At 55.9% G+C, this 140,493-nt stretch overlaps 1 protein-coding gene across 3 annotated transcripts; it reads left to right on the top strand.

Moving 5' to 3' along the window:
• Positions 1 to 33,296: 33,296 nt before the first annotated feature.
• BCL11B (BCL11 transcription factor B) lies at positions 33,297 to 121,725 on the top strand (the record flags this gene model as incomplete). Of its 3 annotated transcripts, XM_081090598.1 has the most annotated exons (4): positions 33,297 to 33,354; positions 46,774 to 47,142; positions 72,175 to 72,390; positions 119,684 to 121,725. In XM_081090598.1, 4 exons carry the CDS (start codon positions 33,297 to 33,299, stop codon positions 121,723 to 121,725), a joined length of 2,685 nt encoding a protein of 894 aa, XP_080946724.1. The 3 variants fall into 3 exon arrangements, with proteins under 3 accessions (XP_080946724.1, XP_080946725.1, XP_080946726.1); XM_081090599.1 differs by lacking the exon at positions 72,175 to 72,390; XM_081090600.1 differs by lacking the exons at positions 46,774 to 47,142; positions 72,175 to 72,390.
• Positions 121,726 to 140,493: the final 18,768 nt, after the last annotated feature.

The raw sequence follows: 140,493 nt of genomic DNA, 5'->3' as shown, positions 1-140,493 counted from the left end.
TACCGGGAAAGATGGGCTGTTTGTCAGGAAACAGGACCAACGAGCCCCGAGCTGTGGACGTAGCGCTCGCCAACGTGCTCTGACTCAGGAGCCGAGAACCTAGGAGGAGAAGCACCTGGATCCAAGGAGAGGCGAGAGTCCTGGGTGAAGCCGGGGCAGGGAGCCACAGGGCGGGGACTTGCCCGGCCCCACTCCTCGTCCCCCTGTTCACCCCCCAACCCCGAAGGAAACGAGGGACCCAGAGCAAAGGTGAAACGATGGTGGGAAACAAAATAACGCCCTGAACGCGGTGCACAAAGCCTGCAGACGCTGTGGGAACGTCCTTCCACGGCAGCAAGCGCTCACTGCTGCTCTGAGGTGCGCACGGCCGGGTGCCCTGCCTTTTTATTGGCTAAGTCTGGGGCCCTGGACCCCTGCCCAGTGCGGGAACCGGGACATGAGGAGACGGGGTGACGGGGCTGCCGGCACCCGCAGCGGGGACCTGGCTTCTCATCTGGTCTTTAATGGGGGTGGGCGGGGCGGGCATGAGGGCTGAGTGCAGTGCGGCCGGCCCAGTCTGCAGGTCCAGGTAGCAGGTGCTCTGATGCTGAGCCCCCACGTGGGCTCTCGGCTGACTTGATGGTTAATATTATGCGCCAATCGGACGGGGCGCCCAGCCATTTGGCCCAGCGCGATTCTGGGTGCTGTTGAGAGGGCGGTTTGGGGGGAGATGAACTTTTAAATCTGTAGACGGAGTAAAGCAGACCACCCTCCCTGGTGTGGGGGGGCTGCACCCCATCAGTTGGTGGCCCGATTGGAATAACAAGTTGACCCTCTGCCTGACTGTTCCAGCTGGGACACGGGCTTTTTCTGGACGTTGACCTCCATTCTTCCTGGGCCCGAGCCCGCCCACCTTCGCGTGGGAACCAACCACAGGCTTTCCTTGTCAGCCGCCGACCTGGGACTTGTCAGCCTCCATCACAGTGAGAACCAATTCCTATGCCGAACCCACGGGTACCCTCCTGGTCTGCTGTCCGGGGTGATGATGAGTGTGGCGCTCCCGTCCCCGTCAGCCCTGGCGCTGCTCCCCGGGCCTGTCCCGGGTGCTGGGGCCTCGCTAGGACGGCAGGGCGCTGGGGGACCTGGCACAGGTGGCCACGGAGACGCCTGTCACCTGCCTGCGTGGTGACTGAAGGGCTCCTGGCGCTGCTTCCGGGAGGAAACAGATTTTTGAGGAGAGAGACGTGCTCTCTGTTTCCTCTCAGATGTGCTGGGACGGCACAAATCTGCTTTCTCAACGCGGGAGAAATGTCACATTCCAGGAGGGAAGGCGGGAGGAGGCATTTATTAAGCGCCTCTAGCGAGCCAGCTCCCTGCAGGCGCCGTTCCATCCCGTGTCGTCTGTGAGGACCTGGAACACGGGACGAGGCCACGGTGCTCCCTGGCTCGTGCTGCCTGCCCACGACAGCTCCGTGTGCTTACATGTCATGTATGTGTACCATAAAGCGTGGACCCCCCGCCCAGTGCGGGAACCGGGACGCTGTGGGTAACTTGTACCCAGGCGTCTGCTCTATCCCGCCCCAGGGGCCACTCCCGCATCTTGTGTTTGGTCTTACTTTAAAAACTTCCTAAGAAGGCATCTCTTTTCACAAATTTCCCAGGAACTGCAGGGGTGCCTCCCCTCCAGAGGCCAGTCCCTGTGTGTGCCAGTCCCTGTGTGTGCCAGTCCCTGTGTGTGCCAGGCTCCTGTGTGTGCCAGCTCGGGGCCGGGCCTGGCTGAGCCTGGGTCAGCCCTGAGCCTTCCCGGAATCGGTCATCGGGCTCCTGTGTTGCCTGACGTCTGACTCAGACTCGGGACTCACTGCAGCCTGGCAGGGCCATGCTGCTGGCTCTGCCCACACAGGCTGGACGAACGCCTGAACTCCTGGCAGAGGGGGTGGTGTGGGAAGGGGAGGCCCACAGTGGGGATAGGCCTGCGGGTAGCCGAAATCACCCCAATCACCACCAGTGGCCCAGGACGGCGTTCTAGGAGGTTCCCACTAAGGGTGTGTCTCCAAGGAAGACGGGGGAGGGGGCCTGGGGTTCAGGCTTTATTCTAAGTTGCCGGTTATTGAGCACCTGCCACGTGCTGGGTGCCGGGCTGAGCGCTCGGGGACCTTCCTCTCCACGGCCCCACTGCCTCCCCGCTGTACAGACGGGGAAACAGGCTGAGCAAAGCCAAGTGATTGGCCGCTGAGACGGCAGGAGTCAGGCCTTTCCTCAACCCCGAGGCTGGGCCCCCCAAGCAAACCTCTTATGGGCAGCATGCATTTCTTAGCACGGGGCCTCAAGCTTGATGCTAGGTCAAGGGTCTGAGGGGAGAGTGATCCCTGAGGCTGGGCAAGACAGGAAGGCTTTCTGGAGGCGGCGGCACTGGAGTGGGGAGGGAGGAGACAGGGTGGCCCAGGCTGGGCCTGGCCAGAGTCAGGGTGCAGGCTGGGTAGGCTGGTAGGTGTGACAGGGGAACAGAAGCCGGGTGGTGGGATGGGTGCATGCGCTCATCTGGGTCTGGGCTACTGTCCCCATTCTGCAGTTGAAAACACTGACGCCCAGTTTCTACGGTGACATAAGAGGTCAGGCTCAAACCACGGTGTCCCAATTCGTGGTGTGCTGTCTTCACTGCCACAGGACGGTCTTCGAGGCCCAGGCAGCTGGGCAGGTGCACGGGCATGGGAGTGGAGGTGTGTGGGGGCTGGTGCGGCTGACGCAGGGCTCACACCGGCCACAGGGGCACTGTCCACAGCCAGAGGCCGGCGGGAGAGGCCAGCGGGCACGGATGCAGTGTGAGCAGCAGGAAGAGGTCAGGACAGGGGGCCAGGCGCCAGGCCCAGGAGGCGGAGGGCTGGGACGCCAGCGGACAAACACAGGGCTGGCCATTCCTCGGATGGGGCCGGTCTCCACGGGCAAAGCCTCTCGCAGACCCTCTCTCCAGGGCTTTCCCCTCCCCCGGGGAACCGAGGCAGCAGGGGGTGCCTGGGAGGGAGAACCACCTCGGGGAGGGGAGCCCTTTCAGAGTCCCCGGATCCACACTTCCTTGGCAGGAGGATGCCTCCTGGGGCCTTGGAAGGAACAGAGAGGCTCGGAGTCCTGGGGTCGCTGCCAAACCCAAGGTTCGCTCCCAGGCGGATACCTCCGGAGGGGAGAGAGCGGCATATGGGAAGCCAGCGTCTTCCACGTTGCGGGAGAGGCAGCCGCCCCTCCGCAGCCTGCCGTCCGTCCCGCTCCCTTGCTGCTCCCTGGTGCCTGCCAGGGACCGTGACTGGGGTCTCTGCAGCCAGCCGGGCTGTGTGTGGCCCCCAGCAGTGGCACCAGGTTCACACCAGCCCAGTCCTCAGGGAGTCTGAGGGCGCAGGGGGAGACAGGAATGGGAGGTGATGGGAGGGTGTGGCCAGGGGGAAAGACACTGACTCTGCTGCAGAGATCAAGGAGGGCTTCCAGGAGGAAGTGGCGGTTGAAGCAAGCTGGAGCCCGGCCAGAGGAGGAGAGGCGTTGGAGGTGTGTTTCCACCTACGCGTGTGTTTGAGATGTTGAAGCACACAGAAGGAGGCTCCGAGGTGTGAGGTGAGGTTTGCCCACGGCCACACAGGAAGCAGTAGGTAGGTGAGGCAGGATTTGGACCAGGGGCTGTGTCCGGGCACACAGAGCACCTTGATTCCAGAAGAGGCTTCCCGGTAACCATGCCAGGTGACAGGGAGGAAGCTGGGGAAGAAGCGTGCCCGGCTTGTGCTGGGGTGGGCACCGAGGAGGGCGTCTGGGGCCTGGGCGAGGAAGGGCCCGTCCCCTGTTTCCAGCAGAGAGTGGCGGTGGGGGAGGGGGAGAGAGCCGGGGTTCCAGACACACCACGAAACATTGGCTGGAAACATCAGTCTTCTTCGCTGAGGCTCCTGGTACGCCCCTCAGTGTGAGTGTGTAATGCATGTGTGTGTGCATAAGTGTGTGGGCATGCATGTTTAAGTGTATGAGAATATGTGCTATATGCATGCGTGTGCATGCATGTGTGTGAGAATGTGAGTGCATGTCTGTGTGCACGAGTGAGCATGTATGTGTGTGTGAGAATGAGTGCACGCCTGTGCATGAGTGTGCATGCATGTGTGTGAGAATGAGTGCATGTCTGTGCATGAGTGAGCATGTATGTGTGTGTGTGAGAATGAGTGCACGTCTGTGCATGAGTGAGCATGTATGTGTGTGTGAGAATGAGTGCACGTCTGTGCATGAGTGAGCATGTATGTGTGTGTGAGAATGAGTGCATGTCTGTGCATGAGTGAGCATGTGTGTGTGTGTGTGAGAATGAGCGCATGTCTGTGTGCACAGCTGAGCATGCATGTGTGTGTGCCTGAGTGTGTGGGCGGGTGCACACAGCACCCTCATTAGCCAGTGGTGCATGCGCAGTGCATGGCAGGACCAGCCTCGGTGGCACCGGGGTGTCCGACACAGGCCCCGAGGGTGCCGATGCTCCCAGGCAGCCGGCCGTGTGCCCAGGGCTTGGTGGCAGCTTGTGCCCTGCGACCTGCTGAGCACGCTGGAGGGGCAAGGACAGCACATGGGCAGCCGGGCCCTCTGGTCTGCCTCCTGCGAAGAAGCGGGAGGGCAGGACAGGGCCCTGAGGAGGTGGCGGGGTCCCAGCATCCCGGTGGCAGGGGCCCAGGGATGCAGGAAGCCTCCCCACCCGGGGCGGGCGGGGCTGAGGGGGAGTGGGAAAGCATCCCTTGTTGAACCCTGACTGGCAGAGCATGGAAGGGGCTGGGATGCCTCTGAGCTGTCGGGTGGGGTAAGCGTGCCCTCTGTCCTAGCTACTCTCCTCGGGGCACCACCAGAGTGACCGCCAGGGCCCGGGGGACTGGGCACAGTCCGGGAGGAAGTGGACAGAGGAGCCACACGAGGGCGGAGGAGGTGAGAACCCAGCCCGGCTCAGCTCAGGGCGTTTTCTCACCTCCTTCTTAAAGGCCTGTCTGGCCCTGGCCGCACCGAGTGGGTCCAGGCTCTGACACCACAAGGTCACCACTCTGTGGCCTTCCGGTCCCTCAGCACTGGGGGAGGGGTGCTCCTTGTTTGGGGGTGTGTGACAGCTCTGCAGGGCATACCCCAAAGCTTTCCTGGGCTTCTCTGAGCCCCTGAGAAGCCTCCTGAACCCCCTGGGACTGACCATGTCCTGCTCATCTGCCTCCCAGTCCATCCAACCCAGCCGATGGGGGAGTCCTCCTTGAGCTGCTTTGGGGGGCCCTCCGCCCACCTCGGTGCAAGCTCTCCCACAGGGCGACAGGTCCTGGGAGAAACCAGGCTTAGACCTCCACATGCAGCGTGGACCAAGGGCCAAGAGGCTTCCAGCGAGCGTGGCGCCCCCTGGTGGCAGGAGCACAGTTTGCAGTGCCCTCTGCACTGCCCACAGAGAAAGGATGGGATTTCTTTCTTCCCTGCTAACAAAAAGAAACTGCGTGGCTCCTTGGTGAGTCTAAAATGCTCTGGGGGTTTTTACCTTGGTTCCACTCCTGTCACTCTCAGAGGCTTCATCCCCGTCGTTACACCGGCTGCAGCAAACCTGTGTAATTTGGGTTTCCATAAAATGCGACTCACCCGTATGTTGTTTTAATGTTTTCGTTAAAAATTGCAACCAAAAAATGATTTATTAGAAAATGAATAATTGTCTTTACCGGCCCAGCAAACACTTCCCAGGGGCCCCTCATGCCAAGCTGCACCCACGGAGCTGGGGCATCTGTGCCCTTAGGAGCCCATGGTCCATCCGGGGAGAACGACGTTCACAGACACCCCATTTCTGAAGTATTCTGGATACCGATCCCCTGAATCCTCAGTCTGAGACGGTCATGTAGGTATTATGAGCCCATTTTATAGATGAGGAAACTGAGGTTCAGGGAGATGCAGTCACGCAGCAAGGGGAGGCGCTGGGGTAGAAGGACTTTGCAGTGTTGGACAGATCGCAGGTGGGCATTCATTGTTTACAATTGGAGATGGGCCAGCGGGGGGGGGGGGGGGCGGGCGGGTAACTACTCCCTACCCTGTCTTCTGACTCCAGTGTAACCTGTCCCCCTGTGCGCGGCGCTGGCCTTGCTGGGGAGTGCTGTAGCCACAAGGTAGCACATGCTACTCTGCCGTGTCCCTGCACGAGTAACGCAGACGATATGGCTTGGCTTTTGTCCGCTCTCTGGCCCCATCTGCACAATGTCACCTCTCCCCTGTCCTGTTTTAACCCCTGACCCTTGGCCGAATCCTGTGCCGCTGAGAATTCCAGCCTCACGCCCCGCGCAGCGCTCCCTTCCGCAGGAGGGGACACTTGATGTGCCCTGGGTGGCCCACCCCGTCCAGACACTGGCTCTCAGGGGTGTGTGATTGCAGGGCCGCCCCACACAGCTCCCTGGCGTGTGGAGCGGGCTGCCTTCAACCTCATCCTGCCCACAGCCGGCCCCCGCAGCAGGTCGCCTTGCCTCTGGCTGCCTGCCAGGGTCCCCTCTCCTCCAAGGCGACCCTCTCGGTGAGGCGGCTGCAGAGCTCAGACCCTTTCTCTTGCTCTGTGTCCTGGTGCATGGCCTTGCATGTGCCTGTCACTCCAAACAGTGCTCCCTGTGCCCCTCTCTGCCACTGTCTGTGTCTCATTCTCTCGCCTCCCCAGACAGGCCGGGCTGGGCCGGGGCAGCCAACCCACCACCCACGACCAGGGCGGAGAGGCTCTGGTGGCCCGTGGGAGAGGCCGGAGCTGTGACCTGGGCAGTGGTCAAAGGAACGGGGCCGCCACCAGCCTCTCAGCCGCGCCCCCCCCCCAAGCCCCCGGGGCAGGCTTTGGTCCCCATGCGGCCGGGGTCCTGCAGGAAGCAGACCCCCACACAGGAGGAAAACGTGACTGAGGGATGGTTTACAGACACGTGAGTCGGGTTAAAGGAGCCACCAGGGCATTGCACCTGGGCCGCCAGCAGCGGGAAGGTGGGAGCCCCGCTTCTGTGTGTGGTGGGGGTGCCCCTGACAAAAGCTGCCGTCCTGTGAGGACACAGCGAAGGGAGCCAAGGAGCACCCCGACCTCTGTGTCCACCTGCCCCCCAACCTCTGCGTCCCCCTGCCCGCCCAGCTTCGGTTGCCACACCCAACAGGAAGTCCCAGGGAAACGCTGCCCAGGAAGTGTGGGCTGTCGCCAGGCCACAGAGCAGCCCGGGGCAGGGCAGGTGCTGGCACGTGGTGATCGGTCACCCAACCTCCGGGTGGCTCTGGGCTCCATGTCTCCGATCTTCCCGTGTGTTTCAGGATGACCCTAGACCAGTGACGGCGAACCTATGACACGCGTGTCAGAGGTGACACGCGAACTCATTTCTTTGGTTGATTTTTCTTTGTTAAATGGCATTTAAATATATAAAATAAATATCAAAAATATAAAGCTTTGTTTTACTATGGTTGCAAATATCAAAAAATTTCTATATGTGACACGGCACCAGAGTTAAGTTAGGGTTTTTCAAAATGCTGACACGCCGAGCTCAAAAGGTTCGCCATCACTGCTCTAGACAGAGGGCCCAAGGCAGCCATGCCCAGGCTTCTGCGGGCAGCGAGGACCCTGCTGAGCTCAGCTCAGCCCCAGCTGGCGCCGCCCCGGGGAGCCAGGCCTTGACCTGTTGCAAAGGCAGTGGTAGTGGGTCCAGGGCCCTGGGGATGGGGCCTAGGTCAGTGGAGTTACCTGGGATGTGAGGCCTGAGATCCAAGGCCTGTGTGGGGCATTCTCCCAGGCCCCGGCCCTGGGCAGTGAGCACGGCTCCCGGGCTGCCACAAGGATCACCATGAGTAACCACGCCCACCACGTATGGTGCTACGGGCTGTTTCCGAGGCTGCTCAGTTATTCACAAAAATGCACAAAGCACCGCATGGGGTCGGCGTCTGTTTTCCTGTCCAGTGTGACCCTGACAGCCCAATGACCTTTATGCTGCAGAGGATGATCCCTGACAGCCTGCCCTGCCCCAAAGGTGTGGGCTCCTCACCCGCCCCCGGACCCCCACCTGCGCCGAGGCTGTCCTGGCCTAGAAGAGACCCCTGGGAACATCGGGGCCCCGAGGCCCAGGGAGGGAGGGGACCGCCCAGAGCCTTCCAGCCCGTGGGGCAGAGCAGCAGGAGCCCCTCCGCCCCGGGCTCCCTTTGCCCGATGGCTCGGTTCCCACTGTGGCCAGCACAGCTGTCGCTTCTGAGGCCAGTGGTGGACTCTGGATCATTTACAGACCCGGAGGGGGAGATAAGGCAGCCGTCGATGCCTGTTTATGTGCCCTTTATGGGTCATAAAGAGATGGCACTGCCGGGGGCCACGCTCCCCTGCCAACCGCCCCCCCACTGTCTCTTTCTGCCTATCTTTTATTGTCCACTCTTATCTTTCTCCCTCCCCAAGCCCCGCCCCAGTGCAGATCCCAAGACCACAGCCTTCTCCAAACTGTTGCTGGCTTTCCCTGACCTTCTGCCCCAGGTAGGGAAGGTAAGTTTATTAGCTGGGCTGGTGAGGGCTGGGCTGGGGCCCCAGTCTGGATGCCAAAAGGGGAAACTATGCCAGCAAGCAGAGCCCCGAGCTGCCCGGCCCTGTCGGGGAGAGGGATTCAGGAATCCGATCCAGAATAGTAACACCTGGCTGCCTCCAGCATGTCCCCCCCACCCCCCTTCCCCATCAACAGCCCCTACTCCTCGGGGCGGAGATGGGAACCGATTGGGTGTAGGTCTCCTTTCTGTCCTTCCCCTGCACACACAGTGACCCCTTCTCTGATTGGACAGCGAGGGGGCAGGCACCCCCCCGCCCCCCATCACCAGGGACCGTGAGGGACTCCTTGCCCCTTAAAATGGATTCAGGGCCCGGCTGTGTGTCCAAACCTTCTCTCACTGGTGACAAGAATAGCTCCCCATGGATGTGGGCAGCCCTCCTCATTTTGAGAGGAAATAAGAAATCAAGTGACTCAACCAGAAACCACTGCTCACTTGCGAGGGGACTGAGCCTCCGAGTCCTCATTGGCCGAATGGAGCCAGATCCCTACCTCACAGCCGTCATGGGCGGGATCAGCACGTTTGCTGGGAGGGCTCTCCACGTGCAGCCCTGTGGGAGGTGGACAGCGTGGAGATCATGGGGACTTGGGTTCAGGTCTCGGTGTCCCCAGGTTCCTGTTCCCAAAGTGGGGACACTGAGGCCCATTTCTCGGGTACTGAGGAAGCACAGTGTGGTGCAGTGGCAAATGCTCAGCAAAGGGCAGCAGCCAGGACCAGCGCTGAGAGGAGCCGTCAGGGTCTCCATTTCTCAGCGAGACCCCGAGACTCAGGAGGATGGTCAGATAAATGGGGAAGTGGGTCAGCCCTGGCTGCCCGATGCCCAGGAACCCACTGCCTGCTTGGCCCCTTTCCCTCCTTGGCTCAGCAGGACTGTTTGCCCCTGGAGCGAGCCCACCCACCCAGCCGCTCCTGCCTCCCTCCGTGGTCCAGTCCCAGCCGCCGGTGAGCATGGGTGGTGGGCATCTGACCTCCGTCCCTGAACCTGCAGGGACAAGCTAACAGCCTTTACCCCAGGGCTGTGCATCCCTCCACCAGCCAGGGCTAGACGGTGATGGGTCGCAGGGGTGGTCTCGGGCATCTGTGCCCGGCACGCGGATCAGCTGCCTGGGTGACATGGTGGGGCGCCAGGGGGAACTGGCTCCTGCTGGTCCTGGCCACCTTGAGCCACTCCTCTGGTGCCCAACCCATGTTTGTTTTGTCTTTCTGGGTTTCAGCCCTTTGGCCAGAGGGAGGTTAAAGATTACTGCGCTGACAATAAAAGTGCCCGCGCGCTGGCCTTTGACCGCCCAGAGACGGCAGCGGGCTCACACTCCAAGCAACCGTCCCAACGGCGAAAGTGGCGCGGGCGCGGGCGAGGGCACGCCCTCTTGTATTAATATTAAGGGACAGTCGCTCCTGCCTGGCACTCAAGCCAAGTTCCTCTCTTATCTGCAGCCGGGGCCACAATGGGGCATTGTTCTTGGTCTCAAAGGCCACGGTGCAGCCGGAGTGGACCCAGACGGACTCCGCCTGGCAGAGCAAACACGCGGCGGTGGCCAGTGCCCTCGGGGAGCGAGGCTCGCGTGTTCCTCCCGGGAGAGAGGGTTTTCCTCCAAAGGAGTGTGGGCGCCCCAGACCTCCAGGCGTTGGTCACCCCTGTCTGGGCCCCAGTTTCCTCACCTGGCCCATGGTGGTCAGTGTGCACTCCACCCCCACCCCCTTCCCAGAACCAGGATGTACAATCGTCAAGATGCTCCGAGAGCAGCTGGAGGTCTGGAAGGCCATGTGCTTCTTAGGGGTGCACCCCTGGGGGGTGAGGTCCAGCGAGGAGATGCCCAGCGGCAGTCATTCCCGAGGAGGACGAGTGGAGATGGTATTGCACGGCGTCTCCAGCAGCCGGTCACAGGTGCTGCCTGCTCCTCTGAGGGTGTTTCTTTAGGGGTGGGGCCTACATATCTCTTTTTAAAATTAGTATTTTGAAATAATTATAGATGCATCAGAAATGGCAAGAAGGATAGAGAGGCCCCGCTGACCCATGCCTGGCTTCCTCCAGTGGCGAATCTGGCATCGGTATGTGCGTGGTCTTAACCGGGAAACTGGTAGGCACAACACGATGAACTCGATGAGAAACCGTACCTCGATTTCACCGGCTGTTGCATGCGCGGATCCCTGGGTGACGTTTCTGTGTCTAGTCCTGTGGTGTCTTATCACACGTGTAGATGCACGTCGCCACCGTCACAGTCAAGGGAAGAACTCTTCCTTGGTGACAAAGGAGCCCCTTATGCTGCCCCTTCAAGACCTGCCCGCCCCGCCTTTCCTCACAGCCCCCCAGCCCACTAACCTGGTCTCCATCGTGTGCAAACAGTGATCGTGGCCATGCGCTGGGCACTGAGCAGGCGCCCTCCCTGCTCAGAGAGGGTGGGCAGTTACCTGAGGTCGCTCAGCAGTGAATGGCAGAACGCTGTCAGCGCCCCCAGGCCTTCTCTCTCCAGCCCCACCCACGAACCTCACAGTCTCCAGAAGAAATACCCCAGGTGCAAATTGAGAAACCTGGGCTCAGTTTCCAGTCCCACCTCCCGGAAGCTGGGTGATTTGGGGCACATTCTGAACCTCTCTGAGACTGGGTGTCTTCACCTGGAATTCGAGGGTTGCAGTGCCTGCGGAACAGGAGGGGAAGGTGTGACAAGCTCGTTGGGATGAGGGTGCTACTGGGTGGACATGGAGGGGAAGGCCTCACACTTTGATGGAGTGTTCAGCATCTATTCAGGGTGAGCTCCACCGCTCAGGTGGAGTGTGCACATGTGTGTGCAAGCATGTGCGTGTGTGTGTGTGTCCACCATGCTTCTCCAGGCCACTCTGGCTCCAAATCCCCAATACACTCTCTCTCTCTCTCTCTCTCTCTCTCTCTCTCTCTCTCTCTCTCTCTCTCGATGCTTGGTGGCCAGGTTGTCCTTACCTTCCCATGATCTCACATGCCCCAGAGCACTTGGCCTGAGTGCAGACGGTTACAGGTGTCTGGAAGGTGGAGGTCAGATCTGGCCAAATTCTGTGCTCTCAGTTGCCTGAGGAAATTGATGGGAAATGGTCTGCATTTAGTCCACAACTGATTGAATGACCAAATAAACGAGTGAACAAATCGCCTCAAAGTCACACAGCAGGCAGTTTTCTGAATTTGCTGAAATCCTGTTGATGGCCATCTACAAAATTCCCACTTGACTTGGCTTCAGGGGGAAAAGAGTTCATGTGATTAAACATCCTCCTAGAAGTAAAAAAAATAAAATAATAAAATAAAAAGTAATAATTGGAGTTAAAAATTCAATGGACAGATTTAATATCAGTTTAGAAAAAGTGACAGAGAGAGTGAGTGAATTTGGAGATAGAAATAAGGAAGTTGATAATCAGCCCAAAGGGACAAATATGCGGGAAATATGGACAGAAAGTTAAGAGACCTAAAAAATAGAGTGAGAAGTTCCAATGTAGTCTAATTGCAGCTGCAAAGGGAGGGGAGAGGAGAAAGGAAGAGAGAGAAGGAGAGATGAAGGCAGAAAAAGGGAGGGATGGAGCAAAGCCTATCATGTGAAAAGATAATGGCTGAAAACTTCAAAATCGAGGCAAGAACAATCCTCAGAAGCCCCCAAATTCCAAGCGAGTTCATTTTAAAAAAAAACATGGCACAATGAAACTGTGGGTCACCAAAAAACTAAGAATCAATTTTATAAGCAGGAGAGAAAAGATAGATTATACATAAAGGATGGACAAGCTTACAGCCACCTTCTCAACAGAAACAATAGGCTCCAGACGACAGTGGGATGGTATCTTCAATGTGCTGAGAAAAAAAATCGTCAACCTGGAATTCTATACCCAGTGAAAATATCTTTTAACAATGGGGATTAAATACAGTTGTTTTAGATGGGCAAAACCAGAAAATTTGCTACCCATAGACCCTCACTAAAAAACTCCAAAGAAAAATGATTCCAGGTTGAAGGTCTGAGGCACAGAAAGGAATGAAGAACTAAGAAAGTTAAAATGTGGGCAAAAATTGTTTTTGGAGTATATTAAAGTATATACACCTGGCATGTGCTTGTCAATAGTAGTAGTAGTGATGATGATGATGATGATGATGATGATGGTGGTGGTGATGAAGATGGTGATGACACCAATGGTGAATACAATTTGCAGGGTGGTTATATAGAAAGAGCACAGGATTAATAACAGGAAAACTTAGATTTAATCATAAAACTTCCAGTTATTAGTTGAACGAGTTTGAGAAAATTACTTCTACTCTCTGTGGTTTTATGACATATTAGAGAGGGATAAAAATAGTGCTCATATAATTTTTTTTGAGAAATAAAAATAGAAAATGCATTTAAAACACGGATTACAGAGGTTGGTACAGAGTTGAAACTTTGATCTCAGTTTGAATCTCAACTTCTCTAAGTCTGGAAATGGAGGGGTAAGAGGTTGAGAAAGGTGGATTGAGGACCAATTGCTTATGGGTGTTAAAAAAAAAAGCTACTGCCCTAGCTGGTTTGGCTCAGTGGATAGAGCATCGGCCTGTGGACTGAAGGGTCCTGGGCTTGATTCTGGCTAAGGGCACATGCCCAGGTTGTGGGCTAGATCCCCAGTAGGGGGCATGCAGGAGGCAGCCGACCAATGATTCTCATTCTCTCTCTCTCTCTCTCTCTCTCTCTCTCTCTCTCTCTCTCTCTCTCTCTTCCTCTCTGAAATCAATAAAAATATATTTTTTAAAAAAGCTACCATGCATTCAGCATCCACTAAGCCCTAGGCACGGCCATGGCCTTTGTATAACTTACTTGTCAGCAGCATTTCTAGTATGCGTAACAAGGGAAGCAGGTGATTTTTAACACTTTCCTTCCTCAATGTAACAAAATTATTTAAGTAATAGTCATACAATAACCAGTAATATTATTTTCTCAATGGCTATTTAGTTCTAAAACAATAAGCAATTTAAAAAGAAATACCAATGTTACATACATTTAAATTCAGCAAAATAGTTAATTTATGAATTAAAATTTTCACTTACAAAACAAAAATACCACACCTCTCAGTTGGCAAGCTTGCATGCGTCCCAACCATTATGAACTCACTCACTTTCCAAATGAACACGTGGCACCGTGTTCACGTGTATCGGGTGCAACCCACTTAACTGGAAGTTCTTTGAATTAACTTCTATGTGGGATACAATATTCAATAAAGGGTGAGCAATAAAAATGTGCTAATTTGAAACTTGCCTACATGTTATTAAAACTCAAATGTAATAGCAGCAATTACTTATAAGTTAGGCCAACAAAGTATTTTTTTTTTCCAGGAGTATTTTATTACTGGCATTATTTAGAATGGCCAATGTGTGGTGTTAATAAAAAGCAAATAAATGTCTAGCTTTATTATTGTTTAAAAATTATCTAGAGACAATCTGCATACAGGGTGACTACTCTCATGGGTGCACCCTTAACACGCCTTCATATGCCACTGACTTCGACATTTCCTTCAGAAATGGTCATCGTAGTTGGGGCTCTCACTTTTTTGAACTTCAAATTTATGGTATCTTTGTGCATCATTTAAAATGATCTATTTAAAGACCTATCTTTCTATCCGTCCATCTAAAATGAATGTGTGTGTACATACATACACCTAAGTGTATGGTAAACAGATCATTAGCGTCATGCTATGTGATTATGTAAAAACTTTCCCTTAAGGTGTCTCGAAGATATTTCCAAATTAGTACACATAGGGAAAATTACCTCAGTAAAAATGGTTACATGGCATTTTGTCGGGTCGGTGCACCCTGATTGTCAAAGTAATTTAAAACACCGAAGTGTAACACACATAGAAAAACATATTCAGACCACAGTTGTATAAACGAATGAATTCTGGGAAACCAGCCCGTTTGTGTAACCACCACATATGCCAAGAAACAGATTATCAGCACCCAGAAGCACCCTCGTGTTCCTGTTGCTTTCTCTCAAACGTCACCTCCATTGTGACTTCTATCACCGTGGCTTATTTATTTATTTTTTTAAGCTTTATATATATGGACTCATACAGGAGGGAGGCAATTATATCTGACTTTGTGAGCTGTAGCCATATTATTGCATAGATCATTGGTTCATTTTATTTTCTTATTGATCTATGGTATTCTATTTTATGGCCATACCACAGTTTATTTATTCATTCTACTATTGACAGGGATTTGAGTTGTTTCCAGTTTGGGGCTAAAATGAAGAATGCAGCTATGCACAGCCTTCAACCTGCCGCTTGGCGCCGATGTGTGCGCACATTTCTGTGGAGGAGGGATGCGAGGGTCGGCATGTATTTCGTTTTAGTCCACAGTCGTGCCTCGTTCCTAACCTGAGGGGGAAGCATTGTCTTTTACCGTCAAGAATGATGCTAGCGATAGTTTTTTGTAGCTGCCCCGTCCCAGGGTGAGAAAGTTTGCTTCTATTCCTAGTTTGCTGAGTTTTTAAAGCATGAAGGAGTGTTCAATTTTTTCCAACTGCTTCTCCTAAATTATTTTTGAAATGATCATGTGGTTTTTCTCCTTTCGTCTATGAATACTGTAAATTGCATTGATTGATTTTCAAATCTTAAACCAAGTCTTCATTTCTGGGATAAACTCTACCTGGTTATGATGCATTGTCATTTTTATGTATTGCTAGATTTTATCTGCTAATAGTTATTAAGAGTTATATATATATATATATATGTATTTTTTAATTTTTTAAAACCTCACCCAAAGATAGATATTTCTTAAATGGATTTTTTTCATCTTTTGTAATATATACATTTATTAATTGTTTTTATTTTTATTTTATTGTTGACAGTATTACAGGTGTCCCCCAATTTCTCCCCTCCTGTACCCCCTCCTCCCAGCCCCTGCCCCACCGCAGGCCTTCACCACACTGTTGTCTATGTCCACTGGTCATGCATATATGTATGCAAGCTCTTTGGTGACCCAGCTCTCTGCCCTCATGCAGCTTACATTCTGGTAGGGGAAGACAGACAAGACACAAAAGAAGTAAAATTTCCTACGGAGGGGCAAAAGTAGGTGTACAGCTGGGAGTATGCAAAACACAGTTGATTCTGGCATTATCATTTATTCATCATTGTATTGCTTTCCCTTGAGCAACTGTACACCTACTTTTGCCGCCCTTACATTGATAGTCATTACCTTCCCTGGAAGAGATAAAGCCCAGGGAGGGGACAAGAGGTGCCAGGAAAGGCACTGGTGACCACAGAGACAAGTTACTTCAGTGTCTGACCTACAGAAGCACGGCAAGAACAATGCAAATAACTCAGATACTCATCAGCCATCCTCCCCAAATGCTAATCTATTGCCCCATTTACCCTCCTCCCCCACCTCTGAACCACTTAAACATAAGACGGCCATATGATGCCTTTAGCTCTAGAGCAGTGGTTCTCAACCTTGGCTGCACATTAGAATCACCTGGGAATCTTTTTAAAATCCTGATTTCTGGGCCTCATCCTCCGGAAATTCTGTTTCTTTGTTCCTAAATGTTGTGGCCCCACCCCATCACAAAGAAACAGAATTTCCGGAAGATGAGGTCCAGAAATCAGGATTTTAAAAAGATTCCCAGGTGATTCTAATGTGCAGCCAAGGTTGAGAACCACTGGTCTAGAGATTTCTGAAAACAAGGACTGCTCTTAGGTAACCACAGGTGATCACAGCCAGGCGATGAGGCCTGCTGTCCGCTCCGCACTCAGGTGTGTGTGCTGCTCACCTGGCGGGGCATCCGCAGAGGCAGCGTCTGCGCAGGCGCACAGCCAGCCTCTCAGGAGTCCGCCCCCCCCCCCCCCCCCCCCCCCGCCGGGTCCACCGACTGGCGGGTCCAGGCACTGCCAGGAGCGGCCTGCGGTCTCTGCCTGCAGCTACCTGGTCCAGGTGAGCACAGACGGATGCGGTGGTGGCCGCAGGAGCAGGGGCAGGACTCAGGGGTCCTGGGGCAGGAGGGCAGAGCGAGGGCCACTGGAAGGAGGTGGTGCCCGGCAGGCTTCCTGGCCCAGGCCCCCAACACCACGGTGCAGCTTGTCACCTGCTGCAGGGACCGGCCGAGCGCCCAGGCAGAGGGACACGGCGTGAGGCCACGGCAGGCCCGGCACTCAGCCTGCAGGGACCCAGCAGGTGGCCAAGGTGGTGGGCTGGGGATGAGGCGGCCCTGCAGTGGGTGGGTGCCCTCCTCTATGACCCGAAGGGCTGGGATTCCCCCCCTCCAGGTGCTCACCTGGAAGCACGCCCGGTCGGCCCCACTGCCACAGTGAGTTCCCTGCAGGTCTGATGTTTCTGTTTCCCGGGTGGGCGGTGAGCCCAGCCTCATGCCCCATGAGAACGCACAGAACAGCCGCCACCCTGCCCTGGTGGGCCTGTGGGCCAGCGAGGTCCCTGGGACAAGGGACCCCTCTGACTGGGAGACCGTCCATGTGGGTGTCCACTTTCCTGAGCGGGTCCCTGATTTCTTTAGGACCTGGTGGCTGTCCTGGAGGGGACACCTCGTCCAGGGTGAGGGCTGACCTCTCTGGCCTGGTGCAGGGCACACGTGGCAATGATGCCACGTGGAAGGAGAGAACGGCCCCTTTCCGTCCCTGATGACCAGCGTCCCACCTCACACACCATTTCCCTGGCACCCCCTGTCATCCTGGGGGACTGGCTGTCGGGAGCCTTTGTCAGGCCTAATGGAGACTGAGCCCTAGGATTCCTCAACAGCTTACTTCTCTTGTGGTATTGACAGATTGAAAAGGGATTTGGGGGACGTCTGGGGTGCAGCCACAGGCCTGGGGGTCGGGACACGGAGGCCCCCACACCCCACCCAGGCACTCGCTCTGGCCAGGTGCCTCCTCCCCTGGCCTCGGACTCCCTCCCCAGGTAGGTGGACCCCATCATCTCTCGGCTCCTCCCAGCTTCGAAGTTCTCTGCTCCAAATCTATCCATCAAACAGTATTTTGAGGGCTTCGGAGTGAAGCTGGGTGTTTTACATTATCCCACACACCTGTCTCACACCTTCCAGAGTTCCGAAGTCTCTTTTGATTGGCATGTCAAGTGGACACATTCTTGGACTGGAGGGGCTCCGTCTGGGAACCCCTGCTTCCTAGGAGCTGACTGGTCCCCTCAAATCCTGCAGGTCTGTGTTCTCCTGACGGCGAGATGCCCAGCGAGTTACAGCGTCTCCTAGAGGAGGGCCTGCGCGTGACCCTGCAGGCCCTGCTCCTCCTCAGTGTGACGGGGCAAGCGGAGAGATGGTTACAGAAACTGTGAGTATCAGAGGGTGGAAAAAGCCCATTGGCTCAGAGTAAGAATCCTAAGTAAGTTATGTAACACACTGGGCGTGTTATCTCTGTCAGGGAGCCATCCTCTGCTCCCCAAGTTGACGGGTGAAGAAATTTCTAGTTAAAGCCCATTCGTCCTTTCAGTCAAGACACGGTATCCAGGGGATACACTATCTTTGGACATGGTGGCCACCAGGGGCAGGCACGGCCCTCCACTGTCCCAGGTGCTTGTCCATATTTCCCAGCCTCCCTTGCAGTGAGGTTGGGTCCCATGACTAGCTCCGGCCAATGGTCTGTGAATAGAAATGCCATGGGTCACTTCTGGGCTGAGGCAGTCAAGAGCCAGTGTGACTCTTTGGTGTCCCTGGAGGCCAGGAGGTATGGCGAGAAGGGCAGCAGACAGCGGGGAAATGATGCTTTTCTTGTGCAAACCTCTATGGTTAGGGACCGACCGGCAGTGACTGCAGCACGGCCGGCTTGTCCTGGCTAACATGAGGCTGTAGAAAGAAGTGGGACCCACACCGCTGGAACCCTGACTTGGGATCCTAACTCTGCCGGGACTGGCCGTGCAGTGCTGGGCAGGCTGCCCGACGTGGTGTTCCCACCTGTCAAATGGGACACCGGTGTCTCAGCGGCAGGGTGGGTGTGCGGAGAGTGGATGCAAGGTGTCCAGCCAGTGCCTGGCACACAGGAGGTGCGCAGACTGTGGGTTCTCCTCTGGGAGCCCGGCCCCAGCACCCCACTCCTCTGGGGGTCACAGTCTAATAGGGAGACAGACGCCTATTAGCTAAGTCCCATCAACTGGCCCTACCTGGGAGCGTTTGGTCGAAGTCACACCTGGGCCTGGCGTGACTGCAGCACTTCTGAGAACTGTGTGAATTCCCCGTTCTCCCTCCACGCTGCACACATAGGACCCAAGGCCGCAGAGCCACCCGGAGTCCATTCTGCCCCTGGCCTGAGCGTTCTTTCTTTCTTTTTAAAAAATACATTCTTATTGATTTCAGAGAGAGAGGAAGGCAGAGGAAGAGATAGAAACATCAATGATGAGAGAGAGAGAGTCATGGATCGGCTGCCTCCTGCACACCCCTGACTGGTGATCGCGATCACAACCAGGGCATGTGCCCTGACTGGGAATCAAACTGTGACCTCCTGGTTCATGGCTCAACACTCAACCACTGAGCCACCCCAGCCAGGCCTCCTGAGCTTTCTCACAGGGCACTTGGGGAGACAGGTAAAGAAGTTCCTCTCTGATCTTTAAGCTGCAGCCAGGCTGCTTTCCTTGCCTGGAGGATTTTTCAGGGGTGTGTGGGGTGGGGGTGGGAGGAGGCCTGCTTCTATTATATGCAAAATGGTTTCAGTCCCAACCTGGGAGACCTGTCTTTTACCCAGTTCCATTTTCTGTCACTCTGTCACTTCCTACCAGGACTGCAAGGCAGTCAGTTCTTTGTTGTCTCTGGCTTCTCATTCTTTGTTTATTTAACCCCTAAATGAAAATGAAACCCAACCACAAACCAAGCTAAGGCCTCAGGTGCTGAAGAGTGTGAGGGCTGCTGTGCTGGAATCACCTTCTGCAGATGCTGAGTGCCTGCTTAAGGGGGTGGGGGTGGGGGTCGGAGGGTTGGGGGGTGGGAAGGTGGGGATGAGGGTTGCGGGGGAAGGGGTGCTCTGGGGGCCCTGGAGAGGCTTTTTGGCCTCCAGCGCTTCCTCCACCGAAGTGTGGCTTTCCCCAAGTCCTGCCATTATAGTTGGAGTTGGAAGTTTGCTCAAAGCCTGGAGCTAGGATGAGAGGTTAGTGCGGGGGTTTTTTGAGGGGCTGTCAGGATGGAAGGGGGAACCTGCCATTGTCTTGGCCTCATGACTTTTACAGTCCAGTCATCGCTGCTCGACTTGAGGGTGACAGGAGGGTGGACAGTTCTCGTCAACATCCTCTTTGCAAATACAAAGCCCATGGGTTGTAGGAGAGGCCCGTGGCCTGGGAGCCTCCCGGGGCAGTTGCTCCTCTGGCTGCCCAGCTCTGCCGCCTGTGCCTCGCTCGGGGCCGCACGCAGCCGGAGCCTGTGTTAGTCTCCTGAAGTACCGCAAACCGGGTGGCTCAGAACTAGACACGGACTGTCTCCCAGCTCTGGAGGCCAAAGGCTGGCCTGCGGGTGTCGGCCCAGCCACGCTCCCGCCCAAGGCTCTCGGGAGGGGCCTTCCTCGCCCCGTCCGGCTCCGGGGCCGCGGCGCTGGGCATTCTTGGAGTTCCTTGTCTCCGTGGCCCTATGAACTCTCCCCTGTGTGTCTCTCTCTGCGTGTCATCTCCTTTTCCTATAAGGACTCAAGTTGCATTGGATAAAGATGCACTCAATCCAGTGTGACCTCACCTGAACTCAGCACACCTGCAAAGACCCTGTTTCTGACTAAGGTTGCAACGGGACAGCCAATGGGTCCGCGCTGACTGTCACTACTTGAGCCAATTCAGCAGAGACAGGGTTGAATCCTATATGAGCGTTTATCACAATCCTGCCGGCAGTGTGGGAGCAGCAGGTCAGCCACAAACATCTGCTCTGCACCCCCCATAAGGCAGCTGCTTATATTGGGCAGAAGGACAAAGATTAGTAGGCTAAAGGGTATGCCAAATGGGCAGTTAACAGATATGCAAAAGGGCTGGGTCTTCAAAGGGCTGGCGACTCTGGTTCTGCAGCAAAGTTGTTCATCTTTCCCTGAGAACAGGCAGCTCCCAATGGGGAGGCAGGGCGGCCTCCGGAGGTGAGCTCCCAGGTCCCGCGAGCAGCTCCCAGGCAGGCTAGAATGCGCCTTCTTTAATCAGAACACAACCATCACGGTTAACAGAGCATGATTGATATTTCCTACAATTATAGCTGGTCCCCAACGTTCTATTTCTGCCCCTATCAAGGTCACAGCCACGGCACAGGGATCGGGACTTCAATGTATTTTTTTTTTGGGGGGGGGGCTACCCTCCAACCCACAATAGAGCGCAATCCATATTTCTCCGGTGAATGACCGGCGCTGGGGAGCAGAGGGGCCACTGGGGATGCGAAGGGGGTGGCAGACATGGCGGTGCCGGTGCTGGCTGCTGCTTCGAGGCTTTCACCGCGCCTCTCCCCCGCCCCCTTCCCCTCAGCATCCCCCACCCCCTACCCGCCAGGAGGCCCAGCGTCTCCCTCTGACTGTGCCCTCCTGCGCTTTCTCATTCCTGCTGAGTTCTGATGAGCCCGAGAAGTGAAGGGTGCAGTCCCCTCCCCGAGGAGCACTGGCCAGGCCAGGCACAAGGCCCTGACAGCGTAGATCTCATCGGGGAAGGTGAGCAGAGCAAGATTAAAAAAATACAAACTTCTTCTTCTTCTTTTTTTTGAGTATTGTTTTATCCAAGTCAGGATCCCTGATCTAAAAAACCACGCCTGACCCCCCGACTGTGAAGGAGAATGTGGGCGCCTGGCTGGGGCCAGGGTTTTCTCTGCAGCGATCAGGGCGTGGGCGCCCCTGACAAGAGCGTTTCCCCGCGCGGCGGCTCCGGGATGGAAGCACACGCCGGCCAGGGCTGGTGGCGAAGGTTCCAGGGGACAGTGTCCTTTGCAGGAAGAAAAAGAGCCATCCTTGTCACCTTCCATGTTCCAGAAGGCTCCGTGGTGAATGCATAATTAGGCCTCTGTAATTACCAGCTTGAATCTGCCTAGGACAGTAGGGCTCCCACCCCCTAATTTACCTTATAAATTTATTCTGCTAAAAGTGTTGGAAATGTCAGTCTTCTGTGAAAGCTGCATAAATGAATTATCCCCCAGATGACAGAAGGTGGGAAGGAGGGGGAAGCTCCAAGGGGACATTCTTCTCTGTGAGTGTCTACGGTCCCCCACTCAGCGTGCACCCAGCCCAGGGCCTAGGGTTCGCTTCACCAGGTGAAGAGTCCCAGTTCCCTGTCCCCGGAGGGTGGGGAGAAGAGGCATTCAAAAACCAGCCCCTTCTGCCCGGAACTGTGGCTCAGTGGTTGAGCATCGACCTATGAACCAGGAGGTCACAGTTGGATTCCTGGTCCAGGCCACATGCTCAGGGTATGGGCTCGATGCCCAGTAGGGGGCGTGCAGGAGGCAGCTGATCAGTGATTCTCTCTCATCATTGATGTTTCTATCTCTCTCCTCCCTTCCTCTCTGATCTCAATAAAAAGCATATTAAAAAAAAATAAAAATAAAATCAGCCTCTTTGGATGTTAGAGTCTTGCATCAGGGCTAGCAGTTTCAGGCGATGAGGCCCCACACAGAAGGGAAAGAGGGAGAGAACAAGGCAGCTTCTCCTCCCCCTCCCTCCCAATGCGCGAGAGAAACATCGATCGGTCGCCTCCTGCACGCGCCCCAAGGCCTCGGTGCATGGGACGGCGCTCTAACCACTGAGCAACCAGCCAGGGCCACAGGCAGCATCTTCAAAAGGGTCCCCTCCAACCTTGTCCTGCAGTCCCCCAGGCGGTCCCATGCCAGGGCAGAGCCCTCCGGTGACAGCCTCTCAGGGCCAGACACCCCCAGGAGCTGTTCTTCAGAGCCCAGCGATCACTCCCTTGATTCTTTTACAAACTTCATTAAAAATGTATGGCAAGTCTTTAAGGGCATTTTAGGAGGTTTGGGAAATAAAGTTCTTTAAGAAGCCTCTGGAATCCCATAATGTGAACGCTCAGCAGCCATCATTTCAGCCTCTTCTCCCAGGCTTTTCTTCATAGGCCGTCTATTTATCACTCTCCCCCTGTCCCCCTCCCCCCGCCCCCCCGGCTGAAGTATGGTGACCCTCGGGTCCCCATCTCTGAGATGACGCCTGCTGGCACACCACGGGGCTTCTTCCCAGTGTTTGCTCTGTGGGCCCTGTGCCCGGGTGCAGATGTGTTAGGCCTTTGGTGCAGGCTGAGCTGGCTCCTTGATAACCTGCCGCATGCCGCCCTGGGCAGAGGAGAGGGGGCAGACTCCGCTGTCTGCCGTGAGGGGCCCAGCGCCCAGTGACGGGCTATAACCCTGGCAGATAAGGACCATGATGTCTTCCTCTGGGTATTCCCAGAGGTTAGGCTGGTCCCTGGCACGTAGTAGGTGCTTCATCAATATTAGGTGACTACGTTCACGAATGAACTGTGGGGAGAGTTCCTCTTTTCAGACCTGAAATGAAAGTGCTGAAGTGTATGCCATAGATGATTGAGTGTGAGGCTCCTCCACCCTAGCATAAGGCTTTAATAATAATAATGATAATAACGATAATGATAATAATAATGATAATGATAATAATAATAATAAATACCTGTGATTTATTAAATGATTGCTGTGTGCCGGGCCCGGTGCCGGGGGCTTTCAGGTAGGCAATCTGATGTAATCCTCAGAACGTTTTGGTTGTAATACAGACGCCGAGACCAGCGTCCCAGCTCAAGTGGCACCGGCGTGTGTGTGTGTGTGTGTGTGTGTGTGTGTGTGTGTGTGCGCGCGCGCGTGCATTAAGCTAGTGATGCCTTGCCCTGCATATCTCACAAGGTTGCTGGAAGGACAAACTCAAGTCAGGGAATAAAAGGGCTTTGTGCTCTGTAACGGTCTGTACCAATTTTGGTTATTCCCAAGTTTAACCGGCAGACCCTCTGCCTACCCCACTGCCTCTCACTGTACCCCAAGTCCATGGCTTCTGCTCGGCCGCCTCTGAGACCCACCATCCCCAGATGTTCTCCATCTTTTCTCCTGATCTCTCTCCGCCTCAGTTACTGGGTTTCAGAGCCCTGGTCACGTTTCCCTGGATTTTGCTGTCCCACATGAAAGGAAACTTGTCCTGCTGTTCACCCCGCTTTAGGCGTTGCTTCCCTTTTCGTTCTCTCCTGCCGCTTCTGTGTCCTGGGCCTGCACTGTCTTTGCCTTTGCCAGTGGTGCCTGCAGCTGCCTGCTGCGGCCTTGCAGGATGGGGGACCCGAATCTGGGAGGGATGGGGAGGTGGTTGTCCCCAGGCTGTCTCTGGCCGGCCTCTTAGCTACTGGCCGTGGGCTTCTGGGAATGAAGATCTTTCTTGTTCCTGGATTAAGTAAGATAAGCCTGGCAATGGCATTGGTCCACCTGTCTTTGACCTAGCAGGCCTCGAAGGTCTTAGAGGAAGTCTGTAGCCTGGGACCAGCACCCTGCCCCCGCTCCTGTGCCCCAGGAGCCCCTTGTGCGTTGACTGTAACTGCCAGGGTCCTGTAACTGTCACAGACTCCTGCTCCACCTCTCACATTCCTCGGAGCAGGGACGGAGCAGCAGATCAGGCTGTCTGAATGAGGAACCTGGGTCCTAACCACCACACACACACACACACCGCCGTCTTTGGGCCCCAGCACCCCTCCCTGTGCTTGGCACGTAGTAGGCACCCCGTCGTCACGGAGTGTTGTTGGAGGAACGAGCCATGGTGATGCTTATGAAGTGATTGCTGGGTGCCAGAGATTGGGCTGGGCGCCAGGGCCCATCTCCCGCAGCTCCGCCGGTGGGCCCGCCGGTGAGGTGAGCCCCGTCTGACAGGGAGATCCAGAGCCCGAGAAGTGAACGCCCTCTCCCCTCGCCCCGGACCACCCAGCCGGAGACCAGCTCTGAGGTCCTGGCCGCTCAGAGTGGCAGGATTTTTCAGGGCCGGGGACTAAGGGGCTGCTCTTGGCTGGTGAGGAGGGGCTGACGCTTGGCCTGGCCGTCACTCCTAGCAGGCAGGGTTTAGGGGGCAGCCACCTCATCCAGACCCAGCCTCGGGTTTTCATTTAGAAATGACGGTTGATGGGCTCTGTGGTGGCGGCTGAGGCTGATTGCAGGGCCTGGGAGCCCACGCAGCCACTGTGGTCCTTGTCCCCTGCAGCCACTCGGCGGCAGCTGCCATTGGATTACGCGGGGCCTTCAGGGGCTGTGCGCTCCCCAGGGAAGGGGTCACATCAGAGAATGGCAGGGCACCCGGGCAGCTAGGGTCGCAGCACCGCCTCCCTCCGTCATTAATGAGAGGGGGACCTGGGCGACCCCTGCCCGGCCTAATCGGTCGTGATCAGTCGCAGTGGAGACTGCCCTCAAAGACCTGGGTGGGCAGCAGCAGCGCGGACAGCCCAGCTCGTGGCGGGAGGAGACCGCCTGGCCCACGGGCTTCGGGGAGAAATCACGCCCCTGGCTTGACTATCCCAGCATCGCGGGCCTCCCTGCAGCCAGTGCGGGGAGTCTGGGGCTGGCCTGCCTTTGCCCCTGACGTGGGAGCCGTACCCCTTGGAGATCAGGAGGAGCCTGGGAATCAGACAATTCAATAAACTCACAATCAAACATCCGCAGCCTTTCATACTTTTTCACTTTCTTTAACTCAATTTATTTTTCATTTTGTGGACAGAGATTTAGTCCGGGTATTAGTTTATGATTTTTTGCTGAAGGAATTACTCAACACACACACATATAAAAAGGAAATATTATTTTTATCATTTATTTTGTGCCATGTATACCATAGGAGAAAAAAACGGAGTGAAATCACTTCAGTACCGCTGTGTTTTTCATTACAAAGTTATTACATATAGAAATTACTCCAAATTATCTGAAATGAATGGAAATTATGAGGTTTAAATTCCCCAGGTTACTGCAGGCACAGCTCTGGAAATTTATTTTGTCATCTTGCTGAACATAATTGCTACAACAAAATTTCTTCCATTTTACAACTGCAGCATAACTTATTTATACCGGTATAGCTGTAATTTTACATCAATAAGTTGCATGGGAAGGAATACACAGGTGGTAATTGAAAACAATAATTTGTACTGAGGTCCAGGTGGAATGGTTGGCTGAGGAAAAGACTCCAGTTACCGTCGGCAACAGCTTTGTGTCACTGTGCTCTCTTCCCATCCGGTTCGCCAGCATCCTGCAAGCCATCCAAACACCCTCAATCACCTCCCTGTGGCTGCCAGGGTGGACCCACTTCCCACCACGGCCCAGGCGTCCTGGTCCGGAAACTGAGGTTGTGGGCCAGGGGTGGGGGGCGAGGGAGGCCCTGGCATCTCTGTGCAGCCCCTGCCCGTCCCCTCTCATGCCTCGCAACTTGCCTCTGGGTTGGGCACACTCAGGTACCCAGAGCTAATTAAGGTGTTTGATAGATTTCAATTGGAGTATGAGTTTTTGCCAGAAACATCAACAATTCGATTCCCCAAACACAACGCGGAGTGTTCAACCCACTAATGCTTTATACATTACTGTGTTCCTTCCCAGCCGGAATGTGTGGTCTGGGTACAATACCGAACCGGTCCCCAAACGGGCGTCCTCACTCTTCAGTTCTCTAATTGTTCCTGTTAAGCAGATACAAATAATGAAACTGCAGATGCCTGTACGAAGTCCCCGCAGCCGATGCATCTGCCCATTTGAATCCGGAGATCCAAATTCAGATGTAAGAAAACGGGCCGTGAGTCTGCCCTGTTTAGATTGCAGACCATTGGAGATGGGTCCGGGATGGGTGTCTGTGCTCCTGTCCAGATCCATTTCAGGTCACATGTGGGAGGAAGATAGATAGATAGATAGATAGAGAGAGAGAGAGAGAGAGAGAGAGATGGATGGTGGTGGTTGTGGTGGTGTGGGGTGTGGGGGGGAGGGTAAAGGGCTTTGTCGCAAGTTCAAATAGAAAGTGTTCTTGCCAAATCCATATTTTAGAGGCCATTGTTGTTTCAAAGATCCCAAAGGCTTAAAATCACAGCGAAATCATTTTTTAAAAGGACCAGATTAAACGAACACGCTGTACCAGAATGCACAGCAGTCCCGCGGCCCCGTTTCCTCGGGTGGCATTAATTATCTTTTGTTGCAGCAAATTGTCTGCCTTGTAAATTGAGCCGAGTGTGTGTCTTCAAGCAGATTCAATGTTTTAATATGTGCATAATGGAATTTCTATAACGTCCACGTCCTATAGATCTATTATTCCACCTCCAACAATGTGCCTGCCGCTCAGACCGTGTGCTGTGGAGGCTTGTTTGTCGTCTGGCAGCCGCAGCCCCTGTCGGTTCGACAGAGGGAACACCACTTCACTGTTTTCTAGGGTACAAACCACCTTTGTTGAATTCACTCGAAAGCATGCATGGCTGTTTCTAGAGCTACACACAACAGATAGCTCCCAGACCCTTTCTTTTCCGGCTCTGGGAGGCATATGGGAGGCAAGGTGTTGCCTGGTTTTTATGTTTACCTTTTGGTAAGTGGTCCCTCGCAGCATTCTCATTAGACATGCCTTTCGGAGGATGCTGGCCTGACTCACGCCTCTCTCTCCTCTGCTCTTCCCGGAGCCAGTCCTTCCCCCTCACTCCCCTCCACCACGTCCTCTGCAGTGCATCTCAGCACAGACAGAGCCTAGGCTGGCGGTGGGGCGGGGGGGAGCGCAGAGCTTGCCACTGAGTCAGATTCATCTACAACTCCAGCTCAGCATTTACTGAAACTTCCTCCTTCTCCAACTGCTTAAGGATACAAACTAATTAATCCTCACAGTCTCATAAAACCCTTGTTAGAAGGTGATCATTATTGCCTCCACCCCACCCCTCTCCATTTCCTATTATCAGACACCTCGTTGCCACTGCAGTCTGACAGCCAGAGTCAGAACTGAAAATTCCCTTCTGGTTCTCCGTTCTTTCCCCAAATGAACCATGTAACCCTCTCCCCACTCTCCCCCTTGTGTGCTCAGTAGGGGAGATTGACGGCCATTGGACCCATGAATTCAAACTCGTGTGTGTGTGTGTGTGTGTGTGTGTGTGTGTGTTGCACATTCAGTCTTACAATCGGAGACTCGGTGACAAGAGAGACGCAGCAGAGAGACCCTTTCTGCACATCACCTCCCCCACACGCCCTCGCCCTCTCACAGTCACTCTGAACTCTGTGCACAGGGGCGGGGGTGGGAGGGGTGGAGGGTGCGGTGGGGTGGGATTTGCTGCAGTCGGATCATCCTTGTGAACAGTATTTCTCCCTCGCCGACCAACTGGGTGCTGCCAGTCAGTCCCTACCAAATTTGAATTGATGACTCAACTAAAGAATTAAAATTAGCAAGGCAAGAAAATTCCAAATGAGGTGAGAAAGCTGTAGAAATAGTTCCAGATCCCCTAGTACTGAGCCATTCAGTATCATTTCTGATGACAGGGACAGAGAGCTAGGAACATTCGTGTGGGTGTGAGTCTTCCTCATATATGGAGAGCTGGGTTAAGTGTTGTGTTTTTTTTTTTTTTTATAAGAAAAATAATGCATGAATCAGAAGCAGTGACTTTGACTTAACCCCTTGCAGGCTGCAGCTGTAAAGACAGCAAAACAGCGCTGCCTCTTAGATTTCCTAGAACATTCCTAGGCTCCGCACAGTTAAGCAATAGTGGGAAGCCTTCCTTATCCAGCCCAAGTGTTACAGAAACGAATAAGGTACAGAGGGTGGCATGTTTGAGCAGAGGCGATGTTGCCAAATTCAGGACCTGCGGAGAACCAACCAACCAGTTGTTGGGAGGCACCTTGTGGTCCTGCCTCGCTACAAGGTGGCAGACTGCAAAATCCCCTCCCCAACCTGGCAAGCCAAGCCTTCCTCCAGTGCTTGGGGCACCCGGAAACTTGCTGTACTTTGCAGAAGTGACATCAAATAATTCTAGAAGATACTCCAGGAAGCCCACACGACCTCTTTTGCCTTTTTATGCTTCTGGATTTGGCAGCTCCTAGAGATTCTAGAATGGCGAGGAAGGAGACCGGGGCCATCGTGTTAATATGTGCACACCCCGCATTTGCGTAGTACCTCCACTGCGGTTTCCTCGAAAGTGAAAACAAGTCAATCCACCGATCAGATCGATGCGTGCTATTTATCTTCATCTTCTCAGTCAATCGCGTTTATAGATCCCCAGGACTGGAAAGTGGAGACAGCTGGCTTCTGCACTGGCCCTCTACCTGTGAATACGCAAAGACTCGCCGCCTCTTTGCACAGATTTCCTGCAGAAACACTGGGAGTTCCCATTTCTACTGCCATTACTCACTCGATTCTTTCCAAATTTTCATAAACACATAATATAAAATATAACAGCCCAGAAGGCAAAGATAGCATTGTAGAATCTCCTACAGCCCCCACCCCCGTCTCAGCTAAGAATTAAGGATGAGAACCCTTCAAAGAATTTGAAACAAGAATCTCTGCCTGGGGGAGGGGTCACGGGTCTGTGTCATCTGCCCCCACTGCAGGGCCTGTCACAGGCAGCGCACACAGGGAATCAGAGCCCCTCACAAGATGAATAAAAACGCACCCCGACTTGATGGAACTGATCTCTGACTGCTGAACTATTCCTCTATAAGGAAATTTAAAATGACGGAGAATATGGGGGGGGGGGGGCGGGGGTTATCTGTTGGAATGAGCTCCGAAGCTAGAAAAAGGAGAGCAGGGAAATAGTTGTGACTTCAAAAAGCTTTTTGACATCTGCTGTTTTTTTTTTCTTCTCTCTCAAAGACAGTGCAGAAAATGTGGCATTTCTTTCCATCTGATTCTAATCTGCACAAAGCCCCAGCACTGGGTCCAGCACACAGTAGGCCCACTGCAGGTAGGCGCTGGAGAAATGAGTGTGAAGTTGTGTAATCTTTGGGACTGCATAAACACCTGCACGTTTTCCTTCATATTTTCATATGTTAAGCACCTGCCCCCTCCCCTCCCCCCTCCCCCCATTGGGGATGGAGGGACTTTTATTCTAAACAAAGGCTTGGTAGATCAAGGAGTGTGTGTGTGTGTGTGTGTGTGTGTGTGTCCCCGCAGTGGCCTCAGAAGGGTACAGGATTACAGGATCCCCTGCCTGCCTGGGGTCCTGAGGAAGGGGTAGAGACCGGGCTGTGGCCGGACCTCCGCCACTCTCTTCCTGCCCAGCCCGCCTGTTGTGTGGGTATCCAGAGAGGGGAGAAATCTTAGAGCGGGCCAGCTGCCGGAGCCGGGCGGGGTCTAGGGAGAGGTCAAGGTCGGCGGAGAGGCGGCTATTGATCTGGCTTGGAACGCGAGACAGGGAGCGCAGCAAGACTAAAGGGGGAGCTGTGAGACCAGACATTAACAGCTTTCAGCGCTAATGATGCCCGTGCCAGACGGGCAGAGGGAAAAAAAGGAGACTGGAGCGGCAGCTGGGATTGCTCGCTGCCTGCACCCGGCCGCCTCTCCTCTCCGGAGAGGAGGAGGAGGAGGAGGGCAAAGGGGCCAGCGCCTCCACTCCCCGGCCACGGCGAGGTGGAGCGCGCGGGCGGGCGGTGGCGTGTCCGGCCCTGCGCCGGCCCGCCCGCCCGCGCGTCCCTCTTCCCGCCGTCGGGGCAGCGCAGGGCCAATGAGGAAGCGCTCCTCTGTCAGCCGCTGCCCGTGCCGCCCCCTGCCCGCTACTTCCTGCCGGGGGTGGGGCGGAGGGTGCCCCTTCCCCAGACCTGCCGCCCCCGCGCGCCGGCGGTGGCAGCTGCAGCGGAGGCCCCTGAGCGCCCCGCGCAGTCCCCGTAGGGGCCTCTTTCTGGAAGGGGCTGCCCCCTTCCCCCAGCCCCAGGCCCCTTCCTGGTCACCAGCCCCCGGGGGGCGAGGGTGGACGGTCGGGATTTCGGGCGCCGAGCGCAGGCGGCGGGCACGCCCAGGCGATCTGAGTGGAGACCTGCCCCATGCGCGGCGTGACCTTGGGCAAGACGCTAACCTCCCCTGGACTTCACAATGCCCGTTCTCAGGAAGGGAGCGTACGGCTTCCCCGCACTTAAGAATCTGGGCGAGTTAGAATGGTCGGTTTATGGTTTTCTTAAGTTTATTAAAGGTGCGTGTGGGCATTTTTTTCTTACTTAGGCCACTTCTTTGGAAGGTTTTTCGCTGTAGGGCGGCATGCGAGGAGAGGGAGGTGCTTCTAGACTTTGGACCACGTGGAGGTGGGGTGTGGGTTGGGGGTGGTGGGCAGCTGCGCGTAGTCCTCGGGGTGGGGGTGGGGAATGCAGACTCGCCCCGCCCTATCCCCCTCCACCCGCTCGGCCGGCGACCCCGCAGCCCATCGGAAAAACTACATGCTAGGGCACATTTTATTGTTATTGTTTTGGGGGGCGGGTGGTTTGGGCAGGGAGCGCTTTCTGTCCTCGCTAATGGGCGCTGCGCTCGGTTAAGTGTTTGGTACCGTCGCCCACCCGAGACCTGGGGGCGAACTAAAGCCGGCGTGCCCCCAAAGGCACAGGCCCCGAGGGAGGCGGCGCGCCCGGAGGCGTCACAGCCCAGCCCCTCGCTCCGCTGAACCGCCCGAGCCGCGCCTGGGGGCGGGGTGGGGTGGGTGCAGCTCGGCTAGCCTGCCAAGCCCAGCCCCGAGCCAGGCCCCGACCCGCCCAGGCCGCCTCCTGGCCCGGACGAGAGAAACCCTGAGAAGGGAGAGCGCTGCAGCCGCGTGGCCCGCCCAGCCCAGCCCGGGAGCTCAGGTCATCAAATAGACGAAGTTAGCCGCCGCCTGGGCAGGGAAGGGGGGTGTCCACAGACCATGGCCTGGCCTGGTCCCCGGGCCGCGGTCAAACCCTCCTCCCCCACCCCCCTTGTCCTCACCGGCTGGAGATCAAACGGGTGACCAGACAGCTGTCTTCCCAGTCTGCCCGGGGGTTTCAGGTCCTGCCCTGGGCCTGGGCGAGGAGCAGTGGGGTTGGGGGCAGCTTTTCTGCAGGTGGCAGGAATTGTCAGGGGTGGGGGGCGGGAACTGGGGAACCCGAGTATCTTTGGAGATCCGGCCACACCTACTTCTGGGTCAGCACGCACAAGTTCCTGTCCCACGTGGCGCACCCCTGCCCAGGTACCCCCACACTTCCCACAGACCCTGGCCTTGGAGGAGTTAAAGGGGCGAGGTGGTGGGATTCCGGTGAATACTGTTTCCAGAATGAGACTCAAACCAGGTCTCAGGTTCCTCCCCCCCCCCCCCCCCAGTATGCTCTTAACTGTCTTCTCTTAGTATCTCTTATTTTGTCCACTTCGCTGGACAAAATATCAGGACTTATATGGAGACACTTTTTTTTTGAAGTTTGACCCCAATCCCCCAATAAAATAAAAAGTAAAAACAACCAAGCTCTTTTCCAGGAAGACGAAGCAATTGACCATCACCCCCAGTCGGGAGGCCCACCCCAACTCTCCAAGAACTTTTGGTGGGTGTGGGTGCGAGCGTGGGGACTGGCCTTGATTCAACTTCCACACACACTGCACTCCTCCCCCCTTCTCAGGGGGTCCTGCTCCCTGGAGGGGAGGAGGGACAAGAGGATTTTAAAATTTTATTTAAAAATATCCTGCCCATCCTCCCCCCACTCCCCACTTTGCGCTCCCAGTGCAAGGGGAGGAGGGTCCTGACCAAACAAGCTGTTTGCACGTGTGGCCGGCCTGGACTGTGGGTGTGCACGAGAGAGAGAGAGAGAGAGAGAGAGAGAGAGAGAGAGAGAGAGAGAGAGAGAATGGTGTGCTTTCTTGTTCTCTTACAGGGTACAATGTTAAAAAGCCACCGCTAGTCGCCCCCAGTGCTCCGACTCTCTGGGTCTTTTTGTCTCTCTAGTGCAGATTAAACGTCACGTCCGCACTTGAACTTGAATTTTATCCCATTGTACAGAGGCAGCCCCAGCCATAGAGAGACCGAGAGCTCCCAGAGAACCCGGACTCCGCCATCTTCACGTTGCAATCTATAGCTCCCAGTCCGCGCCCGCACCGACCCAGGCGCACTGGGCGAGCCGCCCCGCAGCCCAGCTCCCCCCGGGCCCGCGGCGCCAGGGGAGCGCGGGGGAGCGCTCGCGGGGACCCAGCAGCCTCTCGGCCGGCGCCAGCCTGCCAGGTGAACTGGGAAGGAGCCGCTCCCGGAGTCCCCCCTGAACCTCGGAAGGGTCAGTCTCCGAGAAAAAACCAGGCAGCCCGCAGAAAATCCAGAAACAACCGAACCCGGGCAGTTTTCCATTGCTTTGGGTTTTTTGAGGGGGCGGGGTGAGGGGGTACGCGACAAGTCCCCAAGTTTTCTTTCCTTTTTTTTTCTTTTTCTTCTTCTTCTTTTTTTTATTTGTTTGCATTTTTTTTCCTTCCCCCCTCTCCTGGTAGAAGTGCGCTTTCCACCTACCAGACCCTGAAAGAAAAGTGTCAGGAGCCGGTGCAAAATCCGGTTTAAGTCCAAGAAGACATCTGGAAGTCCAGGAGGCCAAGCAGTCTGAAGAAGTGCAAAGGATTTTTTTTCTTCTAAAGAATATATTTTTAAGGAAACCAGCCAGTCCCCGGCAAGCAAGAGCAGATTTTTTTTTTTTGCCTCTTTCTCCTATCGAGGTTTTTCTTCTCTTTTCCTTTTTGCAAACAAAACAAAAAACAGCATAGAAGAAAGAGCAAAATAAAGAGGAAGAGGAGGAAGAGAGGGCAAGAGAGGAAGGGGGCAAAAACCAAAACACCAACCCGGGCAGAGGAGGAGGCGCGGCGGCGGCGGCGGTGGCGGCGGCGGCAGCGGCGGCGGCGGCGGCGGCAGCGGCGGCTCAGACCCCCTCCCCGGCTCCCCTCATCAGAGCAGCTCTCCGGGCGATGCCAGAATAGATGCCGGGGCAATGTCCCGCCGCAAACAGGGCAACCCGCAGCACTTGTCCCAGAGGGAGCTCATCACCCGTAAGTGTCTGCGGCGTGCGCGCGTGGGGCCGGAGGATGGGGCTCCGGGCGCCCGGGGCTGGGGACGCCGAGCCGGGTGCAGCCGGGCCGGGCGCCCAGGCGGCCCGCGAGCTCGCAGAGGCAGCGGTGTGGGCCCAGAGCGTGGTGGGGGGCGGGGGTCCATAGGAAAGTTTCTTTGCAGCCTGGGGAGTCGGGGCGCTGCGCAGTCAGACGCGCCCCGGGCTCTGGGGCCTGCGTAGCGGGTGCTGGGCCGGGGAGGGGGCGCGCAGGCTGGAGGAGGTGTGTGTGTGTGCGCGCGGAGCCGGGCTGGACGCTCGCCCCTCCGAGCGGCGTGTGTGGCGGCGGCGGCGCTGGTGGCGGGGTTTGGAAAGGAGGGGGAGGGGGCTAGGGGAGAGGAGGGGGAGGGGGAGCTGGGAAGTGGGGAAAAGTTGGCGAGCGCGTGGGTCCGCGCTGACGGCGCGGGCGGAGAAGAGCGGGGTGCGCTCTGGACTGGGGGAGACGCGGCTCGGTCGGCGGCCGCCGGCTCCGAGGCCCGGGTCGCTGCACCCGGCCCGGCAGGGCTCCGGCCACGCCGGTCTTCGGATTCCGAAGCCGCCGTTCTCACCCCTCCTCTCGCTATTTGCAAAAGAATCCAGCTGCGCGGCTGTTTGCCGGCTCCTGCACCCCCACCCCTATCTCCCCACCTCCGCAGCCTCCTGGGATGATCTCCTCTTCTTTCCCCCACTCCAAAAAAAGGTGGGGGTGGGGGCGATTGGGGGGGGGGTTGATGAAAAATGCCCGCCACGGCGTGGTGGTGGTGGTGGTGATGGTGGTGGGGGCAAGGATTGCCAGCTAGGAGTGGGAAGCGAGGGATGTGCTTGTAAATTACTAGTAAAAAAAAAGAGAGAGAGAGAGAGAGAGAAAGAAAAAAAAGAAGAAAAGGGGACCTATCAGTCTCTTACCCATCCTTCTATCCAGCATCTTCCATCTTCTCTATCTAAATAAACAAGGCAGGTCGCAGGGGAAAGCCCTGGGCTGAAATCCTGTGGATTTCAAGCCAATGGCGGGGCGGACAGTCAGGCAGCGGGGCAGCGCGGCGGCGGCAGCCTCCAGCGCCCAGTCGGGCTCATGGGGAGAAGGAGAGGAGAAGGCGGGCGGGCGCGGGCGGGCCAGGTGCCGGCTTTGCCGCGGAGCTCGCCCCGGGTGCCCGCGCAGTTGCCCGGGGAAGGTCGGCTGCAGCGCTCCCGGCCCGGCCGGCTGGCCGCTGCTTCGCGGCGCGGGAACGTTCCCCTGCGGTCCTTTCTCTCGCGGTGCCGGGGTCGCCGTTGATATATGTATATATATATATATTTAAAATTATGTTGCAATAGAAATAAAACATCCTCTGGGTGCCATCGAGACCGCGGGCAGGTTGTGTTCCTGAAATCCTCCGGGCGCCTGGCTCCTCGGGCTGGGGCCGGGCTGCCCGCGTGGAGCTGGAGACGACCGCGCTCCCAGTCGCCGCCGCGGCGGACTGGCTGCAGGGCAGCGGAGAGCCGAATATTTATGTTATATTTTAAAAAATTTAAATAAATAAATAAATATATATATATATAAAGGGGTTCTCCCCTCCCCTGAATTCCCAGCATAGGAGCCATCTGCTCGGAGCAGTTGCTGCTGCCATCCTCCTTTGTTACAGCAGATACCTTAGTAAGAATTTGTGGATTTATTCTTATTTTTTTTTTTGGGGGGGGGAAGGTAATAGGTATCAATGTGGGGTTCACCTTGGGAGAGGGGTGCCTTTGGAGGGAAGGACGAGGACGTCTCTTTTATTTAGCACCATTCTAACCTGAAAGAGGACTTCCCGGTTGCATTTAAAACAAAATGTTTTGCAACCAGATTTGAGCCTGGCTTGACCCAGATCCTCCTTTTTTGCCAGCTGACATTGTGCCCTTTACCAATAATCAATTGCTTCTCACCCTGACCCCCCACCTTTAGACGGATAGTGGAGTGGTTGTTAGAATGTCTGTACTTGCAGACGCCTAATCTCTCCAGGAGGCAATTTGCCCCACACAGCTTCTGTATAATGGCAAGAGTTGTTTTTGAGGAGGGGAAAGTTGGGGTGGGGGGTCTGGGAAAGGGGGAGTCATGGGGGTGCATTGCTAAGCTAGCAGCTTCAAAAAAGCAGCCGGGCGTGTTTGCAGTTGTGTGTCAGGGGGAAGAAGCAGGTAGGTTTGCTTGGCTTTTGCTGGCTCCCTTTCTGGCATTCCTGGGCTTCGAGGAGAAAGCCCGGACCAGGAGGACTGAAGGCAGCTGGGTGAGGGGGCCCAGGGGTGCCTGGTGCGACATCCTTCCATGTCTCATTTGTTCTGAGTCTCTCTTAGCCTTGCTCAGAGCGGTGCTGGGGAAAGCCAGTGCGGGAGCCCTGGCAGGGAGGGAAAAGGGAGGCAGAGGAGGAGGGAGGTAGGGACAAGGAGGCGAGAGGGCAAAGGGTATCCCGCCTGCCTCTCAGGGCACTGGGAGTCCAAAGCATGTGCAGGGGTTTCAGCGGGGAGAGTGGCCCAACCAGTTTGCAGACAAGGCTATTTATTATCCACAAGCAGCTGGCTCTTCTGTCTGTCCTGTGTCACCGGGAGGTGGGAGTCCAGGCTGGGGAAAGGCCAGAACTGGGTGCAGTTTAGGCTGCACGGGTCTGTGCATGTGTCCCTCCATGATGCTGGGAGCATGGCCGGGAGGTGCGCTGGAGCCCTGGCCAGCAAAATGGGTGCTGTCACAGCCCCCACCTGGAGTTCACATTTTAGATTTTAAATGTGAAAGGAACCTGCAGCGTGGTACAGCTTCGGTTGGGTGGCAGCCGGCCGGCCTGGGGAGCAGCAGCCTGGGGTTCTTCAGGGATGATGCAGCCTAGGAAGAACTGATGGTCTGGGAAACACAGGAGCACAGAAAGAGCCTGGATAACCTTGGGGTGTCGGGGGGAGTCGAAGGGCTCCATGATGAGCTGGTTACATTTGCAGACAGGACCCCTGAGAAGCGGAGGGAGGTATGAGGAGTGTGGGAGACAGCTGGGGATGAAAACCTGGGCTTCTGGTTTGTTTCAAAATGTTTGACCCAGATGGAGATGGCTTTTCAAACCGGAGGACAGACACAGCGATGAATCTAAAAACAAACGCAAAACAACGCAGTGACAATAGTGAAGAGGGTTCCAGGAAGAGCGGCCGGGGTGAGCAGGCCGAGGGAAGGGCCTCGAGCCTGTGGTGCCACCCAGGGTGAGAGGCAGGGCACGAGCACCCGTCCATGAGGAGCTGAGGTTTCCCAAGAAACTGAGATGCCCGCGGTGCATCACATCACCCAGGAAAGGGGAGATCTCGACAGCCCACCAACAGGTTTCTGTGGGAGATGAGCCATTTTCCACAAGAATTCACGATTTTATGAAACAACTAGGGACCCAAGATTTGACTCCGAAGTTCGGCTGTGTGAGTTCCACGGGTGCCTTTGCGTTAGGCTTTGCTGTCGCTGTCTGTCTGGAAGGTGGCGGTGCTTACCGGGATCGGAGCCCCCCAGGGGATGGTTGAACATCTCGAATTGTCCGCCGATCTTTCAAAATCGGGCCTCTGATCAATATCATAAGCTATAGGCCCTTCTTTTTTTTTGGGGGGGGGTAGCCGGTAAGGGGAGTGAAATCTCTCTCTCCCTTCTGCACAGAAGGAAACCCCATATCATTAGAAGTGTGATATAAGTCAGCTGCTCTGAATCCACGGGAGAATAAAATGTGTTCGTCAAAGGTGTGATGCCGGGCTGATTTTATTCATTTGTAATTCACACCTGAGCGAAAACAGCCGTGAGCATATTTTAGCAACCCCTAATATTTTTAAAGGTTTTCTTCCCCCCCCCGCCCCCCGGATATTATGTACAGATGCCTATTTCTTTTTCTTTTTTGAGGGGAAGAAGTTGCTATCTGCCTAGGCTCTGGCCTTGGTGATTTTTTGTCTGGCCTTCAAAATATTTCATAACAGAAAACGAGTCATTTCTCAACTGCTGGAGTGAATGCAGTTCGCTCTGGTGAACCCGGCCTCAGGAACAGGGAGGGAGGCTGAGGGCCGAGGGGTGGATGCGAGGCTCTGCTGACCGCTGTGCGGGACCAAACGGGTCCTCCTGGAAGAAGCAACGGCCAGCTGCGGGTGCCTTTGACAATAATTAGCATAATGTCTCCGTGAGATGGAGCAGGCCAAACGGCCCCTTTACAGAGATAGCCGTTTCCGACTGTGGAGTGCACCGGTTTCGAGCGTCTTATCAGAACCGGGCTCTTGGCACAGCCTTTTCGCTTAGAACACGGCTTGCACTAGCCGTCCCCTTTCTCTTTTCATCTCCCTTCTCCATCGCTTTGCAATCTCTGGTGCTTGTTGTGATAAAAGACTTTCCAAAATAAACTTTCAGTTGCATTGGCTTCTGGTGGATGGATGACAAGCCTGAGGCGCCGAGACGCGCGTGGCGCCACTAGGCAGCTAGGGGGCGCTCGGCGCCCGTGTCATGTCTGGGCGCCTTGGCTGCAATGGCGAGGAATGGGCTTCCTTAGGCGGCTCAGGCCCTTTACGTGGCTGCAAAAATGTCTTAAGTGTGAAGTTGTAATATTGATTTTCCTGCAGAGATTCGGGCCGGGCAGAATGAGAGTATAAGTTTGAGAAATCTATTTCCAAGCGATCAGCATTGATTTACAAGCCCTCCCTTGGCAGGTGGGGACAATTTTATTTTCTTTCTCTCTCTCTCTCTCTCTTTTTTTTTTTTAAACAAACAATTAAAAGGGTTAGTTTGGAATGGTGCGTTTCCCCCAGACTAGTCTGTGGTCTGGACTTTTCTGAGAATCCCCCTCGGCTCCGAGGCATGCCTGACCCGGGGGGAGGGGGGTCTGGGAGGCGTGTGCATCATGCTGTCCCTTCCTAGGCTGCAGGTCACAGAGGCGGGGGACAGCTGAGAACCACTGCTTTGGGGAGTCGTGTACCTAAAACGGCTTGATGAGTGGAAGTCCTTTTAGCTCAGGTTTGATAACACTTGGACTCCCAGTTCCATTCATTAGGTTCTGTTCCCACTGACCTAAGGGACAGGGCATCATTCCCCAAATAAATAAAATGCCAGCTCAAATAACGCGTGAAACTTTGTTCGGAAGGAGGGTATGCTTGCTAGACCCCACGTTGCGAACCCCTTTCACCCCAAACGGGGCTCGCAATGGATGGCTTTTAAAGGGACCATGTCTCCCTTCACGTGCGTTCTGGTGCTGGGGAATGCGTGTGTGTGTGTGTGTGTGTGTGTGTGTGTGCTTTTGATCACAGCATTTCTGCATCTATGATGGCTTCTTCTTCAAGTTGAAGAAATCTGGAGGCAGCACAGTTCACCCCGAGTCTTGTGCCTGAGTTCAGTATCTGGGCAGAAGAGGTTGCCCTGCGACAGGAAAGTGTGCTTTATGCCAACCTGAAAGAGAAATAAATTAGGTCAGACAAAAGCCGAGCGCTGTCATCCGCCGGAGGAGCCTTCCCTCTTCCGCGCAGAGGGCCGGCAATTTATCTGATGATTTCTCTACTTCTTTAATGTTTGAGTCGGGCCGGTGGTAAGCGTGGCGCAGCAGCGGGCTTATCTGACAACGCGGAGATGAGGCGGCCCCATCCCCTGGCCGCATGGGGCTGGGCAGTGCCCTCTGGCCTGCAGAAACCGTTAAAAAAATTCTCTGTAGAAATCCCCAATCCTGTGCCTTGGAACTTGGGGGCATTTCACAAGCTGTAACTCAGTACAGACCACAGATATGACAAAGCTTGAAAAAAAAATATGTGTCTATGCGGGAGGGTGAAGATGAGGTTCTTGACTTTTGGGGACTGGCTCCTGCATCTCCTGTGGCTCCAGGAGGGCTCCCCCGGCTGCCCGGTTGGGCCCTGCCTTTAGCTGAAACTCTCCAAGGACTGGGCTGCTCGGTTGAATGCGGTGCCACATTTGGGAGGACAAGGGAGAAGAAATACGCTTTGGGGACTCTGCCCTGCGCCACACGGTCAAGTTTTTGATGCCACCGAGCAGGCTCCTCTGGAGGGGGTGTGAGCTGGAGGGACGCTGACATGTTTTTTTAATGGGGTGAGGGCACAGGAGAATGCCGGCGATGCACGTCTGTGTCATCCAGCTCCGGGAATGGCTTTGTCACTCGGAGCGTTCTTTACGTGTGTCCTGTGTCTGCCCCCACCCCGTGCTCCCCACTCCCACCAACCTCTCCTTCCCAGGGGGCCAAGCGCCATGGAGATCTGCCCCCGTTCGTTCTCCCCTCCCCTCCCCTCCCCGAGCCGCGCGTGGACTGCCTTCCCTGAGCAGTGGTTTTCCCAAGGCGAGGATGGGAAGTGCCGAGACCAGGCTATCTGGAGGCACATGAAAGCTGGGGGGCACACTTCTCGGACGAGCCGGCGGTGGGGGTGGGGGTGGGGGGACAGCATCGTTTTTTCACTGGCGAAAGTGACACCAGATCGGAGGTTTGATTAATGGCGTTACCTTCACGGGGACTTTTCGTCCGGCATTTTGACATATGCAAGTCTTTTGTGTAGTTGGTGAAATTCAAGATATTCATGCCTTTTTTTATTTCTTTTTCTTTTTCTGAAGCAGCCGATAATCTGCTTGGGTGCTGGATTAGGGAGGCTGCGCTATTTTACTCTCATGAAAGCCCAGACCACACAAAATTAAGTGACTTAAAAGTTTTAAAAAAAAAAATTCTCCTTTTTACATAACTTTTTAATGACCCCCTTCCACTGAACTGCTGAAATACAAATACGTTTGTTCATGTTTTAATGAGTTCTCCACTAAAACAACACGGGGGGGGGGGGGGAAACAAACCCACGGCAGAAAGTTGAATGCCAATGTTATTGTGACTCACGTGGGCTTCAGAAATGGAGGTGCTGCTCAGGAAAAAGATGGGGTGGCTTGTAAGTGTCGACCTTAGGCATGAGGTGTGGAAAGCAGCCTGTGCCTGCGATTTTGGCGTCTCCCTCGGAAGGCCCTCCGGCTGCCGGCGGCCTGCAGCCCCTGTCCTGGGTGGGGGGGCCCCGCTTTCTCCTGCTCAGCACCTTTGGGAGAGCGGAGCATTCAGTGCAGCAAAGCTCGTCATTTGGCTGCAAACAATGCTTTTCTATCGCATCCTGGTGAGCCCTGCTGTGGCTCTGAAGATGTAGGGCAATTGCAGTTTTACAGGATCTTCTGAACGTGTTTAGGAGGATTTCTGTACATTGGGGTACATCTTTCTTTTTTTTTTTAATTAAACTGACTTTCATTTATGAAAACGTAGGCCACTCCATTCTTTGGTGTCATGGGCTTGGCTTTTTTTCAGAAATCTTGTAGTCATGGACAGGATCTGTGAGAATACCTGGATGCTGTTTTCCTTATTCCTGTGGTCCTCTTTCTGCTTTTGGATGTGTGAGACCCGCCTCACGCATCTGGGGGTTCGCGGGAGAGCTGCATGTGGTGGTGGTGGTGGTGGGGGAAGGCCGGACTAAGTCTGTAGAGCAAGTGAGGGTATTCCCGGGAGCTGTTTTGGATACGCTGAAGTGTCCTGGCACCAGGCGGGGGTGTGTAGGGCCATGTGTGCATCTGGGCTCCTCCTCACCTCCTCGCACTAGCCCATCTGGACCTGCCCCCTGGCTGTGTGGCTGAGGTTCTTTCCGCCCCCCAAACCTCTTGGATGAGGACTTCCGACTTCCGGAATGCAGACCAGGCCCAGGCCTTCCCCGCCCCCCTCAGCCAGACCCCTGGCCATTTTCCTGGGAAGGGAAGGCCACATGGCAGATAAGGCTGTGTCCTGGCAGCCTCCTCTCCGTCTTCTGCCCAGATGTCAGAATTTTGAAAATTTCCGTCTGAGATGCGGTTGGTGTGGAGCAGACAGGGCCTCATAGGGGTGGGGGTGGGGGTCCCAGTGGGCACTGGTCTGGTCCCTCCAGTAATTTGAGGGCGGTAGGTAGGGAGGGGACCCCTTTGGGGTCTCAGGGAGGCCCAGGGCCTGGGCCACTAGCTCTGCCACACCTGGAACAGGCGATGCCTCAGACTTCTTTGCAAGAGGGCAGGTGGTCAGCAGAGAGAGTCCATCAGAATGACCTGCCCTGCTTGGGCCCGGCCGCTGTGCCCTCCAGGGTCCAGCAACAGCCCCGAGCCCTGCTGGCTGCAGGAATTTGGTGGGGAAATGCACTGGGACCTGGATGGCGGCCCTCGGATCTGTCCTAACCCTTCGTGGCCCCGGGAGGACCGTCCTCCTAAGGCGTGACTGGCTGGGCCGGTCTCCCCCCTGCCGTCCGGCCCTCTGCCCCGCACTCATCACTCCCTGTGTTGGGGGAACTTCATGGAGCCTCTTGCTGAGCCTTAAAGCGTCATCCAGTCACAGATCGTGTTCTTCACCAAGAACGGATTCCTCCCCCCCCGCCCCCCCCCCCCTGCTCCCCCCCTCTCCCCGCCTCGCCGCGGTTGTTATTTTCTCTTGGATCCAATAAATTAAAAATTGATGGCAGCTCAGAATGTGTTGTGCTCCGCGGAGTGCGCGTGCCGGTTGCGTTTCCGCGTGGTCGCCTGGAGTCCGGGCCCCTCCCTGAAGGTTCCGGGAGGGACAGAAGCCGCCCCTCCGCAGATACTCATTCGGAAATGGGCGCGGGTCTCAGGACGCAGGTGTGGAGGCTCCCGCCGGGTGCCGAGCTGGCTGGGTGGATGCTGCACAGTCCTTGTAAACACGGGTCCCCGTCAGGGTGGCGGCGGTGACGTGGGTGGCACACGATTTTAAGATCCTTGCACCCCTCCCCCCACATCCATCCCTGTATCCCCCGCACCCCCCACCCCCATTCCTGAGAGAGTAATTCTGTGTATGTTCCTCCCGGATTGTGGCTTAGCCATGGAAGACAGGGGGTTGGGTTTGAATCACTGCAGGGTGAGGGGCACGCAGTCCAGTGATGCATGTGCGGGGATGCTCCTGGGACCCCAGGCGCCCGCTCCCCCCCTACCCCCCAGAATTCCCGGGAGGGCAGGTGCAGGGGCAGTTGTTAGAGACCCACCCTGTGGGCAGGGCCCAGGGGATCCTGCGTGGGGGGGATCACCGGCCAGGTAAGGCCCAGCTAAGCCCGAGCAGCCGCTGGGGGCCTGTCGGCAGCCTGGCTGGGCCCGAGTTAACCCTGTCTCTCCCTTTCCGTCTGCTGCCCAAATTCCTTCGCAGCCCAGCTGAGGCGCGGGAGAGTTTGTCTTAGGATCAAGTGCTTCCCCCGTGCACTTAATGTCCATTATTATTTGTGAATCCTGACTTCATTGCTTCTAAATGCATTCACCAGCTGGGAGGAGGCCCTGCCTTGTAAATAAAATGCGGTTTTGTTGTAAAAGAGGGTGAACGTGCTTCGTGTGTGTCTGTAAATATGTACTGTTTGGCCGTGCACTTCAGGATTTAACCTTTCGGGACCCACCCCAGGCCGATGTGTGCCTTTGGGACAGCGCCCTGGGCATCCATCCCTCTCTCCTCTTAACGAATCAGACAGTGTGGCCATCTCTCTACCTTATTCGGCCCACAACAGTGAGTGCAACTGTGTTTTCCAGGGCTGCCCGACTCGGGGAGCTTCCCAGCACAGCCCCCAGCCCCCCGGAGGGCACACCTCCGCTTTCACGGGGCCCAGGTTGGCCCCGGCAAGGCAGGGGCTGGTCTGCAGGGCCCCGGTATTCAAAAAGCTGCCTTGGTTTGACGGTGTCTTTTATCTTTCCTGGTGCTGTCTCGTCTCTGGGTGGCAGTTGGGACCGCTCTGCCTGCCAGGCACAGGCTGGTTCTCCGAGGCGGTACCGAGCTGTGCGGCTGGGCGCCCACCAGACAGAGGAAGCAGGGTTCCGAGGGGCCAGGCGTGGCCCCACTCGGCCCTTCTCTAAGCCTGGCCAGGTGCCTCTCTCTCCTTTTATTTCTCCCATCAGTGATGCAGTTCTGAGAAGGGACGCACACACGCGCTCCGCACACCTAGCTTGGTATCCGCCTGCCAGCGGAAATGAAACCACAGCCTGACGTTGGGGTGTCTCCCAAGGCCTTGGGTGTGAAGTTTTAAGGCTGAGGAGGCCGTCTTGGTCTACCCGCTCTGACCCAGACAGTCAGCAGTTTGGGGGTGCCATTGCCACGGTCCTGGGAAGTGTCTCCTGCGGCAGGCCCCACGCCCCAGGAGGCGGGGAGAGGGAGCCCCATGGTCGGGCGGGGTGAATGCCCTCTTCACTTGGAGTTTTACTTTCAACACTGGAAGTGGGGGGAGGGAGGCTTTCAGGTGGGTGTTTCCTGGCCTCCTGGCCTCCCCCGGAGGCGCTGAGCTGGACCCTGGGTCAGGAGGTGGGCATGGAGCTCAGAGCTGTCAGTGGCTCCCCAGTGGGCCTGGCTGCCCGGGTGGGATGGCTGTGAGGGGACTGGAGGCAGAACCGTGAACTGCCGCGCAGCGAATGGAGTGGGAGACTTTCAAACTCAGTGGCTGGGCCTCGCGGGGCTGGCGCAGGAGGAAGGGGAAGGCAGAGACCGCTCAGTCCAGGAAGGCTTACAGATGTTACAAAAAAAACATCTGGGGCGGGGCAGGGAGGACCAGGAAGACAGAACTGGTGCACAGACGGGAGGGAGAGGGCAGCATGCTTGCGAACAGCGCGTGCGACCCTTGCTAATTTTTAAATGAGCCCGTGTTTCTTTCGAATTACAACAGGATTTGAAATTACGTAGCTTCCCTGCCCCCTCCTCCCCCCCAGCAGAGAGAGCGGTGTGCTTCCTAGAACTGCACAGGGGAGCCAGGGACCAGGCTGAAAAAGTTCACGAAAGCAAAGCACACAGCAAGGAAGGGAAGCCAGAGGTGACACGGACAGCAGGAGGCCGCCTGGCCCCCTGGCGATGCTGGGGACCGAGCACCAGCCTCCTTCATCCTTGCCTTACGTTATCACACGGCCTGAGTGACAGGCCCGGCGCCCGCCCGCCTGGGCAGGCCCGCCTCTCGCCAGGGGACAGGGGCCGCCCACCCTGCCCACCGCGAACTCACCCGTTTCATTTGCATTCTCAATTTCATTTTGTCCTTTTCCTTTTTCCTCTTTCAGATCATTTCCTTTGTGCCTCTCTCTCTTTTAACAAAACAATATTTTGACACCCTCCTCCCATGTATCAGAGTCCTTCTCTAGACATGGCGCAGAGTCCGCCCTGATATTTCTAAAGAGCTGTTTTCACAGCCCTCTCCTTTGGCTCTGAAATTATGTATATGTAATTGGTAATTAAAGGTGTGAGCTTTTCAATACAAACAGTATTGCTCAATGTTAGATCATTAAAGGGAAAAGAGGCTCCGAATAATTACCTTTTTCCGTCCCGACGAACGGTTCACGGGAACCCAGGCCGCCCCCTCCCCGCCGCCCCCCCCTGGAACCGCATGGGGTGGGAGGGTGGCAATTCCATTTTCACCGGAGCAAGGCATCTTTTCATAAAACCAATTGGTAAATTAATTACGTAGCATTGTCTTCCAACTCCTTTCCAAGCTGCCTCCCTTTTCTTCTTAAAGCGGAATGAATGGTTTCTGGGGCGGGCCTTGTGAAAGGTGCCTCTCGAACCTTCCAGGGTCTTGCTGCTGGAGGGAAGCAGGCGCCGGTTTAGGCTCTCCTCACCTGCGGGGTGTTTCTGTGGGGCCCCGTTTCGAATGCGTGCCTACGTTCCGTTCATGGGAGGCTCAGTCTGCTTTCCTAGAGCCCCAGGCAGGATCTCAGACGCCCGCCTCCCTTCTCAGCGGGACCTACTCGAGGGCCCACACGCTCATGTTTCATACGTGTTCCGTGCCGGGTTCCGACGACCGTGGACTCAGTCCTGCACGCGGACGCGCACAGGCCCCGAAAGAAGCCCGCGCACGGAAAACACAGAGCAGGGATTTACGTGTAGGATGAGAGATGCCACAGGATTTTCCCCTGAAATTATCTGTTCTTTGGCTCGGGCCCGCTGATCACTTCACAGCCACGGAATGTGTTTCCTCCCTTCCCTTCCTTCCCTCTGTGCTCCTGCGGTTTTCCCGATCCTTCCTAACCGGCTCACAGCTTAACATGTACCTCCCCCTCCCCCCATGTCCCACCTCTGAGGACCCCAACACGCGTGCCATCTTCCCGACCACTCCGACCGGAGGGAGGGCGCAGCTCCGTGTCCACGTCCCTGATTTATGACACCGAGTCTCCCAGTGCCCCCCGAGGGGGTTGCCGCTTTCTGAGGTATTTATTGGTTTCAAAATACTTGTGTCCTATGCCCCTTACAAAAAAAAATAAAAATACGGAAGTGTATCAGCTGCTAAAGAAATGGGAAAATGTACGAAACCCATTGAAAGTGTGGTTTGTCATCTGCCAAGAAATGCCTCTGGAATCTGAAGGATTTTTTCCCCTTTTCTTTTTCTGGGAGCGAGAGTGACACCAACAGGCACGCGGGACAGGGGCGGCTGGCAGGTGCTGGGAAACCTACTGGGCGACGGTCTGACCCGTGCGGGTGCTGGGGACGGCCCGCGGCCCCTCGGTCGCAGCCCCGCAGCCCCACAGCCCCGCAGGGTCCCTTCCCTTCCCTTCCCTTCCCTTCCCTTCCCTTCCCTTCCCTTCCCTTCCCTTCCCTTCCCTTCCCTTCCCTTCCCTTCCCTTCCCTTCCCTTCCCTTCCCTTCCCTTCCCTTCCCTTCCCTTCCCTTCCCTTCCCTTCCCGGCCTTGCTCTTCCTTTTGATATTTCTCTTGGAACCGACACTCACTTGTTGCTGGGCACGTGGGCTCCTTTCTCTCAGCAGGCCTGGGCCTCTGACGGCCGCCTGCCTTTCTGTCTTCTCTTCTGGTGTGCCGCCAGGTCTCAGGTAGAGGAATGCAAGTCAGACTCGCATGAATGGGGAAGCCATGAATGAAAGGTGGAGGCCAGGGGGGCGGCAGGGAGAGCCCCCGCCGGGCCAGAGGGCTCTGGGTCTTGGCTCTCAGCCTTGGCTGCCCATCGGCATCACCTGGGAGCTTCAACCACAGCCACCACCGGGCGTTTGGCTCCCAGGGTCCTTGGCCTGGGCGTGGAAGGTTTTCCAAGATCCCCAGGTGACTCTCAGATGTTGCAAATTTCGAGGGACACGCGCCCCATCTGGGATGGATGGCTGAATCGCTTGTGAAACCAGCACGTGTGTTCGGACGCTGTGGGTGGGGGTGGGGGTTGGCAGAGAATCCACTAGGAAGCAGTAAGGTCAGCCCTGCTTCAGCCACAAGCTCAGGGAGCCATGCCGTTGCTCCCGGACCCTCGGTCTGTCCATCTGTCGCCCACCTTCGGGATGGTGCACCCCTGCCCCCGGGAGTCCGGGGGAGGATGTGGCGAGCTCTGGCGTCCCGCAGCGGAGGGGGCCTGCCTGCAGGTGGGGACGGGGTGGAATGCAGGCTGGGTGCTTGTGACTGCCTAAGCCCATCTCTGTCTTCTCTGCCCCCCTCTCCTTTCTCTCTGCAGCGGAGGCTGACCATGTGGAGGCTGCCATCCTTGAAGAAGACGAGGGTCTGGACATAGAGGAGCCCAGCGGCCTGGGGCTGTTGGTGGGTGGCCCCGACCCTGACCTGCTCACCTGTGGACAGTGTCAGATGAATTTCCCCCTGGGGGACATCCTGGTTTTTATAGAGCACAAGAAGAAGCAGTGTGGCGGCAGCCTGGGTACCTGCTATGACAAAGGCCTGGACAAGGGCAGCCCGCCGCCCTCCTCACGCTCCGAGCTCAGGAAAGTGTCCGAGCCGGTGGAGATCGGGATCCAAGTCACCCCCGATGAAGATGACCACCTGCTCTCGCCCACGAAAGGCATTTGCCCCAAGCAGGAGAACATGGCAGGTATGACACGTCGCACTCGCCCGGCCGCTGCACAAGCCACCTCCCGTGTCCCATGCCCACCTTCACCCCTGGCTGTGTCAGGTGCCGGTGCCGGGATGGCCTCCGGGCCACCCGCTGGGCTCGCCCTTTCCGAAGGTCCACCGTCCAGGTGACACTCAGGGGGAGACGGGCCCAGGGTTCAGGGCGGCCCGACTGGCTGATGGTGGCTTTGCTTTCGACAAGGGGGCGCGGCACAGGTATGGCCTCGTGTACAGGTGGCCAGGAGTGCAGAACGGGAGCCTGGAAGTCTGGCTGGCCCTCACGGTGTGGTGGTTCATAGCTTCGTCTCTGGCTTTGGAGCCCTCGCCTTGGGTTGGAATCTGTGCTTCACAACTTGGCCTGATCCGTGTCCGCATCTGTGAAATGGAGCCTGTGACACCTCTTTCCTTAGGGTTGTTGTGAGCTGGGGGGACTGCATGGGGGCAGTCCCTGGAGGGCACTTATGAATGGGGTTGCTCCTTTTCTCCCCCTCCTCTCTCTGGCCTCCGTTTCCCATTTGTGCAAAGAGGCTCCTTCTGCCACGGCTTTGTCCCCGTGGGTAGGTCTGGGAAGGGCTTGTGGGCACTTGCTGGAGCACTGTGCCCATCGGGGAGGTTGGGCATGCCCTTTGGTCCGCCGACTGAGCTGGCCACCTGGACCACTGGTTCTTTCCGCCTGAACAACAGGTATGGGGCTTGTGGTCTCCGGCCAGTCTGCTCATCACGTGGTTTTGCATGAGTCCCTCTCTCCAGGCCCTGGCCATGGTCTGCTAGATCCTCTTTCATGGGGCCCAGGCTCTGTGCAAACCAGAGTGCTTGCTCTGGCTCATCCTTCTGAGCCCAGGAGACCTCGGGGACAAAGGAGGGCTCTGGCTGGCTCGTGTCCCCGAGAGCGGCAGCCTGTCCCACAGCCATATGGCATCAGATTGGGTGCAGATGAGGGTTCGAATCCTGATGGTTGGCTTTGGACAAGTCGCTCCTGGACCCCCGCCTCAGTTTCCCCATCGGTCAGCAGGAGTGATGACACTGGCAAGCCTGCATGAGGATTACACGAACAGCGGCTCCGTGAATGCTTTGCCAGTGGAATTTTTCTTTGGGGCGGTCCCCTCTGTGCTGTGGTGTGCAAGTAGGTGTGGGTGGCCGGCTGGGAAAGTGTGCGGATCCGTCTCCGCCATGTTTTGGTCATGGAAGCTAGTGGGGAGGTTGGAGGGACTGAGGCTTTGGTGCCCCTTGGAGGGTGAGCCAGGTAAGCCCACAGGTGAGATGGATGGGTGTGTGTGCAGAGATCCCCCCCCTGCCACCAGGAGGCAGTGGGTACGGTAATACAGCAAGCCCAGCTTCTCTGTAGCAGCCATGTGATTGTGGGCCTCACTTTGCCCATCTGTAAAATGGGATCAGTGAGCTAGCTCTCTCTTGTGGAGAGACTGTGGTGGTCTGCGCTGGGGACACTGGCCTGTGGGCCTTGCCTTCGGGTGGGTGTGTGTCCCAGCAGGAGAGCTCCCACACTCCTATGGCACCAAGGGCGCTGAGGAAAATGTCCCAGGCCATGGTCACGGAGACCCTAGCTTTCGAGTTCCGTGCAGATCTGAGTGGTGCTTCCTGCGTTGAGTCTGAGAACAGTGCTGGGTCCCTTTGTCTGTACCGTTGAGGTCCCCACCCTTTCTTTTCTCAATCGGATGCGCGAAGATTGTTCTCCCCAGCGGTACAAGCGCCTGGCATCGGTGCCCACCGACCCCCCCCCCCCCGGGGGGCTCAGCAGGGGGCCGGCTTCCTGCTTTCCCCAGAAGCCCTCTGAGTCCGCATTTCAGGTGGCGGGTGCTTCCCAGGGAGAGGCTGCCGACCACGGAGGGTGTGTGTGTTTAAGAAAGCGGCTCAATATGATTTCATAGAAGGCCACACTAATCTCCAAGGCACGGTGTCTCCCTCCCCTACACCCTCCCCCCCTTTGGTTGCAGGTGGTAATACAGCGGCAGCCTCCAATGTTTTTGCTTTATGTGACCAAAGGTATTCTCGGCCTTTTCTGCTCAGCGACAGGACGAATGGCTTTCTCCATTCCTGAAGAAACATGTGAAACAATCCCTTCGAAGGCTAAAGAGATGTGTCTGTGCAGAGCATTTAAAGTGGGATTTTGATCAAGGGCACAAAACAGTCTCCATGCCCTGCCAGCCGGAGACGGCCGTCCGTTCGACAGCCCGCCTCGCTCTTCTCTCTCTTGTCCCCCCCATTTTCCCCTTTTCCCTTCCTACTTTGGCACCAACTTCTTTTTTATTATTATTTAATAAAAAGGGAAGATTAGAGAATAAAACTTCAGGGGCTCAAATGTATGAAGTAATTTAATATGGTGGGAGCATTAATTATTTTAGCGTAATTGAATTCTGAGGACTGCAGCGGTTGCATTTCTGTCGACAAGCCCTGTTTATTATTTCTCTGTGTAGATTAACAGTAAAGGAAACACAGATAACTTTCAGTTATTTATTGTAAAATAAATGTGTCAATTCATGTGTAAAGCAAGCTGCTCAAAGATAATTGAGCCTTTATATTTTAAGAGGGGGGCCAGGAGCCACAGGCGCTGCTCCCCCCGGCTCCCGGAACCCCGCCCAGCTGCTGCCCCTGCCACTGGCTCCGCTGGCCGTGCCCAGGCCTCTCCGGTGGCTGTTCATTCTTGGGGCCTCGCCTCTGGCTTGGTGTCCGAGGTGAGGTGCTCGCGGTGGCCAGGGGCACGGTGACTTTCCTGGGGGCAGTCTGCGTGTTGTCCCCCTCGCTGCCAGGTGCTTCTGGAAGCTATGATCCGGAAATGGATGGGCAGGGCTGGCTTGTAACTGTTCGGGGTCCCTTCCACTCCTGTGGGCATCCCCAGTGAGAACTATGTTGGGATTCTGTCCGTCATCGCTCCAGGGCGGGACTTGGGATCACCCTTTCTTGGACAGTCATTCTGGGGATGGGTAGGAAAGGATTCGTTACTATTCCTTTTTATTATTATTATTTTTTTAATGGTAGAGAAATAGGAGAATGGAAGGGGGAAGTTTCTGAAGCTTTGTCTCTTGAGGGCATTCATTCATTCAAACATCCGTCCATCCGTTCATTCATTCAGCAACTGAGCGCCTACTGCCCTTCCCCCTGGTGGTGGAGTCCTAGGGGCCCGGAGCGTGTGGGAGGATGGCCATCAGGGCTGCTGCTCTCTTCCGCGTGGGGAACGTGGCCAGAGTGTGGGCGGGTAGGGTCCCTGCCCTTGATGTGTGGAGCTACCGGCCCAGGCCCTGCTCCCTGAGCGTCCACTCTGGGAGAGGAGGTCCGTGGTGTGTGTGTCCCAACTGGGGACAGAGAGGTGAAGCTGGTCACGGTGAGGACCTTGGCTTAGAGGCCCGAGTCGGAGGAAGGCATCTGATGCTGGTACCCGCCAGCCGATGGAGGAGTTCTTCCCTTTCTTAAGATCCCTTCCTGCGGCCTCTCCCTGCCTCTCAGGTTTCTGATGGAGCCCAGGACGCATCCGTCAAGGGGAGATGAGACCCTGGGAGGGGCCAGCAGGAGGTCCCAGGGTTTGCACAGAGCAGGGGTCCCTGAGCCGCTGTCTGGGGTGGGCGTTTTGAGGAGGAGTGAGGAGAACGGGAGATTAAGGGGCTGTGGGGCTTGTGGCCTGCTGCCTGGAAAAGCACCCAGGCCAGATGCGTGCCACCCGGCTGCCTGCCGGCCTTGCTAAGCTGCAGTGCCCGCATCGGGGACATACCTGACAGTAATGGTGACTTTAAGTGGCATGTGCTACACATGTGAGCGCCCTCCCCCTGCCCCAGCCCCATCGTTTCCTGGGGTGCTGAGAATCCCGCCATCAGAAACAACTTCAGAACCACTGTGGTGCCGTCGTCTGCGTCCCCAGCCTGCCGGCCCCCATCCTGTTCCCACTGCTGTCCCGGGGCGATGCGCTCACGGTGTGCCGCCCCGGGAGGGTCTCGGGGGCCGAAGGGGCCAGGGCTCGCTTGGGCATTGGCTGGACCCAGGAAAGTCAAGTCACTTTTCTGGGCCTCAGTTTCCACGTCTGCACCTACTTCCCAGCACGCGTCCAGCTGGCGGTAGACGACGGAAAGGGGGAGGCTTTGAGAAAGCCACGCTCGGGAGGGCGTGGACCCTGCTTGGTGCACGAGGTGTTTGCTCTCCTCAGTGGACGTCTTGGAAGTGTACCGTGGCTCTCTCAGCCACGTCCTCGCCATCCCTCCTTCGAGTTCCCATCTCACAGCCACGGGAGGGGAGGCTCTTGATCACAGGTCACGGGTTCTTGCGTGCTCTCCCCTCTTCCACAACCAAATGAAGCTATAACGGGAGGAATGAGCCGTCAGCCGTCACTCAGAGCTTTGCCTTTTGCCTTCACTTCCTCCTCCCCCCAGACCCCAAATGTCAGGTTTCTGGAGACAGGCAGGAGACAGGCAGCGGGTGACAGGAGGTGGCAGCTCCCCCTGGGCTGGAGGTGGCAGGCAGTTCCTCGCCCGCCCACAAGTCTTCACCCGGAACCCCGAAGGCCAGGGTGGGCCTGGGTGGAGGGCGGTGCAGGCAGCAGGCAGGGCGCGGACAGGGGGTTCAGTTTGGCATCCCGGTGACCCATTGCAGGACAAAATGCACTGGGGAAAAAGGGCGCCTCATCAGCTGGAGGATTTTCATGCCGCTCTGAGACTTCGTTTCAGACTTTTAAAAATAAATAAAATAAGTGCGGGGGAAAAAAAATTAGCTTGGCCGGTGGCAGACGAAATAACTTGCTTGTGCTGGAAACTCGAGATAAACTCACTTGCAGGTTGTCTTGAAAAACTTGCATTTGATATATTTCGAGTTGTTATTTTCCCTCCAAATTAAGATTGGTTAAATCCATGTGTGTTGTGGCATGGATTATCTTTTTCTATTATTAAATCGTGACAGCTAATTATTAGCTCTGTCTACACCAAGGAAGAGGGGAGTGCTCTGTCAGAGGGATGTGGCCTGGGCCCAGGCTGCGATGCTGACTGCCCCCTCTGCCCTCCCCCGCCCCCCACCCCCCTACCCCCCCGAGCTTGGGCAGGGTTGGTGGGTGGAGGGGAGGAGTGGGCCTGCCTGGTAACCACACTAGGCTGGATGCTTTTCTTGGGTAGAAATAGTTAGCAACACCGAAACAGATACCTGTAACTCCACTTTGAAATTAGACATTCCTAACCCTACTTTAAACTGGGGTTCAGAGAGGTTAAGGGACTTGCCCAAGGTCACACAGCAAAGTGGAATCAGAGTTGGGTCAGCCTGGCGTCCTGGGATCACACAGGGATGGAAGCTTTTAGGGGGAGGTCGGCAGAGCCATTGGAGGCAGGCACTACCTCTAGACCCCATCCAAGGTGGTCCTGGTAGCTGGTCCCAGGCGTGATCCTTGCCCATATGGCCAGGAGCTCTCAGGCTCCCAGAGACCCTGGCCCACACACAGTCTGCGTACTTCCTGGTGAAGGCTGTGGAGAGGCGGGGGCAGGAAGAAGAGCAATAGAACGTGAATTCAGGCAGACCCGGGCTGGGGTTCTGGTTTTGCCAGTGACTGGTCTGATCTTCAGCTCTCCGAGTCTCCGTTGCCTGTAAAATGGAGATCATCCTTCTTATCTTTCGGACTTCTCGTCGGTGTGATTTAGACAACTGATGCAAATACTAGGTCCTCGTGATCGTCAGTTGTTAATGACACTGAGTCACCAGTGGGATGCAAAGCAGGGTTCTGGCCTGCCGACCCGCCCGGAAGGACCTCATCGCCACCCCTCCCGTTCTTCCCTGTGGGGAGACTTGTTGGAGCTTGTGTCCCTGGTCCTGGCAGGGCTGAGTCCAGACCCCAGGGATGTTGAGTCAGGACAGGTGGCCTTTTGCCACACCAGGCTGCCCAGCCCTGTGGCTCGAGACCAAGCATTTCTTCCCCTTGCAGAGTTCCGGTTTCCTCACCTGGAACCGGAGCACGGGGTTGCTGTCCGGCCGGCCTCCCCGGGAGGCGGTACCCCAGCTGTGTGGCCTCTGCAAACAGCGTCAGCAGCCACAGCATGTGACTGAGTGTCCACCGAGCTGTTGTGGGAAACTGTACTGAATGAAAACCAAGACAAAAGTACTGTTCAGCTATGGGGCCATTTTTTTCCTTTTCTTTTTAAGTTTGGGGCCGTAGGATCTGTGGTTTAGGTCGGTGGCTCCCACTCCGGGTCAGGAAAGAGGGAGGGAGGAGGCAGGAGGAGGGGCCTGGGCTCCGGTGGCCGGAACATAACCGGCAGCCTAGTTACTGTTATTATTATTAGGGCTTTTATTTGACAGTAAATAGTTAGCAGTTGACTTAAGTTTTTTATTAGGCATTTGACAGCTTTTTTTTCCCTTTGCTAATTTTCATGCCTGACTAATGCATACTCACCAGCTCTAGACTCTGCTAGGAGCGGGCTCCGTGCAGGAAGCTCTAGAAATAAGGCAGCCCGGTTGTCACCCCTGCGCCCTTGGGTTCATCTTTTCACGGAGGAGACAGAAAGCCTGAGTTGCTCATATTAGGATATTAATGGAGCATATGCTTTTAGAGCTTCCGATGAGCCAGTCACGGTTTGGAGGGCTTGACAAATCTTAGTCAACTTAATCCTCCTCACAACTCAACGGGTAGGTGCAAGTGTCAGCCCCACTTTGCAGAATTGAAAACCGAAGCACAGAGATGTTAAGTCACTTGCCCAAGGTCACACAGCCGGTGAACAGGGGCTCAGGGTGTAAACTCTCCAGTCACGCTCTGCTCTGTGGTGAGGCGGTGCTGCCCTGGCCATATTTCACCTTATGTTCCCACCCTCTGTCTCCGCCCCAGAGAGGTGGTAAATCAGATATGACTGTCATTTTAGAGACGAGGAAACCGAGTCACAGAGGGGGTAAGGCCTTGCACCATCACCCTGTGAGTAAGCCTAGAACCCAGGCTCCTGACTTCTGGCTGATGACCTTCACCGAGTAGCACTGGGTGATCCCTGGGTCACCTCCAGTTCGGTCACTGTCCCTTCCACAGGCTCCCTCTGCTCCCAGCCAGGCAGTGGGTGACTTCCAGTCCTTGGATGATGTGCCGTGATGGGACCTAGGGCTAGTGTGGGGTGAAAGAGCCAGGACCGTGGCCTCCACCTGTCCTCCATGCGTCTGTGGGTTTCGTGTCGATGACGTTTGTGCAAAGTCCATCTTGTTAGGGGCTGACTCCTGTGGGAGTGCTGGGTGCATGGGGTGGGGTGGGGGGAGGGCAGGCAACCTGGACTCCTAGACTGGGGAAGGTGTCCTTGCTCTGGCTGACATGCTGTGCCCTTGAGCAGACCCTCCCCCTCCCTGGGCCCCAGCTTCCTGAGCTGAAGTGTGAGAAGGTATTACCAGTGGTTTCCAACAGCTGTGAGGGCCTGGCGGGAGGGTGGGGCCTTCCATTCCAGCTTCTCACCTAAATCCCCTCCCCACCCAGCGGCCCCGGCCCACCCCCTTTCCTCACTTGTTACAGATGGGGCTCAGTAAGTTTCCTCGGAAGAAATTGGCGGCTGGAAAGGAAAGCTCTTATCCTAGACCAGTGGTTCTCAACCTTCTGGCCCTTTAAACACAGCTCCTCGTGTTGTGACCCAACCGTAAAATTATTTTCGTTGCTACTTCATAACCGTAATGTTGCTACTGTTATGAATCGTCATGTAAATATCTGATATGCAGGATGGTCTTAGGGGATCCCTGTGAAAGGGTCGTTTGACCGCCAAAGGGGTCGCGACCCACAGGTTGAGAACCGCTGTCCTAGAGGATAAACAGGGTCTCTCTCCAGCTCCCAGCTGGGCAGACTCTTTGGGAGGAATTGGTGCACTGACCCTGAGGTTGAGAGCTCAGGCTCAGGGACCTCCTGTGCCCAAGCCCCTAATGTAGGTGTGGTTTGATAGTTGATATTTTTGTTAAGAGCCCCCCCCCCCCCAATTGTATAAGCCTCAGCCCCGGTGAAATCCGGACCCACCCTAGCGCAGACACTGCTAGGTGGCGGCCAGCGACCTAAGGGGGCAGAGATGTCAGCCTTCCCTAACTGAACCCCGGGAGGGGCTCCCCATGGCAGGTGTGATCAGGGCCTGGAGGCCCCCGGCTGGGCCCAGGGTGGTGGGGCCTCTAAGCCTCGGAGTGTTTTTTTCAATGGGTTTTCTTAGGGCCCTCCAGCTGGCCTGCTGGTTTTGATGTGGAAGGGGAGGTGGTTCAGGAAGGAGGAGTCTGTGCTGTGTGTGTGTGTGTGTGTGTGTGTGAGAGAGAGAGAGAGAGAGAGAGAGAGATGGGGCAGGGGGAGGGGTGTGAGAGTGGTGGCCTGGGAGGGAGAGGTAAGACCCCTGGACGAGAGACAGGTCTGGGAAAGGCTGCCTGCTGCTGCTCAGACTCCATGGAAACTGGGACTCTAGGCTCCGCTGGGTGGAAAATAGCAACAAAACGGCCTTCCCTTTGGAGGTGGGAAGTCAGAGCCCCCAGTCCTGGTGCGGAGATGGGCAGCTTTCAGACGGACCACGAAGGCAGGGAGAACTGCCCAGCCCGGGACAGCGATGCTTGCTCAGGGCCCTTGAGCGCCTGGGCCGAGTCCCGGCAGCTTGCGGAGCCTGCTGGTTGTAGGTGTGGACACAGCCTTAGGCAGATGAATCGAGATTCAAAGGCACAAACTCACAATGCAGAGTCCTGGGCCTGGCGTCCCTAGAGCCTGGTCTGGTGGGGCTCCAGCGAGGATACCTGTCCACCCTGCAGAGTCCAGAGAACACCATTTCCTGACTTCAGGAAAGGGACTTTTTTTTTTAAAAAAAAGAAACCAACGTATTTTTTTATTGATTTCAGAGAGGAAGGGAGAGGGAGAGAAAGATAGAAACACCCATGATGAGAGAGAATCATGGATCGGCTGCCTCCTGCATGCCCCCTACTGGGGATTGAGCTGGCAACCCCGGCCACATGCCCTTGACTGGAATCGAACCCAGGACCCTTCAGTCTGTAGGCCAACGCTCTATCCACTGAGCCAAACCAGCTAGGGCAGGAAAGGGATCCTTGAAGGCACTGGAGAAAACACTGGCTTTGTTTCCACAGCTTTTTGGGGCAGAGTATGGCATCTGGAGAGTGTACCCCCAGTGGGATTCTAGGGGTCCCCCCTCCCTTGGGACTGGGGTCGGGGACTGCCTGCCCTGGGCTCAGTGTGATGGCTGGGTCTTCCTCTCCCTTAAGGAGAAACAGGGCAGACCTCTGATGACCCCTTCCCACCCCAGCCACCGGCTAAGTGGGCTGAGGTTGGTAGACCCCACAAAACTAAGCTCTCCAGGGCCGCCAGAGCGGATTCTTTTCCCTCTCCCACCAGGAGTTCAAAGCCCGCCAATTAAGCAGCCTAAACAGTGTGGTCTCCGCCCTGCATCACTGACATCATGGGCTTGTAAAACTTTCCCTGCGAAGCAGGCCACTTCATTCGCCGGGAAAAAGAAGTCTGTAATTTTCCTGACCTGGCCTTTGCTTTGGAGAGAATAGGAAAGGGAGAGAGAACTCATTTCCAGAAACAATCGGCCCCGAGAGAGCAAACAAGGTCCATCCCGTGTGGGGCCCCGGGTAGGGAGGGTAGGGAGCGCTGAGGTCCAGGACTCCCCAAACCACGTGCTGTGCGGACGAGGAGGCTGCCAAGGGCTTTGGGGCCTGGGCTGGCACGTTCCAAAACTAGGAGTCGGGGGGAGGTTGGGGAGATGGACATCAAAATCCTTCCGACTTCCAGTCGGAATCCCTCCTCCCGCTGGCATGAAACCACCTGCCTCCCGACTAATGCAGTTTCCCCCCTGCTCCGCCGGTTGCAACTTGCAAGACTCGTTCTGCCCGGGTCTGAATCTCCAGCGACCCCTCCCCCTGCCCCCTGGACCTTGCCCACCTCCTGCAAACCATCCCTTCCCCCGCGCGGGAGGGGGCCGGGACAGCTCCTCCTGCCCCGCCTGCTTGCCGGGGACTTCAGGCCCTGCCCACGAGGGGCTCGGAGCTTGGGGCCCATTAGTCTCCCTTCACTGCCAAGTCCAGGCACACAACGGCCTTTTCCTTCCCGAGGCGGGTGGAAGAGCTCAGGCGGGGGCGTGGGGGCGGCCCGCACCTCCCCATCCCCATCCCGATCCCGCACGGGAACGGCAGACACTCTGGAAACTTTGTGATTGTGCGGGGGTGGGGGGGGGGTGGTCCTTCCCTGCTGTCCGTGCCCCGCCCCTGCCCACCGGGTACCACCCCGCCTTCGGGGGGCGCGCCTGTGGCCGGTCCAGTGGCCCCGCGGGTGCGCGGCTCTGCGACCATCAGCCACCTCCTTCCTGCTCTCCAGGCCGACCCCCAAGCACGTTGATTGTGTCTTTCTGGGGCGGGAGGGCCGAGGGGGCTCCAGGCACATGCATAATTCGGGGGCTTAATGGGCCAGCTGCCGGAGGGGGGGCGAGGGGCGGGCGGAGGCGCAGCTGACCTGCCCGCGTCTGGCCTCGCAGGGACGGCGCGCTCCTTTCTTCCTCCCGTGACAGCTCCCCTCCCCCTCTGGGCCCGGGTCAGGGAGGAAGGGGGGCTGGCGAGACGTCGGGTTAGCCAAGGGGTGGGGGCTTCCTCCCTGCACCCGTGCAACTTTTGCTTTGGGGGGCGGGAGGCGTGCAGTGAATCGGATCCGCCCCAGGACCCAGGTCCTGCAGGAGCCGGGGACTCTGAATGCCCGTTTCCTGGGAGCAGCCCCCGAGGTTTTTTCCGAGCCCCGCCCCCCGGCGGCCCCCTGTAGGCCCCCAGCCCTGCTGCGCCCCGCCGAGCTCGCCCCTGGCCCCGAGCCAGCCCCTTTCCCGGGCTGGGCTGGCTGCCGCTGGAGATGGATGGAGGCGGAGACCCAAGGTCAAGGGCGGGGAGCCCGCCATCCTGGGGCCCCTTTGTGCGCATGGGGCCGCCCCTCCTCCCCCCGCCTCCCCATCCCCCGCTCAGGGGCCGCGTGCTTGGGCCCTGGCCAGTGACCGTCCCAGACCTGAGAAATGGCATTTCAGGACCCTGAACACTCCTGCCAGTAGCCCCTCCCCCAAACCGTGGCGCGCAAGGGCCTGGGGTCCTTGCTGGGGCGGCTTTCCTGGGGCGGGGGTGGGGTGGGGGTGTCCCAGGATCCCCTCTTCTCCCCCCTCTCCTCCCGCCTCCAAACGCTGAAGGGTCGTGCCTCCCTCCCCAGCTCGCGTTGGCCCAGAGCTGGGCAGGTCCCTGGACCCAGGTGAGGCGGGGCTGGAAGGTGCCTCGGGCCTGTGTGCATTTTATGTCCTACAGTCCCCGTCCAGAGGCGGTTTTCTTGGGAATCCCCCCTCCCCTCCCCGCCTTCCTCCTGCAGGAGGGGGAGCCTGCTTTTCTAGAGGGAATTCCTGGGGCTGGGATTTTAAAACACTCGACACAAGTGCTTTCCCAATTGTGTGGGAATGGAACCCTCCACTAGAGTGGGGCCCGAAGCCTCGTGGAAGTACAGGAAATGAATGTCAGCCCTTCCTCCAGACCGGCTTCTTTTACAACCAGTGCCCTCCCTCCAGGAGAATTTGTATGCAAATGGCCACCTCGCTAAGAGTCTCTATTTTTGCTTCTTAAAAATTGGCCTCCAATTGTTTAAAGCACTCCAGCCAGCCCTTAAAGACCCAGAAAAGCAGGGGTTTAGACTCCCCATGTCTTTACCACAATGCTCTGGAGGAAATGCTCCAACGTTTCCCCGAAGCTGTGACTCTGGAAATAAAAATGTATGCTATTTGGCTAGAGGAGATTGAAAGTTTACCTTCGCCGGGACAGCTTTTCTAGGCTGGAATTGGGACCACGTCTCTATTTTTCATTATTCAGAAATTTGCTGTAACAAGCGTCAAGGTAATTTTTAAAAAATATGCATGTACATATCTCCTTCTGATCTGGGCTGATCCAGATCATAACAGAATACTGCCCTTTCTGTGCTCTCAGGGGTACAGTATTTGTAACCAGTGCCTTCGTGGCATTTTGAGTAAGAGTTGACCTTAAAAAAAATAAAAATAAAAATCTCCGTTTTAGTGAACCCGAACTCTGAGCAGCTAGCTTTTCTGCTGGAGGACTCTGAAGGTATTTGTCAATTTACTTTTTTGAAAGGCCTGTGGAAAAGGTAACGCATTCAACCCTTGGGAACTCAAAACTGCTGGCAGTCCTGGACAGGGAGGTTTGCATATCTGCCTGAACTTGCTGGCCGGTTTCTCAGACGTCCATTTATAACAGTTCTAACAAGATAGAATCTGCCTTTGAATATCTGTAAATACAGGTAAAGATCACAACCCGGCTCTCATAATGGTCCAGGGCTGAACAGACAGATCCCCGTGTTTGATTAATATTTATGTTGCCGGATTCCTTTAGAGAAAGGGAGATAAAACACCGGTCACGTGTGTGTGTGCTTCGGGGGCCCCATCCTAGGTCCCTGCCGTTTCTTTAGAAGGATGTACGTTTGGGGATTTGGGGAGACAAGGTGTGTGTTTGGGGGTAATTGTTCAGGCTCTGCCTGGAAGATAGGGACGTGTGGTTGGCTGACTTAATGGCTGTTACACGAGGAGGAGGAGGAGGCCAACTTATCTTTTTTCTTTATTTTGATAGTTCAACAGTGGTAAAAATGAGCGGTGATTTCTCCCTCTCGTTTTGGGGTAAGGCTGGGGCGGAGTGGTAAAAGCCCCCCTTCCCTCTTCTCTCATTCCTTGGAAGGCACTCACCTTTGTGTCCCCGTGGCAGGGTGGGCTGCCTCGCGGGTGTGTTGTTCTGAGCCGTACATGACAAGCCTGCAGGGCACAGGTGACTTGCCGCGCTTTGTTGCGGAGCCGTGTGTGGGAGATTTGCTTGGGGATGGGGGACTGTGTCAGCTGCATCCTGTTGAAATAAATGCCGGTGGAAATGGTCGTCAGTGGGACCCCAGGGAGGCCTCCTTTGGAGGTGTGGATAAGCATCTTCCGTTTTATGACTTTGAGAAATCTAGATGTTTTTACTGGATTTTCTAGAAGCGTGGCCTCTCAGAGCAGCACCTGAGCCCCGGCGACACCTTCGATCAGTATTTGTTGTGGCAGGAGCAGGAGGGGCCGCCTGGTGTGGAAGCACCGGTTGGAGATGTGGGCATGCACGGCGCTGCCCGTCTCAAATGTGTTTGTTCCTAAACGGCCCGGGGCAAACCAGCTCATCATGTCTTCGCTATCGCTATCGAATGGGGATAGGCAATTGTGTTCGCTCCTGCCGCCGTCCAGGTGCCAGAGCAAACCCTTCCCTGGCAGTGGAGTCATTGCTGATTTCAAAGACATAAACGAGTATAGGCTGTCATTGTTCAGCTCCCGGGGGGGTGGGCAGCGTGACTGGTTTGCAAAAGGGCGAGGAGTCACATAGCTACTCGGGTAGCATGTCATGTTCAAGGTAAGGGGAAAAGATAGGGGGCTTGGGGCGGGAGGGCGCTGATAAGGAGGAGGACTTGAATTTTCAATTTAGTGACCTAATACCAATAGGAAATGCTTCTCCCCCATTCCCATTCATTTTAGGGGCCTGGCCCCCCAGCTCTTTGGGGACTGCCATGTAACTCAGAACCCTAACACCGACTGGGCTTGCTGTTGCCCTTGACCTGAACATACCAAGAAAGGTATCTTTCCTGGCATTTGGTGTCTGGCTCCAGAAAGAGAGGACTTGGGCAGGGGGAGTGCAGATCCAACACCGGCTGGGTTGGGGAGGAATGCATACAGCAGGCAGCCTTTAAGTGCACAGTCTTGCTCGTCGCAGGTGAGGAAGCAACTCCCATACAGACGGGCGAGGACATTGTTTCGCTTTCGCCGCCGCCTGCCTTTCGAAGCTAACAGCCACTGGCATCTGTGCCCACAGAGTACACAGCTGGCGCTCGGAAACGGTCCCTTCACTGGGGAAGGAGAGGCCCTAAGTGTCCTGCTGGGGCTCCGTCTTCCTGTTTTGTTGTTTTTCTTTCCGAGAGGCTTGGATTCCTTTTTTCCAGCAAATGCTGAGTGACCTGAATTGGAGTTTTAATAGGAGTCACCTGTGGCAGGGACTCACCCCTGCGGTTCAGACTTGCTATTTAGAAAATACAGATGCTTGCTTTATGTGTTTCGTTGGTTCACCCCAGCAGGGCCGAGACCTCCGGCTTGCATTTTGGGGTGGGGGTGTGGGTGGGGGGTGGCCTTCTGCCTTCTCCACGGGGCACTTGAGGGAGCCCTTGTTCCCTGGCATCAGAGCTGGAGTGGGGTGAGGGCATGGCAGATCCCCGTAGCTGTGTCGGTGCAGGCACGGAGCCAGAGGCTGTCTGGTGTTCCTTAATTGAATACAGATCTCAGTCAGTTCCATGTGGGCATGCCAGAATGGGCAGGGAGGGCAGGGAGGGTCCTCCTTCCCCCAGTTCGGGTCTTAGAAGCTCGGACCCCCCACCTGAGTGGCCTCCAGGCCTGTCCCCACACCCAGCCTGCGTGGTTTGCAAAAAAGGAAGAGAGGTGGGCGCCATGATCGTGCGACGCCCATGTAAACACTGTTTGTATGAACTGGGTCTTCTCTCTTTTGTTAGTGGCAGCTCGTTAATTAACCAGCACATTAGTGCAGCCTTCTTGGACACATGCATGTATTTGGGGGGCAGAAGGTTGTTTTTCTCCTAAAACTCTGAATGGCACCGTTCAGGAAGTCCAGGTAGCTGCCACCTCTTCTCTCGGTGCCCCTTCCCACCCCCTCTCCCCAGCCTCCCCCTTAACCCCAGTGATGGGGCTCCTAGTCGGGTGGAGGACAGACGCGTTAAACGCAGCTAAATAAATCATGTTTACGCTTGGCGTTCTTGGGAGTGAAGAATCTGTTGGCTGTTTTTACTTCCTTATTTCTCAGCATTTGCTTCCTACCTGTTTTTGAGCTCATGCCCAGAAATAGTAGTTTTGTCAAATGAGGGTATAATGCCAGCCAGTCTCTCTCGCTGCCAAGGAAGCTGCTGGATTTTGCAAAACAGAGTGACGTTTTTTTTAGTGACACTGATCCCCCCCCCCCCCCCCAAAAGAAATTAGGATGTAGAATAAGGGTATGAAAATGCACGTAGGGAAGAAAAAAAATCCCCCCCTCCAGCCGCCCCCGAGGCTGAGGGACGCGCAGGGAGCCGGCTGGGAGACAGGTCTCACTTCTGTCGCACTTGGCAGCTCCGGGGCAGGAGGCAGCACAGACCGGGAGAGGCCGCAGCTGCCTCGGCTGAGAGCTGAGTCAGGTTCCTCGCTCTCAGCCCCGAGACTTCATTTGCTCTGCCATCTTGGATGATGTGGCGCAAAGATGTTTGTTTTCTTAGTTCAGGTTGGTCTTGTGTCTGTGTCGTTTCCGAGGCCTCCTGCTTGGTGCTTGCAGGATTCTTTCTCTGAGGTTACAGTCGATCCTGGTCCCAGCCCGGCTTGGGGGCCTGTTGGGATCCAGCCGCGTGATCATTGTTTATATACAGAACAGCCAGGGAGGCGGCCCTTTCTCTGCCTTTTATCCACCACACTGTTTTGGGGTATCTGAAAAAGTCATTGCCCTGGTGGGGTGCTGGGCAGAGAATTACAACCCAGGGAGCCTGCAGGTTAGAAAAACTTTTTTTTAAGGTTTCAAAAAAATAAATAAATAAATGGCAAATACAGGTGGGGGGGGGGGAGGGCGGGTGCTCCTGCCAGGAGGCCAGCCTGACTTCTCCGGAGTCTGTGCAGGGAGCAGCCGGCCTCTGGGGTGAGTTCAGTCTGAGGCCCAGCACACCAGCTCTGTTTCAAAAACACCAAGGAAACCAGGGCAGCGGGACCAGCGCCGGGGTGCTGCGATCCCCCCAGTTCCTACGGGGAGCGCTCGGCGGTGAAATGCTGTCTCCACAGAGGACCCTGCTACGGTCCCTTTAATTACACCAAAGAGCGGTGTGACGCGCAGCTGAAGGCAAACCTCTGCGGCCGTGGCGGGCGCGGGGCAGACTGAGTCGGAAGGAGCAGCGTTACCAGTGCTGGCCTGCTAGCCATCTTCAGTGCATTCATCCCGCCAAGTCTTCATTTTTACAAATTTTGTTGTTGCACACACTGTACGTCACCGTTGGTGCGTGAGGAGATGAAAATGGATTTCGCGTCAGAAAATAAGCAGGGACGTGCCTGCCGGGCTGCTCCCTCGGAAGGCAATGTGGGACGTTCATCGTCAGACGCTACCTGTGCAGAAAGGCAGGCTGGCGATACGTGGCTGAAACGCCACCCGCATTCAGGAAACGCGGCCAGAGGAGCTACTCTGCTGGGGGTAATTACAGGCCTCCAGGCAGTGGCATTCCAGACGTGGCGTGGCAACCCAGTGAGGCCACGGAAAGATGTTCTTACGTGATTGAGCCTCCATATTGTGTCTATTAGTAAAAGGTAAAAAGAAATGAAAAGGAAACAAAACGTCAACAGCAAAATCCAGGGAGAGTTTGTGTGTGTGTGCGTGTGTGTGTGTGTGTGTGTGTGTGTGTGTGTGTTTATTGTAGGAGACCAATTGCATAGAACTCTACTAACTGCAACTAAAAACAAGACATCTATTTAAACTATAACAGGGTCCCCCGTTTGACAATTTTTTCTTTTTTCACCTTCTACTAACCGAGGGAAAATTCTGTTCACCTACAAGGAGCCCTGCTGGCCCTGGGGTTGCAGGCTCCCCGCCTGCCCAGTACAACGTCATGGTCTGATCTTAAAACGGGGGTGAGGCCGACATTCCTCCCATCCCCCCCGCCCCCCTGCACCTGGGATTGTCATCCCTTTTCCTGGCTGTCACCTCCTTGCTGGGCGCTGTGTTTCTCGGGGTTCTTGTTGTTGGCGGGGATGCATCCTTTTCGCTGAATTCTCTGAGGTTCTCAGAGTTCGGGCTTCCTCCTCTGTGGACGCTCTCTGCGTGCAGGCGGCTGAGCCGAAGCAGCGGTGGCCTCTGTGGACCCGAGACCACAGCTTCCTGAGCTCCCCCCCCCCGTTTCAAACACGCCTATAGCGGACCCGCCCGACGGTTAGCGAGGGCCAGGGGTCAGCATTCCGAGGTCCTTCACTCCTCAGAGGCCAGGCCCTGTGGAAGCTGAGGGGAAAGAGAAATGTGTTGTCAGTTGGAATCATCTTCTGGTTCATTTCCCTTGTGTGACGTGAGACTTCACTCTTGACGATGGTCCCTGCCCTCTCCACACCCCCCCCTCGGCCTCCCCCTCCCTCCCGCTCACATACACACATGCAACTATGAGAGATGGGAGCATGCTGAAGGGATGTCTGGCCAAGCTGGTCATTGGGGTCTGGCCACTAAGTTCCATCTAAAAAGGGGCCATAGGTTCCTGACCCCACGTCCCAAATCCTTCATGGCTGGAACCCAAATGGCTTATCCAGCTTTTTACTTCAGTTTATAGGCTGTGCTGTTTGTCGGGGGGGGGGGGGGGTTGCGGGGGGCGGGGTGGGGCGCATTGGGAAGATGCGTGTAGTGTAGCGTTTGTGGGTCCTGAAGCAGCCGAAGAGGAGATGATCGGAGGAGCTTGGCTAAGCTGTTTTAGGGCAAAAGACGGAAGACGGACGCAGGTCAGGAGGCCGGGAGAAGGGGCAGTGCCTCTGCCAGGCTTTTGCTGGTGACATTCGGAGGATCTGTCACCTCTAGCTTGCCCTTGGCCTCTGTAGCTTCCTGGGGATGGGAACACACACTGTGCCCTGCCCACACTGCTGACACGTGCGTGTGTATGTGTGTGACATGTGTGTAATCTCTGTGTAACAGGTGAGCATGCACACAGTTTCCTGACGAGTGAAACACATGGTTTCACCTGTTGTCCCAGGCCTGCCCATTCCAGGATCGGGTCTATGGTTCCGGGGGCCCACCTGCTGAGGTCACCCCAGAGGACTCAGATCTGTTCCTGTGGGGGTCCCGAAGCCAGGGTGGAAGGCCTTGGCGTCCGGCTGGAGCAGGAGGAGTTCTGTTCATTGGCATTCCCAGTGGAGAGCCCCAGGGATTTCCCCGCGAGCCCGGCACGCACCAGGAGAGAGACGGAGCTCGTGTTTTCCCCGGAGGGTTGGCTCAGGCGGTCAGCTCCCTCCACTTCCCCCGAGTCGGTCCGGAGGAGGTTTGGACACAGCCTTCCTCCCAGCAGGCCCGAATTTGCTCGCTGCCACCTCGCTGGGCGGGGCCACAGAGGGACGGGGACTTGTGCTAAAACCCCACCGACCCTCGGCCCTCGGCTCGGGCTGCAGAAAGGGGACCTGCTGCTCCAGAGGACTCGGCGGCTGCATCTTGGGGAAGCTGGGGTTGGCAGCCACGGGCACCTGTGCTTTCGGGCCTGGTGCAGAGGTGGCCTGCACTCCTTCCCACCGTGAGGCGCAGCTGCGGGGAGGACATTGCCTGAGCCCCGGTGGGAGGAGGAAGGCGGGCTTGGTGGTGTTGGGGGCATATTGTTCTTGGCCGCGCCTCTCCCTTTCTGGGGTGCATGAAATGACAGCAGGCTGGGGAGCAAAAGTAGTGGAGGCGGTGACTCACCCTTGACAGATTCCAGAGTGCGGGGTGGGCGGGCGGGGAGGCACCCAGAGGAGGGGCCTGGCTCAGGTGCTGGGAGGGACGGGAAGGCAGGCATGGGGGTCTCCGGGTGGTCAGGTGGTCGCTGTGGAAGCCCTGCCCTCCCTCGGTGCCCCAGCCAGCCAGGCCCAGGGGGTGAGGGCAGCCCGTCAGCCCAGGCCACCGAAAGGGCTGTGTTTTCAACAGGCAGCCCGGGACCGGCTAAATGTGGATTTGAACCATGTTTTCATGTCTCCCATGGAACGGCCTGAAGGAAATCTTTAAACATAGCTGTGCAAACCCTGTGAACCCCATTTCCCCTTCCCATGGCTCCTCCTTTAAGGGACAGTTACACATGAACCCCCAAACCCCAACCCATGGCAGCCAGGGACCCAGAGACCGGTGATGGGCGCCTGATTTAGATAGAAGGAGAAGTTGGAAGTGGGGCTGGGGGAGCCTTAGCTCCCCACAGAGGACTTTTTGGTCCCCCAAACGCTTGGTGCCAGGAGCTGAGCCATGCAGTACCCTCTGGGCCTGCCTTCCCTCCCCCAACCCCGCCACCCCCCCCCCCCCCCCGGCTTACAGGTTTCCACGGTGACTTTTGCTGTTCACCGAAATGCTTGCATGCCCTGTCTGCTTTGTTTTATGATGAGGATATACATTTATAATGACGTGAAAAACAAGTCCCAGGCTTTGCTGGTTCCCAGACCTTGGCAATTAAAAACTAAGAAAAAGGTGAAATAATACCTGTAGAGGGAAGGAATTTATTATTTGAGGACCCCCTCCCACACACACACAGGACCCTTGCTGCCCTGAAATTGAGTAACAAAGATGCCTTAGGACCCTTCCTCTCTGTCCCTGCTGTCTCAGCCACAGCCCTGCCCCTACAGCCCCTCCCCCCAAACGGGCAAGGGAGACAGATGATGGGTTAGGGCTGGGACCTGTCTGGTGAGTACCTTCGCCGTCTCATTTGAGGTGGCACTCCGCTTCTTTCAAAGAGGAAATTGCCGAAATGGATGTCATTGGCCGCTAATTAGATGTATTTTAACCGCGGGGTCGTTTTGCCGGCTAATGCTGTTATTATGTGCTTCCATGTGAACACGCCGGAGCTGTTGAGCAGGGGCCGCGGCCGCGGAGGAGCCTTTCCTTGGTGTCAGCCGGTCCCCCCGGGTTGGCCCTGAGATGGCCACGCCGGGCCCCTCGCCGAAGTCTGAGTCCTTTTAGCTTCTTGACATGCACCCCTTTCCCCCTGGGACCACCTTCTTTATGTGTTTCGACCAGGGAGGTGCTGAGCTCTCCAGATTGGGGACCCCCAAATCACACCTCTCTCCCTCTAGCCGCGGTCACCGTCCTCCAGTCCCCGCCTAGAAGCAACAAATGACCACCCCAAACTGGCCGGCCTTGGGTTTTCAAGCCTGAGCTGGCTTCCCTCCCGCTTCTCTCTCTAGCAAAACCGGAAAAAGGGTCCTGATTTCCCGTCAGGTGGGGGGAGGTGGGCTGGAACTTGGATAATGATCCTTCAATGTGAGCAGCGCCTTTGACGTCCTGTGATTGCTCTCTCTCCCCGTGGCTGCCGGCCCCACCCCCTTAATACATAGCATTTTTATCATCCTTAAGACAAAGTAGCTGGCAAAATATTTAAGCGATCCGAAAGAAATGTTTTTATTTGCCCGCGTGCTAACTGGGTTATCTGCCTATCTTGTTTATGAAATTTGAGGCTGCCTTTCCTGCAGCCTGTTCCACTCTCACATCTTCCCCGGCTCCCATTTCCATATTTCTGCGTGCATGTTCTTTGTTAATCACTTGGCAAGCGCTTATTTGAATATTAAAAATTTCTTTAATCATCAAAGGCAGGAGCACAGTCTCATGAATATTCATATTTTTCCCCCTCCTCATTACCCTGCAGTAAAAGCCAAACAGCCATCAATCGCCCTCATTACAGGCTCTGGCGTTTTGATTGGCTGCCGGCTGCCCAGAGCTTTTTTATTTTTTTATTTTTTCCCTTCTCCTATGAGCTGTCTCTTACCTGCCAACGACCAAAAAAAAAAAAAAAAAAAAAAAAAAAAATCAACAATGCAAGAATAAATTTCTCTGGTTGAAAAGCAACTGCAAACTTGTCACACAGTCCTTGTGGCTGGCTGCTGCCAAAGCGGCCAGCAGCACTACATGGGCCCCTAAAAAAAACAAAAACAAAAACAAAAAAAACCCAGGAAAAAAAAAAGGGGTGGGGGGGGGGAGGAAAAAATAAATAAATAAATAAATGAAGAGGGAGAAACTTGAGCCTCAGCGATGAATATTTGTCAAGAGAGTTGACGTAAGTTTCATTTGCATAATGACTTTGTACTTCTGCATTAATAAAATTTGCATATGAAGCCATGTTAATTACTCCTGATCATGCTTTTTGCATTCATGCATAGTAATTTTCTCCGACTTGTGAGAATTAATGTCTTGGCATGGGGGGAGGGGCGCGGGATTGTCAGGTTTCCTTGCCAGTGGCCCTAGCTCGCAGGCGCTGGCTCCCTGTCTGTCTGTCTGTCTGTCTGTCGCCCTCCTGGGTCTGTGACTCATTTTTGCACTATCAGTAGGAGTTCTTGGCTTTAAAAAATGTATCCATGGAAAGGCACCGGTAGGGAGAAAAATATACATCTGCACAGTGTAGTCCAGAGCCCGTCTCCTGGCTGGGATCTGTCACCCTCCCACCCACGTGGGAGGGTCGCCCGAGGATTCAGCCTTGGGAAAGGCTCCATTCCCCTCAAAACCGGCCCCGCGTTCCCAGGAGGGTTTTTGTGTCTCCACGCGCTGGTGGGTGGGTGTGTGTGCGCGCGTGTGCGCGTCGGGGATGTGCGCGTGTGCGAGGAACGAAGCCGCACCATCTGCAGGGCCCCTCCTGAAGGGAGAGCGGGTTACACCCCCCCCTCGGAACGATGCATTAAAAATTACCTTACACCCTGATGGGGAGCTTAAGAAACGTTCTGGGGTTTGTGCTTGGGCATTTTCGTGCCTCTTCGTGCAGACGCACAGAGTGAGTTGCCGATGCCCCTGGGCCGTGTGGTGCTGGGCACCCAGCCTCGGTTTCCTCATCGGTGAGGGGGGGGGAGGGTCACGCTACTGACGTCCTCGGGCGGCTGCTGGGCTTAAATGAGATGATATATGTATTCACTGTTTATTTCTCTTTCCCTAATGAAAGTGAGCTTCCACGGTAAGCAGGCCAGCCAGCCAGGGGTTTATTTTTAAGCCGCCTGGATCCCGGTAAAGCCGGGATGGCGTCTCGGCGTCCCTCTGCCACATACCACCGCACACGTGCGTCTGGTCCGGATCCAGCGGGGAACCCGCCGAGACCTCCAAAGAATTTTTTTTTTGCAGGAGTTTCCTGCAGGGATCCCTAGGGTGCCTTTCCATGGGGAGGGGGGGGGGGAGAGTTCCAGAAAGGAAAATAAATAAATGAATGAAGAAATGAATGGATGCATAATATAAACGAACAGGGTGACCAGTTATTGCGTGTTCACTAGAAGCTCTGTTCCGGCCAGGCATGTCCGGACTGTCCTTTAAAGGAGGGAGTCTGAGAAGTGACTCACCCAGGAAATGGCAGAGGAGAGAGAAATGGCAGAGGTGAGATCAGAACCCAGGTCTCAGGCTCCCAGGCAGCATCTCTCTGAGCTCCCGGCTTCCCGTGCACGTGTCAGCCTCTGGTCACAGGGTCTGAGTGCTCTGTCAGGGGTTCTGGGTCCCTTGGCTGCACTTTATTTTTTTTAAAAATATGTTTTCTATTGATTTTTAGAGAGAGAGGAAGGGAGAGAGATTGAGAGATAGAAACATCGACGAGAGAGAAACATCATGGATCGGCGGCTTCCTGCATGCCCCGTCCTGGGGCCCGAGCCCGACACCGGGGCACGTGCCCCAACCGGGAATCAAACTGTGACCTCCTGGTCCACTGGTCAATGCTCAACCACTGAGCCACACTGGCCGGGTGCTGGCTGCACCTTTGAAGGCAGACACGCTTTCCTTGAGAAGGAACCAGAGCTGGGAGGTGGCCTGGGATGGGCAACGAAGCCAGAGACAGTTGGCCTTTAGAAGAAAATGGAGATAAGATTTATAGAACAAAAAATTCACCATTTTAACCCTTTCAAGGGGTATGAGTCGTGGTTTTGAGTGTAGTCACCGTGTTGGGCAGCCATCACCACTATCTAATGCCAGAACCTTTTCATTCTCCCGAAAGCAACCCTGCCGTGACCCTCTCACGCCCCTCCCCGCCCCCTATCCAGCGCTCTCCCTGGATTTGCCTGTCCTGGACTCTCCCCACACGTGCGATCATACAGTAGGCGGCTCCTTTCAGCACCTTGGGCTTCTGCCCCAGCTTCAGGCCAGGACTTCTGGAGCCGCACCCTTGGGCAGGCTTACACTGTTCCAGTGGTGACCAGCCCCGCGCCCCCCGCCCGCCCTCCCAAGCAGGGGTTCTCTGCAGGCAGGTCAGGATTGGGAGCCCCTCGCCTTGCTGGCCCCTGCCCTGGCTCGGGGGAGCCCGCCTCCACCTAGGAGCAGGTGGACTTGGCTAGGGGAGATTCCTAATGAGGTGCTGAGGCCCCCCAGGGGCAGCCCAGCCCCCACCCCCTGAGTGAGGATGGCTGGACCCTTCCTGACTCGGGCCTGAGCCTGACCTTCCCAGAAGGAGAGAGTGTGGCTGGACTGTCCTGTGGTCCTTCCTTCCAACCACGGAGGCCCAGGTTCTGCTTGTTCCGCCTTGGGCAGTGCCACCAGCCCTGGGAAATGCCGTGGCCTCACCCAGAACCTGGGGACCCACCCACGTTTGCTCCTTTGCAACCTCTGATGGCCTGGCTGAGCCCACAGACCCTCCAGCTCCCCTTCCCCCCACAGCCCCTCCCTTTCAGGATCCAGGGCCGCCCCATCACTCCACCCCACTGCAGGGCACCTCCAGGCTTCAGAGCCGCAACTGGGTTCGGGTTCCCAACCTCCCTGAGCCTCCGCCTCCCCTTGGGACGGGGATGATCTTCCCTGCTGAGCCGGTGGCTGTGGTCGGTGTTTCGCTCAAAGCTGCTGTCACAGCCACGGGTGGTGCAGAGCCGCCCTGGGTCTGTTGGCAAGGCCTCCGTAGTGGATGGGTTCTCAGGCCAGGACTGGCCGGGGCAGGCTTCTAGGAGGGGGCAGGTGGCACTGGCCTCAAGTGCCGACCCTCCCTGGGGCCTGTCTGGAATCTGGGGCATTGCCTTCTGCTCGGCGTCTGTGTCTGGAACTGCGTATGGGGCCCTCGCCACACCCTTCCTGGGCCTTGAGCTCAGAAGCATCCCGGGGCCCTGGGCGTAGCCGAGTGGGAGGTCTTCCGTGGCCCAGAGGGCCCAGGTGGCTGGGGTTAGCTCTGACCTCCTGGCGGGACATTGGCAGGTCTTCTGAAATGCCCCGATGCCCCTCCAGTCCTGGGTTACAGACAAAGCACCCCGGTTCCGCAGCCAGGCAACCAGGCTGCTGGTGTGTACAGCTTTCTGGGGCCACGTCATCAGTTTCCTGGTCTGTGCAATGGGTATCGTATGCCTCACCCCAGGGCATGTTGGGAAACTCACGGGCGGTGAACACTGGCTCCTGGCTCGCAGCGGGTTTGCAGGGCCCTGTGGCTCTCTGGATGGAGGATCCCGCGTGGGGCCGTGGCGTGGGCAGACGCCCCCCCTGCAGACCTGCGTGGGGCGGTGAGCAGCGTCGGGCGGCCTCCCTGGCAGAGCCGGCCCAGGGCCCAGCTGCCTGTCGTGTTGTTGACGTTTTCTTTTTGTCTCTCTGATGCTTCCCCGCTCAATTATTCACCCAGGGAATTTGGGCTTCTTCACTTGTGGTTTTGGCAAGGGCTTCACACAAATGTTTTGCCCTGGTGGTCTCTTAGCCATTTAAGATAAACGGCCAAATCAAATGCAGGCCGTGCCGGGGAGCTGAGGCGAGGCAGGCCCCTGGCCCTGCGTCGTGGCCATCGGACCAGGGAGGCGTGAGGAGGGGTGCTGGGCAGTGCCAGGGTTCTCTTGGGGGTGTTCAAAGCCTCTGAAAGGCCTGGGGGCGTGGGTCGCTGAGGAGGGCCTCGGGCTGCAGGGCGGCACCAGCTGGCCGTTCTCCAGGCTGGAGGCTAACCGGCGCCCGGCGCTCCGAGGTGGACTGGGGGAGGCCGGGCCTGTCCAGACAGCCATCCGATAGAGCAAGCGGTGGCCTGGAGTTTCCCAGGGTGGGTGGTGGCCCAGATTTTTGGGAACAGATGCCCAATGGTGCCCGCTCCCCAGCACTTCAGAAGCCCCCCTCCCATAGGAGGACCTACCTGGGAGTGGGCACCCTGACAGCTCCCTGCATTAGGCCCTCGGGGAGGGGAGCCTGGCCCTAAGACAGCCCAACCTGGCAGCTGTGGAAGTAGCACCCCCAGGCCCCTGCCTGTGCCCCGGTGGTCTTCCCTGCGGGGCCTGGCACCCTGGGAGGGCGGCCTGCAGCCCTCTGCCCCGGGCCCCTGTTTGCACCCCGAGCCCCGTGTACAGTCCAGGGCCCGACTGACCAGTCTTTTCTATTGTTTTTTCTCCAGGGCCGTGCAGGCCTGCCCAGCTGCCCGCGATGGCCCCCATAGCTGCCTCCTCCTCCCACCCTCACACATCCGTGATCACCTCACCTCTGCGCGCCCTGGGCGCTCTGCCGCCCTGCTTCCCCCTGCCGTGCTGCAGCGCGCGCCCGGTCTCGGGTGACGGGACTCAGGGTGAGGGGCACACGGAGGCTCCTTTTGGATGTCAGTGTCAGTTGTCAGGTAACAGACGCCGCGGTGGGGGGGCGGGCTCCCGGGGGTGGTGGGGTGCACCCTGGCAGAGCTAGCAGCTGCCTCTCCCAGGTGGGCCGGGGCAAGGTGGGGACCCAGGGGGGCCGTGCAGCCCCTGCCCCAAAAGGCATTTTCGGGGGGGCTCCAGGGGGAGGGGTGAAGGATGCCGACAGAACTGAGCACCAGTGCCTGGTCCCCATGGGTCAGGAGGTCCCCACGCCTCCGCCCATTCTGAGAGTCTCCCAGAATGCACCCCAGCCTCCAAATTCCATCTTGTTGGGCTGTTTAGCTAAAGCTTAATTGGATAACGCTTAACATCTGAGGTTTTCTTCTGCCCTCGCCACTGCCACCCCCTCCCCGCCCCAGCCACTGCCCCACTCCAGACATGGCCAGGAGAAGATTCCGTGGTGGTTATCTGTGTACATTGCCAAGCCGTCCAAAACGCGTTTCTCTTTGTGAGAATGTGTTGCCCATTAACTTTGAGGGGAAAAAATACTTTAAAGGAGCCTTTCAGGGGGATTTCAGGGGGGTCTTAGGGGGCTGGGGCAGGGCCATGTGTTTACTGAAGGGCTGAGCACCTACTGTGCGCCTGGCTTTCGGTTGACGAGGCTGCCCATTTTACAGCTGGGCACACAGGGGCAGTGAGGTGGTGACTCAACCTGGCCACCATTACAACCACCAACCCCCTCCCCACCCCCAGTCCCCAAACAGAAGGCCACCTCCTTTTCTGGCCTGGGCCCTGGTGTGTGCGCCGTGTGCCTCTCGGGCTGTGTGCGGCTTCTCGGCCGCCTGCCTGGTGTGCAGCACATCGCAGCCGCGGGAGCCAGGATGCCGACACACCCCAGGTGGTGGGCGCACCTGCTGTCCGGTTTCCAGGCGGGAGAGGAGAGGGTGGGCGCAGAGCGGGGACACATGCAGGATTTCTCTTGACGTGGGTGGTGGGAGGAAGATGATTTTATTGGGCAGGGTTTGCTTTTAGTTGAAGCTGTTCCCAGGGAGGGTCCCTGCTGGAGCCCCATCTCTGTGGAGGGCCACAGGCAGCCCAGCTCCAGGGTCAAGTGCTCGCTGGGCCTTGCTGCTGGCGAGGTAGCCTTCGCAGCATCCCCTCTGACACATGGTGGCATCATAGGGACTGGGTTATGCCTTGATCGCACCAAGAAGAATCGCCTGGGTGGGGTTCGCATAGAAGTCACGCAGGCCTGGTGTCCAGGGTGACTGGGGCTCCTGTCCCAGCCCGTAGGTCTGTGCTCTGGTCCCTGCTCGCTGAGCGCCGGTGCCTGCGCTGTCTGGGCGGCTGCCCTGCTCTCATGGCTTCCTGTAATGAGTGCTGCGGGCCCTGCAGCCACTGCGGGGTAGGGGTGGGGCGAGCTCTCAGAGCTCAGCCCAATGCTTATGACTGGACTCCGTCAAGTTCTGTGGTGCAGACACACCATCTTCCTGCGCTCAGGGCTCTGCTTAACCCTCTGTTGGCTCCAGCTCTTCCCAGAAGCAGCTGTGCTGTGTGTGTGTTCCATCCCCATTGTGCAGACGGGGAAGTAAAGCCTCGGGCAGGGTGGCTGGGCCAAGGTTGGGGACCTGGAATTTGTCAGCAGGATGCCTCCTGACAAGGCTACCCTCTGCCTACTGAGTCACATGCCTCTGCCTACATCCGGGGGATGTTCCTCACACACCTGCTCGCAGCCGCGGTGCCACCTGCTTCCTTGTAAGGGCTGTGCATAGAGGGCCTACTGTTTGCTGCCTTGTTCTAGGCACTTTGTGTGCATTCTTGAGTTTTATCCTCACAGCAGCCTTAGGTAGGTTCACTCCCCACTTTACAGATGAGAGAATGAGGCTCAGAGACATTGAGGGCTCACAGCTCGCATTCATTCATTCATTCACTCATTCATTTACGCATCCATTCCTCCACAAAACGCCATTTCTTGGGCACCTAGTTTGTAGACACTGTGCAACCCAGGCGGAATTAGGCGAGGGGTCCCTGCCCTCCCGCTGCTTGTAGTCTGGCGGTGGTGGGAGGAGCAGGAAGGGGACTGTACATCCCTTTAAAGGGGATGGAGGAGCAGAGGTGGGATTTGGTCCTGGGCTGCTCAGCCAGCACCTGTTCCATCTTTGGCATTGCCTCCTCAGTGTGAGGCCTTCTCGGGCTTTATAGCTCAATGCTATGAGGACTCAGAGACCGGAGCAGCCCCCAGAGTTGATGGCAGTGGGGTGTCTGTGCCTGGGGTCCCTGGGACCGCTCCTCCTGACCCCAGGGGCCCGCTCTCAGCCTCCAGCGCTCCACCCCGATTCCCAGCACTGTCCCCTTTCATCGCCGGGTCCCCATGAATCAGCTGCGCCAGGTCGCACCACCGTATTTTCCGATGAATTTCAACCTGCAAATATCCCGTTCCTGTGGTGTTTGTCCCTCTGTAGCTTCTGCCCCGGGCACCCGGCTGTTTGCTTCAGTGTGTTTAGTGCCTGTTTAATTAGCAGCTGCAATGGAGTCATTACATTCCCAGCTCCCCGTCAGGAGGAGGCCGGCCTCTGTGCAGGGGGGAAGGGGCCGCCGGCCGCACTCTGTCTTGTCCCTTTCCGGATCTGGATGCACTGAACCTCTCTCTTCAAATTAATACGGAAAACCCCGGTGTAACCACGTTTCGTGCAGGTTAACTGCCTGCCGGGGAACACGCTCGCAGCTCTTTATGGAAGGGTGTGATTTCGTGGGGGAGAAGACCACACAGGCATGGTGCTATGTGCCTCTCGGGCTGGTGGCACCCACAAGCCCCGCCTCCCAGGACCCCAACCCAGACCCCTTTCTGGTGGTCAGGGTCGGGGAAGGGACTTCTCTGACCCCTGCGCGTCCGTTGCTCTTTGACTCGCTGAGATAACGGGCAGCCGAGTCCAGGCGTTCCTAGAAATGAAGATTTTCCTGAGAAATTCCACGTAGGGACTTCCCCAGGCCTCCTGTGGAGTCCAGAGGTTCAGGCTGTGGTCCTGGCCCTTCCTGTACCTGGCTGGTGACCTTGAACAAGTGACCCCTGCCCCCCCCCCCACTCTGAGCCTCATTTTTCCCTTCTAAAAATATATATATATATGTACACATACATACATATACAGGGTGCCCCCCAAAATGTACACAGACTTGAAGAGCTGATAGCTCAGTTTTGAAAATGAAATGTATTTGAATAAACACGGCCTTTATAATGGTTCAAAGTGTGTGTATACATTGTTGGGGGACACCCTATATAGCTGTGATATTCATGTTACAGTTAGAAACGGGGCTCCTTATATGGATCTCTGAAGTGGGTCATTTAGTCCTTTCAGTTACAGTTACTGTGGCTGGCTGGGCCTGGGGCTTGGGGCGCGTGCCCTGGAGGCGTCTACGATTCAGAGGCAGACACGAGAGTGTGTCAGACGCTGGGTGAAGGCCGCTCTGTGCCGCATGGCGGTGTGACCTTGGAGAGTGTGACCTTGGAGAGTGTGACCTTGGGGAAGTCATTTCCTGCCCCTTTCCTCCGTTTCCCCACCTGCAACATGGGGGCGGTGCAGGCTCCGAAGGACTGTTTGGAGCACTGCATGAGGCCATAGGTCAGGAGTGGAGAGCTGTGCCCCGTGCCGAACGAACCCTGTAGACATCGAGACTCACGCGTGAGCAGATGGGCTTCAGAACACGGCGTCGTCCGTGTCTGGCACCGCGTGGTGGACTCTTCCTTCAAGCCGGACCCCGAGGCGGCGTTCTGAACGGCAGATCCCCCACCAGCCTTGGGAGGCAGAGAAGGAAGCGAGAGCCTTGGCTGCGTATCTAAAAGCCGCCAATGGTCAGCAGCCACCCTGATTAATACATGAGTTTGGTGGAGCTCAAGGGCGCATGCAGGACGACACAGGACCCCAGCTCGGGGAAGTGGGAGTGTTCGGGTTTAATGGAAGGAGTCGGCTGCTGTCACTGGTATCTGCTGAAATCACAGGGCCGTCCTGTAAAGTTAAATTCAATTTACTTTTCTGCCGAGAGCCTGCTTGCTGTGCTGTGTAACCAGGTGGGGGTTTCTTGGCTTGGGTTAAAGGGACAATAAAGATAAAAGAAGACCTGTAAGTAAATAGGAGGGTTTGACCATCGTTCCCCCTCCTTCTGCTATATCCCAGTGTTCATTTGCGTTGGTTTTTAAAACCGGGCCGTCCAATGGGACGCCGTGGACTGGACCACCCTCACTGTGGAAGCTTGGTGCAATTAATACAGTCTGTCTGGAAAGGGGCCTTATTTCTGGAAGCTTTATGTTAATGATATGGTCTGTGCTTTGCACATTTCATCCCAGAACAGGGAGCGAGCTGCAGTTGCGCTCTGGACTGGGTTTGATTAACACCGGAGGATCCGTGGGCAGCCACGGGGCGCTGCAGGCCGAGGTGCAGCGCCCGCCAGGCCAGCGCCGGCGCACTGCCTCGACCCGTGCAGGGGCGCCGAGGTGCCCCAGTGGGGTGTGAGAGCCTCCATGGAGACTCTGGAGGGAGGGGTGAGTATGGGGTGAAGAAGAGAAGTGAGTGTGGGTGAGCGTGTGTGGACGGAAGCACTCCGAGGGGGGCAGGTTCGAGACATGTTCTTGTAGAGAACTTTGCAGAGTCGCGTTGGTAGATGGGGCCTGGTTGGCCGGCCAGGTCTCAGGGCCGGTGGGGGCTGGCTCACTGTAGAGGAAGGGCTCTCAGGGGAGTTATTAAACATTTAGAGCCATTCGCACACCTTGTGATGTCTGCACCGCCCAAAGGGCCGCGGGTCCGGCAGATGCCACCCAGCGGGGACTTCTGCACGCCAGGCCCTGGATTCTGCTGCGGTGTCTGTCCACTTCTGAGATCACACCAGCGCTGACCACCGGCCTTGAGCGCCCACCATTGGAGAATGTGCTGGGAGAAGCCGTGGAGAGCCGCACGGCCCCCAGGGTGGAGGGAGCCCCCTCTCCAGGCTGGTGGAGGTGGCCCAGAGCCCCAGGGCATGGGTGAACCCCAGAAAGTCCCCTGTCTGGCTGCCTGAAGTCACTTCTCCAGCACCAGTGGGGGCTGAGGTTGCTGGGGAGCGGGGAGAGGGGTGGGGGAGGGGTTGAGGCTGCCCAGCGGGGGGGCGGGGGGCGGGGGCACCTACCAGTGTGACTGTCCTTAGATAAAAGGGCTCCCAGCGACGACATCCAGACGGAGACCTGCAGCCAGGCCAGATTCCACGCGCCTCTGCGAGCCGGCCCCGCAGACCCTCTGAGAGCGGAGCTAAATCAAAGAGTTCTGCTCAAATCCGTCCAAGATGTTGCTGCTTTTCCTGCTCTGACAGGAGAGGCATTGGAAGTGCAGTTTCTTTCCTTTTTTTTTTTTTTTTTATAGCTGTCTTAAAAAGGAGTTTGGCTGTTTAGCACAGCTGGTGCTCATTACATTATGCACTGGCAATAAAATAGCATGTGTAATTAATTTTTAATGCAGCCTGGATGCAGCGCTTTAAAGCAGTGAGTGGATGTGAATAGCCGGCACTGGCCACCGACACCAGAGATCTCAGAGCGAGGCCCCCCCCTCCTCCCCCCCCCCCCTGTTCCGCAGCTTGAAAGGGCGCCCGAAAGAGGCGGGGGCGGCCGGCGCCCTCCGCGTGGAGCCCAGTGGCCCAGGGCCGGGCTCACCTTGGTGGCCTGAGGCTTGTATGAAGCTTTAACGATGTAGGATTGGGGGGTCCCGGAGGGGTCATCTCATCCAACCCCTCATTATCTAGACGGGGAAACAGAGAGCGGGGAAGCGGCCACACGCCGTGTGTGGCTGAGCTGAGCTGGAGCACACCCCTCAGGCTCTGCCCACTGGACAGCACTGCCTCGCGGAGTTCATTTTGAAGACGGAGGAGTCTCACCGTCCCGCTGAGGCTGCGGGACGCGTGCCGCTGGCCTGGGCAGCAGATAGGTAGCGTTTGCCTTGAGGAGCCTCACGTGCTTAGCCTCTGGGACGCTCGGCCTGGCCGTGGGCGGTTGGAACACGCTTCCATGCGTCTCCGGTGCGAGGCGTTCTGTGGCCGCCCCATCTCCTCGCAGGGCTCGCGGCGCGGATTCCCGTGGGACAGGAAAGGCCACGGCGGACACGTGTTGGCAGAAGGGCCGCAGCTGTCACGGGAAGCTCCAGCGAAGGGGCCGAGCTTGGTTCTTATTCTCCAGGGCACGGCGTGACCCTGTGACCTTGGCCAGCCACGGCCTTCCTTCACGCCTCAGTTTCTTACCTGGGAAGTGAGCTCTCCCTGCTCATCATCCCTGCACGGGGGGGCCCGCTGACCGGCCCGCCAGCGTGGGACGGCCACAGCCGATCACCAGCACGAGGGGCAGCAGAGGCGAAGGGAGGGGTGAGGGGCAGGAAGGAGGAGGCTGGTGTTGAAAAGCCTCGAGTGCCGCGTGCTCCAGGCTGACGTGGCCGCCATCTCTCTGACAGTCTCCTGTCAGGGACGGGGAGGGGGGCCCACGGCCGTCAGTGCTCCTGTGGGTGGCAGCTGTAGTCAGCCGTGCCCGAGGCACCTCATCCTCATGGCACCCCCTACGAAGAAGCCCCGCACCACCTTATGCTCATGAGTTTACTGGAGCTCAGAGAGGCCGACCAAGTGCCCCGGGTCACACAGCACACGAGTTTCAGAACTGAGACGGGGACTCAGGCCTGCCTGGCCCTGGCGTCATGCTCACAGCTGTCCCCTCCGGTTGGGCTGCACGGTGGCTCAGAGGCGGGCAACGGCAATGCGCCTGCCCTGGGAAACCGGACCCCATTCAGAAATGGGCCTGGGGGCGTCCCCCAGGTCTGCCTTCATCACCAGCTGTCCTGGTGCCCAATCCTGGGCCAGACGCAGGGGTCGGAAATGAGCTGAGTGGGGCCCTTCCCTTGAGGAGGTCCCGGTGGTGGGGGCTGCACAGCAGACATGAGATGCACGTCCCATGATGCCGTGCTTGACTGAAGACAGATGGGAGGACTGGGCTTGGGATCTGGGAGGAGTCGGGGTGCACGGAGTTTCCTGCTGGGGAAGATGAGGCTGGGGCGGGGGCAGGCTTCTTCCAGTGTGGGGGGCAGTGACAGAGATGGGTGTGGGCGTCTTCTAGGAGGGGTGCCGCTGACCTGACCAGCTTCCACTGGCCCTGGATGGCCCCCCCGGCGGGGAGGGGGGGGGCGGTCCGAGTTGTCAGCGGCTTAAGGGGACACCGAGTAACTGACCCTCAGACCATCTGAGGGAGTTTTGATGTTGAAGAAGTGGGCTGGGGTTTGGGAAGAGATTTTCTCATCACATCGCCCTCCAATTGGGTTTCTGGGGTCTGGCTGGGAGGCAGGGACTCGGCGCTGGCCCCGCTCCGGCCTTCACCAGGTCCACACGTGTCCCGGTCACTGCCTTCCCAGTGCTGGGTGGCCCCAGGGGACACGGGTGGACGGTGAAGACCCGGAAAGGTCACGGTCGTGTCCTCCAGGGAAAGCAGGACAAGCTTACAGATCTGTTCGTGCCCCTTCACTTGTGTGCACCGCCCCCCGGAAACAGTCTCCCTTCACTTGAGAGAAGCCGCTGCCGTCGCCCCTAAAGCTTGAGGTGCCTGTCTCCTTTGGTGGGGGAACAAAATGTACTTGTCCTTTCAAACCCGAGGGTCGGGAAGGGCGGAGAGGCTGTGTGCTGTGCATATTTCACCATCAAACCCAAGTAGTCTAAACCATGAAATATCGTTTATCCAAACATAATCAAGGCTGGCCAATTTCATCCAAAAAGCAGCGGGAAGGAACCTTCGGTGGGCAGGGGCCCCGCTGTGTGGGGTTCCACGTGCAGCCCGCCTTACACCTGAGGCGGATACAAGCTGCCCGTCACTTGAGTCCCCTCCTTGGGAGTTATTTAATAACCAAGAGCCGGGGGGTGGTGTGTGACCACGGTGTGTGGTCGGTGGGGGTGGAAGCATCAACCATGATTTCCTCTCCCACCAGGTTTCTTCTTACTCTTGGCAGTGAAGCCACCAGGTCACGGACGGGCCACTATTTCTGTGCCCCCATTGTGCGTCACTATTTCTGTGCCCCCACTATGTGCCACTATTTCTGTGGCCCCACTGTGTGTCAGGCCTTCTGCGGGGGCCTTTGCAGACATTTAAGCTTCCCAGCAGCTTCTCTCTTAGGAAGGTAATCTTGTACAGTTCACAGGTGAGAAGGCCAGAGAGGTGATGTGACTTGCCTGAAATGGCACAGCTCGTAGATGGCAGAGGTGGGATTTGAACTCGGATCTCTTTGGCTCTGGGGGCCACAGCCTGCTCCTCCCCTGGCTTTCTGGCTCACAGGCTGCCCTCCCACTGGCCTGCCTGGCTGGGTGAGTGGGAGCAGCCGAGAGAGAGGAACGAGCTAGTGGATTACAGAGCTGTGCCAGCTGGCTGTGACCGGATAGAAAGAAGGCCTGCATTTTATGATTTCAGCGAAAAGGATCCGAGGGCTGGGACTTTTCAAAGGAGGTTAATGCAAAAATGGAGTCACTAGCTGCAGAGACAGGGACAGTTGGAATCGTTTCATAAATCTGGACATTTTACATTATTGCCTTTGTTAATAAGAGGTGAGGCATGGCCGGTGGGAGGAGCCGAATTTAACCAGTTCTTGCCGACTAGGGCTCCCTTTTTTCCCAACTCCTTGCACTTTATTAACAAGCACCTCCTTTATTCTCAGTTTCATAGTAAAAGGAGCCATTGCTTGAAGGCCCACTGTGTGCCACAGCCTCTGTACGCGCCATCTCCATGATTCTCGTGGTGGTACGAGGGTATGCCGCTGGAATTGTTTCCATAGTGTGGTCAACCACACAGAACAGAAAACTGGCCATTTTAGCCACTTTTCGGTGTACATACTCATTGTTCTGGTCCCGTCACCACCATCCATCTCCAGAACCATTTATCATCACAAATGGAAACTGCCCCCCTTAAGCTTGAACTACCCCCCCCCCCCAAAAAAAAACACCCACAACCACCATCTACTTTCTGTCTCCATGAGTTTGACTCCTGGGCCCCTGGTAGAAGTGGAACCACACAGTGTTCGTCCTTTGGTGCCTGGCTGTCTCACCCAGCGCGTCCTCCTGGTCCGGTCCATCCATGTTGTCGTGTGTGACAGGCTCTCCTTCCTTTTTGAGGCTGAGTAACATTCCACTCTGCGGATGGACCACGTCTGTTTGTCCGTTCGTCCTGTGATGGAGACTTGGCTGCTTCTGCCTTTTGGTGGTTGTGGGTGATGCTGCTGTGAACGCATGCACACAGTGGTTCGGGACCCTCTTTCCGCTCTTCGGGGTTTATACCCAGGAGAGAAATTGCTGGATCCATGGCCATTCTATGTGTCACCCTTTGGGGAACTGCCCCCCCCCCGCCTCCCCCCCCCCCCCCCCCGCTGCCTTTCACCATGGCCACACCATATTCCATTCTCACCAGCAGTGCCAAGGGGCCCAGTTTGTCCACATCCTCGCCTGACCGTGGAGTTTGCTCTCAAGGACCCTGAGTCAGGGATGTGGACAACAATTGGCCCAAGGTAAGCGGTTAATACACCGGAGAGTCTAGAATAGAACCAGCTTCCCCTGGACTTCAGGCTCGGTGCCTGTAGCCACTGTCCTGGGCACCTCCTTTGGTACCTTCTGTTTGAGGGTCTCTGACCCCATGGCGGCCCTGTCCCCAGCATGACTGGTTCTCTGCAATCAGCCAAACATCTCTCTAGCCTGAGTGTCTGGGGAAGAAAATTTTGCAAGTGGACAATTCCCATTTTCTTCTCTGCTGTGTCCGCAGGGCGTTGGTTTGGGTTTGGTTGAGCAGAGCCATGAACCTGGGAGCGAGGGAGAGCTGGCTGGCCCCGGGGCACGCCCCAGCCCTCTCTGGGCCTCATCCCACGGCCTTCCCTCCCTGGAGGGGCTGTGGGGGGACCAAGAGCGCCTTCCTGGGTCTTGGGCTGTGATGGGTGCTCAGGTTCGTTGTTGAAGGGGACAGGGAGGGTTCTCTGGGGCTGGGACTTCTCCCGGTTGCTCTGTGTTGCTCCCTAGCGCTGTTCTGGCAAATGACCCCGGCTTCAAATAATAGAAATGTTCTGTCTCTCAGTTCTGGAGGCCACAAGTGCAGACCCCAGGTGTGGGCAGCGCCGGCTCCTCCTGCAGGCTCCGGGCAGGACCTCTCCCTGCCCCTCCCAGCTCCTGGCGCCCCGGTGGCCCTGGGCTGTGGCCGCTTCTCTCCAGTCTCTGCCTCTGCGGTCCTGTGTCCTCCTCCTTGGGGTCCCTCTTCTCCTCTCCTGGACAATTAAAATGAAAAGGACAACTGTCCTGCCTGGCTGGTGTGGCTCAGTGGCTGAGCGTCGACCTATGAACCAGGAGGTCACAGGTTCGATTCCCCGTCAGGGCACGTGCCCCGGGTTGCGGCTTGGTCCCCAGTAGGGAGTGTACAGGAGGCAGCCGATCAATGATTCTCTTCTTTGATGTTTCTATCTCTCTCGCCCTCTCCCTTCTGCTCTGAAATCAGTAACAATATATTTAATATAAAATAAAAGGACAACACTCCTTGGGTTTAACGTCCACCCGGATACTCTGGGGTGATCTCACGCCGGACCCTGGACTTAAGTTCATCTGCAGCGGCCGCTTTTCCAGAGAAGGTCAGAGTCACGGAGTGGAGACATTCGGTTATGGGCATTTCATTTCGGGGACACCCTTCTGCCCATGGCATCCTCCGTGCTGGGCTGAAGGCCCTTGCAGGGCAGCAACCCCAGTTGGGTGTTCTCGTGAACCCCTGAGCCTGGGACAGTTTCCGGCATCTGGGGGCGCCCCAGGTGTGTGCTGGGTTGCACCTGGAGATGGTTACACATGTTCCCTCCCCCAGGAGCCCTGTGTTTCTCAGGTGCTGCTGCCTCTCGGAACACCCAGACCCCATGGTTCACGGAAGGTGGTGTGGCCCCCAGTCCTGCCCTGTGCCAAGTCAGAGCACGATTATTAATAGAGAGTGGGGTGGCTTTAAAAAAAAAGCCTGCGATGATTATTGTGAGAAAAAATTAGCAGAGTTGAGTAGGAGCTAAAAATAGCTGGACACATACTTGCCTATAATCTTTTTTTTTTTTTTTTCAAGAAAATGTAATTATTTTTGTAAACCGACTCTGAGAAGCCAGGAGTATTTTTAGTTTGCATCTTCCAAGATGTTGTGCATCTTTTCAGGAAGAGCAGCCTGGGGCCCCTGGAGTGTGATGCCGCGTCAGGCTCACAGGCCTGTGGAGCCGATGGGGGAGGGTCAGGAGGATGGTCCGCGAGCACCCTGGCCGTGGCCTCCGGGGGATGTCCCGGCCACCCCTGGTCAGGTGGCTGGTCAGGTGGGAGGACTGTAGTCGCTTCAGCTCAGGAGCCAGGAGGCCTGGGGTCTCCCCCGGGGGAAGCTGGCCCGGCCATCCCGCTATGAGCCGGGTCTGCGTAGACCTGTATGAAACAACCCAGATTTGAGGGAAACATTCCATGGCTTTTTCACTGGGAGCCAAGCATTGCCTCATGTAATTTTCTCCCTGGTTTTTCCCATTGCCTCTGCCAGGGGCCTTGGGTCTGGCACAGACCCCATAATGAAAGGCCCCGTGTGTTTGTGTGTTTATATGTTGAGTATATGTATTTGTGCGTTCATGCATACATGTGTATATATGTGTGTTTGCATGTGGGTATAGGTGATGTGTTTATAAGTGAGTATGTGTTTGTGTGCATATGCATATATGTTTATGTGCGTGAGCATGTGTGTGTAGGTGTATGCATGTGTATGCCTATGCACGTGTGTGATTGCATGTGTGTATATATGATGTGTATTTTTGTTTGCATGTGCATATATGAGTGTGCATATGCGTATAGGTGTGTGCGTATGTTTGTGTGTCCTGCCGTGTGTGTATGTGTATATTTGTGTACATATGTATACATATGCCCCCGTGTGCGTGCACACGTATGTGTGTGGTGGGGGGGGAGCCCCCACAGCTGGTGCTTAAGGCAGACGCCCTTCGGTGACTTTTCTCCCGGAACTTGGCAGTTCCTCCTGCGCTGCAGTGGGCGCCGTGGCGCTTCCGGGCCCAGGCCCGAGGCCTCGGAGGGTGCTTCTCTCTCTGGGGATGAATTTGTTTTCTCAGGACTTCCTGGGGGAGACCTGCCCCCGCCACCCGCCCGCCTCATAGGCCAGTCCTGTGGGTCATCCTCCCCAGGACTGTGTGCCGGGGAAACGCCAGCTTCGGAGACGGATAGCCGGGTCACATCCTGCCCCGGACATTATGAGCTCTTTGGCCTTGAGGGACCTTATCTTCATCGGCCTCAGTTTCCTCGTCTGTAGATGAGGACGGCAGCGACTAGGTGGGATGGGCAGCAATGATAACTGGGCACTTTACTAAACGCGGGCTTCGTTCTCCACATCCCCCGCCCCAAGCCTGTGAGGAAGGCACCATCGGCCTCATTTTGCAGGTGTGGAAACTGAGGCAGTCTGCACGGAGAGCCCGAAGCTCTGCTCTGTTATACTGAGAACCGGCCCTGTCCGTTGCGCCGCCTTCAGCAGCGGCTGGCATCGGAAAGGTGGGGAAGAGTGGCAAGTAGCAATATAATATTTTCATTGTTGTTATAATAATAATTGTTATTATCAGGATCATCATCATGGCCGTTTCCCGGGTGAGGTATGTCCGGTCCACGCGGCTCTCCCTGCTGTGCTGAGGGCCACCCTGTGACAGCTCTGGTGTCTGCCGTGTTCATCCTTGGGATCGGACAGGCCTCCGACCAGCATCCTTCACCCCCTCTGCCCCGTCTTCCCTCCTGCCTTTGGGTCTGTGTGCGTTTGAGGTCTCACATAGCCTTTCTCTTCTCATTGAGATAATGAACACGGTATTTCCAGAACCGCTGCACTGAAAGTCAGGTGCAAAGTGATGGTTTTCATTTCTCTCTCTCTCTCTCTCTCCCTCCTCTCTCTTTCTCTCTCTCCTCTCCCCCCCCCCCTTAATATGCACCTCTTTACGGAGGGATTGGCTGAAAGCAAACAGCTAATAACCTGTGGATTTATGGAGCCAGCGCGAGCAGGCTTAATAAGCTTGTATACCTGGAACCAGCATTCTGCCCCTTTAAGTTGAAACTCCAACTTGCTTGGTATTTTACGGTGCCTGGTTTCATTTATGCTGGAGCCAGACTTACTATGTGAGAGCCGTCCGCATGCTGGAATTAGTCTTAAGCTTGCTTCTGTGGCGTTGCCAAATTCCATGTTTGTGTTTTATTTAGAATTCTTTTCACGGCCAGCCGATTCTGTTCCGGCACACACAGGCGCTGTTGCGCCCCATGGAGAAAATAAGCAAGCTTGCGTTTTCTTTGGCAGGGGCCGCGGCCACAATAGACTGCGGTCTCCGAAACATTTTTTAAAAGCTATTTTAACCCATAACAGATGCATAAAGTCGGCACAGGCATGCCAGTTTTCTTAGTTTTAATTAAAAAATAATTGCAGTCTAATGGGATGTTAGTGACACATTTCGATGAATGGTGGGTGACATTATCTGCAACTTATAAATGAGTGCTTCTCCCGTGGCCGGAGCAGGGGTGGGGGGAGAGTTGGGGAGGTGGTCTGGATACCTGTTCTTTCTGGCATGGTGGGGGCAGGGTGGCGGGTGGCGGCCTGGGCACGCTGGGGCCCTGTGGAAGCCACGGTGAATGGTGTGCAGCACTCTGAAGGCACATCCCGTTGTGGCCGGCCATGGTACCCTAAGCATCCTCCACCCCAAGTGCTCCATGGGAAATTCTCACCTGCAGGGCTCTTCAGTGGCGTGAGGGCCGGATGGCGGCACCCAGATGCCATGGCCTCAAGCCAGCACCTGCTTCTTGGCCCCACGATTCCTCCTCCCCTTCTGGAACTGGCCAACAGCTAGAAGCCCTGGGGACCTGCTGGGGGCCATGTTACTAAGAAGGTGCGGCTGAGAAGGTGAAGAGGCAGAAAAGCAGTGCCTGACCAAGGGCTGCTGCTCGCCAGAAATCTGCACCCCAGGCACTCGCCCTTGGATCAGTCTTTACGTAAAAACTCACACTTGTTGGGATCCGGAGTGGGTGGGCTAGAGGGGGATTTAGGGGAGGGTCATGGATACAGCCCACTGGCTGTGCCAGGAGGGATGGGTCTGGTTAGGCACAGACATTTCTGGAGCTTCTGTGATGTCTCATCATGGGGGTGGGGAACGGTACCCCCACTAACCAGGCAGTTGGGAGTGGCAACAGGTTATGTGACCTCTGAGCCCTGCTTCTGTCAGCACCCTCCCCCCCCCCTCCCCCCCGGCTCCCGGGGGTGAGGACTGGGCCTGGGGCACAGGAGGCGGGCACCGTAGGGTTGGGGTGCTGAGGCCGTCCCTGTGTAAGAGGCACTGGAGCTACGTCATCGCCAGCCTTCGGAGAGTGGCAGGAAGCCAGAGCCCAGCTGTGCCCTGGGCCCTGCGTGCTGGTGGTAGCCTCCGGCCCTGCCCACACCGCATCCCCTGCCCAGTGCCTGTGTGCTTCTAGGCGGCACGGCCCGGAGGGACTAGCCCCAGGCCACCAGCTGAGTTAGGCCCCCAGGCCCCACGCTTTCTCCTGAGACCTCCCACGCTGCCCGGGCCCGCGGGGGTCCCATCCTGTGGAGAAGGGCGGCTGGGGGCCTTGGCTTTTTCCTTTGGGGTGGCGGACGGGCCTTATTGTTGCCGGCGGAGTAAAATGAGTGTTTCTTAGACAATGTTTCCCTGAGCCCGAATTCCTCAGAAGTGAAAATTAAGTTCCTCTATTAAATACATGAGTCATACCAGCCCAGATGAGAGTCGTTTTGGCGTTCCTCGAATTTTTGGAAGGGAAACATGGCATTCACGCTAATCCTTTCAATTATACCTTATTGCTGAATAATCCACCGGCGCTCTGCGTGGCAACAGCCCCTTGCGATCTGATTCCAGGGCAGGCCCTGCGCGGCACCGAGCGGGCAGCCTCGGGCCTGTGCTGGCCTCTCCGCGGCTCACCTGGCTCGCAGAGCCTGGCTGGTGAGCGCCTCGGGGCTCCCGTCCTTCCCGGGGCCAATCGGATTCCCTCCTCGCGGGCTCGGGTGTCTAATTGCTGCAAATGATTAATGTCCAGTTGAAAAGGTCCCATGTCTGTCTTCTCATGTGAACGGGAAGCAGATGGGAGTTGGGGGTGTGTGTCCCCTCTCCGTGGCTGGCCCTGGCACAGAACCCCAGTCCCCTCTGCCTGCTGGGCTTCCCGCTCAGGTGAGGGTGCAGACCGGCTAGGTGCTGTTTCCTTGAAGAAACTGCTCTGTGCCTTTGCTGTTTCTCTGTTCTCCCCAGAAGCCTCCCATGACCAAGGCGGGGGCCGTGCAGGGAGGTGTCCCTGTGGGGAGGGGCAGATGCAGAGACTGCTGTCTGAAGGCCACGTCCTGGGGGAAGGCACCCGGGCAGGAGGGGGTGGGGGCAGGAGGGCGCAGAGAGGCAGGGTCAGCCCCTTGGCTGGGTGTCTATACCGAACACTGGGCCCCACAGGGCCTGGGCTGCCCGTGAGCGGACCTTTGGCCCCAGATGCGGCTTGCAGGGGGCATGGAGGGAGGGATGGCCTCCGGGAGGCGTCTGCTCGGACAGGGGAAGCTGCAGGGCTGCGTGTTTAAGAAATGTGAGACTTGAGGCTCTGCAAGACGCAGCTGTCGGACCAGCCGGGAACCGGCTCCCTGGCTCGGGGCATGCCACGGGGTGTTTTGAAATGCAGTCTTTTGGGGTGGTCCGTTTCTCTCGCTTCTCATCTTAGTGGGATGCTCCAGCCCGCCCACTGCTCCAGCGAATCCTCGGGGGGAGGAGCAGTGCGTGGGGATTGGGCCTGAGACGCTGGAGGGGTGGGGGACGCCCAGGGGTGGAAGTCTGCTCCCGGGATGGGGAAGGCTCTCGGGTTTGCAATCAGATGCAACGTGTGGTTTCTGAGTTTGGAACCACCAAGCGGTTTGGGGGATGTGTGTGGGGAGGGGGGAGAGCGGGGGTTCACGCTCATTCGCTTGTGTTAAGCTGAAGTTTCCTCTTCTCATGGGGAAGAAGCAAGAGCCCGTGTGGATGGCGAGAAGCACAGGCGGGACAAGCAGGGTGTGTCTCCTCGTTACATTTCCCAGAGAGCAAACGAGGGCTTAGGACGGAAGGACCAGCAGGCCGGGCGTGTGGGGTGGGGCTTCCTGAGGGCCTCAGGGGAGATGGCAGAGTCGGAGCCCTCGGGCCCCTACACCTGCAGGTGTATTTGTGTCAGGGAGGTCAGGTGTCACCCTGGGGAGTAAGGGCGACAGGCTTGACTGACTGGAAGGAGTGGTGTGTGTACGTGCACGTGTGCACATGTGTGTGCATGTACCACATGTGCGCATGCATCTGTGCGCACACATTTGCATGCATGCACATGTTCTCCATGTGTACACGTTTGCATGCACGTGGGTATGTGCATGCATGTGCATGCACGTGCATGAACAGTGCTCCCACTCTCTGTTCCAAGGGCCAGGCTCCATGGCCAGCTGCTCTGTGATGCTTTGTGAAGGGCGAGGGAGCAGGTGCCCAGGACCACGGGGTAGTGAGGCACCAAATGACACTGAATGTGTGACCGGAGCTCTCTTGACGATTGGCCCTTACTCTCCTGGGCACCCTGTGGCCGCCCTGACGCTACTGTCAGAGGCAGAGCTGTTGGGCAGGGTGCCTGCCAGGAGCCGCCGGGCCTGAGCTTGCCCGGTTCCCACTGGGTGACTGTGGCCCTTCGCCTCCATCTCCCAGCCTGGGCCCCTCACTCCCTGAAAGGAGATGGTGGTGTTACCCAGGTGCCGGAGTGTGCCGGTGGATAGAGCAGGGCCTGGCACGTGGGAGGCCCCAGCAAAGGGAGCTATTACTGATCTTATTAGGACAGTAGCGGTCATTGGAGGCAGAAGGGAAGGTGTCTTCTCCACCGTGACCCCAGCAGTCTGCAGCACCGCGTGAGCTGAGGGGATGGGGGCGAGGCCTTAGCTCCCCCGACAGGTCCTCCTGCGTCCTAAGTGTGGAGCCCCCGGCTGGGAGTGTCTGTCACCCCGTTAGTGTGAGCTGCTCTGCGGGGCTGCCGTAGACCTCCTGGTGCCCTGCCCCCGCCTCAATGCTCGGGCCCCGGGCGCCCCTGTCCTTGCCGGCTCCCTGATTTTGCTGGGCTACATCTCTTCCCGAGTGGCCCTCTCTGTACCTCGCCAGGGACCCAACCTCAGGACGCCGGTTTCCTGGCCCACGGGGCGTGAGCCCGTCGGGTTCCTTTGGGAGCCTGTATCACACCCAGCGCAAAGGGGTGGGGCGGGGAGGTGGCCAGCTGAGTGCAGACCTCTTCCCTGTTGCTTCTCCCCGGAGAAAACCTTCTCAGTAAACACCTCTGTCGTCAGGAGGGACTGGAAGACTTGTGGCTAACGAAGCCCAGAGGTTTATGGGAAGTCTGGGCGACTCTCCTTCCTCCCCGCCCTGGCTTTGGCCATTCTTGTGGACCAGCGTCCCGGCTTTCTCCTTCCCTACAACTCCTGTTCCATCTTTTTGTGTTTGTTTCTTGCAGAAGGAATGGGATGCTGTTGTCCAGAGGCGGGTTGGGCACCTGTGTAGCACGGGCCCCTCCATTGCTCCTTCCCATGCCGTGGCAGACATCACCAGTCGATCACGGCACCTCTCTCCCCTGGGCCCAGGCCTGGGCACCTCAGGTTGAGGCAGCCACTACTAATCAATCACTCAGGCCCCAACGTTGAAATGTCATTTCTGTCCTGGCATGGCTCTCCTCTGGGGAAATGGCGGGAGAAGAGGCACCTCGTTGCACTGTTTCCCCAGCCGTTGAGGAGGGTGCCTGGGGGCTTGTGGGTCTGTCCAGGTCATTGCAAAGTGGCAGAGGGAGGGTTGTGTTTAAGGCCCAGCTTATCCTCTCTCTGGAGGCGGTTTGAAGCAAGCGTCTCCATCCTGTGCACTGGTCAGAGCCCCGTCAGCTGTCACCAAGCCCCGCCCCCTTCCCTGCTCCCACTCCCTCCCTGCTCTCAGGTACCCGCTGTTCCCAGGTCCGTGCGGGCCTTGGCCTGGCTGCAGTGTATGTGCCCATCTGTGTCCCCCCCCCCCCCCCATACCCCCCCAAGTCCGGACATGGCTGAGGCAGGGGCCGTGTCTTGTGTCATATTAGAAAAACAATGAGCATCTGCCTGCCCACCGAAGGGGCCTGATGTCTGGGGGATGGGTGGGTGGGCAGGCACCAAAGCGATTCTTCCAGCGAATATGCCTTCACCTGACCTTGTGCCTTGGGGCAGTAAGGTGGCCAGGCCGAGTTCTGTGACGGGTCTCTAGCCTTGCTTGTCAGGACGGGGGCAGCCAGAACCAGGACATCACGAGCCAGAGGGCACCGGGAACCCCTTCCCTCTTGTGACAGGGGACCCCACACTTGGCTTTGCAGTGGGATGGGACAGCCCGTTTATTACCCAGTGTTGGGGAGACCTGGGGACAGTGAGGGCAGGTGTTAGAGCCACCAGCAGCCCGGGGGGCACCTGCCCGGTAAGCTCCGAGTAAAGAACTGGGTGATTCGCGGGCTGGCAGCCTCTGGGCAGGCCCTTGTCCGCCCCTGGAGTGAGGGCTCATTCACACCCAGGGCCCGTGGCCGGGTGTCACTGGGGCTTCTCCATAAGGGGAGGGGATGGCAGGCCTAAGTCAGCTCGAGGTCAGACTGCAGGACACAAGGGCGAGGGCCCCAGCTCCCAGCTCCAGGCCCCCTCGGGGAAGTGGCTCCTCACTGCCCCATGCACGGGCTCTGGGCCTCCGGACCTTCTCGCAGGGCTGCCGGTGCACCCCACCACCAGCCAGCCGCCGGTCTTAGCGTCCATTGAGAAAATGCCACTGTGAGCCAGGCCTGTTATCGTGTCCTCTTACAGGTTGCTGCTGAGATGTGGGTGTGAGGAGGTGTGGGTACGAGGAGACGGAGACTCGGGGAGCCTCTGTAACTCCCAGGGTCACCTGGCCTGGACGTGGCCCATTTCCAGGTGGAGCTGGGACAGGGCTGGGCCAGAACCCCTGTAGTTCAGGGCTGGTTGTGACTGTTGACTCCTCCCGGGGGTCCTGGGTACCTCTGCCCTTTGTAGCCTGGCTGGGCTCTGCCCAACAAGTCCCTCGGTCTCTCCGGGCAGCTGGGATCCTGTTTACTCCCTTGGCAGCGCCCACGTACGCCTCTGGGCCCAGCTGACCACGCGGTACCCTTCTGTGTGGGGCGGGAGGGCCCCCAGTGCACGGTCGTGCTCTGTGTGTGTGTCTCGGTCTCAGCATCCAGTGCGGCCTTGGTGCCCAGGAGGGTCTGGGTGAATGAGGGGTGTCTTTCTTGCCCCCCAGAGGCAGGTGGGGCACTGGAAGTGACCAGAGTGAGTGCCCGCAGCTCGCCCAGCTTCATGCGGGAATTCCTCCTGGAGGACTCAGCTGGAGGGAGTTTCGAATGAACAGGAAGGAGCAGGGTGGTCTGTGCCGCCAGGGAACTCTGAGAATGGGGTCTGCAGAGGCTTTTCAGATGCAGGGGGACCCTGGGCTGGAGCACCATTCTGCCCACTTTTTCTTTATTCTTTAGACCGTTACTGCTTCCATAGCAGAGTCTGAAGCCTCTTACTTTACGTTTAAGTAAACCTGTAAGAGAAGCATGAAAAGGATGGTGAAAGGAGTCATACAATTAAGGGAGGGGGAAGGTTGTTCCAGTCACCTACACGGCCATGAAGCACAAAAGTTACCTCTGAGCTTCCTGGTAGCCTTGGCGAAAAGGGAAATATGGTGAGTTCTGATTTGCTTATAAAATAAAGAGCAGGCTAGAGAGATTTTTGCGTCAACCTCAAGCCTAGGAGATTTCCTCTCATGGATTTTTAGGTAAGATAGGGCCTTAAGATGAAGGTCCACGCAGTAAATATTTTAGGCCAAATGATTCCTGTTGTAACTACTCAACTCTGCCATTGCCAGGCAAGAGCACCTGTGGACAGTGCATACCAAATGGGTGTGGCTGTGGTTTTAATAAAACTTTATTTACAAAAACAGGCGGCCTTCCCGTGGCCCATAGTTTGTGGATTTTCGAAATAAGAATTGTGAATATCACACTGATGGACCAGCACGATATTAGCCCACAGAAACACAGCCATCTTGTATCGACGCTGGTGGAAGTTGGTGGTCCTCTTATTGTGCGCATTTGTCCCTGGAGAGAGACAGTCTGGTCAAGGGGGCAATGGGTTGCGTGTTCCCTCCCCAAATCCTCAGCCTTTAGGCGGACAGACAGCGCTGGCCCTGTGGGCTCCCTTCTTGTGAGACCTCCTGATACAGGCCGTGCCCGTGGGGCTGACCTTCTCTCGGCAGCTTGTTTCTGCAAAGGAAAGGCGTCGGCAGCAAGGCCTGGGCTGGTTCTATGGCCGCACAGTGCGTCTGCTCTTGGGAAGAGATATGTGGGCTGGTATTTTAACTGTTGGAGGCAAACTATGGGAAAAAGAACTTTCGTGAACTTTGCTCTTTACCTCTTACCTTTAATATTTTTCTTTACTTAATCCCGACCTCATTCCACAAAGACCGCGGAAGGGTGCGACTGCAGAGATGTACGCGCGAGCGTCTCTCGTCCTCACGATGCCTGCCAGGCGGCGGCCCCAGGAGCTGCAGGGGCCAGTCTTCCTCCTTCGCTGCCGGTGCAGCCAGCTCCGTGCAGTGTGGCCGCATTGACTGACCGCTGCCGGGGGGAGAGTGGGTGCGCAGCCTCTGGGAGAATTCCCCGCTGCAGAAATCACGGGCAAGGGCGCCAGCCTGGACCGGTTTTCCGCGGGCCCAGCCGGCCCTGGCGTCTCAGTTCAGGGTGTCCCTGGATGTTCATTTTCAGGGTGTGGGGACCTCTGGCCACACCACCGTGAAGAAATGGCAACAACAAAAGCACCATCTCTACCAACCCCAGAATTTTCTTGACTGCCCGGGGTCCTACGGCTCCTTTAAGGTCCTGCTTCGTTTGCCCCCCTCCCACTGCTGTGAAAGCGCATGTTCCCTGGGTAACGGTCACATCCTCCCTTAAAGGTGATTTCGCTGGAGGTGCACGCTCTGGACACCCGCCCGCAGGGCATCTGGGACCTGGCCCGCCTGTCGGGGGGTGTCACACCCAGTGGCTTCAGTTGAGGACCACGCCAAGCAACGGTGTTTTCCTTCACCCACATGCCTTACTCTAGGGAAGTCCATGAATCTCTTTAGGTTTTTAACATTTTTGAACAAGGAATGCCCTTCATCATGACCTTCAGGGACCCAAGGATGGAACTAAGATGCTGGTGCTCGGTTTTGTGCAGAACATTCCTTCCACGGCTTGGACTCTAGCTCCACTCTGCCTGCTGCAGGGGAAGAGGTGAGCGAGAAGGTTCCAGACTCCTGTCAGGCGCATCTTGGTGCCCGGCTCCCAGCTGCTCGGCACTGGCCCCGGCACCGAGGACGCATTCGGTGACTGTGGGGTGAGCAGCGGCGGGTCCCTGTCGGGCATTAGCAGGATGTCTGTGCCTCAGTACCTGGGGGGAGGGGCCGCTGAGTCCTCCCCTGCAGTGTTAGGGTGCAATGCCAGGGCTGGGCAGCAAGGTTCTGAGTCTGCACCCGCCTCCCTACCCCAGAGCACCCCGCCCGCTCGGCGCTGCTTCTATCAGGTGGAATGCCTTTGGTCCGTGCAGACAGGAGGCCTCAGGGCTGATGCCAGGGACAGAGGCACCTTGACTGCAGACTCCCGGGCGAGGGCCGGTCCCCAAGTTCATGGGGCCCACCATGGACATTGTCTGCAACCACCACCCAGGCAGTGACCGCCCCCCTTCAGCTGCCACCTCCCCTGCCTCCGCCCACTTGTCCCAGATGACCTTTGACATTCCAAGGCCAGCTCAGGTCTGACTGAGCAGGGTCCCAGAGAGCCCGGGCTCTGGGGGCTGGGCAGAGCTGGGAGTCCGGGGCAGGGGCAGTGGCTGCCAGACCACAGGGTGGGAGCCTTTACGTGGCGCCGGGACCTCTCTTCGATGCCTGTTGGCTGGAGGGCGGGGGTGGGAGGGGCAGGGGTGGGTGCGCTGCACAGGGGCTTGTGAGGCCCCCAGAGGAAGTGCAGGCAGCGATGATGCCTCCAGGTGTGTGTGTGGGGGGTCCCCTTCATAACTGCAGCCCCCGCCCAGCACGGAGCCTGGCATAGGAGACTCATGCAGTGGATGCATTCCTGAGCAAGGATAAGCAAGTGAATGAATGAATGGACAGGCGAATAAATGAGCTTCTTGAAGGCAGGGGACCTTGCCAGGACCCCCACAGCGCCTGGCACATAGTAGGTGCTTAGGGGATGCTGTTCATCAAATGAACACAAGAACCCATTTGAACCTACCTGTTAGAGACTGAAGCCACGCTGTACTCTCTTCTGTCCCTGCTGCCTGAAAGGTGTCTGCGGCCAAGTGAGATCCCCTCGTCACCGAAGCGCCCCTTTCCTGGGGATGCGCCCATAAAAGCAGGATTTACAGGCAGGACCCGAGCCAGGTGGGGACCTCCCAGCTGGTGCTGCTCTCCTAGCCGTCGAGGCCTGTTCTGCCCACCGAGGCTGCCGGGAGGAGAAGGGGGCTGGTGGGCAGGGCAGTGGCTGCTGCTTCCTGCCCTGAGGCAGGGGAAGCTCCTTAACCCCCAGCTTCCGTTTCCTCCTCCAGACAGTGGGAGTTAGTCGAGATAACACGTGGATGGGCCCAGCGGGTGCCTGGACGTGCTGGGGGCTCGGGAGAGCAGCTGCCGTGTGTTCTGTCCAAGTGGGCCCTGGGCATTGAGCAGTGAGGACGAGGGGGCCCCTCAAGTCTCCATGGACGTGGCTTTTCAGGGGCTGCTCCTGCCCCAGAGCCCCTGGGCTGTGAGGCCCCAGATTCTTGGTGGAGGGCGGGAAGCCATGTGGCCTGACTCCCTCCCTGACCGGAGACCCAGGCCCAGGGAGGGGAAGGGTCTTGTTCGGGTCACTCAGCTGGGGCGGAGCTGCGTTAGACCCCAGGCTTGTCCCGCTGGGCTGCCTTGCTGTCCCCATGGTGACCTGGCCTGCGTCATGCTGGGGCCAGGTCGGGCGGCCCTGCACAGAGCTTTTGTAAGAAAAAACAGCCGCTGCAGAAAGGAGCAGTGTGTCTGATGGATGAGGTCGACGCAGTCCTGTTGGTGCTCGAGGACCCCCTTGGAGCCCAGCCCTGTCCTAGGCACCAGGTGACAGAAACACCGGTCAGTCCCTGGAGGTCACCGGGTAACAGTGAGTCGCATCCAGGGACAGTCAGGGGAGGCCCTGGGAGGGGCTCTGAGCCTGGGTGTGAAGGGGGCAAATACATTCCCTGGGGTACGGAGGATGGGGGGCCAGTAATGTAGGGGTGCCCAGGAGAGGGTGTGAGAGGGCAGAGCAGGCCACTGGCAGCAGATCAAGGTGAGCACAGGTGCCAGGCCAGGGGGGCATCTGCTGTTTCTCCAGGGGCAGCCCTGTGATGGGAGGCTGAGGGCGCCCAGCTGTGTGTCCTCGGAAACATCACTCCACCTCTCTGAACTGTAGGTCGTCACCGCAAACTGGAGGCAGCACCCGGTGGGCTGGTGATGGTGGTGACCTGTCATCCGGGTGTTGCAAGGCTCAACTCAGAGTTAGGACCAGGACAAGGAGGGTGGCTTGGTCACCACTTGTGCCCCCAGCACCCCCACATCTGAAAACCCCCTCCAGCACTTGATGTGTTAATTGTAAGTGATAGCTTTTCAAGAGTGATCAGTTTTAGGCAGTCGATGGGGAGCTGGTTTTCCAGGCATTCTTTGCAGTGTCTTGGTTTGGCTTCCAGGGGTAGGAATCCCTGGCTAGCGCTGCTTTTTCCTCTGTGGAAATATTTGCACAGGCCACTGGCCACTTCTCTTGGGAAACTGGGTGCTTTGCGGTAGAGACCCTGCCCCTAGGAAAATGCGGGGGGCCTGGAAGGTTGGGGTGAGTGTGTCCACTCTCCAACCTGCCCCGATGCCCCCACCACACTGGGCCGGCCGTGCCCCTTCCCCATGACAGCTAAGGCGGGTCTGGGAGGGAAAAGGCCCAAGGGCTGCGAGGCCCCTGGCCCTGGCCCTGGCCCTGGCCCTGGCCCTGGCCTCTGGGAGGCCGCTTCACATTCACTCCGAGTCAGCAAATATGGACTGAGGGCCGCTCTGTGCCAGGCCTGAGGGAGGGCCCGGGGCGCCAGTGTGAACTCCACATAGGCCCAGCCCTCCAGGAGCTCCCAGCCTGGGACTCCCTGCTTCTGATTCCCTTCTGGGTTTGCCCAGAAGTGGCTGTGCCAGCCTCCTGCCCTGTGCCAGAGGCATATGCTCCTGGTGAGCGTGGCCCAGGCCCTGGAGCAGGCATTTGCTGGGGAGCCCAGAGCCATGACTGGAGGGGTTGGGGGGCCTGTGTTCACATGCCTCTCGCCCCAGAGTCATGGGTAAGGGGGTTTCCCTGGGCCTGGATGGGGAATCCTATTTCTCTTGGGGGAGCAGACGAAGCACCAAGCCCCCCAGAGAATGCTGAGGAGGGGGGGGGGGCGCCTTTGCCTGGCGTATGCCCGGATCTCAGTCACCACCTGTGTTTCTGGCTCTGACTATGGCTCCGGCCCTTCAGTGCTGGGCACCTGCTCAGCTGTGGGCTTCCCGAGCCAGGGTGACAAAGCTCCCACTGGGGTTTTAGCCAGGCTCCCTCCCCTCCCCGGGCCTGGGCTAGGAGGCCAGGGAAGTGGACCCTGGTGGCACCCACATTGCTCAACCCTCGGGGTGGGCCTCGAGGGGTTCGGCCACTTCCCCGCGCTGCGCGTTCATAGATTGTTAGGAAGAGAGGGCGAGCATGGGAATGTGGTGCCTGAGAAGCCGAGGGCTGGTGAAGTCAGGGGGAGCTCTTCCACAAGAAATCGGCGCTCCTGTCTTGGGGTTTGGGGAAGCAAGCAGGCGAGGGCTTCCTTCCCGGCGCTCTGTGTTATTAAGACACTCCGTCTTAGAAGGGGTGTTGGATAATTAATCCTGTGGCGAGGCGGTGGCAACAAGCCTCCGAATAGATTTAAATAATGAGGGAGCGCGCTGACGCGGACCCGGCAGATCACGGCGGGCCGGGCGTGGCGGGGAGCGGGCCTGCGTGCGTGGAAATGTGCCTTCCCCCCTCAGAGGACGGGGCTTTTCTTTTGCATGTATGCGCGTACGCACACACACACACACACACACCCCACACGTGTGCATGCCCACACAGAGCCTTTAGCCGGAACCCTTCGATGCCGTCTCCCTTTTCAAAGAACCAATTACGCCTCGTGTCGCTTTCCAAAAGCCACTTGGATGGTGTGATTTTGTTTCAGTCGAGGGCGCTCCAATCAGCCCCTCAGAAATAGGCGGGGGCCGGGGGCGGGGGGACCCTCTCGTCAAATATCTGGGCGCCGCGCAGGTCCCGGCAATTGAGAATATTGACAGCAGTCCGCGTTCCGCGGCTGCGGAAACTTAGCCTCTAATTGAACTGGGAAAGGTAAACCCAGATTCAGGGCTCTGCACGCTGTAATTGCAATAATTTAATTTAGCTATTTAACCTGTAATTCAGTGGTATTTATTAAGGAGCATGGGAGAAAATGAGGCCATTAGGAGCCAGAGATGAATACATTGAAATGAAAATGAACACTTCTAACTGCCAGTTGACCTCCGGTTTGTAGCAGTTTTTATTAGGCTGGTCACGGTAATTACCGGGACGGGAATCGGGGGAAAGTGAATAATTCCGTAATGAACATTTTTATTCATTATCTCGCATTTTCAGGAAGCAGACAAATAAGCGCGCAGCAAAGTATCGGCGACGTGCTCTTGTTTGTTTTTTTAAAAGGATCGTTTGTGGACAATGGCCCCGTGCAAAGCATCGTGCCGTGGGGAGGGAGTTGGCGTCCCGGGAGCTGGAGAGAGGGGCGAGGGCGGGTGTGGCATCGGTGCTGGGCGTGCGTGGGGATGCCCTGGGAAACAGCTGGGCAGACGCAGTGGGTGTGGTCAGGTGGCCAGTCCAGCCGGGGAGGTTTTCCCCAAATCATCCATTAGACCAGGGGTCGGCAAACTGACCCCTTGAGTGTGGCTCTTCCACAAAATACCACGTGCGGGCGTGCACGTACAGTGCGATTGAAACTTCATGGCCCATGCTACAGGGCCAAAGAGCCGCATGTGGCTCGCGAGCCGCGGTTTGCCCGCCACTGCATTAGACAGAAGGCTTTCTTGATGTGTGCTGACCACGGGTGGGGTCAGCGAGGTACTCTCACCCATTAGGGTGAGCTGTGAGCTGTTGTGGGATTTGCAGGGGGCAGGGGTGGGGGGAGCGGGGGCACAGCAGGGAACACGCAGCCAGGTCCTTCCTACCCTTGACCCAGGGGCTCCACCCTGAAACTAACGAGGGATGCCCAGAAAAACGCCTGCGCACCCTGCAGTGTCCCTGCGGCAGTGGGCAGTGTGTAGATTCCAGCAGGAGGAGACCGGTTAACTGAGCGGGTCCCCACCGTGGGATGGACCATCCCCGAGAGGTTCAAATGAAGATCTCATGGTGTCTCTAGGGATGTGGGGAAATGCTCCCACTTAATATCAAGAGAGAAAAGCCCAGCCCCTCCGGCGAGGCTCAGCGGTTGAGCATCGACCTATGAACCAGGAGGTCACGGTTCAATTCCAGGTCAGGCCACATGCCCGGGTTGTGGGCTTGATCCCCAGTGTGGGGCATGCAGGAGGCAGCCGATCAATGATTCTCTCTCATCATTGAATGTTGCTATCTCTCTCTCTCCCTCTCCCTTCCTCTCTGAAATCAATAAGAGAGAGAGAGAGAGAGAGAGAGAGAGAGAGAGAGAGAGAGAGAGAAAAGCCCAAACCTAAACTATAGACAGTCTGAGCTCCGTCGGTCGATGTCTGTGTGTGCGCGTCTCAGTCCACAGCAGGGGGACAGAAAGCAAACTCGGAAATTTTAACGCAAGTCACTTGGATGGTCTCTACGTTCTTCGTATCCTGGTCTGTTCTCTGTGAAATGTTGTATGAGAAGAAAAGATTCCTTTAAAAATCAGAAGACGCAGTAATATTGATTTCAGAAGTTATGACTTGTGCTGATTGGAGAGAGGTTTCTAGCCGGGCACATGCCATCGGGCGCTGCCAAGCTTGCGATTTCATTAGCTCCTCCTCACTGTTTCCCAGAAAACCATTCAGCCCTGAGATGAACAGGGGAGACGAGCTGGAAACGCTCCCGTCGGCCTGGCCGTGACGGATGGCTTCCAACACGGAAAGCCGGCGTCCCTGTGCGTGGCAGCGGCATCTTCTTTTCAGTGGCTTCATGTCCATTCTCGGCCTGTTGGTCCGCATTGGAGTCAGGGCTTCTGGGGCTGGGGGATGCATGGTCCAGAGGTGGGACATTCGGTGCGGGCATCTGTTGCGTGGATGGCCCCAGATTCTGCATCTTCTCCACTTCCGCCGTCCACCCTGTGGTCATTTCCCTTCAGATAGAGGCCCAGAAAGAATTTTCTATTCATATGTGTGTGTGTCTCTGTGTGTGCGTGGTCAGAAGAACTTTATTAGATCCTCAGATGATATTCCCCCGCCCCAACAGGGTCTTCATTTCCTCCCTGGGGTGCCCCCCTCCCTCACCCTCCGATATCCACAGGAACATCCTGGAGGCCTGCCTCCTGGAACAAAATTATTCTCTTTCCAATTTTTAATTTTCCAACTTCACTCATTCTCATTATTAAGTGCACTGTGGTTATTGGAGAGAAAGGAATAAAATGACAGCTCTGCCCGGAACTCGGGGTCCGCACCTGCTTTGCATACTGACTTCGGCTGGCTGGCAAGAAGGGGCCGGCGGTTCTCAGGCCCTGGGGATGGAGCCGGTACACGCCAGGCTCATGCAGACATGCCTTCCGCCGTGGCCCTCTTCTCACTCGTCTGTGTCCGACTCGCTGCCACCAATTGTAATCCTATCCAGTGCCCTAAAACAAGGAAACTGCTAGCGCAGGCTAGGGGAATCAGAGAGACATCTTTATTTGTTTTTTAATATAGTTTTATTGATTTCAGAGAGGAAAGGAGAAGGAGAGAGAGAGAAACATCAATGATGAGAGAGAATCATTGATCGGCTGCCTTCTGCACACCCCACACTGGGGACGGAGCCCACAATCCTGGCATGTGCCCTGACTGCGAATCAAACCATGACCTCCTGGCTCCTAGGTCGATGCTCAGGCCTAGAGAGACATCCATTTGACATCTGGTTCCGAAGCAGGGGCCTAGGTGTGCATCCCGATGTGAAAATAAAGTTCCCAAGGTCACGTATGTGAAACCTTGGCCCCAGTTCCTCGCACATAGTGGGCTCTTGGAAAATGATCCTTCTGCCGCCTCTCGCCCTGAGCTTGGATCTCACCCAGAAGGGTATGATGATGACAACACCTGCCTAACCCCGGAGGACTCGGTGTCCCCTTGGGTGTGAAAACGCCTGGCTTGTGCCCGCTGCCCAGTGTTAGAGCTCAGCTTTCGAAGTGTCTGATAGGGCCTCGAAAGCGTGTTGAATTTTTAGAGCGGGTGACTGCACATGCTCAGGGCTCAGAGAGCTCCCGTGCCCTCGGCCAAGAACCCCAAGGTCCTTTTTCTGTTTCCCCTCCCACAGACCCAAAGCGTTCTCTCTGCCTAGACACGGCTCCCCAAAGTGCAGCTGAGCCGCCGCACCTCCGAGACGTTGGTGCACCGCCATCGTGGGAGCATTTGTCAAAACAGCTGCAGATGCCCTGGGTCAAGGGGGATGGGCTCCTGCAAGGGAGGGCGTCTCGGGAAAGGCTGTGGGCTGGGCCTTTGCTGCAGGCCTGTGTGGCCATGAGGACAGGGAGCTGTGTCCCCGCCAAGCTGGCCAGCGTGGCTGGGGCAGGGGAGGGAGATGCTGGGGCACGTCAGCCTTCATGTTGCATGAGCCGCTGCGGTACCGCACCCCCTGATTTTAGGGATCCAGAAGAGGGTGTCACGCCGCTGCCGCCCGGGAGCCACCATGAGCGGCACGCAGCCGCCCCTGCTCCTGTGCGGGAACCCTGGGCCCTTTCCTCTGCCTGGTTGCCTGGTTACAAGATCATCTGTCAACAGCTCCCGAGAAGGGGGCTTGGCTGGGAGACACGGGCGGGGGAGTTGGAGATAGTGTCTGCTGTTGGGAACGCAGTGAGTACATTTGATCATATCTAATTCCCATTTATATTAAGCCGGACAGCCCCACTGCCCAGCTGCCCTCTCAAAGCCTTGGACCGCTGGGGGTTTTTTGATGCATGAATGAAGACTGGGAAGTGGGCCAGGACTTGGCTCATGGGCTTCTTCATCATTTATTAGCTTCTAGTTTTAATTGTTTCCCGACTTCTTTCCAGATATTTATCTAGGAAGGATTGTCAGTTCTCGCTGCGCCGCGCAGACGCTCGGGGCGGGCGCTGACTGCAGAATTTTAAGGGCTCTTCTCGGAGGCGGGCAGGAGAGGCGTTTCCGTTCAGTCCAGCAGGCGTTGGTAGAGCACCTAGTATGTGTCGGAGGGTGGCACATGGTGAAAAGCTATGGGGATGGACGGGACCCTATGCTCTGGAGAGGCCTGCCATCCTTGGGGAGCGGGGTGCTGGGGAGGGGTGTGGAAGGGGGTGCTATCACACAGAGACTTATTTACATTGGTTTGGAGCACCATCTGAACTACAGGCCTTGGGTGCGTCTGAGCTGTGTGGCTTCAGGAAGGTTACTTTTCCTCTCTGAGCCATGGATTCTCCCTTTGGAATTGAGGTGAAGAGCCTAGCAAGGGTTAGTGACACACCGAGACTCCTCAGCAAGTGCTTGGCGAGGGCAAGCCATTGTTTTTGGGGTGCTGTGGCCCAGGGACGTGTCCTGGGTCTTGGAGTGAGGGGAGTTATGGGGTGGGAGGGAGCGAGGACAGGATGCTGGGCCGGGAACTGTAGGCTATGGGTGTGTCATTTGCCTTCAGTGTTCTGGTCTCATCTGTGAGACGGGGTTCCTGGGGCACCCCCATGAGGGACACATGGGGAATGTCAGGGGAGCCGCGGTGGCTTCTCTTCCGCTCCTTCCAGAAGGAGGCCTGGGTCCGAGTGGGCCGGCTGCGGTGGTCCAGTGGTGTGTTTGGCCAGGGGCACTCAGGAGGAGGCTGGGTCGGGAGCCAGGGCTCGGCTCCCTCAGCCTGTGTGTGACCTTGGGAAGGCCTTTCTTCATGCTGGGCAGCCTCAGTTTCCCCAGCTGGCTCTGTGGGAGAGCGGGGTGGACCTTGCTTGTTGCTGGCCAGCCCTTTGTTTCATGGTGTGGGTGCTCTTAGGCACATGTGATCCTCAGGGGCAGGTGGGGATCTGTGAGCTGTGGGGGTGCCATGGGGTGGGACTCGGCCCTGCTGACGGGTGCGCCGGGCGGGTCTGGCGGCTCCCGGGGTTACTGACATTGAGGGCAGTCGGCTCACGGTTAGGACGACAGGCTCTTGAGCCAAGTCTTCCAGGCTTGGGTCTGGGCTCCTTTGCACAACAGACCCTCGGGCCGGCCACGCAAACCCTTTGAATCTCACTTTTCTCCCTAAAAGACACAGAGCAGCTGTCTTCCTCTCGGCATCGTTGTGCAGATGGGCACGTCACCCCGAAGGACAGATTCAGAGGAGCTGAGCACCTTGTCCCCGTCACTTAGCTAAGAACTCGGAGTGGGTGCGCGCTGGGAGCAGGAACCAGCGTGTCGGGTCCCTGGCTCAGGTTCATGGGGCCGCGCCGGACAGTGTCCTGAGTGGCCCAGAGGACAGAATGCTGGACACGGCCCTGCTCCCTGGCCTCCGGGCTGGAGTGACTGTCCGGAAGCCCAGCTCCTGGGCAGGCCGGGCCCACAGCCCTGGGCGAGTTTCCGGAGCCTGGGCAGCTTGGTGTGGTTTCGGCCATTCACTGTCACCTCTGCTGCTGGGGGCAGTCTGGGGCCTGGAGCATTTTAAAAAATATATATTTTTATTGATTTTAGAGAGGGAGAGAGAGAAAGAAACATCAATGATGAGAGAGAATCACCGATTGGCTGCTTCCTGCACGCCCCACACTATGAATCAAGCCCGCAACCTGGGCATGGGCCCTGACTGGGAATCGAACCGTGCTCTCCTGGTTCATAGTTCGATGCTCCACCCCTGAGCCACGCCGGCCGGGTGGGCATTTGCTTTGTGCTGAGGTTGGAAGGTCGGAAGGCAGGCTGCCACCGATCTCGCATCTTCTCCATCACCTTTGGGAGAATTAAGGTGACGACCGGATGCTTTGTGTGCGGGGACATACATATTCCTCGCACCTGTCCCATCTTCGTGGGAACCCATTGAATTTACAGTTCATGGGGCCCTAGTGATCGGCAGAAACCATCAAAGCCCACCGTAGCGCCCTCATTTCATTGGCAAGCATTGTGGCCAGTAAAACGAACGGCTGGCTCTCACTGGCTCACAGAATGGGTTGGGGTGGCTGCAGCGATGGGGAAGTGACAACATGCTTTGATTGGTCAGCGAGCTTCTTGAACATGAGGTTAAAAACCCATTTTACATTTGGGGCTTTTCAAGACAGATCCCCACCCCCCTCTGAAATTTGGCCCACAGGATTGGAAGCAAAATGATCCCAGAATTGATGAGAAAGTGGTGAGAGCAAGGCCCCCTTTCCGACCTGGACGGAACGCCTGTGAGCCGTGGGGCTTGTAAATGTGCGCGTTTGCCTATTGTTTCTGCACTCAGCCACACTGGTTGCGTTAGATTTGGGCTTAATCACGTACTTTCTGTGTAGAAGGGAGACATTCTTGCAGAAGAGGGTGGGGAGAGGACGGGGGGGTGGGTCGCCCCTCTGCAGCCGGGATCTGAGTTCTTGCGCACGCACGTCGCGGTGCCAAATCCATGCGTATTATTCCCCCAGAAAATAATGTTCCTTTTTTTGTGTCTTTTTTTTTTTTTTTTTTTTTACTTGCTTTTAACATTCTGCCCCTGGCATCTGTTCAGGCATTGTGGACGAACGGAGCCTGTGTTCTGACAATGGGTTAAAGCAAGCACTTATTGAAAAGCATTCTCTACTTAATTACATTTCCTTCTTCTGGAAGCTATTTTAATTTTTTTTATAATCACATGTTAATTGTGTATTAGCGGGGCCTTTCTGATTAGTTGAAAACATAATGAAACCTTTGTAAACAACACAGAGGAAGAAAGGGGAGCGTGTGAAGCGGAGACAGTGGGGATGCGCCCGTTCTCCAAGAGGCCGAAATTACTGCAGTGCCTGACGCCAGGGAGGGGCGGGAACTGGACCTGGAAGTCCCTTTTCTGAGTGACAACTGCCCTAACGGGGAGGGTAGGACCACAGCTACTAATCAGGGAAGGAGAGGGGTGGGCTCATGAGTGGTCCCTCTCCTCCTCCTCCCTCCTAGCCCCCCGCTGCTGTCATTCATTCATTCATTCATTGACTTGTTCACTCACTCACTCACTCACTCACTCACTCTCTCATTCTCAGCAATCACTGGCTTCCTCTGTTGGGCGCGTGCTTTAGCCTCTCGGGATGGGCTAACCCCATTTGCTCAGAGTTGAGCTCACCCACTGCTGGTCAGCTAAGGCTGGGAGCAGGAGATGCATCTCCATCTCTCAGTCCTGGGACCCAGCCCCAGTGTGGTTCTGAAGTCCCTGTGTCCCTTCCCATCCAAACTTCAGCAGGTTCTGGAAGAAGGAGCGGGGGGGGGGGGGGGGGGCGCGCCCTGGGGCTGGGGCTGGGCCTGGGAGTGTGCTGGGCGGTAGGCAGGCAGGCGGGCGAGGTGAAAGCCCACTGCCATCCCCAGAGCGTGCGGGCATTGTTTTATTTTCCGCCTTTTAACAGCTTGACTGAGAGCAGCAGCCCCGGTTTATGCTCCCTAGTGTGGGGGGAGGGCCCCCCGAAAGCCCGGCTCTGTTCCCCACTCCCAGGCTGGCCTGACAGGAGCTTGCAGCTTCCAGGCTGCTATTAGGGGAGCGTGGCCGGGGCGCTTAAAATGAAAGTGCTACTGTGTGCAGAGCGCCAGGTTCACGGTGCGCGCTCCAAGGAAAGGCGGCCAAGACCGCGCTGTGAACCGCCGCCAAGCCAAACACACGCAGCCGGCCGGAGAGCCAGCGCACTTCTGCAGATAGGGGGAAAATTGACTGTCTGATTCGGAGTGTTTCTACAACTAAGAAGAATCACTCCAGCGATTGTTCTAAAAATATTCTGGAGGAGGCACGTTCTCGGAGGCCCTGGGGTTCTGAGCGGCCCTTAATCGTACTTTTTATGTCGTCTCTGCGGATCGTGTTAAAAAAAAATTGACTAAGGCTTGCGTGGTCATTCTCCCCGCGCCCCCCCCCCCCCCCCCCGCATAAGTGTGGCTGCAGCCTAAGAGTGGCGTACGCAGCAGAAATTATGTTTTTATCTCTCTCTGACTTCAGGAAGGATATTTGGGTTTTTGTCTCCTGCAGCTGCTGTTGCAAGACTCACATCTGAGCAGCAGAATCTAGGGCAGCCCCTGCCCTCCCTGCCTTGGGGGCCGGGCCCAGTCTGGAGGGAGGTGTTTTGGTGGTGGCCGTGGAGGGGGCGCAGCCACAGCTCCTGCTCCTGAGCCTGCGCAGGCTGGCGTCCCGCAGGCTGGCGTCCCCCGCTTAAGGCTCAGCTCCCTAGGAGACCCCGCTGCACAGCTCGGGGCAACTCTGGAATGCGGATGATTGCTATAGTGATGAGATTGACTGGGATTCTGCAGTTCGTTTATTTGCCAAAAGTAAATGATGTCAGCACCCCCCTATCCCGCCCCCCGCTTCCCCGTCTCTGTTTCTCTCCACCCTCCATCTCCACCCCTTCTCCCTCTCGGCCTTACCCCCAGTTTTGAACATTTCTCTTGCAGTCTGTTCTGCAGGTTCAAGCTGAAGTGCACACAAGGGAGCCCAGTGCCGTGAAGCCCCAGCACTCGGCTTTGGGGCCGGGTAGTTCATTGTTACATGCTGCCTAACGGCACCCCTGCCTCTACCCTCAAGGTGCCAGCAGCACCCCCTCCCAGGGTGGCATCAGAACCGTCTTAGCACATGGTCCCAAGTCTCCGGGAGGGCACCCAGTCCTCAGGGGAGAACCGCTGGTCTAGCCTTTTATTTCCTCCCAAACTGACAACCAGTCAAAGGCCTGGAGAGCAGTCATGTTAGCCTCTATGTTTAGGGTGACAAATAACCAATAATAACAGGGTGGGTCAAAGGACTTTGGAAATTGAGAATGAATCCCCAGTGTTGAATTTTGCCCCCCAAAGTATATTTTAAGAAGAAGTCCCAGGACCGTTCTGGTTTGAGGGTTAACCAGGTGTGGCCATGGGCGGGTGGGGCGGGGGAGGTGGCCTGTCTGACTCCAAATGGCCAGGCAGGGTTGTGGCCAGAGTTCACCCCTTCCAATAATCAGGAAGTTTTTCTTGAAAACATTTCCTGTGCTGAGCTTATAAGACAAATCTCCCAGAATTAGGCAACTGATGATATTGGTCAATGGACAATTTTGAGGAATTTGCCAGTATTCTGGGCAACTTATGTTAGGACTTCATTGCCTTTCCTTCCTTCCCTCCCTCCCTCCCTCCCTCCCTCCCTCCCTCCCTCCCTCCCTCCCTCTCTCCTGTCCTCCCTCTCTTTCTCTTCTCTTCCCGTGGAGGATTTTTACCCTGTGAGGAGTGGGGCCTCGCCTGCTCCCAGGCAAGCGCCTCGTTTTGATGACATACGTGGCAACCATTCGCTAGAATCCTATTCTGTGGCTTTTCGCGTTGACTCATTACTGGCACATCCTACAGGGTCAGGTGCCAGGTGCCATTTCACCCATCAGCAAACCCATCTTCGGAGAAATCTAGAATTGGGGGGTCAACGGTTTTCGTGCTGGGCTTTCTTGGAACGCCGCGTGGCCAAGTGTGCGCGTGACAGCGTGAGAGTGACTTCCTGGGCTCAGCCAAACCTGTGCTTCCGCCGGCGTCTCTCCGCCAGCTGGCGGGCCCAGCAAGCCTGGAGGTGCTGCGGCCATCCGGGACTCACAGGGCTTCCCTCCCCGGGGCCTGGGCTTCTGGGCCTCCGCCGCCCTGGTGCAGATCCTGCAGTCAGTTTGGGCTGCAGCCCCCGGCCCCCATCCTCCTGGAGCGGTCCCCTCCTCTTTTGTTACGGGCACAGCCTCCTGCCCCTTGGCGTTGCTGCTGCCTTCATCTGCCTTCTGGGCGTGGGGTGGGCAGTGCCATGAGAACCAGCTGGCGCAGGCTCTGTGGGCCACGGGCATGAGCCGCTGGGCCACCCAGCCGCCCTGCTGGGCTCACGGGTTTTGGAGGGGGACCATGTAGTGAGCACGGGTGTGATCCTCTCCCCACCACCTGGTGTGTGTGTGCATGTGCTAGCACATGCGTGCACACACGCACACCCCCACCCCTGCATTTTTGTGTGAACCTGGGCGGGCGGGGGGGGGGGGGGGCGGGCTAGGTTTCTGTTTCCTGTAACCTCCCATGGCTGTCGGTACATCTCCGGATGCTCCGACTTTCTGACACCCGGCCGCTTGGCCGCGCCTCGGGCCCGGAAGCCCGGCACTGTCAGCGGCGCCTGGCGAGGGTGGCCATCGCCCTGCTGCCGGCGGCTGGAGGAAGCTGGCACCGCGGCAGAGGCTCAGCGCGGCGAGTGCCGCAGGTTTTTTCATATGGAAATGTGAAATAATGGGGTGATTAAATAGAGCTGTATATTAAAGTACATCTGACATTAGAATTACCATAATGTGCTGTAGCCTTAGGCTGAGTACTTTATTTGCCATCTGCGTAGGCCCCAAATCCCCCGGGGAGGCGCTAAAATATTCTGAATAAACTCAGCTCGAGTCCTTATTGAGAGTAAAATACCATTTGTGGCACGTCGTATTGATTCGTCTTAATTGTGGTGCAGAAAAGAACATTCACTCGCTGATGACTTTTGTGCTTGGTGACAAGCTGGCTGGAGTTACTCGAACGCTGCAGTTGGTTAACCTGGGCGGGCCAGGCGGGCACCTCGGCTCTGAGCGGGAGATGTGCCACTGTGGGCACAGCTGGGGCTCGCTGCCAGCCCCCTGCCCTCCTGGGGGGGTGCCCATTGGGGGCACAGGAGATTCTTGCTGTGCCCTCGAGGGGCCGTGGCCTATGTCTGTGCCCTGGTTGGAGAGATGTGCTATGCAATTTTAAGAAAACAAAACTGAAAAACAAAAAGGAAAATAAAAATCCCTCTCGCCCTGGCAAACCCAGGCTTGGCTGGTTCCTGGCTCGTGGGGGGGAGGGACCCGGCCGGGAACAGTCCCCATACCCCTTTGGGGGAAGGGGCCTGCGACGCATTAAAGATAAATGAGTCATCGGCGGGAAAACACTGGGCCATCCACACGGCACTCCCCATTCAGAAGGTCCAGTTTTTACCCCGTAATTGCCCATCATTATACACAATTTAAATATTCAAACATTCTCCACAAAGCTTGGGCCAGCATGTTTTTATTACAAATTCAGAACAAGGGAATAACCTTTAACTTCAGAGACAAATGAGACAAATTTACAAGTGCATGTCTGCTGTTTTCTTGTGTTTTATCAATCCCCGCGGACCGGAACACTTTGGCTGTAATGCCACTCAGAACAATATACATATATTACTACTTGTTTGTGGTGCGTCCGTAACGAGTCCCCTTTGCATTCGCGAACCTATAGCGCTGGGGCGGAGGCTCTCCGTAACGTCAATTATCTCCTCGGAGCTAAACGTACACTCCATTAACACGAGATTTACTGCCCCTGCAATACTTCTTGGGGAGGAATGTGGAGATCTGTGTGGGTTTAAGGGAGGGAAGGGCGGAGGCCTGCCTGGGAAGGGAGTTGTGAACGATGCGGGGGGGGGGGGGGGCAGACTTCCTGTGTCCCTGGCAGGCGTGCGTGAGACCCAGAGGAGGTGAGCACATGTGTACGCACGTACACCCTGCAGCCCTCTCCGGCCCTCTTGCCTGCTTATTCCTTAATTCACTCCGTTTCCCATTAAATGATAGCGAGGGTTGGCTCTGTGCTTCCTGTTCCCATTCTCTGCTAAATTCCTGCCCCCAGAGTCCCAGACTCTACCTTTCAGAAAACCCCATATTTGGGGGGGGGGTGTTGGGGTGAGGGGAACAGAACCCTCAAACACACTGGAAAAGGTAGGTCCTTCTCAGGCCTGCCAGGCTCAAGGGACCCCGAGGATGCATCCCTCGGTTCCAGGGAGGATGTATTATTTCCAGCAGATTCGAGTGCCTTATGCAAAGGGGAAAACGCTATAAAGATGATCTAGAGCAGCGGTTCTCAACCTGTGGGTCGCGACCCCTTTGGCGGTCGAACGACCCTTTCACAGGGGTCGCCTAAGACCATCCTGCCTATCAGCTATTTACATTATGATTCACAACAGTACAAACATTACCGTTATGAAGTAGCAACGAAAATAATTTTATGGTTGGGTCACAACATGAGGAACTGTATTTAAAGGGCCAGAAGGTTGAGAACCACTGCTCCAGAGCGACAGTCGTCAATCCTTTGGGCCTCACGGAACACCGGCGATCCTTGGACCACCCGTTAGCGGCCGCTGCTCCAAAGGTTTCCTTAAACCAGCGGTCGCCAACCTTTCGGGCCTCACGGACCACAGTGCTCCGCAGACCACCTGCTGGCGGCCGCTGATCTAGAGAAACAGGCCTAGTTTTCCGAGAATGTCGTACACGAGTTACCACATTTAAAGCCGCTCCGTGTGTCCTGCCCCTGGCTCCCCCATCTTAGTGGCAAACACTGCTGTTCTCACCCCGCCCCCCCGAAGTACCCCGCGGTCAGCGACGTTGCTTTGTTGCAGCCTGAACTGCACACCTGGTCTGACCACAGAACGGAGCAGTTGACAGCGAGCCTGGGGAAATCGGGGTGCTCGGCGCCTGCAGCTGCGGTTCCATTTGCTTCTCGCCTGTGTCACTAAGAGGCTGGACCGACCCATGCCTGAAGGTGGCTTCCTGGGGGTTAGGCTGAGAGGCCGGGCGGGATCATTGAACCACCGGGAGGTAGGAGGCTCCCTGGAGGGCAGTGATCCTCCTCGATTGGGTTTGAAGATCCCACTGTGGTTCCCGCCCTACCCCCAACCCCCCCCTCCCCCCCCCGTCTCATTTCTCTGAGCCTAATGGGCTCCCCATTTGGGAAGAGTGGATCTGGTCTGACGCTAAGCTCTCCACGGCGTGCACCTCCATCCTCCCGCTGCACTGAGGTCTCCTTATACCGAGCAGTTGATGACTCAAGTCGTCTTGAGTGTGGGCTCGAAAATCTTCCTTCTCCCCCTTGTGTTAGAATTGACACAATGGAATTTGATCTGCTTCCAGTTGATCTTTGCCTGATTCCAGAGCCTCCTCAGGCTAAGCCCAAGCCCCTTTCAATTGCACCTGCAGTTCCCCCCGACTCCAGGATCCCACCCCCACGCCTCTGTTCATGCAGGTTCCCCCACCAGGCAGGCCCTTCCCCCTGAACTCCGTTTCGGGGTCTCCTCCTGGGAGGAATCCCTCTGACCCTCCCAGGCTGTTGGTCTCTCCTTCCTCTGGGTCCTAGACCACGTGGCACACCCTTTACCGGTGACTGTGGCCTGGGCTCTCACTAGCTGCATGTGGATGCGTTAACCTCTTGCCCTTGACCGCTGGCTCCATGGGGGCAGACGTTTTGGCGTCCCTGCGCCCAGCACAGGGCCTGGCACTTCGTATGTATGTTCGTGGAGTAAAGGTCGGAGGGAGGGAGGAGCACACGTGTGAATGGGGCTGAGAAGGCCCTTTCACCTTTTTCTATGACAGTGCAGTGGTTTCTGGGGTGCCAGCCAGGGTAGTGTAACCTTGGCTGTGGTCCCGGGTCCCTCCTGGCATCTTAGGAGAAGTAGCAGGGCCCAGAGAGCAGGGCAGGTTCCTCACAGGCACGTTTAGCCCTGGGTTTGGATGTGCGCGTGGGGGAGTGAGGACAGCCCTGCGCAGGGCACCTGTGGACGAGCAGGGGCTGCACCGGAGGGAAACGCGGGAGGGGAATTCTCGCAGGTGTGAGCCCCTCTGCCTGCATCTCCTGTCCCCCTCACCGCCTCCTCTTGCAGCAAACAGACTTGCTGTCTGTGAGCCCAGGCGCCTTACCTGTGCTCAAGCCGGGCCTTCCACCTGCCTCTCCTGCCTGGCGGGCAGGTGCCGTTGTCCCTGTGTCCGGCTCGACCTCACTGCACACAGGGCTTCCTGCCTGCCTCCCTCCCGGGCGCTCTGAACTCACTCCGCAGGGTCTGCTCTGCCGTAGAACCCTGTGTGTCCACAGCTTAGCCCACCCCGAGCCCGAACCCGCCTGTGGCCTCCTGGAGGGCGGGTCAGCGGGGCCCTGGCAGCTCGCACCCAGCACGTGGGGCCTGGATGGGTGAGGAGAGAGTGAGTGAGTGAGTGAGAGAGGCATGTCCCTGGAGCACGGGGGCACGGCCAGCTCTCCTCGGTCCGCTCACTTCCAGGAACGCCTCTTTGGCTGGAGGCGGGATTCACGGGTGTTTTTGTGCACAGTTGGCCGTCCGGGGGATGGCAGGGCTTTGGGTTGAGGCTTCGATGAAGGCTGAGGGCCCAATCCCCCGCCCGAGCTGACTCCAGGCGTCTGAAGCACAAAGCTCTCCTCGGCCACACGGATACTGGGGGGTGAAGGGACTCCCCGCAATGCTGAGGCTGAGCGAGGTTTCTTCACTGTGTGAGGCCGCTGCCCTCTCGGCCAAGGGACCCGTGGCGTTTCCTGCAAGCCTGCAGCTGCCATCGCTGCCCCCACTGGTGTTCACGTGGTGCCGGAATGGCTGCCTCAGGCCCCTCCTCAGCGCCCCCTGTGGCAGACTTTGCCGTGGCAGTGGAGGGGGCAGCCAACAGCCAGGTGTGCGCCTGGACTCAGAACCCGGCCTGGGCTCAGACTGGGTGGCGTGACCTTGGGCCCCTCCCTTAACTGTGATGAGCCTTACTTCCACTTCCCCACAGAATTTGGATTCAAACCCATCTCCCAATGTCGCAGTGAGTGTCCACCCGAGATGCCCACACTGGCACGTGCAGGTTGGATGTGAGTTGAACACACCAAAGTCAAGGGCTGAATTGACCATGCGTATGGTGATGCGTATCCGGCAGCATTCCCAGAATGTTGTGGGAGGAGTCGGGCTCTGCCTGGCCTGGGTCTGAGGAAATGTTTGTGGGGAGGGAAGGAAAGGCAGGTGTCCAGGCGTTGGAATGGCGGGTGCACGGACGTGTGAAGGTGCACAGCCCCGAGGAGAGGGCCGGGAGGGGGAGTGGCCGGGGCAGGGGTGGGCAGCGAGAGTCTGGCTGGATCCAGAAGGCGGAGTGCCCGGGCTTCCTCCGGGGGTGCAGGTGCCGTTTGCTCGGTGATTCGGGCCCATCGCTGGCCTGCTCGCCCACTCTGCCCAGGGCAGCTGCAAGGTGGGCACTGGCGGTGGCCTGGTGTTCAGTCTGTCGGGAGTCTCCCGGGATCCCGGCATGCTCCGGTGGTGGGCATGCAGCCGGTGGAGAGCCTGGGTGTGCCGGGTGGGGCCTGTGCCTGGCGTGCCTGGGAAGTGGGGCCGTTCGTTGAGGGCTGAGCTGGAGCTGGCCTCGCCGGGAAGGCGGGCTGGAGCGGGGCCGGTTCACCCAGATCGGGCAGATGACCTTCTCCTGATGGCGAAGACTTCAGTGACACAGAGCCCGGGGCAGCAGACAGGACACTCCGCTCACATGGGCCACCGACAGTTCTGAAGGACGTGCTGGTGGCCCACGTCACAGCAGCGGACAAGACCTGATCGATCCCTGTCCGCAGGGAGCTGGAATCCAGCCCAGACAGTCCGTTTTAATAAATAACCCAAGACCAATCATGTGGCCTTGAGCAACTTACTTATGGCCTCTGAGTGTCCGTTATTGCTGCTGTAAGTGGCCACCGCGTCGAGTGACCCTGAGGACAGTCGGGCGGTGCAGCTCAGAAGAGGCCCAGGGCAGGTCTGGACCCTCCGAGTCCTGCCAAGCCCCGGCCTGCTTCCCCCGGCGATTGGTAGTGTCTGTCACGGGCACGGGGGGGAAGGGTGTGGACTCTGCCAGCTGAGGCAGGCTCAGTGCTTCATCACCAGGGACAGGGTATTCGCTGTGATAGTGCTACCCCCGGTATCACCAGCACCAGCGCCCACCCAACAAAGGACAGCTATTACGTGCCCATGAAATAATCAGCACGATTTCACCGAATTATTGACATTCTAGCCGAAAGCAACGCGTCTCCACGTGTTCGTTAGCCCCTGGGCTGGAAGCAAAGGTCCCATACCAGGCACACGCAGCTGTGTCCTACGCCATCAGGTCCCTGGGCTTGGGGGACCCCAGGTCCGCACACTCTTTCTCTTGACCAGGCGATCAGGCTAAGTTACAGCGTAACGCTCAGCTCGGAAGCACAGTGTCTGCGTGGCCTCCGGCAGACCGTTTCCTCCTCCCACCCTCATTTTGCTCATCTGTGAAATGGTGCTGATGACAGTTCCGACCTCAGGGTTGTCGGGAGCCTGGCGTGAGGTTGATTGCACTCAGCCGTGGGCCGGCTTGTGGTGAGGCTGTAATGATGGCTTATTGTTCCTGCTGTGACTGGGCGTCCCCAGTGCCACCTCTCCCTGTCAGGCTGCCTTTGATGGAACGCATTCAGAACGAGCAGCGATGGTCCGAGATTCCCTAGACGTTCGTGTTCAGAAATAACACAAATATGAAACTTACAAAGGCCCCCCTCCCCCCTCAAGGTCGCTGGTTGACATTTTCTTTCTGGGACCCTGAGAGGGGAGATGGTTTTAAACTTTCTGAGAAGGGGTCTCCACATCGAAGGGGGGATGGTGATGCCAATGGCTGCCATTTGGAACTGTGGAGACCAGCGATGTTCGCTGTCCTAGATTGGGTGGTGGGTCAGAGGCCCAGGCCCTTTCTGTGGGCACTGGGCACCGTGGAGTCCAGGAAGGGAAGAGGCCTGCCAAAGGGCACCCGGGATCCAGCCTCCTGCACCTGACCTGGCTGCCTGGCATCTCACGGCCCCTCCACCAGGTGCTGCGTGCATGGTGTCCCCTTCAGGCTCACTCACCCTGTGAAAGGTCTCCCTCCTGCCCAGGGGCCGGGCCTGCGGAGGGGGGCGGGGACGGGACCGGATTGGGTCCCATCAAAGCACCGCCGATGCCCTTCACTGGGAGGACACACAGAACCTCTCTCCACTGTTTTTACTGGGAAACAGGCCCTGACAAGTGTGAAGGGAGTGACCCGTGCCTGGGTGGGGCTGTGCGCTGAGCAGCAGATGGAGCCTGGGTCCGGGAAGCCTCCCCTGCTGGCTGGGCCTCTGCCGTCCTGGGCTTCAGCACCGCCAGCAGGAACGCAGCCTTGGCCTGGCCTCCCCCGACACCGTGCGAGCAGCAGGAAGCGGCCGTGCACGTGCCAGACCCGCTGTAAAACGCGGCGCACGCTGCAGAGGGCCCGGCTCCGATTTTGGCCTCCAGCTTTTGGAGGACCGGGCAGCCTGTGTCCCAGGCCCTGCAGGCAGGCTGCCCTTCCAACGAGGTGGCTTGGCCTCGGTGGGAGACGGGAAACTCGGCCCCTAGCGACGGCCTCTTCCACGAATGACTCCAGTAAAGGTGTGTGTTTTATTGACGTCGTCCCTGATACCTTTATTGGTACTATTAGAGTCACTGGCATACGGACGAGGAAATTATTTAAATGCTCATTAAAACACACACCTTAACAGCCCTAGCCGGTTTGGCTCAGTGGATAGAACGTTGGCCTGTGGACTGAAGGGTCCCCGGTTTGATTCTGGTCAAGGGCACATACCTGGGTTGCGGCTCGATCCCAGTGTGGGCATGCAGGAGGCAGCCAATCAGTGATTCTCTCTCATCATTGATGTTTCTATATTCCCTCTCCCTTCCTCTCTTGAAATCAATACAGAGAAAACTTTAATAGCAGAGGGAGAGTAGCATTTCTCTGCAGGAGTCCAGTTGGATGTCTGTTCCCAAGCATCACAATAAAAAATGATGTTTCCTCAACGTTTGCAAGTTTCGGCTTCCCTGGAGCCTCCTGTGCGTTAGGTGGGCTGCATTAGAAACCCTCCAGCGTTTTATCACTGCCAGAGCTACACTGACAGGCATCCCAGAAACACCCAGTGCTGGGTCCGAGATGGACAATAACCAACGAGCCCTGGCCATGTGTCCAGTGGTTAGAGCACTGGCCCGCACACCGAAGGGAGGCAGCCAGTTGATGTGTGTCTCTCAAATCTTTCTTTCTTTTTCTTTCTTTCTTTCTTTCTTTCTTCTTTCTTTCTTTCTTTCTTTCTTTCTTTCTTTCTTTCTCTCTCTCTCTCTCTCTCCCTTCTTCTTCTTCTTCTTCTTCTTCTTCTTCTTCTTCTTCTTCTTCTTCTTCTTCTTCTTCTCCTCCTCCTCCTCCTCCTCCTCCTCCTCCTCCTCCTCCTCCTCCTTCTTCTTCTTTTCTCTCTCTCTCTCTCTCTCTCTCTCTCTCTCTCTCTCTCTCTCTTCCTTCCCCTTCTTCCCACCCTTACATTCTCCCTGAAAAGCAATGGAAAAAGATATCCTCAGGTGAGGATCAACAAAACAAAAATAAAACACACACGAATCATGCACAGCCCCAAACCCGAACATCCGCATGGCAGCAGGGACTTCTGTAGGGTGTGCCCACGTACTGGGCCCTGCTTGGTCCCCCCAGTGTGTTGTTCCCATTCTACTGATGAGGAAATTGAGGCTCGAGCGCTTAAGGACCTGGTTGACTTCACTGTGCTGGGAAGGTCGAGGCAGAGGTGTGAACCCACACTGCGAGCTCGTTGCCGAGAGATCACAGAGAGTTTTGAACTTGAGAAAAACACAGGGGGCTCCCTTTAGAGCCCGTGGGGCGAAGAAGACCCAGTGTGGACCTTAACAACGTGTGAGGAAGGAGGCGGGAGGGAAGCAAGGAAAGAGGCGGTCCCGGGCTCCGGCCGCCAAGCCTGGGTTAGGGCTCCCAGTGCAGCGGACAGTTCCAGGGCTGGAGGCCCAGCTCCACGCTGCTGCGGAAGTCACTTCAGAATAACCCAGGCATCGCCCGGCAGCGTGGAACCTCCGCAGCCCAGTGGGAAGTGGGTCCTGTCTGGGCCACCGGGGGGGAGGGGGTCCTCACCCAAAGGGGAAGGGGCGGCCCTCCCCCCCGAGGGCCTGCTGCTGCGTTTGCCAAGGAGCCATCCGGGACTGTGTGCGCCGCCAGGTTTCAGATAGAAAAATGCTCCGCGTGGCTCTCCAAGACTTTGACGTCCTTCAGTTCTTAAGTGTGAGGCCCCCAGTGCTCAGGGCGATTCTGGGCGGGAGGTCTCCATGAGGTGGGAATGGAAATGAACATTTTATTTAAAAAAGAAGCGGGGAGAGGTGTCAGGGAGGGCCTGTGAGGGCCCGAGGGTTTTAAAGTCGGAAGCTGCCGGGTCCCGGGAAGGCCGGCGCCGGGTGAGTGTTGCCAGGTGAGGGGGGGAGTCCAGGAAGCTCAGCCATTTCCGGGTGCAGGAAAAGAAAGGGCTCACCCCAGCGTGACGAGGGGCCCAGCAACCCGACTTGAGGGATGCGCCCGATGGTGAATTCCAGGCAGGTGACTTCCTCCCCAGGCCGCGCCCGGTTAGAGATTGACAGGTGCCTGCCCCTCTTTTTTTTAAACGAGAAGTGGAAACGTCTGAGCTGTTTGGGACCTGTGGCTACACGTTTCCCAGCAGCTGCCATCTTGAGTTGATTTTTAAAAAACGTTTTAATCGGCCATTTCGCCTGCAGAGCCTGCCTCGGAGTTCTGACTGGTCTTTGGCTAGCTATAGAATTTTCTAGAAAATGCGTGGCTGTCAGTGCAAGAAACAGGAGTGCTCTGGAGATACCCAAGGAAATGCCGATGATGGAAAGGGGGAGTGGGGGAAGGGAGGGGCCGCTGGTGCTGGGGCTCGATGAATGGCCGAAGCCCAGGTGAAGGCACGGAGGCGCCCTTTAATTTGAAGCCTTATGACCTTGTGGGGTGTGGCCCTTCGCCTGTGCTATTAGCTGCTGTGTCAGAAAGAACTTTTATCGATCGGCTTCTTATTTCTTACTTATTTATCCTGCTCCAGGAGAGGGTTTGAGGAAGACTCTATAAATATGGCCTCTGGCCCGCTCTCCCGTGAGTCTGCACGAGGTAGCCAGTTCCGTCTCCCATGGAGAGTAACTAATAAGCCAGGATGGGAGATGGTGCCTCCGAGGAAGCGGCACTTCCTGTCTAGCTGAGTGGCATGCAGAAAGGGGGGGCTGGGGTGCTGTGAGGCCCTGCACCCCCACGTGCTGCCTGGGGCCTTGGGAAGGTCCCCCACTGCAGATTCTCCTGGGGCCCCAGCGTGAGGAACTGAAGTCCCCAGACGCCCTGGAGAAAGGAAAGTGTCTCGCTCAGAGGTTCTCCTTGAGCTGTTTAGAAGCGAGGTGAAGCTGAACGTCAGTTTCCCTTTTCTTTCCGGCCTCCCTCCCCAGCAGTCTCCTCGCCACCACACGCGCAGACACGACAGAGGAGACGAGAGTGAAATGATCCCGCAGCACAGCAAACCCGCAAAGCTGGCCTCGCTTGCTGGAGGTGGGGCTCTGGCCCCGTCAGCTCTGTGGCCTGGCAGAGTCGACCCCCTGCGCCCTGGTTGGCCTGCTTTTCTGTGACATCGTGCACCCTGCGTGGCTCGGGAGGCCCTGCCCCCTTGGGAGTCGTCAAGACTAACCTACCAGCGTGGAATTCATGGCATTGGGCCTGAGTCCCTTGGTTTTTCCTGCTGAGGGTGCAGCCCCCCAGAAATATAATTCATGGGTGGAAAACAAAAACAGAATCTCTGTACAGGATTTCAGAAGTCCTTCAATGGACCAGGGCAAGGGGGGGACTGGCTTCTTCCCTCTGCACCCCGCTGTACCTCCCATCAACTTACTAACGTTGGTTATGGTCCCCAGCGTGGTTCCCGGGTTTTCTCAGCGCGAGGATCTCCCAGGTACAGGGGAGGTGGAGAAAGCAGAGGGGTTCTTCCAGATCGTGGCTGTGATGTCCTGTTCCCCGTTCCTTCCGGCCAGCCAGTAGATCTGGTGGTGGAAGGCAGGGCCTGCCTGCGCCAACCTGTGTGTGAGGAGCGGTAGGACAGGCGGCAGCCTCACCTGCAGGTTGACGGGGGCAGCCACAGGACGGGCTCTGGACGGAACGTTCAGCTCCATGACTGCCCCAGTGACGGACAAGACTCCACCCTGGCTCAGTGCCATCAGGTCTGTGACAGTTTGTACCCAGTGCTCCCCCTCTCCCCCCCAGAGCCAGTTTGGAGCAAACCCATGCGTGCCGCCGTTGATCCCGACTGCTGTGGTGGGCCTGACAGTCTTCCATTCCGTTAACATTCTGGCAAAGGACTTCACGTAGGCCAATGGCCCCCTCCCGGTCTGGGGGGTCTGCGGAGGCTGACCCCACACAGTGGTTATGGTTAGAGTGTGTGTGAGGCCACGGAGGGGCAGCTGTCACACAGTAGTAATCTTCATCGCATGCTAATTCCCTCTGCGCCTGCACGTCCACGTTAAAGTTTGATAGCCCTTTCTGCGCCGATGCTGATATATGAAACCCTAGAATTTCCTGGAGTTAAAATCCCAAACGAGGCAGCCATTTCTTTTAAAAAAGCCTTTGCAAGGTGATTCCGTCTGACTTGTGTTCTTAGAACTTCCTTGGAGCAAGTATTGCCTCATCAGTGGTTCTCAAAGGGGTTGGGGGTTCAGTTTTGGCCCCCAGGGGACAGTTGGTAATGCCTGGAGAAATGTTTTATCTTAGTGACTGGGGGTGGGGGTGGGCAGGGGGGTGCAGAGGCCAGGGATGCTGCTGAACATCCTACAGTGCATAGGGCAGCCCCCACGACAAAGAATTATCGGGTCTCAATGTCAATCATGCCTTGGTTGACAACCACCCCCCCCCCGCCCCCCCCCCCCCCCCCAGAGAGTTGCCAGTGTGGGCAGGGCACCCTTTATGCAGTCCAATCTTGATATCATCCCCATTGTTGGAGTCAGGCATTCTCACAGACATCTCATCTGGCTTCTGAGCAGACACCAACAAGGATACCTTTTCTTTAGGGGCGCAAACTGAGGGTGGATTAGCTGAAGTCCTGTGGCCGGTCGGGCTTTCGGGCTTTGCCAGGCTGCCTGCCCACACACACAACGGGCTTCTTCAGCCCCCAGCCAGCTGGGGACGGACACCTAGGGCCTGGCCCAAGGGTCGCCCCACTGCGGGCCTGGGCCTTGCAGAAAGCGCCTCCAGGTCCGTGGCCCCGCGGCAGGCACGCCCCGCGCCGCTTCTCACGCTCTCTTCTCTGCCTTTCTGTCCGTGTGTCTCCCCAGGTAAAGATGAGCCTTCCAGCTACATTTGCACAACATGCAAGCAGCCCTTCACCAGCGCGTGGTTCCTGCTGCAGCACGCGCAGAACACGCACGGCTTCCGCATCTACCTGGAGCCCGGGCCCGCCAGCAGCTCCCTCACGCCGCGGCTCACCATCCCGCCGCCGCTGGGGCCCGAGGCCGTGGCCCAGTCGCCGCTCATGAATTTCCTGGGCGACAGCAACCCCTTCAACCTGCTGCGCATGACGGGCCCCATCCTGCGGGACCACCCGGGCTTCGGCGAGGGCCGCCTGCCCGGCACGCCGCCGCTCTTCAGTCCGCCGCCGCGCCACCACCTGGACCCGCACCGCCTCAGTGCCGAGGAGATGGGGCTCGTCGCCCAGCACCCCAGTGCCTTTGACCGAGTCATGCGCCTGAACCCCATGGCCATCGACTCGCCCGCCATGGACTTCTCGCGGCGGCTCCGCGAGCTGGCGGGCAACAGCTCCACGCCGCCGCCCGTGTCACCGGGCCGCGGCAACCCTATGCACCGGCTCCTGAACCCCTTCCAGCCCAGCCCCAAGTCCCCGTTCCTGAGCACGCCGCCGCTGCCGCCCATGCCCCCCGGCGGCACGCCGCCGCCGCAGCCGCCCGCCAAGAGCAAGTCGTGCGAGTTCTGCGGCAAGACCTTCAAGTTCCAGAGCAATCTCATCGTGCACCGGCGCAGCCACACGGGCGAGAAGCCCTATAAGTGCCAGCTGTGCGACCACGCGTGCTCGCAGGCGAGCAAGCTCAAGCGCCACATGAAGACGCACATGCACAAGGCCGGCTCGCTGACCGGCCGCTCCGACGACGGCCTCTCGGCCGCCAGCTCCCCGGAGCCCGGCACCAGCGAGCTGGCCGGCGAGGGCCTCAAGGCCGGGGGCGACTTCCGCCACCACGAGAGCGACCCGTCGCTGGGCCACGAGCCCGAGGAGGAGGAAGAGGAGGAGGAGGAGGAGGAGGAGGAGGAGCTGCTGCTGGAGAACGAGAGCCGGCCCGAGTCGAGCTTCAGCATGGACTCGGAGCTGAGCCGCAACCGGGAGAACGGCGGCGGCGTGGCCGGGGTGCCGGGCGCGGGCGGCCTGGGCGGCGCGGCCAAGGCGCTGGCCGACGAGAAGGCGCTGGTGCTGGGCAAGGTCATGGAGAACGTGGGCCTGGGCGCGCTGCCGCAGTACAGCGACCTGCTGGCCGACAAGCAGAAGCGCGGCGCCTTCCTGAAGCGCGCGGCGGGCGACGCGGGGGACGACGACGACGCGGGCGGCTGCGGGGACGCGGGCCCGGGGGGCGCCGTCAACGGGCGCGGCGGGGGCTTCGTGCCGGGCGCCGAGCCCTTCCCCGGCCTCTTCCCGCGCAAGCCGGCGCCGCTGCCCAGCCCGGGGCTCAACAGCGCGGCCAAGCGCATCAAGGTGGAGAAGGACCTGGAGCTGCCGCCCGCCGCGCTCATCCCGTCGGAGAACGTGTACTCGCAGTGGCTGGTGGGCTACGCGGCGTCGCGGCACTTCATGAAGGACCCCTTCCTGGGGTTCACGGACGCGCGCCAGTCGCCCTTCGCCACGTCCTCCGAGCACTCGTCCGAGAACGGCAGCCTGCGCTTCTCCACGCCGCCGGGGGACCTGCTGGACGGCGGGCTGTCGGGGCGCAGCGGCACGGCCAGCGGCGGCAGCACGCCGCACCTGGGCGGCCCCGGGCCCGGGCGGCCGAGCTCCAAGGAGGGCCGGCGCAGCGACACGTGCGAGTACTGCGGCAAGGTGTTCAAGAACTGCAGCAACCTGACGGTGCACCGGCGGAGCCACACCGGCGAGCGGCCTTACAAGTGCGAGCTGTGCAACTACGCGTGCGCGCAGAGCAGCAAGCTCACGCGCCACATGAAGACGCACGGGCAGATCGGCAAGGAGGTGTACCGCTGCGACATCTGCCAGATGCCCTTCAGCGTCTACAGCACCCTGGAGAAACACATGAAAAAGTGGCACGGCGAGCACTTGCTGACTAACGACGTCAAAATCGAGCAGGCCGAGAGGAGCTAAGCGCGCGTGCGCGGGCCGGCCCCCCGCCCCTGTACAGTGGAACCGTTGCCAAGCGACAGAATGCTGACCTGACACTTGCCTCCGTGTCACCGCCGCCGAGCACCCCCGCGTGTCCCTGGGGCCGAAGGGGGAGGCGGCTCTCCAACCTAACCTGTGTCTGCGAAGTCCTATGGAAACCCGAGTCAAAATTGTGGAGCCTTTTAACTGTGCAATAATTTCTGTATTTATTGGGTTTTGTAATTTTTTTTTTTTTTGGCATGTGCAGGTACTTTTTATTATTATTCTTTCTGTTTAAATTCCTTTGAAAGAGTTTGTTGGGTATCCATCCCTTCTTCATTTTTTTTTTAAACCCAGTAGAAGCCTGAGCAACGACTTGCAAGCAATGTAGAGGGGAAGCATAGCTTTTAAATTATAATTTGGGAGGGAGGGCGCTGCTTTTTTGAAATTTAAGCTAAGCATGTGTAATTTCTTGTGAAGAAGCCAACACTTAAATGACTTTTAAAGTTGTTTACTTTTTTACTCCTTTTTTTTTTGGTCCTGAAATAAAAAGTGGCATGCATTTTTTTGGGGGGGAATGGGGGTGGGGTGGGAGTGGATGTACAGCGGATAACAATCTTAAAGTTGTAGCACTTTGTTTCAGAGTTGGAGAGGAGCTGTAGCACTGATGATGTCCTGAGAAAACAGGGGCCTTTTCTGCATTGATTTCAGCCTTTCCATGAATAACAGGGGTGAACTTGGAGTGGTGGGGGAGAGGCCCCCAAAACTCTGCACACTGCCAGAGACACAGGAGTTTTTGAGGGCTACCCGGGGAATGGCCCCAGAGGATTCTGAAATTGTGCATTACTAGCAGACACAACCCCCTCCTTGAAATGGAGGCGTACCCTGGGATGCCGTCTTAGCCATTTGCCATAGAACGGGCTAACGTCGGCTGAGGGTACCTTTTTTGGGGTCGATGGTGGTGGCCTGCAGTGACACAGAAAGGAAGAAACCAGCCAGGTTCTTCTGGGCTTCTTCTGGCTTGCCAGCTTCTCTCTCTCTCTCTCTCTCTCTCTCTCTCTCTCTCTCTCTCTCTCTCTCGTTATCACCCTCACCACGAAAATCCCAAGTCCTACGTTGACGTTGCTGCCCATGATAGTGATGATCGGTCATTTCTCAAGCAGACAAGTGCCCTGATGGTGACTGGAAGGAAGTTAGCGTTCTCATTTCATGCACACGTGACAGTCTAAGGCCCCGGGTGGGGGAGGGTGGGACCGTGCGAATTTCTGTTCCCTTTCCTGGGGAAGCAGGGCAAGGCCCATCCCAAGGTGCCCGGCGCTGCTTTCCCTTTTATCATTCCTGTTTGGTTGGAAGGTACTAAACCCACGAGGTTAGATGTTTGAGTTCTGTTGACCCGCACTTTAAAGCTTTTGTTTGCATTTAAATGAAATGGCTTCTAAACAAGAAATTGCAGCATATTCTTCTCTTTGGCCCAGAGGTGGGTTAAATAAGGGACGACTGAGATTGAGTGTCAGTGTTGCTAAGCGTGGCATTCACAATACTGGCACTATAAAGAACGACATAAAATAATAACTTATTGGACAGTCTCTCTACTGCCATTCGATTTGATGTGAGTGCCTTGAAAACTGATCTTCCTATTTCAGTCTCTTGAGACAAATGCAAAACTTTTTTTTTTTTTTGGAAATGAAAAGACTTTTTAAAAAAAATATGTAAAACGAGAAAAGTACGTTCTTTAGACACAAACAAAGCCACATTTACTTTCAATACGATTTTTAAAAAAATCCCGGTTGAAGATAGAGGACATGAAAAATGCCATCAGACCCAATCGAGTGAAGAAATAAACCCAGCACAACCTTGGACATACAATTGTTAGCTGAAGGTCCTCAGCCCCCTTTTGTTTGTGGGACAACGCTGCTTAGATGTGGAGTGGAAGTGATTTACTGCTGAATTAAAACTCAAGTGACAAGTTGATATCGTTGAATGAAAAACAAAACAAAACAAAAAAAACAATTCAGGAACAATGGCTAATTTTTTTTCTAAAGGTAAATTTAGTGCACTCTGTCTTAAAAATACGTTTACAGTATTGGATACATACAAGGGTAACAAAAATTGTGTGTATGTGTGTTGGAGAGATCATTTTTTCCCCCCACAAAGTTTTGCTTAATAGGTTATAAAAGATGCCACAGTGGCTGTGTGTATATTGTTTCTTTTGGTGATGGGGTTTTAGTATATATTATATATATTAAAATTTCTTGATTACTGTAAAAGTGGACCAGTATTTGTAATAATCGAGAATGCCTGGGCATTTTACAAAACGAGAAAAAAAAACACCTTTTTTCTTTTCCTTGAAAATGTTGCAGTAAAATTTAAATGGTGGGTCTATAAATTTGTTCTTGTCACAGTAACTGTAAAGTTGGAGTTTTAGTAAATTTTTTTCTGCCTTGGGTGTTGAATTTTTATTTCAAAAAAATGTATAGAAACTTGTATTTGGGGATTAAAAGGGGATTGCTACACCATGTAGAAAAAGTATGTAGAAAAAAAGTGCTTAATATTGTTATTGCTTTGCAGAAAAAAAAATCATTCCTGACCTGTACTTATTTTTCTCTTCCCACCTCCCTCTGGAATGGATATATTGGTCGGTTCATATGATGTAGGCACTTGCTGTATTTTTACTGGAGCTTGTAATTTTTTAACTGTAAGCTTGTCCTTTTAAAGGGATTTAATGTACCTTTTTGTTAGTGAATTTGGAAATAAAAAGAAAAAAAACAAAAACAGGCTGCCATAATATATTTTTTTAATTTGGCAGGATAAAATATTGCAAAAAAAAAATTTGTATGTTCAGTCCTATTGTACAGGAGAAAAAGGGTTGTCTGACAACCTTGGAGGGAAAGAAGCAAAAGGAAGTCGTGAAATGCTTTGGTTCACAATCATTTGAGCTGTGTGTGTTTTTGACGGAATCGGCCCGTACGGAGAAGTGTTGGAGCCAGGCTTCCCTTGCACCCAGGCCCCCTGGCGCGGCCCCAGCAGACCCGATGGGAGATCCATTATTCCTGTGGAGTGGAGAAGTCAGCTTCTGTAAACATTTCCCAGCGTCCTCCCTTTCTCTAAGAGCCCATCTGTAAGGGGTCAGTGTAGAGAGAGCAGAGAGCGAGTGAGCATCTTCCGTCTCCCCGGTCCCCGCCGTGGGAGTCACCACCACCGCCCGGCAGAGCAGAAGGAAATGCAAACTGACCTTTCCTTAGCCCCTGACCAAACCTTAAACAGGAAGCGTCTGCAAAGGGGCTGGCCCAGCAGCGGCGCGCAGGTGACCGACCTGCTGTTGAATCCAGCGCGTGAGCGGGCTTTCAGGAGGGCCTTTCGCTCCACGGAGAGGCTTGGCCTGTCACCCTTTCCTGCTCCGCTGCTTTTCTGTCCGAAAGCTGCATCCCGTCCGCGTCCGAATGCCTAGGGCCTGGGATGGGCTCGGTGCCTTTCCATCTCTCCCTCTCCATGTGTCTGCTCCATCCTCCACTGTTGGTCCTTTATTTGTTTTCATTTCCATTTAATTTATTTTCTTTCTCCCTCTCTGTCCCCTCCCTTCTCTTCTCTTCCCCTCTCCTCTCCTCTCCTCTCCTCCCCTCCCCTCCCCTCCCCTCCCCTCTCCTCTCCTCCCCTCCCCTCCCCTCCCCTCCCCTCCCCTCCCCTCCCCTCCCCTCCCCTCCCCTTCTCTCTCTCTCTCTCTCTCTCTCTCTCTCTCTCTCTCTCTCTCTCTCAAGCCAAGTAGCTTTAAGATGATAAAGTGGTAGTTTTTTGGATAAGGGAATAATTCATTAAAAAATACCTATATCAGGAAGCCATTTTTTATTTCAGGAACTGTAAGAAACCATTATTTCAGGTTATGAAAGCATAACCAAGCATCCTTTGGGGCAACTCTTTACCAAATGCAGAGATGGGAGCTTCTCTGCTGAAATTCTCTCTCCTCCTTGCTACTTTCCTTTGCAACGGGGAGGAGAGGGCGGTAAAGCTGAGGTGTCAGTTTCCTGCCTGCTTGACCCTGAGCCCCTTGGGCTGCCCTGGGAGCCTCCCAGGCGACCCTCCTGTAGTGAGAAACGTAGCCAGCTCTTCCCAGCTCACACCCAGTCACCAGAAGCCAGGACTAAGCCATCCTAAAGCACAAAGGTTGTGTCTCCGTCCACCGACGGCAGAAAAAAAGAGCATTTTGCTTCTTTCACGTTTCGAAAGCCAGCGCTGCGGCAGATGACCGGGTGGGGGAGGCCCGGCCTGGGCGACACACTGCCAGGACTTGGTTCCAAGTTGCCCCAAATAGGAACCCGCCACTTGCCATTAGAGGGTCTGTCGTGGGAGAGGGGGAGGCCGAACCGGGAGCAGAGTGCGAGGGGGAAAGGAAGTCGGCCTTTCTTCCCGGCTCAGGGCGGCCAGGTGACGTTGTGTGGGGCCCAGGCGACCTCGTGATTTTGGTGCTCTTTGTAACCCCTTCCCCCTCCCCTGCAAAGCCACGTCCCATCGATTTCAGTTTGCGTTTGTATTGGCGAGGCGAACTATACTATTTTTATTACCTTTTCTATCACTTATTGTATGAGCTTTTGTTGTTTACTTGGAGGTTCTGTCTTTTGCTACAAGTTTGAACTATTTATTGCTTGGTATTGGTGCCCTGTTTAAGAAACGGGCACTTTTTTTTTTTTTTTTAATTATGGAGAAAATGTTGAGATGACAGGAGGTCATTTCAATATGGCTTAGTAAACTATTTATTGTTCCTTTTATTCTCTGTACAAGATTTTGGGCCTCTTTTCCCCCCCTCAGTGTCACGATGTTGAGTTCAGCATGTGTCTGCCATTTCATTTGTACGCTTGTTCAAAAACCAAGTTTGTTCTGGTTTCAAGTTATAAAAATAAATTGGACATTTAACTTGATCTCCAAACCTTGTCCTTTGCTGTGTCTTTTAAAGGTGGGGGATGGACAGCTGATTCCCGAGGGCGAACGGAAGGTCTTTCTCCACTTTCCTCCCAGCCCAAGCCCTGACCCCTGTATCCGGGAAGACAGGGAATGATGGCTCCAGGGATGATGGTCCTCTTCCTTTACCTGGGAACTCTGGGTGGAGAGTGGTCCTGGGTCCACTGCTTGCTGGAACCTTCTGGGAGCTTTTAGACATCTTAGGCCAGGAGGCCTTAGCCCAGCCCTATTTCCACTAGAACCTCTGGAGATGGGATCCTGGTTGGGCTTAGGGTTAGGGCATCAGTATTTCTGGAAGTGACCCAGGTGATTCTCATATGCAGCCAGGCTTGCAAAGAGGGGGTTTAGAAGAAACCACCGAGAATGACAAGTCTTGGGTCCAGTTTAATTCAGCCAACATTGCTGGGACACCCAGTGAGCGCCATCGGGCGAGGCGAGAGGGGTCAGGCATGAAGGACACAGAGGCCCTGAAGGGTCCTGTGCCCTCACTCAGGTCCGCTTGGGTTTCCTGTCGGTGAAGCAAGGACACTGGGCTCGCATCCCTATCATCGGGAGTTTTAACAAGTCACACAGGAGGACTGCCTGCCCTCCCGTGTTCTAGGTGTTAACAGATTCGAGAACACTCTCTTTAGGGATAATCTCATTGATCCAGAGGGTCTTTCAGAAGGAAATAGCCTTTGGCTTCGTTCTCCCCGGTCTGGTCCTGGGAGCTGACAGGATGGAGGTGGGAGGAGGCACTGTTCTGCTGGGTTTCGGCCGCTTGGGCCTCCTGTGCATGAGCGAACACTCCCTCCCACCCTGTACCCCCGAGTGGAAAGGGATCAAAGATCCACAGGGTTCTTGGCCACTCTTCTTGTGTTTCCTGCTCTTAAAGGCACAGAAAACATTCCACGCAAGTCACTTTCTGCAAATTCACAGGCACCAACCATGGACCATGTACCAAGCTAGGCAGCCCAAGAAGCTTGGCAAGGAGACTTAGCAAGAAACATGCAAATACCAAGCCATGCTTGCTAAGACGTTTTGAGACACCAGGGCAGCGTGTCCCTCTGTGTCCTGTCTTCACCCCAAACAAGACCCCATTTGTCCAAGGCCGTGTCCAGCCACTGGAGGAACAGAGTGGGATTTGAACTCCAGCGCCAGAAATGGACTTGGTGCCATTCAGGGGAAGGCCTGCCCTGCTTCCTGGGGGCAGAGAGGAATTCTCTTCTTTTCCATGCGTCCTGGGCTCCAAGTCTTTGCCTAGCTGGCTTTCACATGCAGGTCTCTGAGCCTTTGGGCTTTTTCTCGCCCAGAAAATTGTGCAAATAGCAGAATTGAAATGCCCTGTTGCTTTCTGATTGGAAAACATGGGGATGTGCTCATTTTGGGAAGACTCTCCATCTTGGGGTTGGGGAGCAAACATCTAGATGGAGTACCCAAAATTGCTTGGGATGAGTGTGCTAACACTGGTGAATGCCCGTCATTCACCCTTACAGCCCGCCCCTTCCCTCTGTCCTTCTGAGAAGACCAAGGTCAGAGATTACCAGTGGAGCAACAGAGAGGCTCAATTCAGTTCTCAGCAGGATCCCATCAGCGACTCTGTGACCTCAGGTCAGTCCTTTCCCATGTCGGGGTCTCAGTTTCCCCATCTGTATAATGAAGACTGAAGGGGATCGGAAAGGACTCAATCTGCCTTCACATAGTTGGACCCTGGGGGGAGGGCCCCTTGGGAAAACAGTGACAGAATTTGATAGGGATGTTGGTGTCAGAAATGTTCCCTGTTCGGATTACAAAAATGGGGTGAGCATGGGTTCTCCAACAGAAAACCCCCTGTTCTTGCTGGTTGTCACTTAGAAGTCTTCAGCCACCTTGCAAGTCACGGGGTGTCCACCTTCTCCCAACAGTCCCAGCCTGGGCTGGGGCATCAGAGCAGGCGGCTGAGCCCCTCACTCCCGAGTGCTAAGTTCAGCAATTAGAGCTGGAAAATATTCCCCCTTCTGCCCAGGAGAGGAAACTAGACGAACAGAACTTTTTTTAAATGTTAATGTGATGAAATGTATAATGAAACTCATGTAACTTTCAAACCAGGGAGGATGGAAAGTCTGCCTTCCTGGTGTGCAGGCGAAGCCTTCGTTAATTGCCTGCACTGTACAACCTTCAAAAACAATTTTACAGGGTTCTAGCTACAGACCATTCAGGATGCTCTAACACTGTCAAAACAGGTGGAGCTCAGAGTCTATGGCATTCCCAGAGTGAAGGCTGAGCCGGCTGCCAGGGCTGGGCACACAGGGAAGCCTTGGGCCTGGGCTTTGCTCCAAGCAGGGCCTTGCTCAGCCAGAGAAATGCATGATGAGAAAAGGCGGCAGGATGGGCTAATGTGGGCAGCGACCGGATCCTGGGAGATGGAGCAGCTCATCAGCTGAGTGGAGGGTGGGTTAGGGAAACTTTGCTGCTCCTTGACAGATGAGCAGATTCACTGGGAAGATGAGGCAGGCGAGGAGAAATGGCGTGTCTTGCAGAAGGACTGACATGGGAAAATGCATGGATGTTGGAGAAACAGTGGAGAAGCAGAAGCCTAGAGTTGGCTGGGACTCTAGTACCACCCCCACCTAAAATAGGATCCTCTCCAAAATCCTAACATATAGCATATCCATCCATCCATCCATCCATCCATCCATCCATCCATCCATCCATCCATTTATCCATCCATCCATCCATCCATCCATCCATCCATCCATCCACCTATCCAACTATCCATTCATCCATCCATCCATCCATCCATCCATCCATCCATCCATCCATCCACCTATCCATCTATCCATCCATCCATCCATCCATCCATCCATCCATCCATCCACCTATCCCATCCATCCATGTATCTTCCTAGGCCCTAGGACCTAGGGGAAGACTGTAGAATGAATGAGGGTGGTGGGGTAGGTAGGAAGGGAGTCGGGGTTCTCTCTGGCATGGGAAGCCAGAGATGCCTACTAGTTAAATGCTGATAATACCTATCTCTCCAGGTTGTCAAGAAAATTCAGGGATTAATCCCTGCCACGTAACGGCACGGTGTAGCTACTAACAGCCTGAACCCTGGGTACCAGCTGCCTGAGTTTACAGCTTAGCTCTGCTGCTTATGAGCTGTGGGATCTCAGCCCAACCACTTAACCTGGTTGTGCCTCAGTTTCCTCATCTGTAAAAATGGCGACAATAATAGTGACTGCCTGATGTAGATTGAATGTTTGTGTCCCCCAAATTTATATGTTGAAGCTCCCCCCTCACCCCCTACCCACCCAGTGTGATGGGATTTGGAGTTGAGGCCGTTAGCAGTAATTAGGGTTACATGAGGTCATGAGGGTGGAGCTCTCATGATGAGATTAGTGTCTTTGTAAGAAGAGACTCCAGAGAGCTAGCTCTCTCCCACCCACACCCTTGAGTGCACAAAGATAAGGTCATATGAGTGCACAGTGAGGTGGTGGCCGCCTACAAGCCAAGTGAAGAGAACTTAGAATAAAACCTACCGTACCAGCACCTTGACCTTGGATTTCAGGCTCTATAATTGTGGGAAAATAAATTTCTGTTGTTCAAGGCCCGAAATCTATAGTATTTTGTTACGGCAGCCAAACAAAGGGCTGGCTACCAAAAGAATCTTTGTCAACCTAGTCATTCTCTCAACCATGGCTGATGAATCAAATAGAAAACTTGTTAAAGACGTTTTCCCTGTGTTGTCTGACACACATGGTGTTGTGTGTGTCCTCTGAGCCCAGCAGTTCTATAGTCTTGCTCAGCTCATTCCATCATTCCAAGTTCTCTCCTGTTTCAAGGACTCTCATGGATCTGGCTCTTTGGTGGTTTGTGATTTCAGCTTGTGAACTCATCCTTGTGGGTTTCCCCATCTGGATGAGTCTGATTAGTAATGGTGATAAAAATGTCCTTCAGAGCATTTCCTGGCTACTTCTGTGGGAGCCTAGGGCCTTCAGTTGTCCTAGAAAGGGAGTGTAGACCTGGATCCCACACATGCGTGTTCCCAGGCAGGCCATGCTTCTTCATTGCTGTCCAGCAGGTGTAGTGTTCCTTGTCCTGTTTTTGTTGATGGTTGCAGCTCTTGAAAATCCCAGTTTTATGCAAGGGGCCCATTCCTGCTGCCCAGCCTCACGTGGACTGATGCCAGACTCTGGGTCCTAGTTTCATTTGTGGGTCTGAAACCCATGAGCTGTGGAGTCAGCTCTCACCTCTCTGGCTTCCATTTCTCCTTCTTTCAGGGATTCCCTTTCTTTTGAGTTTAGATACATTCATACTTGCTTAATATATATAACTATATACCATATAAGTATATACTATATAACTATATACTATATAACTATATCAACTAGTTACACATATAACTATAGTTGCATAGTTATATAGCTCTTTATATACTACACAACTAAACTATATTGTTATGCACACACATATGTTATATATATATGTATATATACATATAGTTATATATATAGTTATATATGTGTGTGTATAGCAAGATAAGATAACAAATGTTTGGTATTTTTCATCTTATCCATGACTTCTAGGACTTAGCATTGGGAAAGAAATGTCTCTCGGATAAGTTGGCAAGTTTCATCTTGTATTTGAACCATGTAATCATGTAACCTGTTGCATTTCCCTTTTTGCCACAACGGCCAGGAAGCTCAGTGTTAAAATTAGTGTTCCATCACAGCATCCCTATTAGTTTGAGGTTTTATAAAAGCGTTTCTCCTTCTGTACCATTTTTGATTTTCTATTTGGACAGTCGGATCGTACATATGATCTTACCGCAAGCCCCCCACAATGCTTTTTAGAAGATGGTAGGGTCGAGAATTAAATAAAGAGATGCCTCCCTCCATCCCATGAAGTCATCCCAGGACTCTGCCCATGTTGCTCTGCTCCCCTCCAGACTCCCGCTGTGTCTGCCCCTCCTTGTCCATGGTCAGCCATGGCCTTGGGATGCCTCAGGTGTGTGAAATGATGCTGATGTCGCCACATTGCACTGTTTAAAAAGGCTGTGCATTGTTCTCTGTCTTCTTATGGACTTGGGAACTTCAGTGCAGTGAAAAGAATGTGGAAATTTAGAATTGCACACACTTGAGACTGAGCAGGGTCTCAGCTCTGCCTCTTAGCAGCTAAGTGCCTGACTTCTGTACTTTCTCAGCCTCAGTCTCCTCATCTGCAATCCCGGAGACGCTCTGTACGTCGCAGAGCTGTTTCGAGGATCAGACAGGGAGATGTGGACCCGGCACCTGGAACATGGGGGTTGCCCAACAAAACGGCATTGCTTTTCTCTCCTTTTCCACTGAGCTCCCAAGTTCCTAGCTAGTCCCTCCTCCCCCCACTCCCACAAGCCTCTTTGCTCCCTGCCTCCCACCCCACACCCCACGCCCTACACTACACAGAGGACTCAGCAGCCTGTCACTTGCCTTGCCACCTTGGGGCTGGACTCAGCCCAGGCCCCCTCCATCCCGCCCCCCCACCATGTGTGCGCCTGGGGGAGTCTCGCCTGGCACAGTCACAGAGACACCCACTTGGCACAGCCCTGAGCGCCTGGCAGCTGGGCAGGGGGTGGCTGACATGTGGGGAGGGGGCCAGCTCCGGAGGTGGGGTGCTGATCCGGCCTGGTCTGCCCCTCGCTCGAGGGAGGGGTTGGAAGGCTTGGCAGATGGGAGTGACTCACGTCGCATGGTCTCCCTCTGTTTCCTAACCTCCCTCTCCTGCTCCCTCCTGTCTCTCCCTCCACTTTCGCTGTCTGTCTGTCCGAGTCTCCCTGGCCTCTCTCTCTCCGGTCACTTTCTCTGTGTCTCTCTTCCTGCCTCTGTGCCTTCCCCTCCTTGCCCCCCGACCCCCCACCACCTGTGCTGTACACCCTGAGCTGCTGTGAGCACCTCTCTGGGCGATGATACTGCTTCTTCCTGCCCAGGACCCACCCTGGGCCATTCTGAGGACTCGGGGAGCCGTGACCCCGTCCAGATGCCTGCTGCCTGGGGAGAAAGGCCCACAGGCTCCCGAAGACCTTCCAGTCTGGCAGCTCCCACACTTCCATAGAGGACGGCCCGTCAGCTTCTTAAATACGTTCCCGGTCACAGGCTCAGAAAGTCTGAGCCAGCAGGTCTGAGGCAGGGCCTGGAACATGCCTTCCATACACAAACTCCGAGAGAGCTGATGCAGGGGTTTCCTGGGCCATGATGCAGGGGTTTCCTGGGCCACGACACAGGGTTTCCTGGGCCACAATGCAGGGGTTTCCTGGGCCACGTGTAGGGGTTTCCTGGGCCACGTGCAGGATGCCTCGGGGGTGTGAAATGATGCTGGTGTCAAGCCCGCCTGTCTCCAGCATGTCCACGCCAGCCCCAGCCTCTGGCTCCACGTCCACCCTCTCTCTGGACAGTCCTGTCCCTTCTCAGTCTGTTCCTTTCTCCGCAAGCGGGTGGACCGGCCCCTCACAGCGTGCCTGGGGGTCACTGAGGTGGCGCCCAAGGAAAGACTCCCGAGAGCTTGCAGTCCTGGACACGTGTTTGAAAGGGACGGATGCATCACATCCAGAGCCAAGTGAGCAATGGGAGCCCCCGTCCGCCTCACCTTCCCCAGCGCGTCCCTCAGACTGCAAGCCCTTCCCGATGTCCTGCCTTTCCTCATGTGCCCCCTCCCATCCTAACCCCGGGGACCTATTGTTCAAGGTCCCCTCCTGCCCCAGCTCAGATGTTCCCAAGAAGCGAGGATGCACCTGCCATGTTCCTCCTCTTCCCTTCGGATCCTGAGCTGCTGGTCCTTCCCTGGCCACCCAGCAGCCCTCACCTTCCCTCCCTCTCAGCCGGCGGGCGTTAGCGTTCCAGGTGCCTTTCATATTCTCCTCCCCCCTCGCAGAAGCCGAGCGCTTTATGTATCTATTTATTTAGTCAGAGGTGCCCAAGCATTTAGCAGTTACCGATGATCAACAGAATGTGTTGCAAACAAGTAATAAATTCCAGCAGCAATTTGCCTATGAATTGTGTGACCTTTCCGTGATGTATTTGATTTCCCCCCCGAAGTAGAACTTCTTTGTCATCCGAGTTTGATTCATATTTTAATTTTTTTAAAAGCAAATGGTCTGCATAACACGTTGCAACATGGAGCTGATTGTAAATGCTCTTTGGGCTGCAGTCAATATGTTTAATTTATGCCGTCGGAGATGCACAGGGGGCCCCTGGCCCACTTCGCTAACAGCTGCAAATCCACACGTCTCTGCCCCTGACGTGTTAATACTCCGTCGTTTTCTTAATGTTAGAGGGATTTTTTTAAAAAATAAAAAGTTAGAATAACGTTTGCCAGTGCCTTTTAATGATGCACTTTTAACCACAGATAAAGCAGGCAGCGTGGCTCCAGATCCGTGAGGCCCCGGGGGTGCTGCAGCTCAGCTTCCATCCATGGAAAAGGGGCTGCCCTCTGCGCCCCACCCCCACCCCACAGAGCATTCCGTGTGTTAATTACCTCAGGAAGGGAGAGTGGCTCAGAAGCAATCATCTTTGTTTGTTAACACCCCCTCCCCGCGGCTCCCCTGCCCATAAATAAAACATCACTGAGATTACAATGTCATGTTCGGGGGGACTCGGGCCCCTTCGAGGCTCCAGGAGAAAGCACACGAGGTCCCCTGGCAGCGGGTCCTATGGTGACCCGGGTCGCCGGTCAGGATGGCTTCTCATTCGCAGTCCCCTCACGCCCGCCAGGCCTGGCTGCGGTCCCCCGTGTCCTCAGGCTGGCAAGGCCAGCAGGAAGCCCACGGTTTCTCCTCTAACTGAAAAGAGTTGGGCTTGTCAGGCTGCGAGGTGTTTTCCGCTGCTTGGAAGGGGCCTGAGTGGACGAACGGGGTGCAGAGCTGTGGTCGGGGATGTAGCCAGCATGAGCAGCCACCCTCCGGCAGTCATGCATTTATTGATTCGTGCCAGGGCTTGGTTACACACACACACCACACACACATACACACACACACGAAAGAAAAAGGTGGCTGATAAGAAATAGACTTAATAAGTTAGAACAATATAAATAATAAGATTAGGACAAATGTCGATTTGATTAGAAGGATGAAAACACTCAAGGCACAGGTTCTAATGTTTGCTAGTGTGACTCTGAGCTTCCTGGCTGCCAAAGAGAAAAGGGACACAGTGCGCGTCATCACCAGGGTGGAGAGAACCACAGCATCGAGGAAGCAGAGTGTTTCCTCCATGACTCTGGAGGCAGCTTCTGTTATGGATGGTCCTGGGGAGCCGTTTCTCAGTGTGTGGTCCACTGTGGGAGGCAAGGGACAAACTGATTGAAAACGCACATTCTGGTCCAGTTCTTAGTAGTGAGTGATGCACAATCTTACTTAGTTTTATTGTTTTGTATGACTGATGTCTACTTACTACTTAATACTCATGTGTACGTACTATGTACTACTACTGAGACTTCCTACTTAACACTGATGTCTACTTACTACGTACTACGTACTACGTACTACTACTGAAACTCTGTCAGGCAGGGCACAGGCCCGGGTTGTGGCTCCATCTCTGGTAGGGGGTATGCAGGAGGCAGCTGCTACGATGTTTCCTTCTTGCATTGGTTTTTCTCTCTCTCTCCCCATCCCTTTCCCTCTATTTAAAAAATCAAATTTTAAAAATCTAAAAAAAAAAAAATGCAATTGTTTTAAAGATGTAAACAACCTAATATATCCTAAATATTTGTTAAAAAAATACTCATTAAGTTACTCCAAGTTACCAAACATACTTCTCATAAATTAAATTTAGTGCATTACTGGAGTTTACTAAGGACTTTATTTTATCATCCCATCAGGAAGTCTGCCTTCCTGACCATATTGCGACATTCCTGTAGACCCGAGGGGTAGGTGAAGAGTTGAGGTCTCCTCACTGTTGGGTAAGGACACTTTGTGATTAGCGAATTAGGAATGTGGTTCACAATGGTTTCTAGTCTCATATTGGTACATGTATTGGTAGAATAGCTTTAGGTTTGAATTTTGTTAATCTTTTTTTTTTTTTTTTTAGTAATTGCTATGGAAAATGGGATAGGTAAGGTAATGAACTGTAGGATCATTTGCTCCACCTAAGTGGGCTGGAGACAAAGGGTTGAGAATCTACTAATAAAAGGGTAATATGCTAATTAGACCGGGAGACCTTGGTGGCAGGGCTGAGGCAGAGGCAGTTAGGGGTGATCAGGCCAGGAGGGGAGGGCAGTTGGGGGTGATCAGGCTGGCAGGGGAGGCAGTTGGGGGCAAGCAGGTCGGCAGGCAGAGTGGTTAGGGGCAATCAGGCAGGCAGGCAGGTGAGCAGTTATGAGCCAGTGATCCCAGATTGTGAGAGGGATGTTCAACTGCCAGTTTAGGCCCGATCCCACAGGTAGGGGTCCCAGAATGGAGAGGGTGCAGGCCCAGCTGAGGTACAACCCCCTCCCCCAGTGCATGAATTTCATGCACTGGGCCACTAGTCTTTCATAAGAGGGACTGAGATAAGCTTTAACAGCATACCCACAGCAATGCCTTTCATGAAGCAATGTGATGATCCTAAATGCCTAGGTACCTAATAACGAACTAAACTATGTGGCAAAACTGGTAAAACTAAAAAGAGAAACAGATAAATTCTCAATTACAGTTGGAGTTTACAGTATTCCTCTCTTGACACCTGCTAGAGCGAATAGACAGAAAGTGACAACACTATCAAATCACATGACCTCATTGACATTGAGGGAACGTTCCAACCACCACAGCAAAATGCACATTGTTTTCAAGCGCAAAAGGGACAGTCACCAGCACAGACCACATTCTGGGCCATAAAAACAAGTTTTAATAAATGTCAGTGCTTAGAAATTATAAAAATATGTTCTCTGACCACAGTGGAACTAAGCTGGAAGTCAATAACAAGAAGATCTGGGACTTCCCAAAACAATCCCAAAGTAAACATCACACTTTTTAGTGATTCATGCATCAAGGATGAAACCACAGGGACATTTAAAAAATATTTTGAAGTGAATGAAAATGTAAACAAAATCTCAAAAATCTGTAGGACACAACTAAACAGTACTTAAAGAGAAATCCCTAGCCCTAAATGCTTACATAGGGAAGAAGCCCTCAAGTCCGTGATATAAAATCTTCCACTTAAAAAAAAAAATTAGAAAAAATAGAGCAAATTAAACCTAAAATAATAAAAAAAGGATTAACAAAGATGGAGCAGGAAGCATTAAAATAGAAAAAAAAAATAGAGAAGATTAATAAAACCAAAACCCAGTGTTTTGAAAGATTAATAAAATTGGCAAGTCTCTGGCTGGACTGACGAGGAAAAACAGAGCGGAAACTCAAATTACTGGTGTCAAGAATGAAAGAGACGACATCACTACTCAGCCGACCAATATTTAAATAATGGTAAGACAAGACTGTTCACACCTTTATGCCAGTAAGTGCCATAGCTTATATACAATGGACACTTTCCTTGAAATAAACTGCCAAAGCTCACTCAAGAAAAAAAGACAGCCCAAATAGCTCTGTATCTATTCAAGAAATTAAATTTTACAGTTAAAAACCTTCCCACAAAAATCAAACAAATGAAAAACTTCCCAGGCTTCACTGGGGAATTCTATCAACCACTTAAGAGAGGAATATACTATTCGTACACCAACTCTTTCTCCAAATAGGAGGAAGGAATAACTGAACTTGTTTTATGAGGCTAGCATGATCCTGACATCTGAACCACACAAAATAGAGTCTCTTTTCTGTGGTAGGGTTGGGTTCATTTCCTTTCTTTCTTTTTTTTTTTTGCATGTGGACATCCAATTGTTATTACAAGAAAAGAAGACTAAAGATTAATATTCCTGTCAGACATCTTGGACATAAGTCCTTAACAAAATGTTAGCCAATTAATTCAGTCATATATAAAGTGATAATACATCACGACAAAGTGAGTTTTGCTCCAGAAATTAAAAAAAATCAATTAATGTAATTTATCACATTAGCAGACTTAAATGAAAAATCATAGGATCATCTCGATGCAATGCAGATGCAGAAAATATATTTAACAAAATTCAATACCTAGTGATAATTAAAACTCTCAGCAAACTGCTTATAGAAAGGAATTCCTAAATTCACAAAAGCTTACAGCTAACATCATACTTAATGGTGATCAACTGAAAGCTTTCCCCTTAGATCGGCAATGAGGCCATGATATCTACATTTATCACATGTACTCATTATTACTTGTGAGGTCCTAGACCAGTGATGGCGAACCTATGACTCGCGTGTCAGAGGTGACACGTGAACTCATTTTTTTGGTTGATTTTTCTTTGTTAAATGGCATTTAAATATATAAAATAAATATCAAAAATATAAATCTTTGTTTTACTATGGTTGCAAATATCAAAAAATTTCTCTATGTGACACGGCACCAGAGTTAAGTTAGGGTTTTTCAAAATGCTGACACGCAGAGCTCAAAAGGTTCACCATCACTGTCCTAGACAACGCTATAAAGCAGGAAAAAGAAATAAAAGGGCTACAAATTGGAAAGGAAGAAGTAAAACTCTCTTTCCAGATGACATTATCTTCTGTGTAGAAAACTCCAAAGAACTGACAAAAGAGCCAGCAGAACTAATACTTAGTTTAGTAAGGTTGCAGGATACAAGGTCAATATACAACAGTCAACTATCTATATATGTAAAAGCCTAATATGCAAATTGCCCCCACGGGAGTTCGACCGGGAGACTGATCACTCGCTATGATGTGTGCTGACCACCAGGGGGTGGTGTGGAACGAAGGAAGGCCCCAACCAGCAGCCGGCCGCCAGGGAAGGGAGGCCCCGGCCAGCAGCTGGAAGGCCCCGATCAGCACTGATTGCGTGCCAGGCCTAGGGACCCTACCCAGGCACGAATTTCATGCACCAGGCCTCTAGTATTTCTATATAACATCAATGAATTTTCTCTTCCATGGTGGAGGAGATGAATCAAGGCTGTAAGCCATGGAAGTCTGGGTCCTGGCCAGGGGTGGGGGTGGGGGGGAGGGCGACGTACATGACATGCTCAGAAGGGGTGACTGCAGAGAGTTTAAGTAAAGGATGTTTACAAAGCTGTGGGCAAAGCTAACTGAAGCCAACACAGGGCTAATGAGTGCGGTAATGCCAATGGTGAGCGGTCCCCCAGGGGCAAGGTGGTGGGTGGGTACTGGGACTTGGAGGCAGGGGCAGACAGACAGGAGCTGTGACCTTGGACATGAAACTCATGTGCCAAAATGAGTTCTTTGCACATGCTGTTCCTCCTGTGCCAGTGCCCTTCCCGCTTTCCCCCAGGCTAGCCTGACCCCACCCTGCCTTTCCTCTGGAGGCCTCGGCTCCACAGCCCAGTCTGGTGAAGCACGTTCTCACCTCCACTCTGCCTGCTCACGGAAGCCAGTGTCAAATTCATAGCATACTTTTTAAAAGCACAAAACAACTTTATTATAATTTTTATACATATTGTTATTGATTTCAGAGAGGAAGGGAGAGGGAGAGCGAGAAACATCAATGATGAGAGAGAATCATGGATCGGCTGCCTCCTGCGCGCTCCACACTGGGGATGGAGCCTGCAACCTGGGCATGTGCCTTGGCCGGGAATCGAACTGTGACCTTCTGATTCATAGGTCAACGCTCAATCACTGAGCTATGCCGGCCGGGCTCATTTTTAAATACAAATATGACATGGCACCCGGAGTGTGGCTTACTGGGGGATGCTTGCTGTATACATCTGTAGTCATGATATTTACTGGTCATGACGCTGCCTTGGTGGATAAGAGGGCACTGCCCCTTCCCAGGGCCTGAGGCTGAACTTGACCTTCCTCCTGGGCTGGGCCTGGGCTGCTGGAGTGGCTCCCGTGGTGGACGGAGACCCGGTGGGAGCCGCTCCCAAGGCTCACGGCCTGTTGGATGAGGCTGTTGGAGGAGTTGATGATCTTGAAGGAAGAGGGGGGTGGTCAGGGGAAGATGGTGACGCAGGGGTAGAGCCAGAGAGACCACAGGACGCGGCGCCTTCAGAGACCGTGTGTGAGGCTGGAGCGTAAGGTCTCAGGGACGGTGGAGAAGGAGGGAGCTGTGGGGTCATGAAGGTACCTTGAGCCCTTCTCCTAGGGGACGGGGTCCATGCCATCGACTGGCTCTCAGGGACACACGGAACCAGGCTCTGGTGGCCTGGCCTGGCCCTGGGAACAGGATTTCCCGGGAATCTCAGTGTGTGTCCTTCGGTGGCACCTTGGAGAACATTCCTGCCGGGGGGGGGGGGGGGGTGGCCCAGCAGGTGGAGGTTAATTGAGGCGGGTCAGCTGCCTGGTGGTGAGGCTCCGGAAGGCGGGAGCGTCTCCTAGACAGGGCCCGGAGGCTCTGAGCAGTAACCTGCGGAGCTATTCTTTTTTAAAAATACATTTATATTTTTTTAGGAGGAAGGGAGAGGGATAGAGAGATAGAAACATTGGTGAGCTACCTCCTGCCCTCCCCACCCCCACCAGGGATCGGGCCCCCAACCTGGGCATGGGCCCCAACCGGGAATTGAACTGGTGACCGCTTAGTTCATGGGTCAACACTCAGCCGCTGAGCCGCACAAACTGGCTGGGCCGGAGCGTGCTTCACGGGGCGCTGGGAAAGGCGGAGGTCCCCGGGAAGCACCGCACCTCGATCTGAGCTCATTGCCGCCTTGTAATGTGGCAGGAAAGGGGGCCCCGGGGTCCCATTCCACCCTCCGTAACACCCGGACATTTTATGGAAGATGCTGTGGTTTATGACGATGCACAGAACAGGTCATTGCTCAGCAAAATGTGCCTGTCGGACGCCAGAGGCCTCGCGCCCTCCT

The sequence above is a fragment of the Myotis nattereri genome (genome assembly GCF_964212035.1).
Source record: "Myotis nattereri genome assembly, chromosome: 1".
Taxonomy (NCBI): Eukaryota; Metazoa; Chordata; class Mammalia; order Chiroptera; family Vespertilionidae; genus Myotis; species Myotis nattereri.
Note: the sequence above shows the minus strand (reverse complement) of the source record. Positions and strands in the feature narration are given on the sequence as shown.